Raw genomic sequence first — 121,896 nt, 5'->3', positions numbered from 1 at the left:
TGTCTCTAAATGTTTTATTTCATGAAAACTCAAAAATATTTGTTCCAATGTAAGATCTAGAATTCAATTGCCCTATTCTTTGAGGATCGATAACAAAATTTCAAATTTCATTATGGAATACTTCAAATGTTCTTGCTGGTGTTCTCCCCATTAGTTCTGGGCTCATTTCCTTGCTAGTCTTGTGCTCCTAGCAAGCAACATATTCAACTAAAATTCCAAATTAAAGTTACAGAGCCCTCCTATAAAAATTCATGCCCAATAAAAATCCTTCTATTTTTGAAGCATTCAACAAAACATAACTCAAAATAAATAAATAAATAAATAAAACAACAACAACAAAATGAGAGATGCTTCACGTTTTCAACAAAGATTCCAAAAAAAATAAATACTTGAAATTGCATGCCAACATTTGTCTTCAATCATCAATCCTGAAGCATCATCCTCGAAACCTACATGTAACACAAGAAAATTATCAACATACATGGTTTCTATATTACACAATAAGATATTACATGACAAGAAATAACCATAGCTACCAAAACACAAAACACCACCTACGAAAGATATGTATAGAAAGAATGTCTAGCCTTGAAAGGAAAAGGAATGTGTCTTCCAACATAGGCCACATAGTCTACCAGTGAGGAAGTGTGAGTGAGTCGGGTCATCATCAGCATCAAACGCAACTAGGCTCCATAGAGCCCAACAAATCTCCCACTTGGAGACTAGTTCAATCATCAACATCAACCACAATCCTTCATCCCTACAACTCATCCTCCTGTCCTCAAGCTAGAAGACAAACTGAAGCTGCACACAGCTTCAGCTTCTCAATAATAACACCCTTAGTCAACATATCTGCTGGGTTCCTAGATCCACTGATCTTCTCAAGTATTACCAGCTTATCTTCAACAAGGTAACGGATAAAATGGTATTTTGTCTGTATATGCTTCAAATTTGAATGGAAAACCGAATTTTTAGCAAAAAAGATTGCACTTTGACTGTCACTGTGTAGAATGCCCATCTCTTAGTTCTTACCCAATTCATCTAAGAAGCAATGTAGCCAAATCATCTCTTTTCCAGCTTCAGTTGCTATAACAGACTCAGCTTTTGTAGAATACAAAGCAACACTCTTTTGCAGATTTGAAACCCAAGATATAGTTGTACCACCCATAGTAAATACAAACTCCGTAGTGCTCCTTCTACTATCATTATCACCAGCAAAATCAACATCTACGTAACCCTGCAGTTTCAAACTTGCATCTGTGAAGCAAAGACATGTATTTGATGAACCCCACAGATATCTCAGAATCCACTTAACTGCCTCCCAATGCTGCTTTCCTGACCTACTCATGAATCTGCTCAACACTCCCACTGCATGTGCAATGTTTAACCTTGTACACACCATGGCATACATCAAGCTGCCAATAACTGAGGCATAGGGCACCTTGCTCATATGGTCCCTTTCTTCTTTTGTCTTCGGTGACTGTTCTTTGCTTAGTTTGAAATGACTACCCAAGAGTGTGCTCACTGGTTTGGCTTCATTCATGTTAAACCTGCTGAGAACTTTCTTCACATACTCTGACTGTGAAAGCTTCAATGTACCATTAGCCCTGTCTCTAATGATTCTCATTCCAAGGATTTGCTTTGCAGCTTCCAAATCTTTCATTGCAAACTGTTTTGAAAATTCCTTCTTCAGATTGTTGATGTCCTCAATGCTAGACCATGCAATGAGCATATCATCTACATACAATAGTAGAATTATGTAAGAATTACCAAAGAACTTAACATAGCAACAGTGATCAACTTCGCATCTTTTGAACTCAATTTTATGCATAAAATTGTCAAATTTCTTGTACCACTGTTTTGGAGTTTGTTTTAGCCCATACAAGCTCTTTCTCAGTTTGCAGACTAGATTCTCTTGTCCCTGGACAATGAACCCTTCTGGCTGAATCATGTAAATGTATTCCTCTAAGTCACTATGAAGGAATGTCATCTTCACATCTAATTGCTCAAGATGTAGGTTTTCTGCAGCTACCATTCCTAGTACTAGTCTAATTGTTGACATCTTCACAACTCGAGAAAATATTTTTGTGAAGTCAATGCCTTCCTTGTGTTGGAATCCTTTGACAACTAATCTGGCCTTGTACTGCTTGCTACCATCATGCTCATTCTTTATTATGTATACCCACTTATTGTGCAAAGCCCTCTTCCCTACTGACAATTCAGTCAATTCCCATGTCTGATTTCCTAACAAGGAATCCATCTCATCCTTCATGGCTAACTCCCACTTGCTTGAACTTTCATCCCGCAAGGCTTCATCATAACACTCTGACTCACGACCATCAGTTAGGAGGAGATAATTTAGAGCAGGTGAATAACGTTGTGGAGGTCTAATGGTCTAGGAAGATCTATGGACTGCAGCTACAGGTGTATTCTGATTTGCCTGTGATTCTACATTCTCCTTATCATCTTCACCCTTTTCCTGGATAGTACTTTCAGTCAACTCATCTAAGTTAACAAACTCAGATTTCTTCAAATCTATCGTTGTGACATCTGACACTACAGTTGACCTGTCCTTGTACATAACATATTCATTAAATATCACATTTCTACTTCTGATAATTTTTCTGTTTTGTTCATCCCAAAACTGATAGTTCTCATCACCATAGCCAATGAAAAAACATATTTTCGACTTTGCATCAAGTTTACTACGAACATCAAAATCAATATAAACATAAGAAACACAACCAAAAACTTTTAAATGAAAAAACTTTACCTCTTTATCGTTCCAAACCTCTTTAGGAAGTCCGAACTACATGGAAACTGAAGGTCCTCGATTTATCAGGTAAGCTACAATACTAACAGCATCAGCCCAAAACATTTTTGGTAGTTCAGCATGCAACTTCATACTCCTAGCACACTCATTGAGAGTTCTATTCATGCGCTCAGCCACACCATTTTGCTGTGGTGTCCTAGGAATGGTCTTCTCCATCCTAATTCTATGTGTAGCACAATACTCATTAAACCCTCCATCTATGTACTCTCCTCCATTGTCTGACCTCAAATATTTTACTTTCAAACCAGTCTCTGTCTTAACCATAGCCTTCCACTTCTTAAAAGTTTCAATAATATCAGATTTATTTTTCAGAAAATAAACCCATACCTTTTGGGTTGAGTCATCAATGAAAGTAATGTAATACCTTAAACCTCCAAGGGATGCAACCGGAGAAGGCCCCCACAAATCAGTGTGCACTAACTCCAATTTTCCAGCCTTCAGTGTCCTGCTAGTTTTCAAGAAACTCACCCTTTCTGCTTTCTTAAGATGCAGCTTTCACACAAGTCAAAATCAACGGACTTCAATTCGAGTAGTTTCCCTTTTGACTACAACATCTTCATCCCTTTCTCACTAATGTGACCAAGTCTGCGGTGCCATAAGCTCGTATCAATACTTGCTTCAATAAATGCAATTGTATCTCTTGGACTTGAGGTCATGTATAGAGTACTAGACTTCTTTTCACGAGCCAATACTCAGACTCCCTTTGGAACCTTCCAAGTGCCACTAGCAAACAACATTGCATGCCCTTCATCATCAAGTTGTCCGATAGAAATCAGATTCTTTCTCAGGTCAAGAATATGTCGTACCTTCTCCAGTAACCAAACAGACCCATTGGGCAACGACATCCGGACATTTCTCATACCCACAACATCCAAGACTGTACCATCAGCCAAATACACCTTACCAAAATCACCTACTACATAGTTCTGTATGATTTCATGGTGAGAAGTGGTATGAAACAAAACTCCCGAGTCCAAAACCCAATCATCAAATGGACTGTCTACTGCAAGAAGTAATGCATTTTGTACTTCTTCTGTTACAACATTAGTAGAATCATCCTCATTCTTCTTTTTAAGAGGAAGAAAAGGAATTTAAGCACTACCAAGAATTCGAATAGATTAAAGGAAACAGAGAGACAAGGCTCTGTCATAAGAGTAAGGCATGAAAAAGGATTCATACTATTATTGTGGGAAACAGGGAAACAGGGCTATTGTGAAAGAATGTAGACATTTAAAAATTATGAAAATTGCACAAGAATACAAGGAGGAGAAGTATGTGCAAGGAACTATGCTGCATGATGCTGGCTATTGGTGGATAGACTTGGGAGCAATGAGGCATGTCTGCAAGTATAGAAGTTTATTCTTATCTTACAATGTTCTTGAAAACTTGGGATCAATGAGGCATGTCTGCAAGTATAGAAGTCTATTCTTATCTTACGATGTTCTTGAAATGGAAACATCTTTGTGCGTGTACAATTCATCAACAGTAACGTTCAAAGGAAAAAGGTGCAGTGGGCTTAAAAGTTTATATCCAAGAAAAGAATGTCAGATGTATATTTGTGTATCATGTGCTAGCTAGTGTTTATAAAATCATCGCTAAAGTTTTAGCTAACAGGTTAAGTGCAGTGCTTGATTGGACTATCTTTAAGGCTCCGAGTGCATTTTTGGGGGGTAGGCAAATTGTGGATGTCATTTTGGTTGCCAATGAGGTTGTTGAGGATACGCAAGAAGTAAGAAAAAAGGGGCTCATTTTTAAGTTGGATTTTGAGAAAGCTTATGATAGAGTGAATTGGAATTTTCTAGATAATATTTTTGGTGAGATATGGCGGCGTTGGAAAAAAAAAAGGGGGGGGGGGGGGTGGGGGCTGCTTGCATAAAGTGAGCTACTCAATTTTAGTGAATGTTGAGCCTATATCTTAGTTTAAGGCTACGAGAGGGATTAGGCAAGGAGACCATCTTTCCTTATTTTTCTTTTATTTTAGTGACTGATTTTTTTAGCAAGTTGGTAGATTAGGCTATGGATATAGGCTTAGTGAAAGGGTTGGAGGTGGGGATTGGTGAGGAAGGAGGTCAAGGTCTCACACCTTCAGTTTTCTGATGATACTATGTTCTTTTAAAGGATCATAGACCTTCCTTTTTGAATATTCTGGGTTTGCTCCATGTTTTCGAGAAGGTTTTTGAGCTTATGATTAATACAGGGAAGAATGTTAGTGTGACTATCAATATGCCTGACAAGAGTGTTAGGATCTACGGAGGTGGGTTGTAGTGTTTATGAATTGTCCACTGTCCCATCTAGGGATACCTTTGGGAGGTATCCCTAGATCTATCAGTTTTTGGCATCCTGTTGTGGAAAGGGTTTCCAAGAGACTAGATGGGCTGGAAAGGTGCTCTTTTTTCTCTTGGTGGTAGAAGTAATCTCATCTAGGCTTGTCTTTCTAGTATCCTTTTATACTTTCTTTCTATCTTTAAAATTCCAGTGGGGGTTCCCAACAAGATTGAGAAGATAATGAGGTTCCCCTTGTGGTCATGGGTGGAGGGATTTAGGGATTATTTGGTAATTTGGGAAGCAGTGAGCAAGTCCAAACAGGAGGGTGGTTTGGGTTTCAAAAATTTGGTGTCTAGAAACATAGCTTTTTTGGATAAATGGCTTTGGCGGTTTTAGCTAGAGAATTCTTCCTTGCAGTATAAAGTTGTAAAAAGTATGGATTAGATGAGAATGGGTTAGATACTAATTTGAGATTAAATGTTCTTCAGAGAGCCCATGGAAAGCTCTCTCTCAAATTTATCCCCTTTTTCATTCCCCATAATAAAATTCCTAGTGGGAAGGGGTAGTAAAACCACTTTTAAGATCCTTCGTTAGGGAATGTAGTTTTGTCCACCCCTTTTCCTCACCTTTCACTTGAGCTCACGCAAGATGGCTCCATTTCCTCCTTTTTTGTTGATCCAGGTGGTCATTGACATTCTTGGGATTTTCAATTTCATAGGTTGCTGAATGATAGGGAGTTGTTAGAGCCATCATCTTTGCTAGTCTTGCTGAATAATTGTTGATTTTCTTTGGAGGATATCAGTCTTGGTCTTTGCATAATTCAGGGGTTTATTCTTGCAAATCTTCTAGTGATTTTCTGACTAGATCTAATTCCTCTTTTCCTCTTCATAAATCCATTTGGATGTCCAAAATCCTTTTAAAGGCCCTTATTAGGTTGGTTGTGCTAAAGAATTAATACCAATAACTTTCTGCAAGTCAAGAGACTTTGAAGTCCAGATGTCTGGGTTCTTTGTTTTAATTGTCCAGAATCTGCATACCATCTTTTTATTCATTGTGATTATGCTTGGAGGGCATGGAATAAGTTATTTGGCTATCTAGGAGAATGTTGGGTGAATTCAGAGGCAGTGGAGGACTTTTTGGCAGTTTCTTTTGTTGGTTTTGGCAGCAAAAAGGAAAGGTCAGCACTCTGGAAATGTGATTTCTTTGCAGCAATTTGGGGGCTGTGGCTGGAGCTTAATGCGCATACTTTTTCAGGGAAGAAGTCATATTTGCTGGTTTGGGAAAAGATACATTATTTGGCTTCTCTTTGGTGTGTGGAGCAAGGGAATTTTAGGGGGTGATATTTTTTTGATATTCAGAGCAATTGGTGCTATATGTAAGATTGTTAATTCAAGCTGGTTTTATTTGGCCTTTTCAGTTTTTTGGTTTTTTCTTTGATTTTTGTCTGGATTTTTCCAGACTTTGTAAAGGAGATGTCCTATTCACCTGGTTGTACATTCTTAACCTATTAATGATATTCTTCTTTTGCTTATTAAAAAAAAAAACAACTACTACTACTACTTTCAAGCATACCTTATGGATGAGATATATTTCTCTATTGTTGCCTTATGTTCAACATCATAGGTTAACCATCTCTCCTCAGATCTTATCAAATCCCAACTTTTAACCTCTGCACATCAGGGAAAAAGAAATAATTGCAGCAAAAGTCTAATTTGAAGTCTCCAAAAATTAGAGTATGGGAATCAAAACAAACCTTGAACCAAAATATCCATATTGCCAGAGTAGCTTGTCAACTTCCAAAATATACGGCCATTCCCATCCAAAAGAATAGGCTCCAACCTCACAGCATCAGATTGCTGTTTCTCTTTGGAGATCATTTGCAAAAGAAAGAGGTAACTTGAAATGTAAAATATGCAAATAATAAGGCCAACATTAATGGAAACATCATGGCAAGAACAAATAAATAACTAACCAAGACTCTTTTTCCCCATTGCTTTATCTACATGCTATTGGAATGTAGGCATTACTAGCTGATTGGAAGATAATTTTACAATGCATCAAATACCAATACATTGTTCTCAATGAAGAATTGCATCCTAGGAATTAGTAAATAACATCTGATAAAATTACATACAGCTTCAAATTTGAGAACTCTACAATACAAATCAATTTATCTATTTCTTGCCAGATACTCCTGAAATTTGGCAAGGTGAAAAAGGCACTTATAAAAGTTCAGGTCATATCAAACGGAGAAATGATGTTCAGCCATGTGCAACAAAGATTAATGACTACATAACAATGCTATAGGCCCTCAAAACACCTCCATCCCACCAGCACCACCACCATCATCACAGTTGTTGCCAGTACAGATAAAATATATCATTCAGTTTTTGTTTTTCTAAGTAATTGATTGTTCTGCATAAGACTTTACCAGATACACAAACTTTTAACTTATATACTTTATAGTGAAACCAGAGGGAACAAACAATGTATCTCTTTCTTGCTTTTCTTATGCAGCCTCTAATAGCCCAAGTAAAGAGTCCTTCATTCCAAAAATATAAACTCCTAAACTGCTGATTTCAATATCACTGGGGACAAAACTGTATTGAGAGAAAGAAGTTGTTTTCCCAGAAAATGACCTTGTGCTTTTATGGTTCAAAAAATAGGTCAAATAATCGTATTGGTCATGCTTCACAGTAGAGAGAGAGAGAGAGAGAGAGAGGGAGGAGTGGAAGAAGAACAGTGAGACTCCATTGCGTCAGTTTCTCCGTCTATTTATAACAAAATATAAATGTTATTAGACAATAATACCCTTTAACCTACTCTTTAACACTCCCCCCTCAAAACTGGCACATATACATCATATATTCCTAACTTGTTATGAATATACTGAAGCACATCCGGCTTTGCCATTAAATCAGAAAACTGATCTAATTTCACATGGGTACTATTGATAAGTTTCACTACAAGTTTCTCTCTAACAAAGTGGCGATATTCACATCAGATTTGGAGCCCATATGATGTAAATGTGAAGACCCAAGCTCCTCAGACATATTCTTTAACCAGATTATGTCACAAGTGGTATGAGCATGGTCTATACTTGAAATTTTTATACTAAACTTTCAACTACTAGTTCCTTATTACTTTTCCAGAACATCAAAATTCTACCAAATAAAATACAATAAATTCTACGGTCGATCTTTTATTATATGGAGATCTAGCCCAATCAGCATTTGTATATCCATGGATAAAAGTATAATCATGATTTTTTGATAATCAGTTCCAAACCTGGTGAACTTTAAGATACTTCAAATTGAACACAACATCATAAATTCTACGGTCGATCTTTTATTATATGGAGATCTAGCCCAATCAGCATTTGCATATCCATGGATAAAAGTATAATCATGATTTTTTGATAATCAGTTCCAAACCTGGTGAACTTTAAGATACTTCAAATTGAACACGACATCTATCCGGCGATTGGTCCAAGAAAAATGCACTACACAAAGACAATGTTTTGTCTAGCATACACGAGATGGTTTAGCTTCCAGACTAATATACTGTACTGTCCAGGAATTTTAAAGCAATTCACCATCATCGTTTGTTACTCTAATGTTAGGATCGATAGGTGTATAAAGTAGTTTGGATTCCAACATTCCTACAGCAGTGAACAAATTCAGTACGTACTTTCTATGGACAAACAATCTGCAAACATGACTGCTACTCCAATGCCAAGAAACTATACTATTCTCTCTAATATTTGGTTTAAAACAACAACAACAAACCAAGCCTTAAGTCCCACTAGGTGGGATTATATGTATCCTTTTCCACCAATTTACACTATCTAATTGTTAAGGATTCATATCATATAGATCTGGAAAGTTTTACACAGGCTGTCAGCTACTTAATGCAACTTTGCTCCTTTACCCGGGCATAAGACCAACTGTGTGTGAAAATATTAGATTAGGAAATTAAGTGCATTACAGGCGGAGTTAATGATATTTGGTTTTAAACTTTCCTCTAAGAACAATTTTCAACTCTCCTCCCTCACTATCATCACCTGCAATGACAATATTGCTGTTTTTCGTCCCACATTGGTAGAATAGTTCCACATTGATAGGAAAAGTTGTTTTGAATTTTTTCTTTGTTTGTTCCACATTAGTGAGAAGTGTTTTTTGGACTTGAGGTCGAAATTATATAAAGAGCTCAACTCTCCATTTGTAAAACACACCTCAAAGTTGTATTTTGTCAAGAAGTAGTAGATTGATCGTCGGTACCCAAGGACGTAGGTACTTTTGTACCGAACCTCGTTAAATTCTTGTCTTATTCTTTTTACTGTCTTTTATTATTAGTTTCTGCATTACTTTAGTTTTTATATATTCAATAACATTAGTTGTAGTATTGGTGTTTGGCACAAGTGGGGTGCTCGGCACAACAATTGGTATCAGAGCTAGGTTGAATAGTGTCAATATGGAGGAGTTTCTCTATTAGGATCCTTAATTCCACATTTGATGCATAAGAAAGACCTTATCTAAGCGAGTGCTCAGGAGACCATTGCGACTCAATCGCTCCCTGGAGGTCGGCCTGGTCAAAGTGGAATTTCATAGGATAAAACAGAGTAGATACAGTTGGTACGTACTATTCATCCTAAGCCTTTTGCTTTGTTGGTTGCTATCGAATATATAGAAGATGGCAGAAACTAGTGCAGCAATAGAAGAAATTCTATCCACACAAACTCCAACCCATTCGGCTTCAACATCATCGTCAAAGACGATAGCTAATGCTCGGTTTGAGGTAGAGAAATTTCATGGTATCAATAATTTTAGTATGTGGCAATGTGAGGTGATGGACATCCTATATCAGCAAGAATTGGATATTGTTTTGGATGATAAACTAGTGGATATGGGTGACAGAGACTAGGAAACGATCAATCGTCAAGCATGTGGTACAATTCGTCTGTGTCTCGCTAAAAATAAGAAATATTGTGTTATGAGAGAGACATCTGCAAAGAAATTGTGGAAGACATTGGAAGATACATTTATGACCAAGAGTCTGGAAAATCAGCTCTATTTGAAAAAGAAATTGTTTCGCTTCCAATATCAACCAGGTATTTCGATTAATGACCACATAAATGCTTTCAATAAAATTTTGGCCGATTTGTTAAATTTGGATGAAAATGTGAAAGATGAGGATAAAGTCATATTGTTACTGAATTCTCTCCTTGATGATTATGAACATCTGACCATCACTTTATTGTATGGGAAAGATAAAGTTACTTTTGATGATAAAGTTACTTTTGATGCTGTTTGTACTACATTGATTAGTACTAAATGCAGAAAGAAGGATCAAAGGGTCCATAAGGAAACAGCAGAAGCACTAACAATAAGGGGACGTTCTCATAGTCATAAGCCTGGAAGGAGGAGTAAATCTTATAGGAGACCTACTAAAAATGAATGCGCCTTTTGTCGTGAGAGAGGGCATTGGAAGAAAGATTGCCCTAAATTACAGCAGAAGAATAAAGGCAAAGCACATTCGAATGTCAATATTACCAATGATGATGGAAGTGAGTCAAATTTTTCTCTTGTTGGAACATCTTCGTCACATTATTTTAGTGAGTGGATTTTGGATTCTGGTTGTTCCTATCACATGTGTCCCAATAGGGAATAGTTTTCAAATTTTGAAGAATTAGATGGTGGAGTTGTTTTTATGGGAAATGATAATACCTATAAAACAACTAGAATAGGATTAATAAAGTTGATATGTCAAGATGAAACTATTAAAACCTTGACTGATGTTAAAAATATTCCAAGCCTAAAGAAAAATCTGATTTCATTGGGTGCCTTAGAATCTAACGGGTTTACTATCACTTTGAAAGATGAAACCTTAAAGATTAAATTAGGTGCACTGGTGGTGATGAAAGGAATAAGGAAAAATAATTTGTATTATTTACAAGGTAGTACAGTTATTGGTTCGGCAGCTGTTGTTTCTAAGAAAGATGCAGGTTTAGATACAACCAGGTTATGGCATATGCGATTAGCATATGCAGAAGAAAAATCTTTGCAACAATTAGCTAAGCAAGGTTAAAGGGTACAAAGGTGTGCAAATTTGAATTTTGTGAGCATTGCATTCTGGAAAAACAGACTAAAGTGAAATTTGACACTACAATCCACCAGACTGAACATATTTTAGACTACATTCATACAGATGTATGGGGGCCCACAAAAACAGCTTCATTGTGTGGTATGCATTATTTTGTCACTTTTTTTTATGACTTTTCCAGAAGAGTTTGGGTGTATTCTATGAAGCATAAAAATGAAGTGCGTGATATTTTCCTTAAGTGGAAAAAATTATTTGAAACTCAAACTGGCAAAAAGATTAAACGACTCAGATCAGATAATGGTGGTGAATACACGAGTGACCCATTTATGAAGGTATGTCAAAATGAAGGTATTGCTCAACACTTCACAGTTAGAGATACACCACAACAGAATGGGGTGGCAGAGCACATGAATCGGACTTTACTGGAGAAAGTTTAATGTATGTTGTCTAATATTGTGTTAGACAAAAGGTTTTGGGCTAAGGCGGTTAGATATGCGTGTCATCTCATCAATCGTCTACCATCATCTGCAATAGGAGAAAAAACACCCTATGGGGTATGGTCTGGAAAGTCTGTCAGTGACTATGATTCTTTACATGTATTTGGTACTATAACTTATTATCATGTTAAAGAATCTAAGTTGGATCCAAGAGCCAAGAAAGCAATATTCTTGAGGATAAGTGCAGGAGTTGAAGGATACCGTCTTTGGTGTCTTGACACGAAAAAAAATGATTTTAAGCAGGGATGTGACTTTTGATGAACTTGCAATGATGAAGAAAACAATACGCAAGGAGACACGAGTTGAAGAGAATACCAATGGTGCTCAACAACAGGTGGAGGTTGAGACACTTTTGGGAAACCCAGTGAGAAATGAGACTACACAAGGTAACTCTCCAATTACGGTGGGAAATAGTGTACAAGAAGAGGAAATTTCAATTCGAGAATCTTCACAGTAACAAGAATCAATTGTTTCTCAAATGCCAAGATGAAAAATTCGAAAACCTACTCGGTATACTGATATCGCGGCCTATGCACTTCCAATTATGGAGGATAATGTTCCTTGCACTTTCAAAGAAGCAATGAGGAACTCTAAATCAAACGAGTGGAAAAGAGCGATGGATGAAGAAATGCAGTCTCTTCATCAGAATCATACTTGGGACCTAGCTCAGCTGCCCAAGGGTAAGAAAGCAATTGGTTGCAAATGGGTTTATGTAAAGAAAGAAGGATTTCCATATGCAAATAATGTTCGCTTCAAAACTAGATTGGTAGCTAAGGGCTACACACAGAAGGAATGCATTGATTATAATGAGGTATTTTCTTCAGTTGTAAACATTCTTCCATTCGAATTTTGTTGGCTTTGGTAGCACAATTTGATCTTGAATTAGTACAACTCGATGTAAAAACTGCATTTTTACATGGTGATTTGGAAGAGGAAATTTATATGACTCGGCCAGATGGATTTCAAGTTGCTAGAAAAGAAAATTGGGCATGTAAACTGGGTAAATTGTTGTATGGTTTAAAACAATCTCCAAGACAGTGGTATAAACGATTTCATCAATTTATGATGGGTCAGAAATGCATCAGAAATAAACATGGTCATTGTGTTTATTTTCGCAGACTACAAAATGGATCTTTTATATATTTACTCTTGTATGTTGATGATATGTTGATAGCTTCAAAGAACAGGGAAGAAATCAACAAGTTAAAAAGTCAGTTAAATCAAGAGTTTGAGATGAAAGATCTTGGTGAAGCAAAGAAGATGCTTGGCATGGAGATTCGCAGGGACAGAATGAGAAGAAAAGTTAGTTTGTCTCAGAAACAGTATTTGAAGAAGGTAGTATAAAGTTTTGGCATGTCTGAACAGTCAAAACTAGTAAGCACTCCTCTTGCTCCTCATTTCAAACTTAGTGCACCTTTATCTCCTAAATCAGATGAGGAATGTAAGTATGTCACAGGTTCCTTATGCAATTGTTGTTGGTAGTCTGATGTATGTAATGATTTGTACTAGACCTGATATTTCACAAGCTGTTAGTATGGTGAGCAGGTATATGCATGATCCGAGTAAAGGACATTGGCAAGCTGTGAAATGGATTTTGAGATATATTATGAATACGATTGATGTTGGTATAGTATTTGAGAAAAATAATACTATTGAACAATGAGTTGTTCGATATGTGGATTCTGATTTTGCAAGTGATCTGGATAAACGTCGATCAACTACTAGATATGTTTTTACATTTTCTAATGGTCTAGTGAGTTGGAGGTCTACCTTACAGTCTACCATTGCCTTGTCTACAACCGAAGCAGAACACATGACAGCTTCAGAGGCTATTAAGGAAACTATTTTGTTGCAGGGTTTACTTGAAAATTTGGGAGTGATTCAAAAGCACATTGTTGTGTTCTGTGATAGCCAGAGTGCTATTCATTTGGCAAAGAACCAAGTCTATCATTGTTTGGACTTGATCAATATCCTGCAAGTCTGAATATTTTTTGAAGGCGCCGATGATATGGAACTCAAGAAAATGTTGGTGACTGAAAAATTTGTTGAATTTATCGTCAAGGTGGAGATTTGTTATTTTTTGTCCCACATTGGTAGAATAGTTCCACATTGGAAGAAAAAGTTGTTTTGAATTTTTTCTTTGTTTGTCCCAAATTGGTGAGAAGTGCTTTTTTGACTTGAGGTTGAAGTTATATAAAGAGTTCAACTCTCCATTTATAAAACACATCTCAAAGTTGTACTTTGTCAAAAAGTAGTGGATTGATCGTTGGCACCCGAGGACATAGGTAATTGTCTTGTTCTTTTTACTGTCTTTTATTATTAGTTTCTGCATTGCTTCAATTTTTATATATTCAATAGAATTAGTTGTGGTATTGGTGTTTGACACAAGTGAGGTGTCCGGCACAACAAATATCACCCCACGATCGCCAATGACAAAACAAGTCCAGCAGCATTATGGTTATAGAAAACTAAATGATCTCCACATCTATGAAGACCAAAAGCAATTAGTTATTCACCAAAATTCTTGTTGTAAATGTGAAAGAAATTGAAGATTCCGTGAAGAAAACACAACAGTTAAAGATGGAGAAAAGAGGAAGAGAATGAGAGAGAAAACCAAAGGCAGTTTTCCAAGACCTAATGCACAGATCTAGGTCTGCCCTCTTATATATTAATAATAAAAACATGAATGACAAAAATACCCTCACTCACTATAATTACTAGAATACCCTACTCTCTTATAATACTCCCCTCCTAAATCTGGAGGTGTATAAATATCACTAACCCAGATTCTGACAACCAGGGAGCCTTGAATAAAACCTTCGTGAAAAAAGTCACCTAACTGATCCACAAATTTCACAAATGGAGTCATAAGAACCTTCTTCAACAAAATGTCCCTCACAAAATGAGGGACAACTTCAATGTGCTTTGTCCTCTCATGAAACATTGGGTTGCGAGCAATATAAATGGTAGCTTGATTATCACTAAATATATCTATGACCTTCATTGTCAAGAATCCCATCTCCCATATAGGATATTCAACGACATAATCTCGCTCATAGTATGATCCATAGTTCTATATTATATTGCTTCACTAGATTTTACTACAATAATTTTTTTCTTGCTATGCCAGGTAACAAGATTACCTCCAACAAATGTCTAGTATCCACTAGTAGACCTTTGATCATCGACTGAGCCTAAATCTGCATCAGAGGTTCCCATGATCTCACATTTTCTCATACATTTATATATCAAACCTTTAGCAAGAGAGCCTTTGAGATGCTAGAGTCATACAAACACCATCTAAGCGTGGTAGTTTGGGATTTTCCAAAAAATTGATTTACCACTCCCACAAAAAAGGATAATTCAAGTCTAGTGACATTCATGCATATCAAATTGCCTAACCCACTGCTTATGTCGACATGTCTTCAAAGTATGGTCCAACATCCCTAGATAACTTCACACAGTGATCCATAAGATTATGCTTCCAGTATGCCCATCTCACTTAGCAAAGTCTAATGTATTTCCTTGAGATTGATTCTACCCTTTCTTATACCTTAATATCTCAAGTCCTTGGCTTGAAAATTTTCTTAAAGCAACTTCTTGACATCTGCAGCCTTGCCCCATGCCACTACCAATGATGATAAATCATCGGCATAAAATACTAGAAGTACCACACCTGTCTCCTTTTTTGAGGAAAAAAAAAAAACTAAATGATGTTGTAGTGTAGAAATCTCTAGTATCTTGGAGTGATTTAGGGGATAATTATGTAGAGAAGTGTATATTATTAAGAGAGATTATTCTAGAAGATTGTTTCCATTTTGAGCATACCCGATTGTATTATAAGTACTGTATTAGCTTGTACAAAGATTTATTCAAGAATTACAGAAATCATTCATTCTAATTTCATGGTATCAAAGCTAGGAGATTAAACCTAGCTATCAATGGCGAAAACCGCCAGCCATAGCAGAGGTTTGATGACCTTTGAATCTCACGAGGATGAGAACAAAGCTATCTCAACCATGGGCTCAACAAGACTCGACAATTCGTCCTACTAGCTCACGGCAGAGAAGATGAACAATAATTTTCGAGAATGGGCACAATCGATCAAACTTGTGATCGATGGCAGGGGAAAATTGGGATTTCTTACCAGCAAGACACAGAGACCTACCCCAACCGAAGCTGCCACCCTTCAAAAATTGAAATCAGAGAACTCCATGGTCACACCATGGTAGGTGAACTCCATGAAGCCGTTGATAGGGAGGACTTATCTTTCCCTGCCGTCGGCGAAGGAAGTATGGGATGCCGTCCGTGAGACCTACTCCGACGCCAAGAACTCCACCAACACTTTACTTAGCATTTCACATAGACAATTGCTTAGACCAACCGCACCCGCCCCCATGGATCCCTCTTCGTCACCAGCGTCGTTGCTGCATATGGCCATGGCCGCCTTGATTGGTGCCTCCGTCATGGCCATCTCCGCCTTCTACATTCACAAGTGCAGCATCGACCAGGTTCTTCGCCACCTGATTGACATCCAACGCAAGCTCCCTCCCAATAACGCTAGTCATCGCTCCGCGTTGCATGGCCGAGAGGAGGAGGAAAGAATGGAACGAGACTTTGACGGTTTTAGTTCCGACGGAGAGATTGGGATTGATGAGAAAATGTTGAGGCACGTTCTACCTAGGTTGACGAACCAAACCTCGTTTAGTTATTACAGAGCTACGTCTCCCACAAATATTTCTTCGGGTTCTTTAGCCCAAAGAGGTAATTTTTTGGAAGCCTTGAGCATAACCTCTAAATCCAAAACTCCTTGGATTATTGATTCTAGTGCCTCTGATCACATGACCAATGCCTATCATCTTTTCTCATCATATTCACCCTGTGCTGGAAATTTGAAAGTTAAAATTGCCATCTTTTCTCATCAGATTGATCACTCTCGTCTATCACGGGCAAAGGGAATATCCGACTCTCTAACTCCATCACACTGGAGTCCGTTCTTCATGTTCCTAATTTATCCTGCAACTTACTCTCCATTAGCTAGTTAACTAAGAATTCCAATTATTCTGCTAAATTTCTTCCCTCTCATTGTGTTTTTCAGGACCTATCATCGGGGAAGACAATTGGCAGTGCCAAGGAGCATGAGAGACTCTACTACTTTGAGGAGGCTAATGTGAGTGAACAATGTCAAACTACAATTTGTGATTCTACATCTATTTCTAGGAATAGTGAAATTTTGTTATGGCATTCTAGGATGGGAAATCCAAATTTTCAATACTAAAGATCTTTATTTCCTTCCATCTTTTCAAATAAGACGTCTTCTGATTTTTAATGTGAGATTTGTGAACTTGCAAAATACCATCGCAATTCCTTTCCAAAATCCACATACAAACCATCCAAATCTTTTACTATTATGATTCACAGTGATTTATGGGGGCCCTCAAGCTCTCTTAATCGCACTCACACGAAATGGTTTTTTACTTTTATTGATGATCACACACGTATTTGTTGGGTTTACCTGCTGAAAGATAAAACGGAAGTCCATTCTATTTTTATCAATTTTCACTCCATGACTCAAACACAATTCCAAACTTACATTCAAATCTTGCATACTGATAATGGTATAGAATATTTCAAGAAAATGAATTATCCATCAACGTTCCTGTGTGGATCCCCTCAACAAAATGGTGTTGCCGAACACAAAAATAGGCATATTCTTGAAGTAGTTCGGGCATTGATGTTCATTACAAATATGAAAAAATATTTTAGGGGTGATGTCATTTTAACAGCTACATATCTCATTAATAGAATGCCTAGTCAAGTTCTTTCTTTTGCCACTCCTCTCCAAAATTCCAAGTATGTTTTCCTAACTCTTGGCTTAACTCTAATGTCCCCCTAAAAATTTTTGGGTGTTCTTCATTTGTACATGCTCATGCTCACAATAGGGATAAATTGGAACTCCGTGCCATTAAGCATGTTTTTTTTTGTTACTCTCCTACTTAGAAAGGCTACAAATGTTAAGATCCTATCACAAAAAAATTGTTTGTTAGCCTTGATGTCACGTTCTTTGAAACCACCCCTAACTTCCAAAAGCCCTCTCTTCAGGGGGAGAATTGGAGTGAAGATTGGTTCTTTGATTTCTCTGTTGATGAATCTGTGTCATACACTGAGCCTATCAACACCACTACACCATTCCCTGATCTGTCACCTAATCTCTCATGTACAAAAGACCACTTACACTCGGGGGGAGATGCAAAAAAACAAAATAACAAGGAGATACTTGTTTACTCAAGGAAGCCAAAATCAAAGAACAGGGAGAATCTCATACCAGAGGCACCAAGAAAGTTGGAACCGGTGATAGCTCCGAGCAACCATGAGTCCACGCTCAATCCCGATCAGCCAATAGATTCAAATGGCCATGAGCTTCCTTCTGATAAATTTGTGCCTGATGACATCAATTTACCCATTGCTCTCAGAAAACAAACTAAGTCATGTACTCTCTAACCCAGGTCAAAATACATGTCTTATAAAACTCTATCTACAGGATATCGTGCTTTTACCTCTAACCTCGACAGGATAAAAATTCCAAAGAATATTCAGGAAGCCTTGGAGATTCCTGAATGGAGAGAAGTCATCATGGAGGAAATGCAGGTCCTGGAAAAGAATGGAACTTGGGATGTTATGAATTTGCCGAGAGGGAAGAAGCCAGTAGGCAGCAAACGGGTCTTCACAGTGAAATATAAAGCTGATGGGATAGTTGAACGATATAAAGTCCGTCTTGCTACAAAAGGGTTTACACAGACCTATGGCACTGACTATACGGGGACGTTTGCACCAGTAACAAAATTGAATACAGTTCGGGTTCTCTGTCCTTGGCAGCCAACTAGGATTGGCCACTTCAGCAACTAGACATTAAGAATGCATTTCTAAATGGCGAGTTAGAGGAAGAAGTCTACATGACGATACCACCAGGTTTTAGTAAGAAAGGTGAAGAAGATAAGAGTATGTAAACTCAATAAGTCCCTATATGGACTCAAGCAATCTCCTAGAGCATGGTTCGACAGATTTGCGAAGGCGATAAAGAACCAAGGATATCAACAAGTGTAAACGGAATTCAATTTCTATATTCCTTGAATTATAAATTATGTACATCCCAATCTTACAATATATAATACAATCAAATATTCTAAACAAGGAAACAATCTCCCTACAGTAATATACAATCTTCTACTTTTACCCACTTTCCTAATTTACTCACTATTCCCACGGATACTCGGGATTTCAACACTCTCCCTCAAGTTGGATCATGGATATTAATCATCTCCAACTTGCTAATGAGACCATCAAAGTTCTGTCATGCTAACCCTTTAGTAAAGATATCAATAGCTTGTTCCTTGGTAGGTACATAAGTCATACAGATGGTTCCTTCTTCAACCTTCGCTTTGATAAAATGTCAGTCCACTTCCACATGTTTAGTCTTGTCATGTTGAACTGGATTGAGAGAGATATTGATGATTGCTTTGTTGTCACAATAGAGTTTGATAGGAAATTTCATCGAAATTTGTAGCTCTTCCAAGAGTTTCCATAACCACAGTCCTTCACATATTCCTTGAGCAACTACCCTAAATTTAGCTTTAGCACTACTTCGAGCCACTACATTTTGTTTTTTGCTTCTCTAAGTTACCAAATTTCCCCATACGAAGGTGCAATATCCGGTGGTAGACCTTCTATCTTCCACTGATCCTGCCCAATCTGCATCTGTAAAAATTTTTACTTCCTTACTTTCACATTTCTTGAAGAGTCCTTTGCCCGGAGAGCCCTTGAGATATCTAAGGATCTTGTACACAACATCTAGATGAGCCTTTTTTGGTGAATGCATGTGTTGGCTTACCACACTTACCGCAAATGCAATATCGGGTCTGGTACGTGATAGGTAGATTAGCTTACCAACCAATCTCTGATACCTCATTTTCAACTGGTATTCTGCAGTCTTCGACCCTCTTTACTGCTTCAATCAGGGTTTTCCAGTTTCGGTTAGGAGATCAGTGATATACTTCCGTTGAGAGACACTAATACCCCTTTTTGATCTAGCAACTTCCATGCCCAAGAAATAGCGCATTTGTCCCAAGTCTTTAACTTCAAACTCAGTAGCTAAGACTTTCTTTAATCTTTCCATCTCTACTATATCATCCCCAGTTAGGATTATATCATTAACATACACTATCGGAATCGTTCTCTTACCACTTTCAAACTGTTGGAAGAACAGAATGTGATTTGATTGCTTTTGTCGATATCCTTGAATTTTTATTACTTTTGCAAATCTGTCAAACCAGGTTCTGGGAGATTGCATGAGTCCATACAAGGACTTCTTGAGTTTACATACTCTCTTTTCTTCACCTTTCTTACTGAAACCTGGTGGTATCGTCATGTAAACTTCTTCTTCTAACTCGCCATTTAAAAATGCATTCTTAATGTCGAGTTGCTGTAGTGGTCAATCTAAGTTGGCTGTCAAGGACAAGAGGACCTGAACTGTATTCAAGTTTGCCACTGATGCAAATGTCTCCATGTAGTCAATGTCACAAGTCTGTGTAAATCCTTTTGCAACGAGTCTGGCTTTATATCGTTCAACTGTCCCATCAGCTTTATATTTCATTGTGAAGATCCATTTACAACCAATTGGCTTCTTCCCTCTCGGAAAATTCATTACGTCCCAAGTTCCATTTTTTCTCCAGGACCCACATTTCCTCCATTACAGCCTCCCTCCATTCAAGAATTTCCAAGGCTTCCTGAATATTCTTTGAAATTTTCATCCTGTCAAGGTTAGAGGTAAAAGCACGATATCCTGTAGACAAACTTTTATAAGACATGTATTTAGACCAGGGATATTGAGTACACGACCTGGTTTTCTGACTACAATAAATTGATGTCATTAGGTACAGGCTTATCAGAAGAGAGCTCATGACTATCTATTACCAAATCAGGAATGGGCATGGACTCCTGGTTGCTCGGAGCTATCACCGGTTCCAACGCTATTGGTGCCTCAAGTATAAGAATCTCCTTGTTCTTTGTGTTCGTATTTCTTAAGTAAACAAGTATTTTTGTGTCATTTTACTTTTCTGCATCTCCCCCTGAGGTTAAGTGATCTTTTGGGTATGATAGGTCAGGAAATGATGTAATAGAAGACTCAGTAGATGGGTCAGGGAATGAAGCAATGGGAGATGCAGTAGATGGCACAGAGTCAGTAGTAAAGAAATCAAAGAACCGATCTTCACTCCACTTCTCCCCTTGAAGAGAGGGCTTCTGGAAATTAGGAGTGGTTTTAAAAAAAGTGACATCAAGGCTAACAAACATTTTTTTGAAGACTAGGTCATAACATTTGAAACCTTTCTGGGTAAGAGAGTAACCAATAAAGATGCATTTAACAGAACGAGGTTCCAATTTATCGCAGTTGTGAGCATGAACATGAACAAATGTAGTACATCCAAAGATTTCCAAAAGACGACTGGAGTGGAGTCAAGAGGTAGGAAAATATTCCTGGAATTTCTGGAGAGGAGTTGTAAAGGAAAGAACTCGACTCGGCATTCGATTAATGAGATGTGTAGCTGTTAAGATAGCATCGCCCCAAAAATAGTTCTTCATATTTGTAGTGAACATCAATGCCCGGACTACTTCAAGTATATGTAAATTTTTCGTTCAGCGACCCCATTTTGTTGAGGGGTATCCACACAAGAACTTTGATGTACAATTCCACTTTCTTGAAGATAATTTCCCAAAATATTGTTAATATATTCCGTATCATTATCAGTACGTAAAATTTGAATGCCAGTTTGGAATTGTGTTTGAATCATTGAGTGAAAATTGACAAAAATGGAGCGGACTTCAGGTTTATCTTTCAACAAGTAAACCCAACAAATACGAGTATGATCATCAATAAAAGAAACAAACCATTTCATATGGACGCGATTGGGGGATCGTGAGGGCCCCCCACAAATCACTGTGAATCATAATAAATGGGCGGGATGGTTTGTATGTGGATGTTGGGAAAGAATATGCTGGCGTTTTGCAAGCTCACACACTTCACATTGAAAATCAAAAGACGTTTTATTTGAACATATAGAAAGAAATAAACGTCTTAAATATTGAAAATTTGGGTGACCCATCCTAGAGTGCCATAACAAAAGTTCACTATCTCCAGAAATAGATGCAGAATCACAAATTACAGTATGACATTGGTCACTCGTTCTTGCCTCCTCAAAGTCCCTCATATGCCTTAGCACTGCCAATTGTCTTCCCCGATGATAGGTCCATGAAAATACAGTGAGATGAAACAAATTTAGCAGAGCAATTGGAGTCTTTTGTTAACTGGCGAATGGATAACAAGTTGCAAGATAACTTGGGAACATGTAGGACAGATTTTAAAGTTATAGAATCAGATATGCAAATTCTTCCTTTGCCGGCAACTAGTGAGAGAGATCCATCTGCAATTTTAAATGTCAGATTTCCAGCATATGGTGAGTAGGATGAGAACAATTGATAAGAATCAGTCATATGATCAAATGCACCCGAGTCAATTATCCATGGTGATTTGTAACGGGATATAGTATTTAGGGCTAACAAAAAATTACCTCGGTGAGCTAAAGAACCAGTGGAAGACTGACTCAATGTTTGAATTGAGGAAAACATTTTATATAGCTAATCCAACTGCCCAAAACTGAATACACCACTTGGAGTGGTATTATTGTTTTTCACACCTTGTGACCTTTCAGTTGAAGTATCAGTAATAGCCTGATAGCCACAATTTTTTTTATATTGTCTCGGCTTCCAATATGCAGGCTTTCCATGAATCTCCCAGTAGGTATCTTTTGAATGACCTGGCTTACGACAGTGCTCGCACCATAATTTTCCTCTTTGTGATTTTTGCCCAGATCCCGCAGGGCTTTGAAGTTAAGGCTGAGATGTCAAGCCCATTCGAATTTAGGGCTGGTATTTCAGGCCCGAAACGATCCACCTGTGGCCTCAGCATCACACGTCGTCGGCTCTCCTCCCGCCTTACTTCGGTGAACACCTCTCAGGTTGATGGCAAAGGTCGTCGGGCCAAGGATTCTTCCCCGTACGTCGTCCAAATCTTGGTTGAGGCCAGCCAAGAACTCGAAGACCCATTCATTTTCGAGTCGTTTTTTGTATCGTGCACTGTCACCAGAGCACTCCCATTCCTCTTCGATGCTCAGATCAAGCTCCTGACAGAGATGAGTCATCTCCATGAATTACTCAGTAACGCCTCTCTCATCTTGCCTCATCTACCACAATCGGGTCTTGATCTCAAAGATCTGCGAGTAACTCTCGACGTTGGAATATGTCTCACGAACGGCGTCCCAAATGTCCTTCGCCGTTGGCAAGAACAAGTAGATTTTCCTGATTGACGGCTGCATCCAGTTGACGAGCCAAACGGTGACCATGGAGTTTTCGGACCTCCATTTTTGCAAGGCTACAACGTCGGTAGAGTTTAGTTTCCTCCATTCGCCGGTAAGATAACCTAACCTCCCTTTCCCTTCAATCACCAATTTTATGGATTGAGCCCACTCACTGAAATTTTTTCCGTTTAGTTTCTCCACTGAGAGTAGAAAGGCTATGTTGTCTAGCCCATTTGAACCCCCAATGGATGTGGCCTCTGAGTTGTCGTCGATATTTTCAGAAGAGGTCGACCCTTTGCTATTGACGGTGCCGCGGGCCATAGTTAGCTAAGGTTGAGAAACCCTAGCTCTAATACCATGTAAATGGAATTCAATTTCTGTATTCCTTGAATTCTAAATTATGTACACCTCAATCTTACAATATATAATACAATCAAATATTCTAAACAAGGAAACAATCTCCCTACAGAATAATATACAATCTTCTACTTTTATCCACTTTCCTAATTTACTCACTATTCCCACGAATACTCGGGATTTCAACAAGGGCAATCAAATCACACTATGTTTTTCCAGCAGTCTGAAAATGGGAAGAAAACAATTCTGATTGTGCATGTTGATGATATAATCCTAACTGGAGATGATATAGTGGAAATGGAAAGATTGAAGAAAGTCCTAACTGCTGAGTTTGAAGTTAAAGACCTGGGACAAATGCGGTACTTCTTGGGAATGGAAGTTTCTAGATCAAAAAAGGGTATCAGTGTCTCTCAGTGAAAGTATATCCTTGATCTCCTAATCGAAACTGGCATGCTTGGATGCAAACCTAGTGAAACCCCAATTAAAGCAGTAAAGAGAGTTGAAGACTGCGGAATATCGGTTGAAAAGGAGAGGTATCAAAAATTGGTTGGTAAACTAATTTATCCACATACCAGACCCGACATCGCATTTGCAGTAGGTGTGGTAAGCCAACACATGCATTCACCAAAGAAGACACACCTAGAGGCTGTGTACAAGATTCTCAGGTATCTCAAGGGTTCTCTGAGCAAAGGACTCTTCTTTGAGAAGTGTGAAAGTAAGGAAGTAGAAGTTTTCACAGATGCTGATTGGGCAGGATCAACGGAAGATAGAAGGTCTACCACCGGATATTGCACCTTTGTATGGGGAAATTTGGTGACTTGGAGGAGTAAAAAATAGAATGTAGTGGCTAGAAGTAGTGCTAAAGCTGAGTTCAGGGCAGTTGCACAAGGGATATGCGAAGGACTATGGTTACGGAAATTTTGGAAGAACTACAGATCACAGTAAATTCCCTATCAAACTCTATTGTGATAACAAAGCAACCATTGGTATCTCTCTCAATCCAGTTCAACATGACAGGACTAAGCATGTAGAAGTGGACCAACACTTTATCAGAGAAAAAGTTGAAGATGGAACCATTTGTATGACTTATGTGCCTACCAAGGAACAAACAGCAGACATCCTTACCAAAGGGTTAGCCCGACAGAGTTTTGATGATTTCATCTTCAAGTTGGATATGATCAATATCTATGATTCAACTTGAGGGGGGAATGTAGAAATCCCAAGTATCTTGGAGTGATTTAGGGGATATTTATGTAGAGAATTGTATATTATTAAGAGAGATTATTCTAGGAGATTGTTTTCATTTTTAGCATACCCACTTGTAGTATAAGAAGTGTATTAGCTTGTACAAAGATTTATTCAAGAAATATAGAAATTATTCATTCTGATTTCATGTAGCGCTAGATAAACCAAAAGGAGAGACAACAAAACTAAATTTGTCAAACAAGGTTCAAGAAGACTACTTAAGATCATAAATAGCCTTGTGCAACCCACACATATTACAATCCTCCCCCTTAGCAACACCCCAAGAGGTTGCTCCATGTATGTCTCTCCCTGCAAATCTTTATACAAGAAGGCATCAATTACATCCAACTAGTATTAAAGCCAATCAAAATTAACTTCCAATGAGATCAATCCACATTTAAAATTTAGTCAAAAACAAGAGAGGAGGTCTCCAAATAATCAACAACGACAACAATAACAAACCAAGAGTTATGTCCCACTAGGTGTCAGTCATATGAATCCTTTCCCGCCAATGTATAAGATTGTGGGCAGCTTATCCTAAAACCTCTACATTCTAAAGCTTATCTCCACAATTCTAACTTAAGAGTCTATCCCACCACTAGTTTCATCGATCAAGACACTAACATCTGCAGTTCTCTCTTAGTACGCTTGTTATCGTACTTTCATCACTATTACTCTAAAAAATAAAAATAATTGTTTAAATTTTTTTTTTTTTTTAAATCTAGAGTTACTTCCTAGTGTTTCTAGCATTTCTATGGTTTATTTTGGTTATTTCCTTAGATTAGGGTTTTGAATTTTCTAAATATCACAAAAAATAAAAATTGAAAAATCAAGAAATAAAAAAAATCCCTTTTGTTCATAAAGTTGTTTTGCTTAGTTGGAAAGTTCTGACCTTGCCTTGTCTTTTTTGTTTCTTGTTTTAGAAAGTTTGAACATTTTGAAATAGGAAATTAAGGTTTGAGTTTGCTTATAGCCTCATGTAGATTGGAGTAATTATCTCATAGTATCTTAGTTTCCTTACTTCAATGGGTTATTGGCCTTCCTTTTTCAGGCATGATCTCATTTTGAGCACTTTGACCTAGTTGCCTTGCTTCAATTAATGGATTGTGTTTCTCATTTTGGTGCATTGGCTTGCCTTCCTTGCATTATTTGATATATGTCTCTTCATTATCCATATCTTATTCTCATGTGATTGCTCATCTCCAAAAACCCTAATCTAATGAATCAGACAACAAAACTCAAAATTGGGGTGATAGCATCCTTTTGCGATTCCATATATAAGAAAATGGATGGTAAATTGGAAATATTTGAGAAAATTGGGCATCTTGAAAAACCCTAATCTAATGAATCGGACAACAGAACTCAAAAGTGGGGTGATACCATCCTTTAGTCATTCCAAATATGAAAAAATTGATGGTAAATTGGAATTATTTGAGAAAATTGAAGACCTTTGTCCATTCAAATTTACGACAATAAGATTTTAATGGGACAGGTGTGTAAGGACACTAATATTTTCCCCTTGCACAACTGTACTACCAAACTTAGCTCGGATATGCATACAAAACCTTGCTAGTTTTTGTGACCTAGATTTAGTTTAAGATTTCAAATAAGTAGTTAATTAGGTGTCCTAAGCACATCTAGGGTAAATAAAATGTTAGTGGTGACTCCATAAAATTAGGGGGAATAGAAACCCCAAATCCCACACACATATTTATTTTTCCATTTGTTGTTGTGTTAGATCCCCAAGTCACACATGTTGACAAGTGGCTCAACTACCACCAACAAACAGGCATCGAGATTACCAAACACACTAGCAGATTATGCCCAATTTGAACGCAAGCAAACAATCAAAAAAGTTGAAACTCTAGACCAAAAACCATAGCAACTGACATCATACCATGGTCTATAGTAAGGTTTAAGCCATTAACAATGAAATCAGAGCAAAAACAGACTTTAGTGAAGCCTCACGCGCCAGTATATGGCGTCAGAGCTGCTGGCCTGCAATTGGCATGCAGTGTGTCTGTTACTGATGATCTTTATCCATAGATCAGCACTGTCTTTGAACAACTGCCAGGTTGGTTTCCAATGAGTTGAGAGAACCCTGTCATTCTGATCTAGCACTGTTGTCCAGCAAGATTCCGGAAACTTCTGACAGTGGTTTGACTTTTCTGGGATGCAAGCAGCCTTTCTAAGGAGAGAGTCAAATATAGGGTTTATGGATTCAGGGTTCGGCTTGGCAGTAATGGCTGCTTGCTAGGGTTTTAGATCTTGGAATCATGCTCGAGCACCTTTTTAAAGGAATGTCATAAATGGAGAAACTCGGACAAGGATAAGTCTTCGTGAGAGAACCAAACAAACTTGGACTAACCAGGACATCGCAGAGATTCTGCACAGACCAGGAAGCAAACACACTGAGATTGCACCCAAGAGAACATCACACACAGAACAAGACAGCCAGCCCAGACCAGTAATTTTGCTTCATATGCAGCATCCATGGTTAAATCAAGGCAAGATACTGCTTGGAATTAATTTACTAACTCTAGACACATATATTAGAGGAAGAATTGCAGTGGGGAGGCATCAGATCACACCATATTAATCTATTTTAAGGACTGGAAAGGAAGTCACAGCCCAGAAAAACCTCAAATTGACAGCCTAAGGATGATCAAATTCCCAAATTTCTTTAAGGGTTTTGATCATCCCAGGGAAGCACACCTGTCACTGGATCACCATAACCTCTATAAGAGCTAACCTCAGCACTTTGCTTTTGGCTGCTTGGCGGGTAGGGTTATGGTTTTGGCTCTATAACACTATGTTATGTTTCATCATAGAGGAGAGAGAGAGAGAGAGAGAGAGAGAGAACAAGAATTAAACCATGAGATATTGTGGGAACCCCTCTCTGTGTTTACAATAAAATGTACACATGAGTTGACAATAATAACCTTCAACTGACATTCTTCAACGGTATTCACCAAATGGTCGACGTAAGTGAAACTTCAATTTTGACAACATGAGAGCGAAACATTCTTGATAATAAATAAACCTTCAACTAACAGCTAGAACATAACTTGCTTATAAATAAAATACAAACGAAGTCCAGCAATAAGGTTTCTGTAACATCTCATTTTTGTACAAATGGTGCTTTCACATAAGCTACGAAGAACAAAAACCTGTGACTGAGTTAACCAGTAACAAAGGAATGGGGATATAAAAAATCAGTAATTACTTCACTGCACTTTAAATAATTTTAGACATTTCAATAAAATATAGCATGGCAAACATACTTATTGGTTCTCTATCTGTTGCTTCTTGAGTCCCTGCAAGATTATGCTGTACTTCTGTTTTTATCTTTGAGACAAGATCTTCGTGTTCAGAAATGGAAAGAGGAGCCCCATTTTTTGCCAACATAACTCTGGTGACCTCATCCTGCAGCCTCCGCATCATGCTCTTTTGCTATCAGAGAAACACAGTTAAAATAGAGAACACAATTAATGTAAGGAAAAGAAACATAGTAGAGAGAGAGAGACCATGACTAATGTAAACATTTGCTTAAGGTAATTAAAAGAAATAATGCGATTACCTTTTCTTTTGCAGCAAAGGCTTCTTCTTTTGCTTTTTCAATAAATTTTGAGTTCTGTTCATCAATCCATTTCCTTAAATTTCTGAAGCCAAAAAATGATGAATTATTTACATTTTTCAAAGGAAAACAGAAAGGAAGACTGAAAAAAGTCAGATTTTTGTTAAAATTCCACTTTACACTACCCTGAAAAAAAAATATGATCACTTTCTGACAGAATTTCCTTCAAACACAAATCATCTGAAATTTATCAAATTTCAAAATATTAAAAAAAATTGCTAATTTTTTGGCTACATTTTATGGAAAAAAATTTCCTTGCAATTGAAATTTGAGTTTTCAAATCCTCCAATATATATACAAGTATAGAGAGATTCCTTAACTTGAGAGAGGGGGGGGGGGGGGGGGGGAGGGTGTTACAATTGGATAGTGTATCTCTTAAATTAAATGTGTCCAGCACGTACTGCCCACCAAACCAGCTTCAAAGAGTAATAAGCTATCCAACCTTGAGAATTGTGGGAGAAGCAGTTATTCCATCAAAAGCTCTAGCATCATCCACTCTCCCCCCCCCCCCCCCAAACACAATCTAGAAGGGAGTGATTGGGATCAACAACAATGCTTCCTCCCTTTTCTTTATTCATAGAAATACCCTTCAGAGCCCAGATTTCCTTTCCCAGAGTGTCAGCATTGACGCAGAACTGTCCAGTAAGACCAGTGGCCAGAATCCTACAAATTCTGGTCTGGGGCAGAGGAGCAGTAAGTGTAGTACAGTTTCATCATCTTTGCATATAAAGGATTGATTGACCAAGGTGAAACCTCTTATCTGAATTTGTCAAGGATCATCCTACTTGCCTCCCAAGCAAATAAATAAAAATTAAAAGAAAAAGCAACTTTGGTTTGCGCAAGAGCGACTGTCAAGCTGCTAGTAGAAGGATCTGACAGTGAAGTAGCCATTTTTGTTGAGCTTCCATTGAGGCATATCCAGAAAATGGTCCAATTAGGGACATTTCTGTAAAGACATCTGTAAAAATCAGCAAAAGAATCAAGCTCCCAATCATGGGCGTTCCAAGCTGCCCCATTGATGTTGTCCATATACATACTCACCAAAACATCTTTGTCCAAAACATCTTTGTTGCAAGCAAGATTAAGAGTTGAGAGGAGATGAGCTGCTTCAGCTATCATGCCAAAAGAAACTATTAATCCCACTTCTAACAAATCTTCCCACCGTTTACAAATCAAATTCCAAAAAATTAGCCGTCGAGTTGCCTGGGCCTTGGATGTCCATCCATTGTGATCAGGTTGTACTTCAAGGCAATCATCTTTTTTCCAAAATAACTCCCTTTGGTTTGTGAATCTCCACATCCATTTACCAAGGTGGGCCTTGTTTAAAAGAATGAGAGATTTGACACCAAGGAAATCCCTCGAAATTGGTTGCCAAACAACATCCCATTTAAATAAATGGGACATGACAACCTCCCCTGTATTTCCCCAGAGAAAGTTTTTCGTTATGTCTTCTAATGTTTTGGCCACTGAGCAAGGAGTAGAAAAGAGTGAAATGAAGTAAATTGGGAGCTTAGGGAGGTTGCTTTTGATGAGGGTGAGTCTACCACCTTTAAAGAGGTAATAATGCTTCCAACCAGCCAATTGTTTTCAAATCTTTCTACTATAAGTCCCAAAATCCATTTTCCCTTGAGCTTTGCATCAAGAAGGAGACCAAGGTAGTTCAAAAGAAAGGCCCTCCAGCTTGCAATGCATTATACCAGCCAAAAATTGTTCACTCACATTCCCAACAGGGATAAGCTCATTCTCTCTCAAACAGACTTTCAAACCAGAAATTGCTTTGAAGAAGAGATGTAAGAATAACGATTAAGAATTTGATGAGCTTCCACCTAACAGAAGATCATGATACCATAGGGAAGCAGAGGTGAGAAACTTCCATCTCCCTACAACTTCCTTCCACTCCCTGCCCATCAGCCTTTTTAAAAATTCTTGTTCTCGTGGACGAGTGGAAGGGGATCTCTTCGTCATAATCCCCGGGAAGAGCAGAAGAACCCTGAAAGGCAGCCATTAGCGAGAATTGAGAATGGTGCGGCAATGCACAACTCAATCTGTTTTCTATTTTTTTTTTCTTTTTTTCTTTTTTTTTTGAAAATGTTCAAAAGGAAATCCCAATAAACATGGTTGAAGGCCTTTTCTACTTCGAGTTTTGCAAACGATTCTTCCATTTTTTCAGCTCTAGAGTGACTACCCACAATTCCAAGGCAATGAAGGCAGCATACATTATTTTCCTCCCTTTGACAAAGGAATGTTGGTGCTGTTCTATGACTCCCATGATTGCTTTTTTCAGTCTTAATGCGAGAACCTAGAATAAATGCTTGTAGACATTGTCCACCAAACTAATTGGCCAAAATCTTTGATGATAACATCCCCCCACCTTCTTAAGGATCAATGCAATAAAGGAGGAACTCATGCTATCCAAAAATTTGTCCGTAGAATCGAGCTCATCAAAGACCTCGATAACATCAGCTTTGAAAACGTCCCAATTTGCTCAGGAAAATGTTTTGGTGAAGCCATCGAGTACAAAAGCTTTATCACCATTACAATTTTTTAGACCACAATAGAATTTCTTCCTGACTAAAGGACTATTCCAGCCAAGAAGCTGTAGAGGTGCAGATTCTTTAGATATTTAACCCCTAAGCATGTAGTCTCCAAGTAGACGCATTGGAGTAAAGGGTTTCATAAAACTTGCAAATACCTTCTTTGATGTCCCCTCCATTTAAAGTTTCACCATTAATTAGGACTATGTTCAATGTGTTGGATCCCCTATGAGCATGGTTGTGTCATAAGTCAAGCTTGTTTAGGGTCTTACGCTTGCCTGTGACCACTTGTGTTGTGTACATAGGATGTACATCATGTAAATAGTGTAGGTTTCATTTTTTGAGTAAGAAAATTCCTTAGCATAAAATGGGGATAATCGGTACTCTGTTAATTTGATGTTCCCTAGTGTTGGAGCTAGAATAGCGTAGGGTGAATGTAGATCAGTATTGTAAAACTCACTAGCTTTTGTTAAAAATGAAATGTATTGCTTTACAGTTTGCTACATTGCTCGTCTACTTTCATACTTGTTTACTACTGCTGCTTAATTTTGTAACCGATAGTTGTGTTAAAGGTTATTTAAGTCTTTTATTATTATTATAAAGTTTGTTAGTATGTTAATTAGTGAGAGTTACTAAGGGTATTATCGTCAGTAGGCAAATTGTTCACCTTGTCCATGGTTGTGTCTGTGCTTCACATTGTTTGCTATTGTCCTGATTAGTTTTGATTGTTCTTCTTGTTTGACATTGGTGTGGTTGCTAGTTTGTAAGTGTTGGGATGGAGTCTATGAATCCCAAAAACATGTTTCGTTCATTGCTACCATAGATAACTCCTCAAAAGTTAGATAGAAAGAATTATGTTCAATGGTCTAAGGTTGTTCGGATTTAGCAAGATTAGGAAAATATGACCACTTGCTCCAATCTAATCCTTCTAATGAGGAGAAAAGAAGTGTGGATTCAAGAAGATGCCTTGATTGTTTCCCTCTTGTGGAATTCAATGGAGCCACAGATTGCATGGATGTGCATACATCTAGATACATGCAAGGAGATTTGGGATTATGTCAAACTTCTATACCCTAGTACATTACACATGCATGATTTATCTTAGGAGTACTTTCAATTACAACAAGGAGATAGGATCATTGCCGATTATTTTGGAGATATGGAACGTATTCATGAGGAGCTTAATGTCGTGCAACCCATAACTGCCGACGATCACAAGATGCAGGAGCAAAGGGAGCAGATGACAATTCTTCAAGTTGTAGCAGGCTTGAGACCCAAGTTTGAGGTAGTCTAATCCCAGATACTTAGTAGTACAAAGTTGTCATCATTTTCCAATGTTTATTCTCGTGTCTTTCATGCTTCCTTTAGCACACATTCTCCTACTCTTGCATATGGCTTTGAGAGGGCAGACTTTGCCACACAAGGTGATTATAGTTCAACCACAAAAGTTATCGAGGTGGTTCGAGCGGTCGTGGTGGTAGAGATAAATGAGGTAGAGGCACTCCTCGCAAATGCACTCATTGTGGATAAGGTAATCATACTATTGAGCAGTGTTGGGATCTCCACAATAGACCTGCACGTGTTGCCAATGCAGCCACCATAGACTTCACACCTTTGGAGGCAGCCAATGAAGCCGCCATTGACTCCACACCTTTGGGGCCGAGTGGAAGGCAACATATTGTATCCATGTCAGAGGAAGACTATTCCAAGTTCCAGCAATATCAAATTTCACAATAGGCTTCTTTTCCCAATGCATCTCTTGCCCAAACAGGTAATCCCACAATATGCCCATCATCCAGTACTTTCATTCTAGTCCTTGGGTCATAGGTTCCACTACGACTAATCATATCACAGGTATATCTAATTTCTTCTCTACTTTTCAATATCTTGCAAATTTACCTTGTGTTACTCTTATTGATGGATCGACCACTGCCATCAAGGGAATTGGGCCTATAAATCCCACTTCTTCTATTTCTCTTACTTCAATTTTGTATATTCCCAAGTTTCTTTTCAATCTTATATTCCTTAGCAAGATTACTAAATCCATGAACTGTTTAGCAACATTCTTCCCTAATTTTGTGGTTTTTCAAGATTTGAAGACAAGGAAAATGATTGGCAGAGGGCATGAAGCTAGTGGACTTCATCACTTTGAGTTGCTATTTCTTCTACTGCTAGCATTGTTGTTGCCACACCTCTCCAAATTCATTGTCGCCTTGGTCATCCTTCACTGGAAAAGTTGAAACGTCTTGTTCTTGATTTGAGTTTTGTGTCTAGTCTTGATTGAGAGTCTTGTCCATTGGGAAAGCACCATCAAGTCCCTTTTGCTTCCCAAGTCAATAAGCAGGCCGCAAGCCTTTTCATGTTAGTCCATTCTAATGTTGGGGGACCTAATAGAGTTGTGTCCAAATTGGGTTTCAAATATTTTATAACCTTTGTGGAAGATTATTCAAGAATGACTTGGCTAAATTTAATAAAAGACTGTTCCAAGTTATTTCATATATTTTGCGCCTTTTTTTGTGAAATAAAGACTCAATTTGTCTTTCCAGTTCGAATACATCAAAGTGGTAATGCTAACGAGTATTTCAATTCACAATTTACTACTTATATGACTCAGTTTGGTATTGTCCATCAATCATATTGTGCCCACACTTAACAAAATGGGGTTGCAGAGAGGAAAAATAGACATATCCTTGAAAACACTCACACATTACTTCATCAAATGCATGTACCTAAAGTGTTTTGGACTGATGTTGTACTTACTACTTGCTATTTGATCAACAAGATGCCATCCTCTGTTCTTAGTTGTGAAATTCCCTACTCCATTCTCTTTCCTAATTCACTTTTATTCTCTTTCCCTCCTTGTATATTAGGGTGTGTGTGTCCTTTCTTCATCAACTAACTACTGGGGTAGACAAGTTGGATCCTGGTGCTATAAAATGTGTCTTTAGGGGCTACTCATACACTCGAAAGGGTTATCATTGTTATAGTCTTGTGCTACTTCGCTTCTTTGTTTCTGCATTATGTCTTTGAGTCTACACCTTACTACACCCAGTCCCTGAGTGCTTCCGAGCTCAATGTATCTCTTTCTCTGCCTGATATTTCATATTCTAGTTCGTTGTCCTTGCCCAATCAACCATCAAAAGTCTCCATGTAGTTCAAGTCCTTCTCATTGTCTCAATCATCCTAATTTGCAGGTGTATTCACGATAGTGGCTCCAAGGAAGAGAGTTCCCTCAAGCTTCTACGACCACGCCTTTGGTTTTCTCGTCTGATGATCCAATTTCCCATGTTGTTGATCCACCCATTTCTGTTTGAAAAGGTAAACGCACGTGTACCCAACAACCCATCTCCAACTATGTTTGTTATGACTTCTTATCACCTTCCTATTATTGTTTTGTTACTGCTCTATCATCTATTGTTCTTCCTAAATATGTTTCAAAAGCCTTAGCCCACTCTAAGTGGAGGAATGTTATGGTTGAATATGAATGCTTTATAGAACAATGGCACTTGGGACCTGGTATCTCTTCCTCTTGACAAGTTTGTGGTTGGTTGTTGCTAGGTATATACTATAAAAGTCAACTCTGATGGTTGTGTGACTCGTCTGAATGCCCATCTTGCTGCTAAGGGGTATACTCAAGTGTATGGTTTGGATTTTTTTGAAACTTTCTCCAGTTGACAAACTTACATCAATACGTCTATTCATCTCCTTAGCTACCACTTTTCACTGGCCTCTGCATCAATTAGATGTGAAGAATGCCTTCTTGCATGGTGATCTTGAGGAGGAGGTCTATATGGAACAACCACCTGGGGTTGTTGCTCAGGGGGAATCAAGCCTAGTGTGTCGGCTCAAAAAGGCACTATATGGTTTAAAACAGTCTCTCAGAGCATGGTTTGGTCATTTCAATGTTGTAATACTTGAGTTTGGTCTTCGATGGAGCGCACTGGATCATTTTGTGTTTTATCATTATACTTCATCAAGTAGGATCCTTCTTACTATGTATGTGGATGATATTGTTATTACAGGTGATGATGATAAAGGTACTCAAGAGTCTCAAACTTTTTCTACAGACTAAGTTTCAAACCAAAGATTTGGGACCGTTGAAATATTTCTCAGGTATAAAAGTATCTAGATCTCGTATGGAACTATTTTGTAATAAAGGAAGTATGTTCTTGATCTATTGGATGAAACTCGATTGTTGGGATCCAAACCGATTGATACACCCCATGGATCCTAACAAGAAGTTAGCATCGGATATGGGTGATTTGTTGCCTAATCCTAGACGATACCAAAGACTTATTGGAAAGTTGAATTATCTTACAATCACTTGATCGGACATATCTTTTGCAACAAGTGTTGTAAGTCAATTTTTGGATTCTTCGAGGACAAGTTTTGGCACGCAATAATTCGCATCTTGAGATATCTCAAAGGTGCACCTCGGTGAGGCCTTTTATATCGTGATTGGGGTCACACTTATATTCATGGATATACAAATGTATATTGGGCTAGGTGGCCTCCCGACCGAAGATCCACAACTAGGTATAGCATCTTGATTAGTGGTAATTTAGTTTCTTAGAAGAGTAAGAAACAAACAATGGTGGTCAGGTCAAGTTCTAAATCAGAATATAAAGCTATGGCTCACACTACCTGTGAATTGGTCTCTTTGAAGAACATGTAGGAAGAGTTGGGTTTTAAAAATTCCCAACCTATGGAGTTGATGTGTGATAATCGAGTTGCTCTTCACATTGCTTTCAACCCGGTCTTTCACCGGTGGGCAAAACACATGGAAGTTGATTGTCATTTTTTTCAACAGAAATTTGTGCAAAAGCTCATTACTACCACTTATGTGAAGTCTGATATGCAGCTTGCTGATTTGTTTACTAAAGCTTTGGAGCATGGTTTGAAATCGCAGTCGCGTAACAGTCACAAACTAGCAGGTGTCGGGGGACACGCAGGTGTTACGTAACGAGAAGCGGGCGTAACGGTCGTGAATTTTTTTCACGCATGCACAACCATGCGAAATTTGAAAAATAAGCATGAAATCCATTAATACATGATTTTTAATGAATTTTGACAGCTTTCATTCAACCTACAAATGCTTTTTAATAAGAATTATGGACATTTTTTTATAGTTTGCATTACTTTAATGGGTAAAAAGAAGTAGAAATGTAATTAAAATGAAGAATCAATTAATTAAATATATAAAGTCACTAAAAATGAGTCAATAGACTCACTACTTAATATACACATACATAACTTGAAAAATGATTGGTATCAAATATCAATAAATAGTTGAATACATGAATACAATACTACAAATTTATAACATAGCACATGTCCACCAAAAAGAATGACATGGAGGATCTTCATAATCTGCATCTCTATCTTGAGATTGGGATTGAGAATTCTTTCCCCTACATAGCTGAATAAACCCAAGTTTACGTTATTTCATTGTTGCTCCTGAAAATCTACTAGTGGTGAAAACCCAACTAAAATAGGAGGTGCATAATCTCCTCCTTGACTATATCCTGAATAATGTCCACAAGTTGGGGTTGGGGCCGACTCTGGGTAGTGTATAAGTCTCACTAGATCCTAAGATTTCTGTCCCACTAGGATAAAGATGAGACGCATAATATGGATCATAGTGTTGAGAATCTTGAGATGGTGGATATGCTGGATGAGATCCTTATGATTGTGATGATGAATCATCTAAACCAAAGTCGCCAAAACTACGAACCACACCATATGAATCTTCAGTAGAATCACGATCTCAGTGTTGGTGACTTCTTCTAGTTTGTGCACTATGACTCTCACTAGGGTAACCACTAGTAGCACTCCTCCTGGGTTGTGAAAATAAGTACCCTGGAGGAATACACAAGTCAAAATTTTCGGGTATATCATGTAGTCTATAACGATTATGAGGATATACATCCCCAACAAATGATGTCCTTGTATCATACCCTGAAAAGGAAGGTGTATTCCCAAGAGAGGGGTTGAATTGGGATTTTAAAATTTTCTTTAAATCCATTTTATTAAACTTTTTCTCAATCCTCTTTAGTTTTAACAATTACAAACGTAAAATTGATTAATAACAATAAGTATAGCGAAAAAGTAACTTGGTTAAAAACTTTATGAATGAGTATACCAATTTGAATATCCCTTTTAGCAATTCAATTCAATTCAATCAAGATGACCACAACACAATCCACAATGATTCCAGCAATACTTTCAAAGTTACAGCACCTTGAGTAACTCAAAGTAGAGTGTATGTATGCAACTGATAATAGCCCTGTATTAGTGAACTTGATTTCTCAGTATGAAACACAATATCAATTTTCAACACTCTTCCAAAACTTAGATTTTAAATAAGCTTTCAATTAATGAGTATTGGGTGTTAACCAATCAACGTAGGCTTTTGATCAGCAAAATATCAGTAGTATTCTTCAGTAAGAGTTTGAGCAAGAGAGGGCTTTAGAAGAATTTGCAATATCAATGCTTGAAAATGCTGATTGTATTGCTTGATGTGTAAAAATCCTTGGGTTTAGGAAGTATTTATAGAGTTTTAAAAAGTAATTCCTTGTTTCCCACGTTACTTGGAGTGTTTCCCAAGTTTTTACAACGTTTAGAATTCAAAAACTTATTTTTTGGAAATTTCCCATTGCTGTTTAAAATTTAAAATTTTCGCAGCTCAGTCGACTGGGCCTATTTTGTTTGGGGTCAGTCAGCTGGGTCAGTCGACTGAGTCCATTCTGTCAGAGCAGAAAATTAATTGAAAAATTGTTAGTCGACTAGGCTTTCTGGTCAGTCGGCTGAGCTGTCAAATTTTCACAATTTTCAATTTTTCAATACTTTAAAATCCTTAATTTTTGAAAAATTCAATTGTAACTTTAAAAATCATTTTCCGGGGTTTTCAAAAATTGGTCTCTAAGTCTATAATATATCCTAAAGAGTTTCATATAATCATATTGATATTGAATGAAGTACTTACATAAGACTTCTTAAACATAAACACTTAAAGCACTAAGTCTTCATGCTTTTTCCATGTCTTTGAGCCCATCTTGACTTCATGTCTCAATATACTTCAAGCTTTATTAGAGTTGTCTATTATCTCTCGTTAAAACCAAGCTTCAATATCTGGCGAGCTTTCATTTGATTGTCTTTGAAATAAAAGTTTTCTCCTTTGATAAGGCTTGTGAGCATTTTAAGCATTCGATCTTGAACTTATATGCTTATTTCCTGAAACATTATCATTTTACCAAATATGTTAATAAAATTGTTAAGAGCAAATTGTTATACCATATTCTGCACTGCCGCCACCACCATCAACCCCAGCCCCAGCACCACTAAGTTCACTACCACCATCATCATCACTTGGAGGGCTCAAACCAAGATTATCATCACTTTATGCACATTGAGAACTTGAACTTGAATCATGCACATTTATTGGTTGTTGATCACCTCCTTGTGCACATTTATTCAAATTCTTAATGGTGCCTCTCTCTCCTGTAACCATGGACTCAAAGGATCATCTTTTTCGAAAATATAGTCCAAATTAATAGGGTTAAAGCTATCTTCAATGTCTTGATGGTTTCTTATCATTGTATGTCTCAACTTTAACCTCATGTTGCAATGCACGAAAACAAGTTTTTTTAGTCTCATGTACTTTAGTCTATTTCTTTTTTTCATATGGATGAGGCTAAAGGTGCTCCAATTACGCTCACAATTCGAAGCTGACATGGTCTGGCTAAGAACTCTTATTGCTATTTTTTGGAGCTCGAGAGCACACATGCCATAATGAATCCATCATTCGGCTACATAAATAATTGAATAAAAACACATGTCAATATAGTGTATGTTTGAAAAATCAAATTTGAACATAAAAATGACAAAATAGATTCATTCATCCATTATTTAACCACATTTACTAAGATTTGTTTGTTACACTACCCTTTGAACCAATGAAGTTCCAAATGTCTCCTGCCTATCCCGATATAGCAAAAACTAAAAACACGAAGATTGTGAAGTATAATTAACTAATTGATATATATTATCAGAAAGTATAACAAAATACTAAAATAACTACTAAAATAACTCATTATTCAACAGAACCAATACTTACTTGATTAATGGCCCGAATTTAAGTGTCTATATCAGGCACCAGCTTGGTTATCACTTTTTTAACGTCATCCATAACTTCTCCAGCAACTTTAAAAGGGGGTGGGGTACCATAAAGAAATTGGGGATACAAAAAATATACTAAAATTAAATTTACAAATATATTAATCAATAATAGTGTATTAGTGTAGTAACTTTTAATGCAAACTACACATGATTTAAAAGTTGAAATAATAAGAAATTATATTTTATTTACACCTACTAGCTGCATATAACTCTTTATGCAATTGAAAACTCCACCGATTTTCAATAATTTTTCAATAATCTTTGTAGAATTGGTAGTCTTTCTGAATTGCAAACTTTGCCCTATCAATTGCCTCATATATGAAACTCATAGTTGGTTTTTCATCACCATCAACAAATTTAAGAACTTTCACTATGAGTTCCTGTACTTTAATTATATCAGAGGTCTTCTGCCAAAACTCTTGCCCTAAGATAATCTTCTTCGCATCATATGCTAGGCCAGATTTTGCCATCCCAAACCTTGAGTTTTTCCAAGCATCACATGTGAACATTTCCGTTAATGCTTGTTTATGCCTAACAATGGTTTCCAAAGCAATAAAGTGGGTGGCAAATTGAGTTATAGCAGGATGAAGCAATTCTCTATTATTTGTGAACTTTTTCATGAAATTCACTGTCCACGTGCGGCTGTAAATAAAAGAGATTACTGTTTTAGCATTTTCTAAGACCTTCTTTACATTACTTTTCTTACCAATGTCTTCAAAAATAAGGTCTATGCAATGAAATGCACACGTTGTCCAGTAGAGATTGAGTCTCTTTTGCATTAATAATTTCCCTCCCGCCTTCATTATCAGTTATTACTTGGACAACATTTTTCTCTCCAATTTCTTCAACCACCTCGTTCATTAATCTGAAATGAAATTATAGATTTTTAACAATTACTACGACTTAATTAAAAATATGCAAGTCATCAAGTGGCTCAAGTCAATTAAAATTAGAAAATTACCTAAAATAATATTCAGTTGTTCGGCTCGGCACATCAGCGGCATCAACTAACTTGTGGAAAACAGTGCCTCTATTGCTATAAACTAAAAATTTTATTATGTGTTTTCTTGTGAGTCCTGACCAACCATCACACATAATGGTTACACCTCTCTCATTCCAAATGTCAACAAAAGAAGATATATAATTTTTCATTTCCTGATACTCTTGCTCTAAATATATTTCAGAAACCTCATAAGGTGATAGGCCTTTCACCCCCTTTCCGACCTTTGCAGTAACATCAAGCATCGGCCGCATAAATGGAGAATCAGCTATGTTCACTGGAATTCGATAATAAATTAAAAATTTGCCCACTATTTTTCCTAGTTTACTCCTTAAATCCTTCAAAATTTTGGTATTTATTTTTGGTTGCTTGGCACTCCTACCTCTTTCTAAAGTAGGATCCATCGTTCTTCATCTAGCTTCAACAACATTAGGGTTAATCCATTATCGTCCACTGCCTCCAGCTTCTCAAACACTTTGTGACCGAACTCTACCAAAACCACCGACATTGCCACTACTAGAGCCACCGCCCTGTTCATAAGAATTACTGCTTCCACCGTTTCTTACCCTAAATCTTTGCCTCTCTTCCCATTTTTGTTGTGCTCGTATGCTTTCTTGTAGAGCAAATCTCATTTCCTCATCTGAATCTTCTTCGTCACTCAAATTTTTAAAATCTCCTCTAATTTGAACTTCTACTTCCTCTTGCCTTTTTTGTTTGTCTTTATTCTTCTCTGTATATTGTTATAGATGTTTCATCATTTCTTCTCTCACCTACGTGGTTACATTTGGACACAAAGACACCTGACCTTTCTTATGTGCCAAGTGTTGTTTCAATAATGTAATTCCTCTTTTAATTGTCTTTCAGCATAATTTACATAAGACAACACGTCCACTACCTGCCACTGGAGTAGCAAAATGCCAACCAATGTCTTCACTAAGTAGCTCTTCAATTTCTTTTTTATCACGTGGCATCTTGGAGCTTGATTAGATGACTTCTAGTATAAGTCCTCTACACAAGTTAAAAAAAAAAAAAAAAATTATCGTCTTAGTACAATAAATTAAGAATAAAAATGGTACATAATTAATTAATTAGTTAATTACATAACAATATTACGTAAATGATGGATTAAATTTAAACTTTACGTTGCTAACTATTAAAAATTTTAGTTGATGCATACATATATAATATAATAATTTATATTACAATTTACAATTTAACAAAATAAATATGAAATTGTAAATCTTACAATTTAATTATTTAAAAGGTACTTTACTTGAGTCACATGAGTAATTGTGTAGAAATTAGAATTTAATATAAATTGTAGATCTAATATTAAATTATTAATTGTCAAGGTATTTAAAAAAAAACTAATATGTAGAATATGAATTAATAATTTTTTGCTAAAATATTAATTATAAAATATAAATTTGTACTCTAACTCTCTAAGTAACTCTATAGATTTCATATTTTAATAATTTTATACTAATTTTTTATTTTAATTAATAAATTCTAATTATATAATCATTTACAAATTTACGTATTAATTAAATAATAAGTATAAACTGAAATTATAAAATAAACTAAATTATTAATTTATAATAAATTAGTAATTACATTGGATGAACAAATGAAGTAGAAGAAGACATATCCACAACCACTTACACAATACCAGTTACCCACTTTTGACCGAAGCTGCGAAATGCGAATGGAGAGCTACAAGCCTCCAAATCCTCAAATCGAAGGCTTCAAAGCTGATTTTTGAAGTTGCGAGTCTACGAATGGAGCCGGCCTGCAGAGCAGAACTCCTTCAAGTGACAAATCAAAGATTCGAAGCTGATTTTGGGATTCTATAAGTCGGACGAAGGAGACGAACTGACGAAGAGGGAAAGAGGAAACTCTACCAGTCAACTAACCTGCGAAGCACACCTTCAAGCGACAAATCAAAGCTGATTTTGGGGATTTTGAATCTTCAGACCAATAGATCTAAGTTGTACGAAGGAGGCGAAGAGGGAAAGAGGGAACTCAGCCTGCGAACTTGCGGAGCACAATGTCAAAGTTCAAACAACAAATCGAAGGCTTCAAAGTTGCTTTTTGTCAAATGAGGAGATCTAAGTTGGACGATGGAGAAACACACAAAATGGAGCAGATTCGAGGAGATAAGGTATGTTGTAGGGGCCTGTCGGCAACCGTTACGCCACGTTACAATTCCGTAACGGCCGTTACACACGTGAATTTTCCACTCACCACATTAGCTGCCTGTAACGGTTTCGGAGACCTGATTTTCCATTATGTAATGGTTGTTATGTTAATACCATGCTTTGGATGGTGCTCATGTTAAATTTATTTATAACAAGCTAGAAGCTTATGACATTTATGCTCCAACTTGAGGGGGAGTGTTAAGAGGTTATTTATGTCTTTTAGTATTATAATTAACTTTGTTAGTATGTTAATTAGTGAGAGTTAGTAAGGGTAATTAGCATGGTATTAAATAACGGCCGTTACGTAACAGAAAATCAGGTCTCAAATACCATTATAGGCCGCTAATGCGGTGAGCAGAAAATTCAAGCGCACAACAGTCATTATGGAACCATAACGGCATGTAACGACCGATACGCCACGTTACGACTGCCGTATCTCCTTGAATCTGCTTCATTTTGTGTGTTTCTCCATCGTCCAACTTAGATCTCCTTGTTTAAAGCCTCCTAACAACCGAAAAGCAGCTTCGAAGCCTTTGATTTGTTATTTGAACTTTGACATTGTGCTCCACAAGTCCGTAGGTTGAGTTCCCTCTTTCCCTCTTCGTCACCTTCATACAACTTGGATTTATTGATCTGAAGATTCAAAATCCCCAAAATCGGCTTCGATTTGTCGCTTGAAGGTGTGCTTTGCAGGTCGACTGACTGGCAGAGTTTCCTCTTTCCCTCTTCGTCAATTTGTCTCTTTCGTCCAACTTATAGAACCCCAAAAACAGCTTTGAATCTTCGATTTGTCGATTGAAGGAGCTGTGCTCTACAAGTCAGCTCCATTCGCAGGCTCGCAGCTCCAAAAATTAGCTTCGAAGCCTTCTATTTGAGGATTTGGAGGCTTGCAGCTCTCCATTCACATTTCGCAACTTCGGTTGAGAGTGGGTAACTGGTACTGGGTAAGTGGTTGTGGCTATGTCTTCTTCTATTTCATTGGTTTATCCAATGTAATTACCAAATTACTAATTTATTATAAATTAATAGTTTAGTCTATTTTATAATTTCAGTTTATACTTATTATTTCATTAGTACATAAATTTGAAAATGATTATATAAGTAAAATTTATTAATTAAAATTTTAAAAAAATACTATAAAATTATTAAAATATAAAATCTATAGAGTTACTTAGAGAGTTAGAGTACAGATATATATTTTATAATTAATATTTTAGCAAAAAATTATTAATTAATATTCTACAAATTAATTTTTTTTAAATACCTTGACAATTAATAATTTAATATTAGATCTACAATTTATAATAAATTCTAATTTCTACACAATTAGTCATGTGACTCAAGTACACTACGTTTTAAATAATTAAATTGTAAGATTTACAATTCCATATTTATTTTGTTAAATTGTAAATTGTAAATTGTAATATAAAATATTGTATTATATATGTATAAATCAACTAAAATTTTTAATAGTTAGCAACTTAAAGTTTAAATTTAATCCATCATTTATGTAATATTGTTACGTAATTCATTAATTAATTAATTATGTACCATTTTATTCTTGATTTGTTGTATAAGGACAGTAACGTTTTTTTTTTTTACTTGTCTAGAAGACTTCTACTAGAAGTCATCGAATCAAGCACCAATATGCCAAGTGAGAAAAAAGGAACTGAAGAGCTACCAAGTGAAGACATTGGTTGGCATTTTGCTACTCCAGTGGAAGGTTAGTAGATATGTTGTCTTATGTAAATTATGCGGAAAGACAATTAAAAGAGGAATTACACAATTGAAACAACACTTGGCACATAAAAAAAGTCAGGTGTCTTCATGTCCAAATGTAACCACGCAGGTGAGAGAAGAAATGATGAAACATCTACAACAATATGCAGAGAAGAAAAAAGACAAACAAAAAAGGCAAGAGGAAATAGAAGCTCAAATCAGAGGAGATTTTAAAAATTTGAGCGACAAAGAAGATTCAGATGAGGAAACAATAAGATTTGCTCGACAAGAAAGCATACGCGCTCAACAAGAATGGGAAGTGAGGCAAAGATTTAGGGCAAGAATCGGTGGAAGCGATAATTATTATGAACAAGGCGGTGGCTCTAGTATTGGCAGTGCCGGTGGTTTTGGTAGAACTCTGTCACAAAGTGTTCAAAAAGCTGGAGGCAATGGACGACAATGGATTAACCCTACTGCCCCTGAAGCTAGATTAAGAGTGATGGATCCTACTCTAGAAAGAAGTAGGAGTGTCAAGCAACCAAAAATAAATACCAAAATTCTGAAGAGTTTAAAGAGTAAACTAGGAAAAGCAGTGGAAAAATTCCTAATTTATAATCGAATTCTAGCGAACATAGTTGACTCTCCATTTATGCAGCTGATGCTTGATGTTGCTGCAGCGGTTGGAAAAGGGGTGAAAGGCCCATCACCCTATGAGGTCTCTGAAATATATTTAGAACAAGAGTATCAGGAAATGAAAAATTATGTCTTCTTTTGCTAGCATTTGGAAGAAGAGAAGTGTAACCATTATGCGTGATGGTTGGTCAGGGTCCTTAAAAAACACATAATAAACTTTTTAGTTTATTGCAATAGGGGCACTGTTTTCCACAAGTCAGTTGATGCCTCTTAAGTGCCAAGCCGAACATTTGAATATTATTTCAGGTAATTTTTTAATTTTAATTGACTTGAGTCACTTGATGACTTGCATATTTTTAATTAAGTCGCAATAATTGTTAAATCTATAATTTCATTTCAGATTAATGGACAAGGTGGTTGAAAAAATTGGAGAGGAAAACGTTGTCCAAGTAGTAACTGATAATGAATGAGGGAAGGAAATTATTAACACAAAAGAAACCCAATCTCTACTGGATAGCATACGCAGCTCATTGCATAGACCTTATTCTTGAAGACATTGGTAAGAAAAGTAATGTAAAGAAGGTCTTAGAAAATGCTAAAATAATAACCTCTTTTATTTACAACCACACGTGGACAGTGAATTTTATGAAAAAATTCACAAATAATAAAGAATTGTTTCGTCCAGCCATAACTTGATTTGCCACCAACTTTACTGCCTTGGAGAATATTGTTAGGCATAAACAAGCATCGAAGGAAATGTTCACATGTGATGCTTGGGAAAACTCAAGGTTTGGGATGGCAAAATCTGGCCTAGCATATTATACGAAGATGATTATCTTAGGAAAAGAGTTTTGGCAGAAGGCCTCCGATATAATTAAAGTACAGGAACCCATAGTGAAAGTTCTTAAATTGGTTGATGGTGATGAAAAACTAACTATGGGTTTCATATATGAGGCAATTGATAGGGCAAAGTTGGCAATTCAAAAAGACTATCGATTCCACAAAGATTATTGGAAAATTATTGATAATCGGTGCAATTTTCAATTGCATCAAGACTTACATGTAGCCGGTAAGTGTAAATAAAATACAATTTCTTATTATTTTAACGTTTAAATCATGTGTAGTTGCATTAAAAGTTACAATACTAATAAACTATTATTGATTAATATTTTTATAAATTTAATTTCATGATATTTTTTGAACCCCCAATTTCTTTATGGTGCCCCACCCTCTTCTGAAGTTGCGAGAGAAGTTATGGATAGGGTTAAAAAGTGATAACCAAGCTGGTGTCCAATATAGATACTTTAATCCAGACTATTAATCAAGTATTAGTTCTGTTGAACAATGAATTATTTTAGTATTTTGTCATAATTTCTATAATATACATTTAATTAATTAATTATACTTCACAATCTTTGTTTTTTTAGTTGTTGCTATATCGGGATAAGCAGGAGACAATTGGAACTCCGTTGGCTCAAAGGGTAGTGAACCAAACAAATCTTGGTAACTGTGGCTAAATAATTGATGAATGGATCTATTTTGTCATTTTTATGTTCAAAATTGTCTTTTCAAACATACACTATATTGACATGTGTTTTTCTTCAATTATTTATCCAGCCGAATGGTGAATTAACTATGGCATGTGTGCTCTTGAGCTACAAAAAATAGCAATCAGAATTCTTAACCAGACCACATCAGCTTCAAATTTTGAGTGTAATTAGAGCCCCTTTAGCCTCATCTATACGAAAACAAGAAATAGACTAAAGTACATGAGACTACAAAAACTTGTTTTCGTGCATTACAACATGAGATTAAAGTTAAGACATACAATGAGAAGAAGCCAACAGGACATTGAAGATAGCTTTAACCCTATTAATTTGGACTATATTTTTGACAAGGATGATCCTTTGAGTCCATGGTTACAGGAGAGAGAGACACCATTACTCGACGATCGGAACAACTCAAATTGGTTACATGAAGAGGTTTGTGGTACTGCACAAGGAGGTGATCAACCACCAATAAATGTGCATGATTCAAGTTCAAGTCCTGAACGTACACAAAGTGATGATAATCTTGGTTTGAGTGCACCAAGTGATGATGATGGTGGTAGTGGACCTAGCGGTGCTGGGGCTAGGAGTGATGGTCGTGGTGGTGGCGCAGAATATGGTTATGGGTATGATACAGGAACATCATTTGTAGGGCATACATATCCTCGTAGTCATTATGGACTACATGATATATCCGAAAATTATGACTTTTGTTGATTCGAATGCGCAGCGGAAACACACAACTCGAATCCTGAACAAGTAATGCAAGCAACCAACGATGAATATACGAAATAAGCAATCACAATGAGAATAAAGGAAAGCAATAAAATCAATGACACAAGAAATTACGTGTTTAGCAATGTGCCTACGTCCACAATAGCAAGCGACTGATTTTCACTATTAGATTGTCAAGCTTACATCAAGGGTTACAAATATAGTTTATATATCAACCCTGTGCGTACAAAAGACTGGGACTATATCAAAAACACTCTTGTAGCAATCTCCGGAGGAAAATCCTCCGAAATCTTCGAATCTACTCATCTCCCGATTCAAAATTGTGATCTGCGCAAAACAAAATCATCGACAATTTCAGCAAACCGTCGACGGCATGGACTGAAATAGTCGACGATTTCATCTACCGAGAGTTGTTCCTTCTGCAAACTGAAATCGTCGACCAAACCGTCAACATAACCGTCGATGGTTTCTTCCTGTAGCTCAGCAACCTTGTTCTTTGCATCACCATGCTTTCCTTGTGCATGCGTTCCACTCAATATGAGCCACATCTCCAACAACTTGGGTATTCCTCCAGGGTAGCAATCTTCACAACCCAGGAGAAGGAGAACTACCAGTGGTGACCCTAGTGAGAGTCATAGTACACAAACTAGAAGAAGTCACCCACACCGATGTGAGCGGAATTCAATTTCAATATTTCTTGAATTCTTAAAATATGTACATCCCAATCTTACAATATATAATACAAACAAAGACTCAAAACAAGGAAACAATCTCCCTATAGAATAATACACAATTTTCTACATTTACTCACTTTCCTAATTTATTCAATATTGTCAAGGATACTCGGGATTTCAACACTCCCCCTCAAGTTGGATCATAGATATTAATCATATCCAACTTGCCAATGAAATCGTTAAAGTTCTGTCGTGCTAACCCTTTAGTAAAGATATCTGCAGTTTGTTCCTTAGTAGGTACATAAGTCATACAGATGATTCCTTCTTCAACCTTCTCTTTGATAAAATGTCGGTCCACTTCCACATGTTTAGTCTTGTAATGTTGAACTGGATTGAGAGAGATACTGATCGCTGCTTTGTTGTCACAATAGAGTTTGATAGGAAATTTCACCGAAACCTGTAGCTCTTCCAAGAGTTTCCGTAACCATAGTCCTTCACATATCCCCTGTGCAACTGCTTTGAATTCAGCTTCAGCGCTACTTCGAGCCACCACATTCTGTTTTTTTACTCCTCCAAGTTACCAAATTTCCCCACACAAAGGTTCAATATCCAATGGTTGACCTTCTATCTTTTGCCGATCCTGCCCAATCTGCATCTGTGAAGATTTTCACTTTCTTGCTTTCACATTTTTTAAAGAAGAGTCCCTTGCCTGGAGAACCCTTGAGGTACCTGAGGATCTTATACACAGCATCTAGATGAGTCTTTTTCGATGAATGCATGTGTTGATTTACAACACCTACCGCAAATGCAATGTCGGGTCTGATGTGTGTTCAGTAAATTAGTTTACCAACCAATCTCTGATACCTTTCTCTACTGCTTCAATCGGGGTTTCACTAGGTTTGCATCCAAGCATGTTAGTTTCGGTTAGAAGATCAAGGATATACTTTTGCTGAGAGACACTGATACCTTTCTTTGATCTAGTAATTTCCATTCCCAAGAAGTATTGCATTTGTCACAGATCTTTAACTTCAAATTCAACAGCTAGGACTTTCTTTAATCTTTCCATCTCCACTGTATTATCTCCGGTTAGAATTATATCATCAACATATACTATCAGAGTTATTTTCTTACCATTTTCAGACTGTCAAAAGAACATAGTGTGATCTGATTGCCTTGTCGATATCCCTAATTTTTAATTACCTTTGCAGATATGTCAAACCATGCTCTAGGGGATTGCTTGCGTCCATACAAGAACTTCTTGAGTTTGCATACTCTATTTTCTTCACCTTTCTTACTGAATGCTGGTGGTATAGTCATGTAGACTTCTTCTTCTAGCTCACCATTTAGAAATGCATTCTTAATGTCTAGTTGTTGTAGTGGCCAATCTAAGTTAGCTGCTAATGACAGGAGTACCCGAACTATATTTAGTTTTGCCACTGGTGCAAATGTCTCTGTGTAGTCAATGTCGTAAGTCTGTGTAAATCCCTTTGCGACGAGTCTGGCTTTATATTGTTCAACTATCCCATCAGCCCTATATTTCACTATGAAAACCCATTTGCAGCCAACTAGTTCTTTCCACTCGGCAGGTTCATAACATTCCAAGTTTCAATTTTTTCGAGAGCCCACATTTCTTCCATAACGACTTCCCTCCATTCAGGACTTTCAAGAGCTTCCTGAATATCTTTTGGAATTTTTATCCTCTCAAGGTTAAAGGTAAAAGTACGATACCCTGTGGACAAAGTTTTATAGGACATGTATTTTGACCAGGGATATAGAGTACATGACCTAGTTTGTTTTCTGACTGCAATGGGTAAGTTTATGTCATCAGGTGTAGACTTATTAGAAGAAAGCTCATGATCATTGATTACCCGATCAGGACTTGGCGTCGACTCATGGCTGCTCGGAGCTATCACCGGTTCAAACTGTTTTGGTGCCTCACGTATGAGATTCTCCCTGTGCCTTGTTTTTGGCTTTCTGGAGTAAACAAGTATTTCCTTTTGTTTTTCTGCATCTCCCCCCGAGTTTAAGTGATCATTTGTATATGGTAGGTCAAGACATGCAATAGGAGATGCAATAGATGGGTCAGGGAATGAAGCAATGGGAGACTCATTAGATGACACAGATTCAGCAATAAAGAAATCAAAGAACCGATCTTCACTCCACTTCTCCCCCCGAAGAGAGGGTAGCTGGAAATAAGGAGTGGTTTCAAAAAAAGTGACATCAAGGCTAACAAACATTTTTTTGAAGACTGGTTCATAACATTTGTAGCCTTTCTGGTTTAGAGAATAACCAATAAAGACGCATTTAACGGCATGAGGTTCCAATTTATCTCGGTTGTGAGCATGAACATAAAGAAATGTAATACATCTAAATATTTTCAAAGGAAGACTCGAGTGGAGTCGAGAGGTAGGAAAATATTCCTGGAATTTCTACAGAGGAGTTGTAAAGGAAAGAACTATACTCGGCATTCGATTAATGAGATGTGTAGCTGTTAAGACAGCATCGCCCCAAAAATAGTTCTTCATATTTGTAGTGAACATCAATGTCCGAGCTACTTCAAGTATATGTCTTTTTTTTTCGTTCAGCGACCCCATTTTGTTGAGGGGGAATCCACACAAGAACTCTAATGTACAATTCCACTTTCTTGAAGATAATTTCCCAGAATATCATTCAAATATTCTGTACCATTATCAGTACGTAGAATTTGAATGCGAGTTTGAAATTGTGTTTGAATCATGGAGTGAAAACTGACAAAAATAGACCGGACTTCAGTTTTATCTTTCAACAAGTAGACTCAACAAATATGAGTATGATCATCAATAAAGGTAACACACTATTTTGTATGAGTGCGATTGGGGGAGCGTAAGGGTCCCCACAAATCACTGTTAATCATAGTGAATGGGCGGGATGGTTTGTATGTGGATTTTGGGAAAGAATTACGCAGATGTTTTGCAAGCTCACAAAATTCACATTGAAAATCAGAAGATGTTTTATTTAAACAAATAGAAGGAAATAAACGTCTTAAATATTTAAAATTTGGGTGACCCGTCCTAGAATGCCATAACAAAAGTTCCCTATCTCTAGAAATAGATGCACAATCACAAATTGCAGTATTATATTGTTCACTCGTATTTACCTCCTCAAAGTAGTAGAGTCCCTCACACGCCTTAGCACTACAAATCGTTTTCCCCTATGATAGGTCCTAGAAAACACAATGAGATGAAACAAATTTAGCAGAGCAATTGGAATCTTTTGTCAATTGGCTAATGGATAACAAGTTGCATGATAGCTTAGGTACATGTAGGACAAATTTTAAAGTTATAGAATCAGATATGCAAATACTTCCTTTGCCAACAACAGGTGATAGAGATCCATCTACAATTTTTACTTTCAGATTTCCAGTATATGGTAAATAGGATGAGAACAATTGATAAGAGACAGTCATATGATCATATGCACCCGAGTCAATTATCCATGGTGATTTGTTATGGGATATAGTATTTAGGGCTGACAAAAAATTACCTCGGTGAGCTATAGAACTAGTGGAAGACTAACCCGATGTTTGAATTGAGGAAAACATTTTATATAGTTGATCCAACTGCTCAGAACTGAATACACCACTTGGAGTGGTATTATTGGTTTTTTCACCTTGTGATTTTTTAGTTGAACTATCAGTAGTAGCCTGATACCAACAACTTTTTTTATTTTGTCTCGGCTTCCAATCAATAGGCTTTCCATAAATCTCCCAGCATGTATCTATTGAATGACCTGGCTTTTGACAGTGGTCGCACCATATTTTACCTTTTTGTGATCTTTGCTTGGATCCCGTAGGGCCTTTTGATATAAGGGTCGAGACGTCAGGCCCATTGGGATTCGGCCCATTCCCATTTGTACTCAGATTTTGGACGAACACGTCCGCCTGATACGATCTCCTCGAGGCCTCAACATCACTCGTCTCCTACTCTCCTCCTTCCTTACCTCGGCAAATACTTCTCGGGTTGAAGGCAGAGGTTGCCGGCCGAGAATTCGTCCCCGCACGTCGTCCAAATCTCGGTTGAGGCCAGCCAAGAACTCGAAGACCCATTCGTTTTCAAGCCTCCTCTTGTATCACGTGTTGTCGCTGAAGCACTCCCATTCCTCTTCGATGCTCAGATTGAGCTCCTGCCAAAGATCGGTCATCTCAATGAAATACTCCGCGACATCTCTATCGCCTTGCCTCATCTGCCACAACTGAGTTTTGATTTCGAAGATTTGTGAATAACTCTCGACATCAGAGTAGGTTTCACAAACAGCGTCCCAGACATCCTTCGCCATAGGCAAGAACAAGTAGATTTTTTCGATTGTTGGCTTCATCGAGTTAACGAGCCAAACCGTGACCATGGAGTTTTCGGACCTCCATTTTTGCAAGGCGATAGCATCGGTAGGGTCTGGTCTCCTCCGTTCACCGGTAAGGTAACTCAGTTTCCCTTTTCCTTCAATCAACAATTTTATAGATTGAGCCCATTCACGGAAGTTTTTTCCATTCAATTTCTCCACTGAGAGTGGAAAGGTTGTATTGTCCAGCCTATTCAAATCCCCAGCGAATGTAGCCTCTGAATCCCCGTCGGGTTTTCCAGACCCTCTACTAGTGCTGCTGACCATCGTTAGCTAAGGTTGAGAAACCCTAGCTCTGATACCATGTGAGCGGAATTCAATTTCAATATTTCTTGAATTCTTAAAATATGTATATCCCAATCTTACAATATATAATACAAACAAAGACTCTAAACAAGGAAACAATCTCCCTATGGAATAATACACAATTTTCTACATTTACTCACTTTCCTAATTTACTCAATATTGTCAAGGATACTCGGGATTTCAACAACCGAGATCGTGATTCTATTGAAGATTCATATGGTGTGATTCGTAGTTTTGGTGACTTTGGTTTAGATTCATCATCACAGTCCTATCCACCATCTCAAGATTCTCAACACTATGATCCATATTCTACGTCTTATATTTATCCTAGTGGATCATGAATCTCAGGATCTAGTGAGTCTTCTTCTACACACTACCCAGAGCCAGCCCCAGTCCCAACTTATGGACATTATTCAAGATATGGTCAAGGAGGAGATTATGCACCTCCTATATCAGTTGGATTTTCACCACCAGTAGATTTTCAGGAGCAGCAACAAAATAACGTAAACTTGGGTTTATTCAGCTATGTATTTCCACAAGGGTGGGGAGATAATTCCCAATAGAGATGCAGATTATGAAGACCCTCCACGTCATTCTTTTTAGTGATGACATGTGCTATGTTATAAATTTGTAATATTGTATTCATGTATTCAACTATTTATTGATATTTGATACCAATCCTTTTTCAAATTCATGTATGTATATTGAGTATTGAGTCTATTGACTCATTTTTAGTAGCTTTATGTCTTTAATTAATTGATTCTTCATTTTAATTACATTTCTACATCTTTTTACCCATTAAAGTAATGCAAACTATAAAAAATAAATGCTTTTTTTTGTAAACAACGCACTAAAATTAATATAAAAATCATAATGCCTATTAAAAAGCATTTGTAGGTTGAATGAAAGCCGTCAAAATTCATTAAAAATCATGCATTAATGGATTTCATGCTTATTTTTTAATTTTGGCATGGCTGTGCATGCGCGAAAAAAATTCACAAGCATTACGCCCGCTTCCCGTTACATAACACCCGCGTCTCCTACGTCCCGTGACCGTTACGCGACATTACCCACGACCGCGATTTCGAACCATGGTAATTAGAATGTATTTGATTTGTATTCTAAATAAAGGGAGAGACCTATCTTTAAGTTATGCCATTCATTTAATCAAAAAATTTGTCCATGTGGTGAAACCACAGTATACTTTCGGCAGACTAGTTAAGAAAGAGTGCAAAAACTAGTGCTCACAACTCTTCACAATGTGTGAAGTGTTCAGCTTGTGACAATGTGCAATGACGGAATTTAGTGCTTCATACACTTCTTTTAACAATGGTAGATTATCACCTCATCTAAAAGCTTATGTCATTAGGTTGTAAGCCAACTATGTATAACAAGCTTTAACAATCCCTCGCAACATGCAGCACAATAGCACATGGAGAGATAACCACACGATAAAAAACACCCATTACAAGGAATACAATAATTTTATAAACACCACACAGTAAACACGAGCAAAGAGATTAGAACCCGAGACCTCCTGGTAACAAGTTGAAAGGCCATGTTAGATTACCACTTTAACTAAACGCTAAGTTGTTAGGTTGCGATTCCAACAATGCATATCAAGCTTTAACGAGCAATAAGGCAGTTCATCACCAAGCAATTTCTTCATATTTATAATATCGAATAATTCTTTTCGAAAGAGGGTCTTTCTTGTTTTATCTTCATCATTAAGGCCTTGAGAAAGTTCTTCAGCATCAAGATTCTAGATTTTCCTCAAAGCAGTTTCTTTCTTCATCGAATGTCTTCAAAAGTGTCTTATTCTCCATTTAATCCCTTTCAACTGGAAACTAAGAACTAAGCTTGCAAAGCCTCCAAAGTGGGGAGTGGACCACCACTGTTGATGATCTTCCCAAAACCTTCTCGTCTAAGCCACAAGTTTTCAAAGGAAAAGGAGTTGGTCCCCACTTTATTCCTCTAGTGTCCAACAAATTGTGAAAGTGGCCAGCATGTAGGCCTTAGGGAGAAGCTCTTGAGTAACCTTAGAAATATACTCCTCCTAGCCCATTGAAATTAAAACCTACCAATTCTCAAGAAAAGAGGGGGTCTCTCTTATGTTGGAACAAGTAAAATGGCCTCCGACGTGAGGGGGGTCAATCAAAGCAATCATGTGAAGGAAATCCCCAAATTCTTTCATGCTTACATTCTTCAAAGTTCCCTACTCCTTTCATGAGGGAAAAGCACCATCTTGATATCCTATCTGCTCTAAAGTTAGACATGGAAAGGGAAGAAGAGAAGAGCAAAAAAGAAAATTAAAAAGCAAGCAGATTCCTAAGCCTTACTTTAAGCTGTAAGTCCGCTATCTTATTTACTAATGATAATGAAAAAGATAGATAGACAAAAATACCCCCACTTACACCACATGAGTACTAAAATATCCTATTCTCTTCTAAGTTCTAACACACCCCCTCCCCACTGTACTCACTGGGCACCTGTCATGCTGAACTCATTATGTTTGCCACTATGCAGTTTTTCCAGGTGCAAAGGCAGAGTCCACGCGTATGAATTTTGACCCACTCAACGCTCATTTTGTTTTCCAAGTCATACACATGTGCATAATTATACATACACATATATATTTGTTACATTCATATGCTTGGATGACTTTCTCTTCATCAGTGTGAGACTCTGAGGTTGGGTGTGTATCAGGTGTAAGGAGACATTGAGTGATTTTGAACTTCATTATACCAAGACTGGATTCATAGTATAATTTTACAGCTGTGGACATAGGCTTCAAAGCCGAATGGCCCAAACCACATAAATGTTGGTGTTTCCTTTGTTCTGCTTTTCTTCTTTTTCTGTTTATCTACTTTACTATTGCATTTGATTCCAGGATGCAAAACAAAAACCTTGGATCAAAGACAAACATTAACAGATGTCTTAACAGCAGATTATCACTTACACGGTACCAAGAGCTTCATCACACAGAAAATTTAAGATTCTGAGCTTTGTGGACAAGTTTAATTTGTCATATCCATCATCACTGACATCAAAGCAATCCAACTGAAGTTCCTCCAATGGATACTTGGATTCTGAGATGCATTTCCTAAGAGCTTCCAACCATGAATTTCCGTCAATAGTGTGACTGCAGGAAGTATGCCTGAAAAAAGTTGTGTTTAGAACCATCACCAGGTTGTTATTACAAAAAAATAATAAAGTCTATCTAAATCAAAATACTTACTCTTTTTGTGAGTCCTTATGTATCATAGAGAGCAACTGGATATGAAACTGAACAATTGGGGAATCCTGTATTCGACGTTTATTTCGTCCACAAGCTAACTCTCGAAGCAACAATTCAGGCTGTCCTCTCTTTAGATCAAGAACCTACACAGGAAAACAATATGTGCATGATTATAAATTCATAATGAAGAGTGTAAGAACATTGACTGATGTTCATGAATGTGAAAGAAAGCTAGCATGTACTAATCAGAGGAGAATGAATCACTATTCATAACAAGCTAAAATAGTTCTTGTATCTATTCTTAGACTTCTACATTCACATGAAAAAATGGCGTCAAGAGAAAGATGAGAGGCAAAAATGAGCATGCAAGAATTGCATTGGCTTAATAAAATATCAGTCCTTGGATATTTATGGTAAACCAAAATGAAAGTTAAAGGGAAGGTTTGACATTCCAAAGCAGGAGCAAACCATCATTAGCTCCAAATCAGGACATACATTAATGTATTTGTTTTAAGTGAACATCTTATTTTCAGTAATAAGATTGTGTGAGCGGGGGTATTTTTTTCCTTGAATATTTATTATTATTAATTTATAAGAAGGCTCACCTAGAGCTCTACGTAGCCTCCAGGAAGCCGTCGCCCAATTTTCCTCCTTTTCTCTTCTCCTCCTCTTCTTCTGTTGTTCTCTTCTCTCCACCATCTCTAACTTTACAACATGGTATCAAAGCCTTGATCTCCTCTGGATCTGGCTTATCTGAAATGATTTTGACACTCTGTTTTTTCATACTTTTTATCCTCCCCAAATCAGTTCTCGAATCTGACTTTTTGGTCAGTTTGAGAGTCTTTTAAGGACACTTCTCTTCTTAGTTAGGCTGCACAGCATCCTTGGTAGAAAGCTGTGTGTTTTCATGGTGTTTTGCTGATATGAAGTCAGTTATACTCTGTTTTTAGTATACTGTTATTGTTCTCATGTTCCACGGGCTGGTATCACTTGTACTCTGTTTGTGGTTTATTAATGATGCTGTTTTGATGCAGTGTGTTTGTGATTGATTGCTTGCAATCTTGTATCAGTTGGTTTCAATTGGTATTCAATGAATTTTTTCCTGTTCTTGCCTGCACTTTCAGTTGCTACCAGCCAAAGCCTCTAGCTTCCAGGTTGTTAATTAAGTGCCAGCAGTACTTTGTTGTGTTTTTCCTGTTCTTTGTGGTTTAGCAGTTGCTCCTAGGATATTGTAACCTCAGTTCCATGGTCATAGCTGCCTCTTGAAGTTTTGGATCTAGGAAGTTTTGAAGTGGCGCAAGTTCTGGATCTTTGGAGTACTAAAGTGCTTTTTTTGTGCTAGTGTTCGCTGTATGACTTCTGATCAAGGTTTGCAATTCTTGCATTTGCCAACATCGTGGCAAGGGCAACCATACCATTGATTATTGTTGAGATCTCTTTGGGAAACTGACTTGGGCGAACAAGTCTCTTACTGAGGGAGATTCTATTGTCAACACTTCAAATGCACCAAGCTGCTCAGAGTTGAGTATATAATCTACCGTGTCCCATGAAGAAAGTTACAATCTTGTTTCCGTGGTTCAACAACTCCAAACTCAGTCTTTTATATCTAGTGCTACAGCAGCCCATGTACAACCGGGCTTCTTGTGTCTTCGACTCTTCATCCTTCTCATGGGTTTTAGATTCTAGTGCCTCGTCCCATATGATTGGTAGTTCTAATTTGTTTCAGTCTCCAAGCTCCATTACTTTAGACTCTAAGGCTACTTTTGCTAACGGTTTGGCAATATTCTTTCAATTCCTAAATTTCCCTTGAACCGTTATAAGCAAGTCAATTAACAAAGTTTCATAGCTCTAATGTGACCTTTTCTTCTCATTTTGTTTTTTAGGATCTCTAGATAAGAAGAGGATAGGTAGAGGGCTTGAGAAAGACAGCCAATACAATTTCAATGGTGTTCGTGGTGGATCCAGTTCTTGTCGCTTTTTCAATTTTTACTCACAGTGTTTCTCTTGATTAGTGGCATGCTCGTTTGTGTCATCCATCCTTTAAAAAATTACAAGAAGCTAGCTAGTAGAGCTTAGAAGAAAGGCGAGAATGGGGGTTGGCACTGAAGTGAGCTGAAGAGACTCTTCAGAGGACACCTTGATGATCCAAATCCCAGGTTTAAACTTTAGTTGTTGGCTTTAGCTACAAATGGCTTGGTTTTGCTTCCTTCGGCTACACACATTCTTTGTTCCCAGAATTCTCCAGTATTCTAATAAGAAGTTGGTAGGTTCCGGAATCACCTCAAGCATGAGGGCTTTCAATACTTTGATTAAGGAGTGTGGTTTGAGGGATATTCCACTCTCGAATACCTAGTTTACTTTGTTTGCAGATGGTATTAGATAGTAGCCACTAGGATTGATATGCCACTGAATGGAAGATACTTGTCCCACTCTTACTCAAGAAGTACATCCTAGAGTGAATTCTGATCATTGCCCTTTGGTTCTTGAATCTAATCCTTTTAAGTGGGGTCCTAATCCATTTTAGATTTGAAAACATGTGCTTGACTCATCTGGGTTTTCAGAGCTTGGTTAGGAATTGGTGGGGTGAGTGCACAATGGAAGGTTGGGAAGGTTTTTGTTTTATGAAAAGATTGAGATACGTGAAAGATAAGTTAACAAACTAGAATAAGGAGACTTTTGGTGATGTTCGACCTAGAAAAAAATAATATTCTTGAGAAACTAGGTGTGATTGATAGATTGGCTGAGGAGGGACCTCTTTCTGAGGACATTGTGGGTATACAAGTCCAATCATCTAATGAGTTTGAACAAGTTGTTTTTAAAGAAGAGAGATGTTGGATTAATATGAACTGGGTAAGGAATGGAGACTGTAATTCTAGGCATTTCATAGGGTGGTGACTAGTAGGAGAAGAATGAACTATATTAAAGAACTTGAGAATGATAAGGGAGAGGTTATTAGGGATCCTAACCGCATTGTTGGCCTGATTAATGAATTTTACAAAATCTCTTTTTAGAGACAGATGAGAGTAGAGCTAAACTTAAGGGGCTGGATTTGTGTCCTATATCAACTAATAAAGCTACTTGGCTAGAGAGACCTTTTAAGGAAGAGGAGATTAAAAGCTTGATTTTTTAGATGGATAGAGGAAAGGACCCTAGGCTAGATGGCTTTACTATGGCTTTCTTTCGAGATAGTTGGGAGACCTTGAAGGGAGACCTCCTCAAAGTTTTTCTTGAATTCTTTCACAATGGAGTGGTGGGGAGGAGTTTGAGTTCCACTTTTATTACCTTGGTCCCCAAAAAAGATGGTGTTGTTCAAGTCAAGGACTTTAGACCTATTAGCTTGGTAACTAGTGTCTATAAGATCTTGACTAAGGTGTTATCTAAGAGGTTGGCAACTATTCTAGAGGACACTATCTCTTTTAGCCAAAGTGCTTTTATAGGTAACATATATATCCTAGATGCTGGATTGATAGCTAATGAAGTGGTTGAAGATCCTGTTCATAGGAATAAGAGGGACCTTGTGTCAAAATTGGATTTTGAGAAAGCTTATGATAAGGTGAGCTAGAGCTTCTTGGACAAGATTATGACCAGAAAAGGCTTTGAACTAAGGGAGAGGAAATAGATTAGAGGGTGTCTATCTTTTATGGTCTTTTCTGTCTTAGTAAACCGTGAGGCCAAGTCTTGGTTTCGTGCGTCCAAGGGTCTAAGACATGGAGATCCTCTTTCGTCCCTTCTCTTTGCTTCATGGTTGATGTCTTGAGTAGGATGATCGAGAGAGGGGTAGATAAAGGGTTGGTGAAGGGGATTAAGGTAGGTTATGAGAATTGCATCATTTCTCATCTTCAGTTCACAGATTATACTATTCTCTTCCTATCAAATAGCATAAGTTGCTTCTTTAATTTGTTGACTATCTTACAGGTGTTTGAGGGAGTGTCTGGGCTGAAAATTAATTTCTCAAGAGCAGTTTGGTGGATCTAGGTATTAATGTGGATTCTTTTGCTAGGCTAGTGCCATTTTGAATTGGCCTATTACTTATTTAGGTGTCGCCCTAGGTGGTAATTCCAATGCGGACTCTTTTTGGGACCCTTTTTTTTAGAGAGTGGCTAGGAGACTGGATGAGTAGAAAGGAGTGCTCTTCACTTTAGGGGGTCATATTACCCTTATACATGCTTGTCTATCTTCTATCCCTTTGTATTACCTTTCTCTTTTTAGAATCCATGTGAGATTAGCGAGGAGGGTTGAGAAATTAATGAGGGATTTCTTATGGTCTAGTTGGGGAGAGATAGCAGAGGTCATTCTGTGGATTGGAAGACTGTTCGTAGGCCTAAAAGGGAGGGAAACTTGGGTCTTGGTAACTTCTTGTCCAAAAATGTCTCTTTGGTGGGGAAATGATTATGGTGCTTTCCTATAGAACCTCATTCTCTTAGGCACAAGGTAATTAGCAATAAATTTGGAATTCTACAAAATGGGTGGGATGCTAAAATGGGAGTTAACATTACTTATTTGAGTCCTTGGAAGTTCGTATCTGAAATTCACAATTATCTCGTTCCTAAAGTGCATCATACATTGGGTAATGGAGAGCATATTCACTTTGGGAGGATCCTTGGGTGGGGGAGATGCCTTTGGCTGGTACTTCCCCTCGTCTTATTCGTTTCTCAAATCTTCATGACACTCGGATTTTTTCTTTCCAACTTTTGCAAGAAGATGGGCATTCATGGAACTTTCATTTTGAGAGAAATCTAAATGAGAGAGAGATTAATGAGATGGTTCTTTTGACCAAGTTGCTCGATTCTTTCATGTTCATTTGGGGAGTGATAATAGGGTTTGGTGTTTAGATCCTTTTGGGGAGTTCTCTTGTAAATCTTTTTTCACTTACTTGACTTGTGATTGTACTCTGGATCCTTTTACTTTGTACCCGTAGATTTGGAAAGCTAAAGCTCCCTAAAAAATAAAAGCTTTCATTTGGACTGCGATACTTGAAAGGATCAATACCAATGATTTGCTTCAGAAGAGAAGACCCAATAAGGCCCTATCCCCCAACATTTGTGTCCTTTGCATGAGGAGTGAAGAGACTTGTGCACATCTCTTTCTTCATTACTCTTTCACTTTGGCTATTTGGAATAAGTTTTTGGTATATTTGGTGAAAATTGGGTCTGTCCATACACTTTGAAGGCCTTTTATGCCATAACTTTTAGAGGTTTTGCAAAGAAAATGATAGGAAAGCACTGTGGTGTTGCACTGTTATGGATATTATTTGGCGTGTCTGGTTGGAAAGGAATACTAGAATATTCAAAGGTGTGGCTACTACTAACAATTTGCTTTCGAGTAGAGTGGCATATCTTGCATTGCTATGGATGTCAACAAATAGTTTTTTTCGTCATGTTTCTCTAGAAGACTTGCAGTGGGATTGGTGGCCCTGTTACATTAAGTCTGGTTCTATTTAGGTTGCCTTCTTTGTAACTAGTTTTTTTATTGATGTAAAGGGAGGATTTCTTATCCTTCCTGTCTTTTCTTTTTTCTTTTCCTTTTTTTTTCTAATTTTCTTATGCTCAGTCTTCTCTCTTTTCATACAATTCTTTGTTTGTCAATATATATATATATATAAGTTTATTGTTTTGAGTCTTATGAATGTTACGAATGTCAATTCGAGAAAGCATATTAGTACATCTTTTCCATCTATAGTCGAGTCTAGTAGTAAATCATTTTTTTCTCTCGTTCATTTAGATATTTACGGTTTGTGTAAAGAATTTGAATAGTCACCAATGTTTTGAGTCCTTTGTGGGTGATTTTTCGCATATGATCTAGATTTATTGTTAAAAGATAATCATATTTTTTGGATGTACTTCTATTCAATTCTACCAAGAAATAAAAGCTCAGTTTGACATTGATATTCAACTTTTTTATCTGATAATGCACTTGAATTTGTTTAAAATGAGCCTCAATCATTTTTCTTGGCCAAAGAGATTATTTATCAAACATCATGACAAGTTCTCTCCTCGTGCTATTAAATGTGTCTAAATCAAGTACTTGAAAACTCAAAAAGGACATAGTTTTATGATCTCCATATTCAGAGAAAATTTGTTAGTGCCAATATTACCTTTTCCAAAGGGACACCTTATTTATCTATTGTCGAGTCGTCCTTGGATGAATCTATGTTTAGTCCATCAACAATTTGTGGTATTCTCATGTGTTGATCCTCATGTTCCTACCCTTATCCCTCTTAATAAATCTTCTGCTCCTCTTCCAAATCCATCAATTTCTACTAACCCAAAGAAACAATTGAGAACACATGAATAGAGAAAAGAAAGCACGAACATCACTACCACCATACCCTTTTTTCCTTGTCTATTTCCTTTTTTTCTCGCATGTTAAAGTGGTTACCTGGGTGGAAGCATGCAATGGATGTAGAAATGGATGCCTTGACCACTCTAGGGACATGAGGCTTGGTGGATCTACCTCCTCGCAAGGAATTGGTCAAGTACGATTGAGTCTACAATTTACCACATCAAATATCTTCCTAATGGCTCTCAAATGGCTTAAAGCTCCGTAGTCGCTAAGCGATGCGCCCACACATGTGATATTGATTCTCTCCTATTGCTCGACTAAATTCTATCATATATTGATCTAGCCGTTAATTATAATTGGCCCTTATACTATCGTTTGGTCTTGCATAGAGATTTGTATGAAGAGGTATGTAACGGCAGTTATGGATGTTACATAACGGTATCGGCAGCTTCCAAGACTGTTACAAAGTAATATCTCAAAGTTGGTCTAATTCACAACCATAACCAATGTTACGGTCCGTTACAATACTATAACGACCATTATGGAAGGTTACATGCCATTATAGGCCATTATGGGCCGTTATAGTGCTAGACTGGCTATGAATGACTAAAACTAGTTTGAGTTTTTTTTTTTTTTTTTTGGGCATTTCCCCCCTTTATGTTCCCTTTATTAAAGCCTAAAAATTCAATTTTAAGTTGGTTTGTTTAGTAGTTGATTTTTTTTAATAAAAAATAATTTTTGATTATATTTTCCTTGGCATTTAGTATGCATTTTTTCAATAACTACCATTAAAATAAACCCAACTTTTTCTCTCGCTAAATTACATACACTTGTATCCTAAGTTCTTCCAATTTTATTTTATTTTTTTCTATTTTTCTTACACCTAGTTTGGACATTAAAATACATTCTATTGTATGCATTTTTATTTTATTTTTAGATATGAACATTCTATATTTTATTTTTTGGATAACAAAAATTCCATTAAAGACTAAAGAGTTCAAAAAATGGTATTCTATATTTTATATTTCTTTATATTTATAATTTCTTAGTTTGAATTTCAGCTAAAATCGATAAAGTAGAAAAAAAATTAGCAAATGCATGCTTCTTCTCGCCAATAGCAACTAAAGCGACCAACATGACATCTAATACTCATACTATATGTTATATTTAAATTGATTAAAATTTACTAAAAAATCATTTAAAGCTTTAGTAAAAGGATTTTGGGATCAAAACAGGTGAATCAATATGTTTTTAAGAAGTTTGCTAATGCAAATATGGATTCACAAACATGGTGACCGTTATCCGTTACGTAAGGTCCGTGACAGCCACAAACGTTACACCACAACTATTACCCTTGTGCAGACCGTTACCATTATCTAAAACCATGTCTAAGAGGGTGGATGCTAAAGTATGTAGATTGCAAAAGCCTTTTATGGTCTTAAGTAGTCTCCTCAAGCCTAGCCTAGTTTGACAAATTTAGTGTGGTGGTCTATGCATTTGGCCTTATCTGGTGCTGCTTTGATCATTCAGTTTCTATCCGCGAAAAGGAGATAGTGTGGTACTATTTATGTTATTCATATCATCATCACTGGTAGTGGCTAGAGCCACATTGCAGATGTTAAGAATTTCAAATCAAGGACTTGGGTATTGTGTGTTACTTTCTCGGTATTGAGAATTTGAGATTGCACAGTGTAGGAAAAGGTATTCCAAAGAACCTATCCCGTGGACTTGCTAAATGAGACCAGTTCATACTCATAAGGATTAAAACATGAAGTTGTCTAGGGATGTTGGAGTTGACTTTCAAGATAGAAGTCAATATAGACAGTTGGTTGGCAAGTTGATCTACTTGACTATCACTATACCTCACATTCCTTTTGCAGTGGGGGTGGTTGGTCAGTTTATGGAAAATCCCAAGAAACAAGATTGTGAGATGTTATTTGTAGGATTTTGTGGTATCTTAAAGGCTCTTCTAGCAGAGGATTGATATATAAAGATAATACAAGCTATGTAATCATAGGATAATTTGAATTAGATTGGTTTGCATGGAATTAAATAACAGCCATTACGTAGCGGAAAAACAGGTCGTCGATACCATTACAAGCCGCATTAGCGGCGAGCCAAAAATTCACATGGGTAACGGCCGTTACACTAACGTTACAAAACATAACGTCCGTTACGGCACATTACGGCCGACAGCCCATTACAACGTACCTTATCTCCTCGAACCTACGCCACTTTGTACATCTCTCCTTCGTCTGATCTCGTCATTTGAATGCTCCGAAGTCCGAAGAACCGAAAAGCAGCTTCGAGCCTTCAAACCCTTAGATCTGTCATCCGCAAGTTTAGTTCAGTTCCCTCTTCACTCAAATCACTCCTCGAATCTTCGTCTCCTTCGTACGTACAGCTTCGATCTACTGATCTAAAGCTTCGAAATCCCTAAAATCCCCAAAATCAGCTTTGTACAGCTTTGTCTCCCTTAATCCGTCATTCGTCTCCTTCCAAGAACCCAAAAATCAGCTTCGAATCTTCGAAGCCTTCGATTCCTCCATTCGAAGCCTTCGATTCCTCCAAAATTTGGAGGCTTGCAAGTTGCAGCTGTAGCAGGCCAGCAACTCTCTTGCAGTCATAGGCTCGCAGCTTCCGTGAGAGTGGGAGTCGGGAGCGGGTATTGGGTAAGTGGTAACTAGGTAGTGGGTGGTGGCCAGTGGGTATGTATGTTGTTTTATTATTTCAATTTATGCTTTATTGCTTAATAATTTCTTTTGTTTTATTATTTCAATTTATGCTTTATTGCTTTATATAAATTGTAAATTTCAGTTTGTTTTAAATTTCAGTTTATTTAATTAGTATATAAATTTTAAATTTCTTTTCATTTAATCAGTATATAAATTGTAAATTTCAGTTTTAAATTTAGTTTATTTTATAATTTCAATTTATAGTTTATATAAATTATAAATTTCAGTTTATTTAATTACTAATTAGTATATAAATTGTAAATTTCAGTTTGTTTTATAATTTCAGTTTATAAATATAATTAGTATATAAATTTAGTTTATTTATTATTTAATTAGAATATAAAATAACAATTGTAAATTAGTAATGATGGTATAAGTAGAATTTATTAATTAAAATAAAAAATTAGTATAAAGTTTTTAAAAATTAAAATTTATAGAGTTACTTAAGACTCTTAGAGAGTTACCTAGAACTTAGAACTTAGAAAATTAGAGTACAAATTTAGTAAAAAATTATTAACTAATATTCTACATATTTATTTTTTTTAATACCTTGAGGTCCTTGACAATTAATAATTTAATATTAAATCAACAATTTATAATAAATTCTAATTTGTACACAATTAGTCAAGTCTCAACTCTTAAGTGACTCAAGTTCAAGTATATTACCATTTAAATAATTAAATTGTAAGATTTACAATTCCATATTTATTTTGTTAAATTGTAAATTTTAATGTAAACTATTGTATCATATATGTATAAATCAACTAAAATTTTTAATACTTAGTATTTAGTAACTTGAAGTTTAAATTTAATCCATCATTTATGTAATATTGTTATGTAATTAACTAATTAATTAATTATGTACCATTTTATTCTTAATTTATGCACCTCCTATGTCAATTGGATTTTCATTACCAGTACATTTTGAGGAGCAACAATGAAATGACGCAAACTTGGGTTTATTCAGTTATGTATTTCCACAAGGATGGGGAGATAATTTCCAATCTCAATCTTGAGATACAGATGCAAATTATGAAGACCCTCCACGTCATTCTTTTTGGTGGTGACATGTGTTATACTGTTATGTTATAAATTTGTAATATCGTATTCGTGTATGTGTAATGTGTATATTGAGTATTGAGTCTATTAACTAATTTTTAGTAACTTTATGTTTTTAATTAATTGATTCTTCATTTTAATTACATTTCTACATCTTTTTACTCATTAAAGTAATGTAAACTATAAAAAAATATGTTTTTTTGTAAATAGCACACTAAAATTAATATAAAAATCATAAAGTCTATTAAAAAACATTTGTACGTTGAATGAAGGCCTTTAAAATTCATTAAAAATCATGTATTAATGGATTTCATGCTTATTTTTCGATTTTGGCATGGTTGTGCATGCGTGAAAAAAATTCACGACCGTTATGCCCGCTTCCCATTACGTAACACCCGCGTCTCCCGCGACCCGCAACCGTTATGCAACGTTACCCGCGACTGCGATTTCGAACCATGTTGGTGTGTCTATGATGATCAAAGGCCTACTACTGAATATTGTTGTTATCTGACATAGCAAGAAACAAACTAATATAGCAAGAACTAGTGCTAAAGCAGAATATTCAGCTATGGCTCATACTCTTTTAGTGAATTTATGTGGTTGTAGTCTCTTATGTCAAAAATGGCACTTAGTAATGAAGCCAATGGATATGTTTTGTGATAATCAAGCTATCATTTAAATTGCTAGCAATCCAGTATTTCGTGAGAGGACAAAGCACATTAAAGTTGACTTGTCATTTTAATGAAGATTGTGCAGACTCCCTTTGTGAAATCTAAATTCTTTTTCTTTTCTTTTCTTTTTTTAAAAAAAAAAAAAAAGAAGGGCGGCACCTCCATTTATTTATTGATAAACCCTCACTTTTGACGGAGGAATACCGTGGTTACAAGACAATCAAAGGGAGAAACAAAAGACAAAACTTTAAGGTCTACCAAAAAAAACACCACCAACATCCAGCCAAAACAGAATTACAAGACCAAACAAAACAAAACAAGGACCTACAAAACAAATTTCACGTAACAAAACAAACAAAAGATAAACAACATAAAACATAAATCAAAACCAATAGGAATTCAGCTAAACATACCTCATATAAACCGTACCCATCTTCTCCAGTTTATACAACCCATTGATAATTCTAGGGAGTTGACTACTATTTGTAAACAAACTATTCCTCCCCATAGCACCTTGACGAGCCAAGGCATCTGTCACTTTGTTCCTTTCTCTATACCAATGCTTTATCGAAAAGTCTAATCCCTCCAATAAACCAATCAGCTGCTCCCAAAAATCCCACAAATACCACAAGGAGCACATACTGGATCTTATCCAATTTACAACAATATTCAAATCACATTCAATATCAATACTAGTGTGGCCCGAATGTTTGCAAATCTTTATTCCTTCCAACATAGTTCTCAATTCAGCTTCATTATTTGAACAAGAACCAAAATATTTTGAAAAACCAAAAACAAAAGAACCTGTATGGTCTCTAAGGATGCCACCACCACCCGCCGGCCCTGAGTTCCCCAAGCTGCTCCAGTCCAAATTTAGTTTCAACCTCTCTTGCCCCGGTTTTAGCCATCTCACACATTGCACTGTTTTAATTCTTTTATTCACAATTTGTACTTCCAGATTTTGCAATATCTGAAAATCAGCATCCTTTAACTGAGTCATTCCTGTCATGTTCCAGCTCAAAACCCCCACCCAATACTTAAAGGACAGCCACACATCTATACCACTCTCCAATTTCCCCTCCATTCTAGCCGCACATCTCCTTCTCCACAACTTCCAAACAACTAAACAAGGAATCAAACCCATCAAAGATCCCAATTGAGAAAATCTGGAAGCCCTATTAAACCACATTTGGACTCTTTCTTTCCAACTTTGTTGTCTAAGGAAAGGAACACCTACCTCCACCAAAACCTTCCTCCAAACCTCAGTAGCAAGGTCTCCCTTATTTAACACATGCTCCATATCTTCTGGCTGCCTCATCTCACAACAATTACATGTCGAAGCAAGCGAAACCCCCACCCTTCTCACCTTTTCATCAACACTTAAGCACTCAAAAGCGGCCTTCCACATGCAAATAGCAATTTTCTTCGGAAACCATTTATTCCAAACCCACTTTGCTCAATCAAACTTTGGAACTCTAACTCTGATAACATCCCATGCAGACTTTGTATTAAAGCAACCATCCTTTTCCGGGAGCCATAGCAGTATGTCCAAAGAGTTTTTAAGATTTCCCACCTTTTTTATCACTTCTTCCGCTTTATTATACCCCATAATCCTCTGCAAATTTTCCACATCCCATGCATTATTGATAACCAAATCTTTTAATCTGATATGTAAATATGCACCATCTGGACACTCTACAAACAAAGGTCCCGAATCTAGAAACTTATCATACCACAATTTTACATCTCCTTCTCTAACCTTCCACTTAGATTTACTTAACAGTTCAGGCATACCCTGCAAAACTTTCCTCCAAAAGGAAGAATCCGATTCATAAGGTCTGCAGAGAGCAATATGTCCTCCTTTCACATATTTAGCTTTAAAAAATCTAGCCCATAAAGAATTTTGAGTTAATAAATGCCAACCAAACTTCATGAACAAAGACCGTTGCACTTCCGAAATGTCCCTTACTCCTATGCACCCCTCCTCTACAAGAACACACAATTTCTTCCAAGCCCTCCATTTCATTTTTTCTTTTCCATCCTTAAAACCCAGAAAAAAGAAGTAAACATAACTTAAATTTTTTTATCACCAGTTTCGAGACATTTAGAATAGCTAACAGATGCAATGACATACTCGAAAGCACATGCCTCAACAAAAGTAGACAACCTCCTTGAAACAACAGTCTACTTTTCCAGCCCTCAACTCTCTCACTTATTTTTTGAATTAAAGGGTCAAAATGACAACCCTTCAATTTACCATCCACTATCGGCACACCCAAATACGTAAAAGGAAATTTATCTTCACTATAACCAGTATCTTGAAGAACTTCTCCCTTCACTCTGAACACCCAACTTCTTTGAGAAACAAAAATAGCTGATTTATCTTTATTCACCCTTTGGCCAATCCAGTTTTCATACTCCTTAATCACCTCCATTATCTGTCTAATAAATTTTTTTCCAGCATTAGCAAATATAACAACATCATCCACGTACATTAAATACGATATAATAGGTGCACCACACGGATGTGCAAATGGTAAAATCTACTTCTTAAACAGCTTTTTTTGAATTAATTTAGAAAGAACTTCTTCCATGATAATGAAAATATACGGCGACAACGAATCCCCTTGCCTCAAGCCCCTTTTTGACTTGAAAAAACCTCTACAAGTGTCATGCATCATGACAGAAAACCATGGGGTAGAAATACAATTCTGAATCAACTTACAAAACCAATCTGGAAAACCAAGAGCATGGAAAATCTGGTCTACCACCTGCCACTCCACTCGATCATACACTTTGCTCATATCAAGCTTTAGCATTATATTACCTTTTCTCACCCGCCTATGTAATAATTTTGTCATCTTTTGAGCAAGCGTTATATTTTCAAAAATACTCCTCTCTTTCACAAAAACACCTTGTTCTAAAGATATTAAATCACACATTATCAACGAAAGCTTACCAACAAGGATTTTGGAGAAAATTTTATAGATTACGTTACAAAGGCTTATTGGCCGAAATTTCTCGAAAGACTGAGGATCCTTTACTTGAGGAATAAGTACTATGTAAGAGGAACAAAAAAACCGAGGCAACATATCACCTCTGAAGAATTCTCTTACCGCATCCATCACATCATTTTTAATAATCTTCCAACAGGTAATATAGAAAGAAGACCCAAACCCATCCGGTCTCGGACTACTATTCACAGAAATAGAAGAAATAGCTTCATAAACCTCCTCCTCAGTCGGTTCTTCCCTCAACCGACCTATAGACCCCTCAAAACCCACCGAATGGATAATACCGCCCAGATTTAACCTTTGCACTGAACTATTTTGCCTCAAGAATTGCTCAAAATAATTCACAACCTCATCATGAACCATCTGCATATTTTCCAACACCGAACCATCAGGAAGCACCATTGAACTTACACTAGAGTTACGCCTTTTTTGCGTATTAACAGCATGAAAAAACAGTGAATTCTGATAACCATCACTAAACCATTTCATCTTTACTTGCTGCGCTAACCTAGCCTCTTCCCTTCTATACCATACCTCCAACTCAGCCTTAGAAACAAGAAACTCTTCTTCAATTGATTTCGAGTACTCTGTCTGTAGTAAATTCTCATATTTTTCCACCCTTTCCTCCAACTCTTGAATAAAACCACCAACACGACCAAAAGTCTGTTTATTCCACACCCTAAGTCTTTGTTTTAGCCTTTTCAATTTACCCGTCAATTTACACAGTCCTGAATCCGCCACAATGTGTTCTCTCCAAAATGATTCAACCATCTCCAAAAAATCCCCATGCGACGTCCACATGTTCTAAAACCTAAAAGGCGCTGGCCCATACCTCTTCATACTCGCACACAACTGTAAAATGATAGGAGACTGATCTGAAGTATTTCTTTTCAACAAAGAAGTCTTAGCTTCACCACATTTTATAGAGAAAATATTATTAATCGGCACCCTGTCCAGTTTCGCCCAACTTCTCATCAAACTTTGTTGGCCGTTACACCATGAAAATTAACTTCCTTCGAATTTGAGGTCCAATAATCCACATCTATCAATACAACCATTGAATTCAGCCATAGGCGAACCCAAGCGAGGTCTACCTCTTACCCTTTCCTCATCTGACCGAATTACATTAAAATCCCCTATAACAACCCAAGCCACATCAAAACTCAACAGCCCCTAAAGATGTTCCCATAAATCTCTTCTCTCAATATGATAACATTTAGCATATACAAAAGTAAGAAGCAAAGAGCCTCTATCCTCTGTTAATTAAACTGTCACACATTGATTTGAGGCACCCACCCAATCCACTTGGACATCATCTTTCCAGAACAGCAAAATCTTCCCACCTTCCTCTACATTAGAGCAAAAGTTAGTAAATTGCAAATAAACCGCCCACCTTCTTATCTTTTCTATATCTTGAAAAGGTTCCGAAACTGCCAAAATCGAAACTTTCTGATCTTTCACAATTTGTTTCATTCTTCTCTTCGACATGCCCAACCCTCTTATATTCCAAAACATAATTTTGTCCATCATAAGTTCAACTTTTGAGGAACTGCCTTAGCCCTCTTAGACTTTCTCGCTTGACCATCATCTTTATTTCTTCCTTTCGACTCACTCACTGTCACATTACCTGGATCAAAGTGATATTCTTTTTGAGTATCAATGCAAACCTCCATATCTCCCTCAGACAACACATCATAATTATCCCTACACACGACACCCTCCACATCACCCTCTCTCTCATCCACCTCCTCCACCAAAATCACCTCCCCATCCTTGTCCTTTTCAACTTTTCCCCTCCCCCTTTCATACACAACTCTAATTTCCTGGGCAGACCTAGAACAACCTCCCAGTTCTACCTGCACCCCTACCACCCCTGACTTTTGGTCTTGACAACGATCGGCTTTCTCTCCATTATTTTTCTCTACCAAATTAACTTCATCCACTTTTTGAGAGTCCACATTATTAACCTCATTCACAATTTCTTTATTTTTCTCAATCTCATTCGACGGACCACTCACGTTTCCATCCTTCTTCTCCTCCACCCTCTGATCCTGAATCTTCAAAAGAGGATCTTTCTCTTCAACTATCATATTCTCTTTTCTACCCACTTCTATCCAAACCATCTCATCTCCCTCCTTCCTCATACCTACCTTCCTTTTATCCTTAGGCTTAACTGCAAACCGACATACTACTTCAGTGTGACCTTGCCTATAACATTTATTACAATAGAAACATTTTTTCTCATATATTACCCTTTGTCAATTCTGCTTTTGTCTTACCACCAACAGAAAACCCTCAACAAGATCCTTCTGCAAGTCCACTTCAACACATAATCTCGCACCAGTGGCTCGTGTTCTATAAAATGTGGCATTATCCGTCCTCAGGAATCTACCAAATCTAGTGGTCAAACTCTGCAAATAGTCCATTCTATATAAATGTAAAGGCAGACCTGATAGGAAAATCCACTGAGGTGCGATCGATGGCTCCTTGTTTACATCAAAATCCACGGACCAGTTAAAAAGCCGAAATTGGCACCTTGCCACCCATCTTCCTTCTCGAGCACATGCATGAATGTAATCCTCTTCGTTTACCAAATGCAACAGAACATGATAGTTGTCCATAAAACTTATCATTGAGACTTCAGAGAGACCCCGAGATTGGATAATATGCCTCCGAAGGACATCAATAGACGGCCTTGCAGAAAGAAATTTAAGCACCAACACAAACTTCAGATCCTCAGCAACCTATTCCATCTCCACATCCGAGAAAAAAAAACCTAATTCCGCATTAATTAGTTCCGGTTTCCTCAACGGGATTTTGAATTTTGAAGATGGAATTGGCCTCTTCAAGGCTTCCGCAAACGATTTTCCCCCAGCGAAACCTTCCCCCTTTTCGACCTTATTATCCCCCGAACCACTTCCCGCAACCCGTAAACTAGCGTCGACACCTCCCCTCAACCCTCTGGTAACAGCTACCATAGACGGCGCAGTCATGTCTATCAGCTACCTTTTTCCATATTGAACACCAAACACCAAAACAAAATAAAAGAAAAAATAATAAAAAATCAATAAAAACCAAACTTGCGGTAGACCTACATCTTCCGTCACCGTATGTCGCCGATGCAGGTTTTCCGTCACCACTTCATCATTGTCTCCGTCAATTCTTGCAGCCCAACTCGCTGCCAACTCCAAAGACGAAGCCGCTACTGCTCTCCGACGAGTACCGCTGCCACTGCAACTTGCGGCGGAGATGGCAACACAAAGATGCTGAGGCGAACGAGTTCTTCAAAGCGGCAGAGATGGCAGCGCTGGCGAAAACCTCCTCCTTTCCCTTGGAACTGCACGAGAGTCAGTCCCAACTCCACCCCTGGCCGCCAACAGCCGATGGTGACTCCCCACGCCTTCAAGGGCGACGGAACAGCCTCGCTGAAGTCAAAGCTCCAACGCCGTCGTCGTCGTCGCTCATCGCAACGGCGACAAGAGTTTCACAGAAAACCTCTCGAGAAGAGTCTGAGAAACCCCTAAACACCGTCTAGGGTGAGCGTGCAAAGAAGCCGAAGAAGGAGACCCAAAACGCCGTCAACGGTGACAAAACAGCAGGACACCATTGTCACAGAACTACGCTCCAACTCCGTCGTCGTCCTCCCTCGCGACGGCCGTCTGAGGCGAGCATGCAAAGAAGCCGGAGAAGGAGACCCAAAAAATGCCGTCAGGGGCAGAACAGCAGGGCGCTCCCAACACCGTCGTCAACTCCGTCGTCGTCTTCCCTCGTGACGGCGACTAGGGTTTCACAGCGAAACTCTGCTTTCAGGCTTGTGAAATCTGAATTCATTACATGATGAATTCACCTAAACCTTATTTAAGCCTGCTTGGTCTATTGGTTGTAAGAAGTTGGGTTATGTGATATTTACACACCTCTAGCTTGAGGGGAGTATAGAAGAGAATATGTTATTTTAATAATTTGGTTGTGTGAGGGTGTATTTTTGTCCTCAAGTCTTCATTATTATATTTAGGAAGGCAGATCAGGGGCTACATAGGCTCCACAAAACTACCACCAATTTTTTCTCTTCTCCTCTTATAATCCTCCTCTTCTTCTTTTGTTTTCTTCTTCTCTCCCCCATCTCTAACTTTATGATAGTGTTCAAAAGCAAGCTCACATTTTTCGTTTACAAATACAAACTACGGAACAAGTTAACTGTGATGGCATTATTAGCTAATGGGCAGGAATAGATTTGAAAGGAATTGACTAGAGTACATATATAACACAAATGGAATTGTTATTGCAAACATGAAATCATGCAACCAGGAACTAACAGCAGAAATTTTTTCAACAAAATGCAACTGAATAGCTTCTAAATCTAATTGTGATTCAATACTAAAATCAGATGATTGCTCTACTTGCCTGCCCAAAAGCTTTGCAGAATTCAAGGAATTGCAGGGCATGTCCAACATCCTGTGCAGGAATGTCAATATCAGCTACATTTTTCAATTCAATGCCTTGAGGAAGCAAGACTTCAAAATCAGAACCTTTTCTCGGGGTTTCTACATCATTATCAATATCCACATTATTGGGCTCTACAGTCTCATTATCATTTATATTGATAGACCCGGGAGAAGTTCTCAAAGGAATATTTCTATCAGAAGTAATCTTGACTAATCGGTCATCGCCACCCCTATCATAGAACTTTCCTTCTTTCGCAGACACTTCCTTGGAACTTTGACATTTTTTAGGACAACTTTTCTCTTTACTTGCATCAGCATCTCCACTACCTTTGCACTCATTGAAATTGACATCATTCTTTCTGGATTTTTTCATCTTTGAATCCTCATTTTCCTCATCATCGGCATTAAATTTCAAAGGATTAAACTGCAAGCTTGAATCACTTTTGCCATTTTCTTCCCTGCATACTTTTGTTGAAGCTACTGCAAATTCCTGCCAGAAGTGAGAATGGTTCACAAACCAAAAGAAACATACGACTAATCAATCAAACATCCCAAAAAAAATGCCAGTGATAAATATCTGTTTGCAATATCATCATCAAACCTCATTTGCAGCAGTCTGCTTTTCTTCTGAGACACTGACTTCCATCATCATCTTTTCAAAACCAAAATTCTCAGAGTCATTAACATGATTCTCCTCCAACACTGTCAGGGACCTAATTCCAATGGCAGTATGCACAAGTTTTCCAGTGGACTGGTGCTGTTGCTTCTTCCTACAAAATTTTGATTGCTTAGTTAATCAAGCACTGATGCAATAAATTCCAAATCCTAGAAGAGTTTTTCACGTAGCAGTAATAAGCATTTTACATGCACAAACTGCAATCGCATCTGCCTCTGCATTTGGGGCACTTCCACTCGTTCAAAACTGCCTTATCTTCCAATTTTTCTCCAAACCTGAACCAAACTAAGAAAAAAAAATAGGTTGAGAGAGAGAGAGAGAGAGAGAGAGAGAGAGAGAGAGAGAGAGAGATGATGCATTAATGACAAAAATATCTGACCTGTTCAAGAGGCATAAATGACAAAAATTAAGGGCACATTGCCTGCTCCCACTGTGGTTTTGGCAAGATACGAGTGGGCCCATGGTTTTATTATGGCACTGTGATTTTTTTGAAAATTTTCATAAATAAACCAAGACAATAATGAAAAGACAACAACAAAAGGACTAAAAAAATTATTTCCCCTACCCAGTGGCAGGATTTTCCATCCTCAGAGTTGTCAACTCGACCTGCACTAAGCTGAAGTAAGGATGATTTTCTGCGGGTAGTCGGTGAATAACAATGATGAGTACATTGTTGGGCATTATCATTTCTATGTATTTCTTCTGCATGTTTAGATACTTCCATAGAAATCTGAGATTTCTTTAGACACGTCTCTGTAAGTGCATCATCTGCCTTATTGCGCTTGCAACCATTCTCATCATCATTCCCTTTTCTTGAATAGCCGGTGTTGGATTTTCCACCTTTTTCACTATGATCCTTAGACTTCAATTCTTTGAGCTGCACTTTCAAGTCAGTTTCACCATCAAAAGTCAAAACCAAGTCTATTTTGGGATTTTATATTGTCGAAGCTACTGCAACATCCTGTCAAAAGTCTAACACATTGTATATCTAGGTAAGATATACATACACGACTTGATTGCCATAAAAAATGTAGAAAATGAACATGATTATATTGTAAAAATATAAATTTTTTTATCATTTAAGACTCAAAAGCACTAAAATCTCTACCAAAATTCATCCAAAATAATCCCTTTGATTTATTTGCTTTTTTCAATTTTGGAAACCAAAAAAACAAATAAAAATAAAAATAAAAATGAAAGATAGAATTTTTTATTATTCTTCCTAGTTCAATTGTTGGCTAAATACAATAAATGTTCCCCGCTGGCTTACAAACTGATTTTCTAATACGATCACCCTACATCCTAAATTGTTGTGGTTTCACTGTTTCAGTCCAAAAATTGGTCCAGGTTCCCACGTAGCTTGCAAGTTTGCAACCAATCAACATAAAACATTTTTTTATAATTCTGCAACCAACTAAGCATTTAACTCTAGTTTCCTCGGTCAAAAACAGTAACAAAATGTAAATCAAATCATCCAAGGGATTTTCCAAAGATGGAACCATTTGCTGAAAATTAAATAAATAAAAACAACTAAAACAACAACAACAAACATCACCAAACCTCATTTGAGGCAATCTTCTCTTTCGATGAATCAACTGCGTCTATTATCCTGTTTTCAGAACAAAACCCCACAGTCCCCTTAACACGCAGCATGTCAGACACAGAAGAAAACCCAGTTGCCTTGGCAGTACGCGCAAGTACTCCAGTAGGCCGATGACCTCGCTTCTTCCTACAATGTTGGATTTTGAGTCCAACATTAATAAACAAAAATACTACTCGACCAAACAAATGCAAAACGCGAAATGGGTATTTCGTAAGTGAACAGGAAAAAAATATTACATGCAGAAACTGCAATTGCAAATGCCTCTGCACTTGGGACACAACCAACTACCCAACACTGCCATATCTTCTGCTTTTTCTCCATATCTGTTCAAAACCCAACAAAAGAAATCTGCTTAAATGAATGTGTGTGTGTGTGTGTGTGTGTGTGTGTGTGAGAGAGAGAGAGAGAGAGAGAGATCTGACCTGTTCAAGAGGCATTTGTGACAAAAATGTAAGGGACATTGCTCATTCTCGCCCTTTTTCGTGCACGTCACCGCAAAATCCATGGTTTTCTGACGACACTGCAAAATATTTCTCAACCTCAAAACCCCGGAAAAATGTATATGCACCAACATCATGACAACTAGCCAAATTTAACCCAGAAAAAACTCAGTATCAACTCAACTAGGTATATCAGCTCTGTATGTTTACATCACAGCATATCAACTAGAGCAGCAGGATTTACAGCTATTTTAATTACCTGATGACAACTCTTGCCGTTCTCAGAGTCGTAGATTCGGCCATGGATGAGTCGAACTCCGGGAGATTTGGTGCGACTGGACGGTGAACGACGACTGAGTCGCTGTAGCCCGGCAACCGCTGACTCAGTCAGAGTCTTCTCATCATTTGGCATAGACTCATGGCTCTTGCGTTTGTTCTTATTCTTATGGATACCGTAACGGATAGAAAGAGTGGACTTGGAAACAGAGTTGGGAGAAGAAGAGGGAGAAGAGGGAGCAGCCATGGCTGAGCATTTGGAGAAATCGGAAGAGACAACAGATTGATATGCTGAAATATTTTTGTGCTTCGGAACTTTTCGTTTCTTTGCTGCGCGTGGCGGGAAGAAAGAGGAAAGTGGCTGGCAGGTGCATTGGTTGAGGGGACTTCAGCTGGGACCCACCTTTTCCTCTTCACCGCACAGAACGAACGCGTGGACTGCTAACGACAAAACTATTCTCCTCAATTTATTATTATAAATATAAATGGAGTAAGAAACATATACCGTAATTTGACCAAATAATAAAACGAATTTTACCAATTTAAGTTCACCCACCTTATCCAAATTCATTCAAGCCAGCTTATAAATATATGTAAATTGATCAAATTAAAAAATTCTCCTTAATTAAGTCTACTCATCTAATAAATACAAAAATGTCAGTGTGAATCCCTTAATCCAACGTTATTATCTGTTATATATTATTAAGCACCTTGAGCTTAATATTTAATATATTATTTTATTAGTAAAATATTAAATAGGTCCGTGATGTTAATCATGTGATGCATGATACCTTGAATTATATTCTACGTGAAAAAATTCTTTCTCCGTGATGAGCAGTTTATTTCGCACTTAGTGAACTTCTTACAAAAATAATAAATTGTTTTCTTATTTTCTAAATCATCATTTTGGCACAACATTCATCCCATTGAGTTTTTTAGTACCGTCAAATACAATATCAAAAGCTTTCCTAGTATTGTAGGCAAAAGTATAAGGAGATACTTCAAGTATCTCTTGCTCTTATCAAATGCTTCTTTCATTCTTTCATATGACTTATTATTGATTTTTTTGGCACGCAATAAATACAAAATAATAGTGAAGGACATAATGATTATTTTAAAAGTAACTATGAAATTTAATTGAATAGAACTATGTTTGGAATACAAAAGAAAAAAAACTATTTCATTTACAAATTATAAGATAATTCAAAGACAGAGTATTTGAGAATAATCTTTGTTTTTCATTAATCAATCTCGTGTGTGATGAGAATCAACAAGCATCATTAAATGATCCATTGCATGTTCTAGTTGAGTCTATTACTAGAACAAGATCCAAGAAGATCAAAGAATCACTTAATGAGCTGATTCGAGATATTTTGGCTTATTAAAAAACGGGACACTTCAAGCTTGACTCAAAGAAAAATGAAAGTATAATAAACTTAATCAAAGTTTTTTTATAGAGCTAATCTTGCTTAGACGGGCATACACATGGATTACATGAAGACTTTCTGTAGAGACCTGAAGAATTATAATAATTAAATAATAAAAGAAATGGGAGAAAACAGATTTCAATAGGGTCTCGTCAACGAGTGAAGAAGTGTTCATCGATGAGCAGGGCTCTTCGACTCGTCGACAGAAACTCGTGCCTAGTCAACGAGAAATTACCAAGAGAACTTCTTCCAGAGCCTGAAACTCGTCGACGAAAAGAAGGTGTTCATCGACGAGAGTATCACTTGGACTCGTCGACGAGGAGATGTGACTCGTCAACGAGGCCTTGTGAACCAACATCTTATAAAAGGTCAAGAATCCCTTTTTCCTGTGAGAAACATGTAGGAATTCTCTCTCTCTCTCTCTCTCTCTCTCTCTCTCTCTCTCTCTCTCTCTCTCTCTCTCTCTCTCTCTCTCCTCTCTCTAACTCCGACCCCCTCTGCCTTCTCTATAGGTTTTTGGCCCTATTCTTCGCCGGTTCGACGATCCGAAGCCACCACGCTACTCCTGGGAAGTTTCTCTTCATATCTACAAGAGTAGATCGTCAGTTAAGCTAACTTTGGCACCATACCAAAATTTGGGTAAGTTGATTATTTTAAGTTATATTAAGGTAGTTAGTATTTTTAGACTGAGGAAAGGTATTAAATGAACTTATACTAAAGTTTGTTAGGGGAAATGTAAATTTCAGGGTCTTGAGTTAGGAACACCATGGGTGTAATTTTGGAGTAATTTGGGGGCTTTTCAATTGTCAGGTAAGGGGATAAACTAAGTCAGTATTTTTCATGAAATTATTTACCATATTATAGCATCTATTTTCAGAAATTATGTATATATTAACACAGTGTTTGGGAATATTGCAGTTGAACACAAATATGAATTTAATGTTATTTATCAGGAAATATGATTTCAGAACAGGTTTTATGCTTAAAACATTATTCATATCTGTGTGACATGAGTATAATTTTTATGAAATTATGTTATAACAAAATATTATGATTTCCCCAGAATAAGCATGTTTTTTCTCAATTTCAGGAAAATTATTAAAGAATATAGAAACCATGTTTTACAGATATTATGTAAATCAATACAAGAATTTCCTGTTCAGTGTGTTATGATACGCTATCACAGATACCGTGATTTTCATGTTATGATATGTCAGTATAGATGTCGTGATTCATGTTGCCTCATATGTTGTTATTATGTATGATATGCAAGATTTTCATGAAATATTAACATGTCAGACATTATTATGATTATGAAACAGTTATGTATACTAGTATATGAAACGTACTATATGTTATCAGAACCCAGATGGTTTAGTTTAGATTTCACGAGCACAGTATCGTAACTACAAGTTCAAGTTCAAGTTCAAGTTCAAGTACAAGTACAAGTTAATGATAGTACTATCACACATCTTATGTAGAATGTGGGAGATGGCAGTCGATGTGACTTTATGGTAGTGTAGGCGCTCCCTTGGCAGTCCAGACTAGGTAGAGCAGGTCCATCGTACTTATAGACTCATGTTTGACTTAGCGTGGTTGACTAGCCATTGTTAGGTCCCGCCTTCGGGTCGTACAACCCAGTCATATGGGGGTAATACATGACATCAGTTAGCTATCTATCATGGGTATTATTCATGTATTGTACAATTATATAATTAAGTACGTTATATCATGTTATAAGGTATCATGTTTTATTTAGATACAATATCAACAGTTTTTACCAGATATGATTTATGTACTGATATTATGTATAACACAAAAATACTCACGTTGCCACTTACTGGTGTTAGTTTATTTTTCTTACTGAGAGGTGTCTCACCTCAACTTACTTACAAAACATTTTAGGGAATCCAGCTAGACAAGCGAACCGAGCTCTGCGTTAGTAGAGGCAGTTTATACTACCTTGGTGGAAGGGTGAGTTACTGAGTTAAGGTTAGATGGTTTTTGGATTATGATCCTAGAATTATCTTTTTGGTCTTTTGGGATGTATATATATATTTGTTAGATTAGTAGTACTCTGGTATTGTAATTGTTGGGAGGTATGAATGTAATTTATGTTTACCGCTGCTTAGGTATCAGATATGTGTGACAGGTATATCCCTGGTACCCATGGGTCCAGGCTGATCATAATTATATCAGTTTAGCAGATTATGGGAATCATTACGTATGTTATTAAAAAAAAAAGAAATTATGGTAAAATAGGCAAGTTGTTAGACTTTCAATGCATGAAGACCCCAGTTGATATGTCAAAGCAAGTTTGAGTTTGAGATCCATGTGGTCCCCACACAGCTCCATTAGGGCTCCACACGAAATTAGGCCTCCCTTTGACTTTTTTTTTAGATTTAATTTGTAATCTTGTAAGACTTGTTTGCTTGTATGTGCATGTCTTAGTAAGTTGCTGAGAGTTGTTAAGAGTTGTTGAGAGTTTGTTGATAGTTTTTGGAAGTGTTTAATGCTTTGTCTCCCGGGCTATGCCTATAAATGGTCTTCTCCCTTACTGTCGACTTACTTTTAGGGATGGCGCTAATATCTAAAGCTCCTTATAGAATGGCTCCAACTGAATTAAAAGAATTAAAGGAGCAGTTGCAAGAATTAATAGATAATGGGTATATCAGGCCTAGTGTGTCACCTTGAGGAGCACCGGTTCTATTTGTAAAGAAGAAAGACGAGACGATGAGGATGTGTATTGACTACAGGGAGATCAATAAAGTGGCATTTAAGAATAAATATCCTCTTCCCCGTATTGATGATTTGTTTGATCAGTTTTAGGGAACACGGGTCTATTTCAAGATTGATCTTCGATCCGAGTATCATCAAGTAAAGGTCAAGGCAGAAGATGTTTCCTGAAGATAGCATCCTAAACTCGTTATGGCCATTTTTAGTTCTTGGTTATGCCGTTCGGACTAACTAATGTCCCTGCAGCATTTATGGACCTGATGAATAGCGTCTTCCATGAATACCTGGATCAGTTTGTGGTGGTGTTCGTAGATGATATTCTAATCTATTCGAGGAATCCCAATGAGCACGAAAAATAATTTGAGGCTAGTACTTCAGTTGTTAAGGGAAAATAAGTTTTACGCTAAACTCAAGAAATGTGAATTTTGGTTGAAGGAAGTTACATTCCTTGGAGGTGTGATCTTCGGAGATAGTATTTCGGTAAATCCAAGTAAGATAGAAGTTGTAGTGAATTGGGTGAGACCGAAAAATATTCAGGAGATTAGAAGTTTCTTAGGTCTGACAGGTTACTACTGGCAGTTTGTAGAGGGTTTTTTTAGACTATTGGGTTCGCTAACACGACTAAATAAGGAAGAATATGAAGTTTGAGTGAACCAATGATTGTGAGCAGAGTTTTCAAGAATTGAAACAGCGATTCGCCACTACACCGATTTTGTCTATTCCATCAGAAGATGGTGGATTTGTGATATACAGTGACGCATCTCCGAAGGGACTCGGGTGTGTCTTGATGCAGCAGGGGAAGGTCATTACATTCACTTCTCAGCAACTTAAGGAATATAAGAAGAACTACCCCACACACGATTTAAAATTGGCTGCAATGGTGTACGCATTGAAAATCTGGAAGCATTACTTGTATGGTGGGAAATGTGAAATATTTACAGATCATAAAAGCTTGAAATATTTCTTCACATAGAAGGAGTTAAATATGAGGCAGAGGAAATGACTGGAATTGATAAAGGATTACGACTACACGATCAATTACCACCCAGGAAAGGCTAATGTGGTGGTTGATGCCTTGTGTCGGAAGTTAGGAAGTACGTCAACATCAACAGTGGTGGCGCAACATCAGATCAGAATAGATTTAGAAAGACTTGGTCTAGAGCTGGTATAGGGAAATCACCGGGCATTTATTGCTAATCTAGTACTTCAGTCGACTTTAATGGAGAAGATTAAGATTGCACAGATGCAAGATACAAAATTGGTAAAAATTAGGGATGAAGTGCAAAGTGGATAGGGAGCCGATTTTAATATTTCGAATGATGAAACTTTGAGGTTTCGTGGCAGGTTGTGTGTACCCGATAACGCCGAAATTAAAAGAATTATTTTAGAAGTGGCACATTGTTCCTTGTATACAGTACATCTAGGAAGTACGAAAATGTACAGGGATTTGCAGGTATCCTTTTGGTGGAGTAATATGAAGAAAGAAATTGTCCAATATGTAGAACAATGTTTGACATGTTAGCAGGTGAAGGTTGAGCATTAGAGACTAGCGGAACCGTTGCAACCACTTCACATCCTCGAATGGAAGTGGGAGCATATTTCTATGGATTTTGTCACAGGGTTACCGCCGGCATTTCATAGGCAGGATGTTATCTGGGTAGTCGTTGACCGATTGACAAAAACTGTCCATTCTCTTCCCATCAGAGTCAACTACTCCATGGGTAGATTAACAGAACTGTATATACATGAGATTTTCAGACTGCATCGCATGCCAGTGTCCATCATTTCTGACCAGGAGCCACGATTCACATCTCAATTTTGGAAGAGTTTATAAGGAACCTTGGGGTTTCAGTTAACATTCAGTACAACATTTCATCCTCAGACCGATGGACAGACAGACAGGACCATACAGATACTGGAAGATATGTTGCGGGCTTGTGTGTTAGATTTTGGAGGCAGCTGGATTAAGTATCTGCCACTGGTGGAATTCGCTTATAACAACAATTACTAGGCCAATATTGGGATGACCCCGTATGAGGCATTGTATGGTTGGAGGTGTCGATCTCTATTATATTGGGATGAAAATTGTGAAAAACAGATTTTGGGGCTAGAGATAGTACAACGGACTTCTGAGAAAATCAAGCTTATCTAGGAAAAAATTAAAACAACTCAAAGTCAACAGAAAAGTTACGCAGATACCCGCCGACGAGTGCTATAATTTGGTGTGGGAGATCATCTGTTTTTTAAAATTATACCAATGAAAGGAGTGATGAGATTTGGGAAGAAGGGTAAGTTATGCCCTAGGTATATTGGGCCATTTGAGATACTGGAAAGAATGAGTTGCCTACAAGTTAGCATTACCCCCATCATTATCCTGAATCTATGATGTATTTCATGTGTCTATATTAAAGAAATAAGTCCCAAATCCTTTACATATAATAAGTTATGAGGCACTGGAGCTTGGAGATATTCTATTGTATAAAGAAGTGTCAGTCCAAATCCTAGATCATAAAGAGTAAGAATTACGCACCAAGAAAATACCACTCGTAAAAGTACTCTGGAGGAATCATGCAAGTGAGGAAACCTCATGGGAGCTAGAGGAGGAAATGCGTCAGAAGTATCTATATCTATTTAGTGAGGCCCAACATTAGCCAGAAATAAAAGTAATGGTTCAGGTAAGGACTCGTTGTAAGTAAGTAGGTTTTGCGCAAGTTAAGTTATTCAAGTGTATTTTAATTGTAAATTTTCATGTAATAGTTTGTGTTTTGGGAGAGTTTTGGTTTGGTTATTGTAATCTCCTAGAGTTGTAAATGTAACCATGGTATTCCTCCACCATAAGTGAGGGTAATTAATAAAATTTCAGCAATTTTCCCCAAATGTCAGTATAAGTGTTAAATGGCAAATTTCGAGGACGAAATTTTTATAAGGAGGAGAGAATGTAGAGACTCAGAAAAATGATAATAATAAAAAATAAGTAAGAAAATGAGGAATTGGTTTCGTGCAAGGCTAAATCGTTGACGGTTTTGGATGAGCTCAAAAAATCGTCGACGGTTTTGAGTTACCGCGGCCAGGTAAGGATAAAACGGTGAAAAAATATTTGGTTAAAAACTAAATCGTTGATGGTTTCAGGAAAACGTCAACGGTTTCATCTGGCAATAGCTTATATATAACGATCCTGCAACTGTAGTGACCCGAATAATAGCATTTAAAATATTAGAGGGAGAGAAAATAGAAACAGAAACAGAAGAAGGCCGTAGACTTCGTTAACGACATTGCATTTTGGAAGATAAAATAATTTAATTTAATTTTAAGAAATTTGCCAGACTTCATCGACGAACACAGGGTCTCATTGACGAAGGTCTTCAGAATTTCGTTGACGAACACAGGGCTTCGTCAACGAGAAAGTACCGAGAGGGATTTTGGGATAGCCTGAATTTTGTCGACGAACACAGGGTTTCCTTGATGAATTTAATGAAGAACTCGTCGATGAGGTGACGTGTCTCGTCGACGAGCCTGGCTGTATAAATAGTGGAAAGACGAGATTTTTATTCATTTCTCTCGCCGCTCTCTCTCTCCTCTCTCTCTCCTACGACTCTCTCTCCCTTCTCTTTTCATTTTCGGCCCCACCAGTCGCCGGATTGACGATGCGAAGCTACCACGATGCTCCTGGCGGAGTTCTCTACGCATCTACCGGAGCGGATCGTCTAGAAATTGGAGTTGGAAATCATCTCAAATTCAGGATAAGGCCTTTTAGTCTCCTTTTGGCATTGTAATAGTTATAGGAAATGATGCAAGCAGAAAAATACTGATGTTTAGTTCTGGAAAATATTGGTTTCAGGGTGTTTTGTAGAAAGCCTTGCAGGTATCGGGCTAGAGTACAGTAGGGCTTTTCAAAGTTAAGGTAAGGGAAATATGTTATGCTAGGAAAGTTCTAAATATTATGCAATTTATTTATTTATGAAAATTATGTATTTTAGTATGGTGTGGCTTATGATTATGTATATGGTACGGGGATATGTTTATGAATTTAGTTTCATGACTTTACGAATTTCAGTATTATGATTATACGCATTTCAGTACCATGATTATACGAATTCCAGTACCATGATTTTACGATATTTCAGTACCATGATAACACGAATTCCAGTATTACGAATATGCAGTTCCATGTTATGATTATTCAGATTTCAGTACATTATGCAATATCATGGTTATTTCAGTACTTTAGAATCATGGTAAATCAGATAGACATGTATATAGAAATATATTATACGATATCAGACCCTGTTGGACTTGCAGCTATAGAGCACGGTACCATTGCTACAGATACTATGTTACTTTATGAGTGCAACCACCTATTCAGATATACGTGGTACGGTCGACCACCTAGGCCCTAGAAGAAGTTAGGCTCCCTATCCAGATATGGGTTAAGGAAGGCAGGTCGACTGACGGAGTTCAATGATTTATTCCTGGTTGGGCAACTAGGGTAAATCCAGCCTACGGGCCGCACAACTTCTTCATGAGGGGCATGTCATGACACAGATAGCCACAAGGAACAGTTTTAGTTACTATTAATTACGTATTGATTTATAGAATCAGGGATCCTACTACATACACTAGAAGTATTTTAAATTATAACCATAATACTGATATGTTAAACAATAGGGAAAAGGGGTGTTGTGCTTTATTATTTATACGGTACTTTTGTACTCAGTTATTCATGTTTATATGAAACAGATTTCATGATATATAGTGGCTCATTTGTCACACACTAGTAATAGCATATTTTCTCTTATTGAGCGTTGACTCATCCCAGTGTTGATATATTTTTCAAGTGACCCAGGTAGGTGAGCAGATTAGGCTCGCAAATAGAAGGGCTTCAGTAGTGCCCTGACAGAGAGTGAGTATCGTTTTTTGGGGAGCTTTTTTGTATTACCCTAGCTAGTTGAGGGCAAATTTTGGGGATTCAGTAACACATGTATATGTTCTTTTAGGAAACCTGATAGCACTCTAGTATGGTACAGTATGATATATCATTATGTATGGAAATGTTTATTTGTATTATGCTTCTCGCTGCTTAGGATTATGTTATGGTATCAAAGTATGATAATTATTACAGTGGAAAAAAATCAATTAATTAAGCATGTCGTTACAAATCTCTCTCTCTCTCTCTCTCTCTCTCTCTCTCTCTCCTAGGGATGCGGCCTCTCTACCCTCTCTCTTCGATTTCTGACCCGATTTCAGCCTGAATTGAAAAAGGAACGTGATTTCAGAATCCCGGCGATGATTCTCTGCAATTTAACTGGAGCAACTTCGCTATTCAGGCTTTCTAGGCACCACTCCAAAACTAAGGTAAGGAAAATGTTTTTAAAATTTAATTAGTCAGTAGGAGTTTATGGGCCTAGGAATGTTAAAATGACTTTTATTCAAGGATAAGTTGATTAAATTAGGAATTATGGATACAGGGTTTTGTGCAAATGCCGCAAGCATAATTTAGGATCCCTGCAGACTTTTCTACAAGAATCAAGTAAGGGGATAGATTATATCAGGTATTTTTTAGAAAATTTACCGATTAAAATGTAGTATATGTTTACAGAAATTATATCTATGATTTTCTGGGAATTGAAGCATTTAGAAATGGCATTTGTGAATTAATGTGTATTTTTGGGAAAATAGGCTTGTTGAGTTGAGTAAACCCTAAAATTAGATTTAATACTATTTTTAAGCTAAACATATTTTTCCCAAGCAAATAATATATTTTAGAGTAATACTCAAACTGTGTGGCCTGAATGTGAATATTAAATGGAATAGATAAGCATGTCAAAAATATTTTATGATTATACAGAACATGTGCAGCTAGATAATGATTTTCAAAAAATGTTACAAACCTTACATAAATTACCTTATTGTTCTGTATAATATGATAGTTCAGCCGGCCCGGTGCTGTGATATTTCAGCCGACCCAATGTTGTCACAGATCAGTCAGCCTAGTGCCATGACAGTTTAGTTTCAGCAAACTTTATGTCGTGATCAGATATTTATGACAGTATTTAGAAATTATGATATGATAGACTTTACGCATAAACATGAAAATGGGATGTTGCAATTATAATATATAAAATGCACTACATGATATCAGAACCCTGATGAACTAGGTATGTTCATAACACAGTACTGTAGCTAGCTAGCAAGATCTGAGAAGTGTGCAGAGAGCAAGATACCCCCCTGTGTCCTGTCTGAGAAGTGTTGCGGAGATCAGGATGAGTTCGGACCAGGCTGGGTGTACAAATCAGCTAGTGCAATGACACTTGTTAGATAAAGTGTGGGTATTGGATAGTCGATTAGCCCATGAAGTGTTGCAGAGAGCAAGATACCCCCTAGGTTCGAGCCGCGAAGTGTTACGGAGAGCAAGTTGGGTCCGGACTAAGCTGGGTGGGCAATCGTACTTATAGAATTTATGTTTGACTTAGTATGGTAGGCTAACCATTGCTAAGTCCAACCTACGGACCACACAACCCGATCATATGGGGTTAATACATGACGAGATTTATGAATGTCTTAAGGAAAACTTTTATGTATGTATAGATATATCAGACGATTTATGTACACAGAGGAATCTATTATGATAAAGTTTATTTATGAAGAAAAGCATCTATGTTGCTAAATATATATATATATGTATATGTATGAGTACAAATTTACATGATTTACCAGTTTAAGTTAATTATTTAAAGGTTATAAGTTATGTTACACCAGAACTCATTTGCCATACATTGACAATAATCTATACCGTCTTACTGAGAGATGTCTCACCCCTATAATCTTTCAACATTTTAATAGATCCTAGGAGCCGAGCTTAGAAAGCTCTAGGAAGGTTTAGTTAGTGGGGTTTAAAGATAGTGCTGGTGAGACACTAGTATGTGTATGTATATGGATACGTTTTGTATTACTTATGGTTGTAGTATTGTTTTGATTTTTGGGGAGACATGTGTATATATGATATGGTGGTTCTAGAACTCTGGTATTGTATTCGAAATTTATGTATAAGTTTCTGCTACATGTTTTATTTGAAATATGGACAAGTCAGCCCGGTACCCACTTGGGGTTCGAGATATTATAGCATGGTATCATAGTTTAATATGTGGAAAAAAAAACAATACAACAGAATTTTCGGGTCATTGTAGAGTCAATGTAATAACCCGAAAAAAAAAAAAGATTAATTAAATTATTAATTAATTAATTGGTTAAACATTATTAAATTAGTGTATTAAATAAACAAGTAAAAAGAAATAGTATGAAAAAAAAATTAATAGAAAAATTAAATTAATTAAACGTCATTTAATTAAATAAATTATGTGATGGGTATATATATATATATATATAAGGATAAGGTATATATATATATATATATATATATATATATATATGATTAGAATAATAAGTATATATATAATATAAAATAATATAAAGATAGAATTAAATGAATTGGATTTCAATTTGAAATCCAATTCAATCTTACCTCACTGGATCTTCTCAGACATTCTTTGCGCCTGTTTCAATCTTCTTCTCTCTTTCTGTTATCTCCTTCTGTCTCCTTCTCTCTCTCCTCAATTTCGTTAGCTTAACAAGAGCCAATCGAGAAACAAAAGGTGTCGTTGGGTTCCTAACTCCGCCACCGATATTTCTACTGGAGCGGATTTGTCATGGGAACGACTTAGACACTGCTCCTGGGGAAAAGTAATTTTTCCTCAATTTCTGGTTAAATCTACTGTTAAATCGACAATCAGGCACCACAACCGGGTCCTAATCGTCGTTGTTATCATTTTGGCGTAGGTAATTTTTCAATTGGGGTTTTCTAGGTCCTACTCCAAAGCGAGAGTAAGATTTGAAAAATTTGGCAATTTGGCTAAATTTAAAGGTATATTTATTTATTTAGGAATTATGGCCTTAGGAAATATTTAAATAATATTTTATTCAGGAATAATTTATTGGAGTTAGGAATTTTTGATTCAGGGTTCGATGAGCGCCACAGGTATTTTTCGGAGTCCATGTTGGCGTAGTTCAAGAAATCAGGTAAGGGGAAATTATATATTAAATCAGATTTTATGAAATTAAAGGCAATAATTTATGTTATATTATATGTATGTTTTGGTGTGAATTATTAAAATGCCAGCCATGAAATTTATGTTTTCTGAACCTAAGATTGTCGATATAGTTATGTATGTGTGAAAGTAAACAAACGAAAGTGAAAGGAATTTTCTAAGGAATTATGTAAGAAATGAAGTGTATTTTGAGCATGTAAATGTTAAATGTGGGTTGGCTTATTTTATGAAAAATATGTATGAATTTTACTGCCAAATTGTGTGGCATGAGATTCTGTGCAAATTATATGTTAAATGTATGAGATGCAGGCTAAATAAGTAAAGCAATGAAAATAAAATATGATATGGACAATGTTGCCTGTGTATGTTAAATGCAACCATGTAAATGTAAGATAGCTGAAAGACAGCCATGTTAGCCACACTTCTGTGTAGACTAACCAATGACAGCTAAAAGGAGCTATGTAAGCTGATCTAGCTCGTTTCTACGTAGACTAATTGATGATGGCTAAAGGCCAGCTATAGTACGAAGTAATGAAATGAAATGTTATGCAATGAAATGACGATGAAATGACAATGAAATGAAATGACAAAGGTAAATGATGTAAATGGGAAAAAGTCACTTAAAGTAAAACGAAAGGCAAAGTTAAGTTATGAACAGGAATGAATGTGCATGAATGTATAATGACAGAACTGAATGATGTATTATGATAATAGAAGTATATATGTACGTAGAACATGTTACAATTGGGCGAGGCATACTCTTCCCCTGAGGGCTTGCTGAGTAAGGCGAGTGCACTAGTAGCTTCAGATGTGGCAGTAGCTGCATAACACACTAGGGCAGAGAGAACCTACTTGTATGGGCGGGTATGATTCCCTATCCTTAGGGCCTTTGTCGGTAAACTATTGTTGAACTGTGTGAGTACGAGATTAATCTACCACTTGAGGGCTTATTGAGTAAGGTGAGTGCTCTGATATGTTTTAATTGTGACCTTAGGGTTACCTAAGTATCAGAACAGAGGGGTGCTACTTGTATAGGCGGGTAATCACCCCTATCTTTGGGTAATTTCGTGGGTTAAATATTTGCATGTGATTGTTTAGGTTCAGAAAACAATTTCAATGTTATATGATGATTTGCAAATGACATAAAAATGATATCTATCTATCTCATGTTGGCCATACGCTAAGTTTAATATATTGTTTTTTCCCTTACTGAGATGTGTCTCACCCGAATATGAATTCATTTTTTTCAGGATTTCTCAGGATCGAGCTTTGAGAGCTCGAGATTTTATAATATTTTTGGAAGGTATAAGAAAAAGGGTATATTTTTATGTTAATTCTGATATGTATATTTTATGTTTTATGTCTTTATGTTTTAAGTCAGTTATGAAAGGATAGTTGTGAAACTTACTGGTATTAGTGGATAATGTTTTGGAGACATGTATATATTTGAATACTGGTGAATGATTAATTTATTATGGTTAGTAGTTAGAATTAGTAAACTCTGGTATTATGTTATGTGGAGACTATGGTTATGTTTTCCGCTGCGTATATTATGGATTATGGATTATCAGGGATTTTATCAGGTATAACGCGCCGGACCCGGGTTTAAGGGTTCGGGGCGTTACAGTCAATCTATTAGGAATATGGTTACATAGTTATGGTTCATTTCCATTAACATATAATTGAATTCAAAAAAAGAATACCACAACGTATACGTTTAAGCAAATATAAACATACATATATAAACATATAAACTTATAATATCTATAAAACTAATATATATATATATAATATAAAAATAATTCATAATTTTTTTTTAAAAAATTTTATAATTCGTTCTTAATTGAATTAAATCATAATGAGGAACCGAAAAGAAGGTATCATCAATAACTGGTTTTATTACGGGACAACTCATGATGCTCATATCGATCTATTATGCGCCCTTGCATCTAGCATTGGATAGACCTCATATAATAACTGTCTTAGCTCTATCGTATCTTTTGTTTCATTTTTTCTAGAACAATCACAAACACTTTTTTTGATTATGGATCGACTACTAGAAATTCAATGCGTAATCTCTGCATTAAATATATATATATATATATATATTCATAAATAATCTCATTTTTCAATTATTCAACCATTTCATTTTACCAAGTTCTACCCAAATTAGTCAACATTTATATATTTCGATGCAACAACAAGATGTTATTTGTAACAAATAGTTTTGTTGGTTGGTTAATTGGTTACATTTTATTCATGAAATGGGATGGATTGGTATTAGTCTGGATACTAAGTATCTTGTTTCAGAATTGAGAAATTCTATGGCTCAAATATTTAGTATTCTCTTATCTATTACCTATGCCTACTATTTTGGTAGAATACCATCACCAATTCTTACAAAGAAAGTGAAAGAAACATCAGAAATAGAAGAAAGAGGGGAAAGTCAGAAAGAAATAGATGTAGAACTGGAAACAATTTCCAAAATGAAAGAGACTAAGGAAGAACAAGAGGGATCTGCCGAAGAAGATCCTGCTTCTAGATTTATTCAAATTTTGTTAATCTTCTTAGGTTCTAATTATGCTTGAGTTGTGAAACAAATAAAACAATAAACTTGAATAACTGTGTAAGAAATTTTTGTAAGACCCTAATAGGTTGTAAGCACCGGAGGAGCCTATGGGTGGGATTGATACATAAGGGTAAATACCAACTTGACCCAAAAGCTTAAGCCTATTGGGTCTTGGGCCCAATCATGTATATAAGCACCCATCATCTACTCAAATTTTTCAGTGTGGGATAAACTCATAAGTGGAATTTTCAACAATCTCCCCTCACTTGTGAGTTTCAACTGCTCCCCCTTGAATGGAAACCATCTCCCTTACGGGAGTAAGCCCAATTCCCCAAAAGTTGCTCAAGTGGGCCTTACCACTAGCGCCTTATGCACCTTAAATTGCATTCCACGTGCCTCCAAACCAATCCTACCTCCCATGTCTTGACCCTATTCAGATCCACCAAAGGCCTAGATGATCCTTATTGGCCTCGATCACACACTTAGTCCTCCAACTGTTAGCACATCAGGAAAATTAGCTTCACGTCTCAAATTTTATGATGTTGCTTACCTAGAGTTTTGAACCGTTGGCTCTGATACCACTTGAAGCAGCAACAGTGGTCAACATTGCACTTCTGAAAATCTTTCTTGCGCATAAAGCTATCAATTTTTTTGTATTATTGTCTTAAAGCTTGTTTGCGACTATACAAGATCTTCTTCAATCTGTACACGAGATTTTGTTTACCTTTCACTGAGAATCCTTTTGGCTGGTGCATGTAAATCTCCTCATCTAGATCACTGTGAAAAAATTCCGTCTTCACATCCAACTTGTAGAGACTCGAAAAATGGGTATAAAAAAAAAAGAGAAGAAAAAAAGGGAATTTGGTTTGGTGTAGACCAAACTATCGATGGTTTGGTGAGCTTAGGAAAAACTGTCGACTGTTTTGAATTACCGATGACCAGTAAAGGTAAAACCGTGAAAAATGGTTTGGTTAAAAACCAAACCGTCGATGGTTTTGTTCGGGGACAGCAACCTATAAATAGATCCTAGTTTATTTTTTTGGAAAAAATTATAACTCTCTTACTTTTCTCTCTAGGTTGTGAACACACACACTCTCTTTCTCTCTCTCTCTCTCTCTCTCTCTCTCTCTCTCTCTCTCTCTTCAATTTCTTACCAAATTTTAGCCAAATTGATGATTAGACGCCATTTCGAGATCCTAGCTTCGATCCTTAATGATTGAATCGGAGTAGATTCATGATTTGGGTTTCGTAGGCACCACTCCAAGATTAAGGTAAAGGGAATAGATTATGTCAGTTAGTTTTTGAAAATTTAACCGATTAAATTGTAGTACATGATTACAAGAATATATATATATATATATATAAATGAAAATTTTGAACTATTATGTTTTTGGAAAACCAGGTATTTTGGGTTTAAGTAAATCCTAGAGATGACTATACATTTATCTCTCAGAAAAATATATTTTTCCTAGATAGATTATTATATTGTGAATTATTACTCAAATTGTGTGGCATGAGTAATGAATATGTTACTACATAAATAAACCTATTAGATTATTTTATGATGATACAAAACAAGTATGATTTTATAATGATTTATGAAAATGTTATAAAAATTATGGAATCATGATATGACAGTATTAAGTTAAATTTATGATATGACATTACTCAAACAGATTTATGATATGACAAAATTTAGCCAGATTTATGATATGATAGTATTTAGACAGATTTATGATATGACAAGAATTATACAAATTATGAATATGACAAGTTTTATGAAAATGAGATCAAGTTACAATTTTTATATATATGAACAGTATTATATGGTATAAGAACCTTGATGGACCAATTATATTTAGAGCACGGTACCGTAACTAATATGATATAGTTAGAGCCACCACACTATTTAAGAAGTGTTGGTCTATGGATAGTCGATTGAGTTAGAGAAGAGTAGAGTACCCCCTGGCAGTTCGGACCAGGCTAGGTAGGTCAATCGTACTTACAGACACATTATATTTGGCTTAGCGTGGTAGGTTAGCCATTTCTAAGTCCCGCATTTGGGCCGCACAACCCGATCATTTTGGGTTATTGCATGATATTATATGATTGTCCATTTAGAGAAAAATTCTTTTATGTATATATATATACATATATATATATATATATATATAACTAATGATTTACATATATAGAGAGACTTATTATGATAAAGTATGCTTATGTTGAAAAGTATGTATTTTTCCAAACATATATATATATATATATATATATATATGAGTAAATATTTACATGATTTATCAGTTAAAGTTAATTATTTACAGGATACGTTTATAATACACTAAAACTCATGTTGCCACACATTGATAATAATCTATTTCGTCTTACTAAGAGGTGTCTCACTCCTATAATTCTAACCTTTTCATGAAATCCAAGGAACCAAGCCTATAGAGTTATAGGGCAAGACTAGATCAATAGTGTAGTTCAGGGTAAGTACTTGTGAGACACAGTTATGTATATGGATATGTTTTGTGTATCTCGGGATGTTTTATGGATTTTGGGGATATATGTATGTAATTTGGTGACATTAGAACTTTGGTATTGTGTTTGGGGTTATATATATATATATATATATATATATATATATATATGTATGTATGCTTCCACCATGTTATTTAATACAAGTTATGGATAGGTGTGTCGGTACCCCACTTTGGGTACGGGTCGGTATAGTTATGGTATGAGAGATTATGTATGGAGAATAGAACTTCGAGCCCCACCGAGCTCGGGGCGCTACAGTTTTGGTATCAGAGATTATGTATGGAGAATAGTATAGTTGTGGTATTAGAGCCTAAGTTGTTAGGTTTTATAGACTTTAGCGGATAACAAATTTAGAGTATAGGAATGAATCTTGATGAGGGTAGGAAATGGGTAGATTAGGACTTTAGTAAGTCATTACTGAAGGTTAAGATTGAAATTTGGGGTTTTGTCTTGCAGCCTGGAAGCAGGAATTCCGTGACGGTTTCTGTGATTTTCTTGAAACGACAGTTTCAAGAAAGCCATGGCAAACTATCATTGATTTTTGTTTCTAAGTGGTAAGACTGAACCTTAAATTTGGATCATGAACATTAATTTGGTTGGTTGTATAAGGATAAAGTGCATTTTATGGTTTCTTAGTCAAATAAATGTACCATTCGCATTATGATAAAAGATTCTAAGATTGTTCATTATCCTATTTTTCAAGATGGACACTGGGGGTAACAATGCAAATGTTAGAGGTAGTAGCAACGTGGGGGCTTCCAGTATGGGTGGCAGTGATTCTGATTAAGTACTGTGTAGTATAGCCCAACATGTCATGTTAGAGATTGCACGAAATTACAGGGGAAAGGGTTGCCCACCAGCTGATCAGGGCTGCACGATAGAACAATTTACCGGTATGAATCCCCCAACTTTCTCAGGAGGATCCAACCCATTTGCTCCAGAAAACTGGGTTAAGGAGATTGAGGAAATACTAGTAGTCCTTTCCTACATCGATGAACAAAAAGTTTTGTTTGTCACTTTTAAGATGACTAAGGAGGCTAAGCGCTAGTAGAGATCAGTGAGGCTATTAGAAGAACAGAGGTCAGAACTCGCAGCTCTAACCTGGAATCATTTTAAAAAAATTTCTTTGATCTGTACTTCCCCGCTACCACTAGGGATGCTAAAGTAAAGGAATTTCTAAGCTTGACCCAGGGGATCTCTCTCTCGGTTGGTCCTCATTAACGAGACATGCATACTCGGCGATGAGGCTCAAAAGATCTCTCGTCGATGAGAAAATCCCACTCGTCGACGAGCACCTGCTTGTTACCCTTTAAAATTTTCTTTTCCCTTTTCTTCTATTTCCCTTTTTCCTTTTATTATCTTTCCTATTATTTTAAATAGTTAAAATTATTCGAGTCGTTACATTCTCTCCTCCTTAAGAAATTTTGTCCTCGAAATTTTATCTACTAATCATCCTTTCACATCTTTAGAATTCATTAACTCATACAGTTCAATATATATATATATATATATATATATATATATCACCATATACTTTTGCATCATCAATTATATAATCATCATATAAAACTTTACATCATCTATTACTAAATAAAATTATCAATATCTTAAATATAATCCCATACTTGCATCCTTGATGGCATCAACTTTAGCCTGAATCAATAAGTAGACTCGTGCTGGAGCACCTCTTCCAAGTGGTACTTGTTGTTTTCCCCAATCCTAGTTCTGAACAGATACCATAGGCAACAGTTCTTGACAATTTTTCTTAATATGCCTTGGCTTACCGCGCTTGAAATAATTTGGAGTGCCAAACTAGCATTCACCCCTATGCCTTTTATTAAATTTCTGGCATACAGAGTCCATGACATCTTTTCCTTTCTTCTCTGATCTCTGACTGACCTCAGACTGAAAACTAGATGGTGCAGGCCTCTTCTTCTTCTTTGAAGGCTCTGTGCCGCTCTGGATACTCTTTTCGAAGACTAAAGCCTTATCAACTAGATTTAAGAAATTTTGAACCTAAAACCCCACCACCAGCTCATAAATTATGTGCCTAAGGCCTTTTTCAAATTTTCTAACCTTCCTTGCCTCGTTCGAGATCAGAAATGGTGTGAAGCAAGAAGGCTCCATGAATTTTGCTACATACTCTGCAACAGTCATATCCCCCTAGGTCAGATTAGTAAACTCCTTAATCTTTTCCTCTTTGATAGATGAAAGAAAATACCTGTCAAAGAACAGCTCCTTGAATCTCTCCCAAGTAAGAGCTATCTTTACCAGCCACTGTTTCTCTAGCAGCTTTGTAGAAAGCCACCAGCATTTTGCCTCCCCAGTCATCTTGAAAGCAGCATAACGGACCTTCTGCTTATCCGTGCAATTGAGTACAACCACGATCTCCTCTATTTCCTATACCCAATTTTATGCAACCACTGGATCAGGTCCTCCTGCAAAGGCCGGAGGGTTCATTCTCATAAACTCCTTAATGCTGTAGCCTTAACTTGCAGGTGGACAATTCTATTCTTTGGGATCCTTCTTCATTTCAGCCCTAACCTGACGGGCTATACCCTGCAGCACTTTGGAGGTATTAATGTCCTCTTCACTAAAAGTATCTGAATCTTCTCTTCCTTCAGCCTCTACATCCTCATCTTCAGGATCCATCCTGAAAATAGGACAGAAAAGAGATAAGAATTCCATATCACAACTCCAACACACAATTATATAATTTAAATCCATTATACATCCAAGTTCTCCATATTAGGACCAGTCTCACAATTCAGAAACGAAATCATCTAAGGTTTACTGTAACTATTCTAAGGTCGTCGAATGTTTCAGAAAAATCACAGAAAATCGTTGACGTACTTCCGCCTCTAAACTATAAAACAAAATTCTATACTTCCCTATACCAAACCTACTTCTCAACACCTAACCTATTCATCTAGTATCCTTATCCTAACTGTTTTCTATACTCTCGTATAAATCATTCCTAGGTTTAGAGAATCCAAAATCCATTACTTTGATACCGAAATGTATCGCTTTGAACCCTTAAACCCGGTCCAGTGCGTTATTCTTGAAAATCTTGTTATTCTATAAATAAATACGCAGCGGAAAACATAAACATAATCTTCCATCCATAAAATACTAGAGTTTTCTACATTTATCTATACATAAAAAATACACCATTTATCCACGTGCATTCACATATTTATACATATCTCCAAAACATAACCTACATTTTCAGTATTCACAACAATCCATTATCAAGATGACTTAAAACATAAAACATAAAATATACACATCCCAAAATATTATCAAAATGTTTATACCCTTTCTTTATCTATAACCCAAAAATGTTATCAATCTCAAGCTCTCTAAGCTCAATCTCGTGGAGGTCTTGAAAAATATAAATTTATTTTCGGATGAGGCACATCTCAGTAAGGGAAGAAACAATATATTAAAACAGCGTGTGGCCAACATAAGATTTATAAATAACATATTAATATCATTTGCAAACCATTAACATAAATTCTTGAAAACATTTCCTCAACTTAATCAAACACATGTAAAATATTTTACCCATGAGACTACCCAATGATAGGGGTGATTACCCGCCCATAGATCTGATACATTAGGCAACCCAAAGGTCACAACTGAAGCATACTAGGGCACTCACCTTACTCAATAAGCCCTCAAGTGATGGATTAATCTCATACTCACACAGTTCAAACAAAAGTTTACCAGTGAAGGCCCCCAAGAATAGGAAAATCTACCCACCCATACAAATAGTTTCCCTTTGCCCTAGTGTGTTATGCAGCCTACTGCTACATCTGATACTACTAGCGCACTCGCCTTTCTCAGCAAACCCTCAGGCGAAGAGTTTTCCCCGCCCTAACATAACATGTTCTACTAGCATAAATACTAATAATACCCTAATACATTATTCTGTCTGTCGTTATTCGACCATCCATATCTATTCATGTTCATAACTTTAGCATTTTATAGCATTTCACTTTACGTAGCTTTTCACATTTTACATCGTTCACATTTCACATTTCATATCCATTTCATTCACATTTCCATTTCATTTTATTTTCATTTCATTCATTCGTACTACAACTCCTTTTAGCTGTACATCAGTTAGTCCACATAGATATGCGCTGAATCTGCTAACACAGCTTCTTTTAGCTGTCATCAGTTAGTCAAAGCTGTCATTGTATACATAGTTGCATTATCAAACACAAGCAAAATAATCCTTTTAACATTTCATTATCAATGCATTTTTTACATAACCTGCATCTCATACATATAGCATATGTTTACACTGCATTACTATCCACTCATGCCACACAATTTTGCAGTAAAATTCATACATTGCCTGTAAAATAAGCCAACCAACATTTAACATTTATATACTAAAAATATACCTTCATTTCTTACATAATTATCCTGAAAATATTTTCAACTTTCATCAGTTTATTTTCACATATACATAGCTAAATAAGTAGCCCTAAGCTCAGAAAACATAATTTACATGGTTGACATTTTATACCCACATGAAAACATATATACATATATATAACATAGTCCATTTTCATTTAATTCATGAAAACCTTATTTAATATATAAATTTCCCCTTACCTGAATCCTTGAACTACACCAATAGGTATCTTAAACTGATGTCTGTGGTGTTCACCTAGACCCTGATTCCTAAACCCTAGTTTAATTAAATAAACCCCAAATAAACTATTACTTCTGCATTTTCTCAACTTATAAACCTTAAATAGATTTTTTAAAACCCAAAACTGAGAATCCAAACCCTTACCTCAACTTAGGAGAGTTTTTCAAAAAGTCCAATTTAGAAAACTAATCTGCTAGATGTGTAGAGAATCTTTCCTAGAACACCGTAGCGATCTATGATCATCAATTCGAGATGAATTCGGGCTGAAAAGCTAGAGAGAAGGTAGAGAGACCGTCTAGAGAGAGAAAGCTGAAGGAAAAATTGATTTCTTTTGCAAGAAAGAAACCTTAGATCTTTATATACCCGATGTTGCCACGCGAACTCGTCGACGAGAAGATAGGACTCTTCAACGAACCATTGAAAGGTCTTCGTTGACAAGAGAATGCGTTCGTCGATAAACTTAAAACTAAAAATTCTCTCTCTCAATTAATCCTCATCAACGAGACATGCATACTCAGTGACGAGGCTCAGAAGATCTCTCGTCGACGTGAAAATTTCGCTCGTCGATGAGCACCTGCTTGTTACCGTTTAAAAATTTCTTTTCCCATTTTTTCTATTTCCTCTTTTCCTTTTATTATCTTTCCAATTATTTTAAATACTTAAAATTCTCTGGATCATTACATAGCTATTTCTTCTCTGTCTAATACTGGTCCCCACTGAAAAATGTGGGTATTTTTTTCATATCTCCTCCTCTAGCTCCCACAAAGCCTTCTCCACTGCATAATTCCTCTATAATACTTTCACTAGTGGAATTCTCTTGGTGCGCAACTCCCGTTCATTTCTATCTAGAATCTGCACTGGGGCTTCCTCATATGCTAAAGTATCTCTAAGCTCTATCTCTTTGTAGCTGATCACGTGGGAGGGATTTGGTATGTATTTCCTTAGAATGGAAACATGAAATACGTCATGGATTTTGGAAAGAGATGGTGGTAAAGTTATCCTGTAGGCTACTGAGCCCACTCTCTCAAGTATCTTGAATGTGCCAATAAACCTAAGGCTCAACTTACCCTTCTTTCCAAATCTCATAGCTCTTCTCAGTGGTGCTACTTTTAAAAATACTTGATCTCCCACATCAAACTCCAATTTCTGGTGGCGAGTATTTGCGTAGCTTTTTTGCCGACTCTAAGCTGCACTAATTCAGTCTCTAATAAATCAGACTTTATCATATGCTTGCTGCACTAAATCTAGTCCCAAAACTCACCTCCCACCATTTTTATCCTAGTATAGTGGAGAACGACACCTCCTACCATATAACGCCTCGTAAGGTGTCATGCTGATGTTGGCCTGATAGCTATTATTATACGCAAACTTAACCAGCGGCATATACTAAGTCCAGCTACCACCAAAATCCAGCACACATGCTCATAACATATCCTCAAGTATCTGGATTGTCCTCTCTATCTGCCCATCAGTCTGAGGATGAAATGTTGTGTTGAATGCTAACTGTGGCCCCAAAGCTGAGTGCAAGCTTCTCCAAAATCATGATGTAAATCATGGGTCTCGGTCTGAAATTATGGATACTGGCACACCATGGGGTCTAACTATCTCCTAAATATATAATTCTGCCAGTATGTTCATAAAATAGCTAACTTTAATTAGGAGAAAATGAGCAATTTTGTCAGCCGGTCTACAATCACCCAAAAGGCATTCTGCCCATGCAATGCCGGCGGTAACCTTGTAACAAAATCCATGGAAATATGATCTCACTTCCACTCAGGGATGTGAAGTGAGTGCAACTGTCCTGTCGGCCTCTAGTGCTCAGCCTTTACCTGTTGGCACGTCAAACACTGCTCCACAAACTCTGCTATTTTCCTCTTCAAACCGCTCCACCAGAAAGATTCTCTAAGGTCCTGATACATTTTAGTGTTATCAGGAAGCACTGTGTATAAAGATTTATGCGCCTTTTTTAAGATAGTCCTCTTAATTTCAACATCTGTAGGTACACACAGTCTATTACGGAACCTTAGGGCTTGGTCATCTAAAATAGTAAACTCCTCTCCCTGTCCATCATGCACTTTATCCATCAACTCTACCAATTCTGCGTCATTCATCTGAGTAGCTTTAATCTTCACTTATAAAGTAGGCTATAATACTAAGTTGGCAATAAATGCCTAATGATTATCCTCTACTAGCTTTACATTGAGCCTCTCTAGGTCCATCTGAATTGGATGCTGAATTTCCACTACCGATAATGCTGCTCCCATTGATTTTTGGCTCGAAGCATCAGCCACCACATTTGCATTCCCTAGGTGGTAGCTAATAGTGCAATCATAATCTTTAATGAGGTCTAGTCATCTTCTTTGCCTCATATTCAGTTCTTTCTGGGTGAAGAAATACTACAAACTTTTACGGTCAGTGAAGATCTCACTTCTCCCACCATAAAGATAATGCCTCAAGATCTTTAGAGCATACACCACTATAGCTAACTCTAAATCATGTACCAGGTAGTTCTTTTCATACTTTTAAACTGTCGGGAAGCGTAAGCAATAACCCTCCCATGCTGCATCAACACGCACCATGTACCAGGTAGTTCTTTTCATACTTTTATACTGTCGGGAAGCGTAAGCAATAACCCTCCCATGCTGCATCAACATGCACCTGAGTCCCTTCTGGGACGCGTCACTATATATAACAAATCCATCCTCCCCTGATGGAATAGATAATATCAGTGCAATCACTAGCCGCTGCTTTAATTCCTGGAAGCTCTTCTCACACTCATCGGTCCAATCAAATCTCACATTTTTCCTCGTGAGTCATGTGAGTGGGTTGGATAACCTAGAAAACCCATCCACAAAATGCTTGTAGTACCCTCCCAAACCTAGGAAACTCCTGACCTGTAATGACCAGAAAAATAATGGTATTTAAATAATAAATAAAAGGTAAACTAGGAAACAATAACAGAATGAGGTAGCAGGCTTCGTCGACGATGTTGTATAGTGGACTTGTTGACAAAGGTGTGCTCCTTTGTCGACGAGAAGATGCCGAGAGGATGTTTTGGGCGACTTTGAATTTCATCGATGAAGGAGAGAGTTCGTCGACGAATTTCCTCTTGACCTCGTCGACGAGGTGACGTGGCTCGTCGACGAAGGCCATAGTATAAATAGCCTAAAGCTTAGTTTTTATGCAGAAAAATCGAAAAACTCTTTCTCTCTCTCTCTCTCTCTCTCTCTCTCTCTCTCTCTCTCTCTCTCTCCTCCCTACGGTTTCTCTCTCCTCTCTCTTTGATTTCGGCTCCTTTGTTCGTCGGATCGACGATTTGAGGCCACCATGACGCTCCTATGGAAGTTCTCTCCAAGTCTGCCAGAGCTGATCATCGGTGGAACAGAGTTGAAATTCATCCCTAATTTAAGGTAAGACTTTTTATGCAAAATTTGGTCTTACCGTAGACATAGGAAATGTTATTCACAGAAAAATACTAAAGTTTAGTTCTGAGAGTTGTCATTTTCAGGGTGTTGAATAGGGAACCCTGCGAGTGTAGGACTAGTGTTTTAGGGGGTTTCTTTTCAGTATCAGTTAAGGGAATAAACTAAAACAGTTATTTTTCATGTAAATTATTATTATTTATCAGCAAATTAATTTTCAGGAAAGCATGTATTATATTTGAATATTATTGAGAAAATGCATATTTGGAAAAATACTGCTATTATGTTGAAATGTATATATATATATATATATGTATGAAATGCTACAACTTATGATTTTAGAATATAATGTATGGTTTTATACAGCAATGTGTGGCATGAATATTATTTTACGTGGGAAGTACTATGATATGGCGATTGTATGAATGAAATATGTTTAAGAAATTATGAAAGAATGCAGTATATTATGATTTCAAAATATATGATAAATGAATTTTTATTCAAAATGATATGTATGAAATGTTTGGCGCAAGGCCGTGATTGATAGTCGGCGCAAGGCCGTGTATGATATATGATTTCAGCACAAGGTCGTATGTATGATTTTGGCGCAAGACCATAAATATGAAAGTAAACGGCGCAAGGCCGTAAGTTTTTACGTTATTACATAACATGTTATCAATCTATTTACGTTAAACTGTATATTATCATGTATTATGTATTATCAGAACCCGAATGATAGTTTAGTTCAGTTATAGGGGCACGGTACCGTTGCTATACAGATTAGATATCTATCTTCAGACTTATGCTAACCACCCCACAAGGGGGTGGGAGATGGATAATCGATGTGGCTTTCAGTGTAGAGTTGTAGACGTCCACCTAGCTGTCCGGACTAGGGTGTGGCGGGCCCATCGTACTTATAGATATTTTTGACTCTACCGTAGTCATCCAGCCATTGTTGGGTCCCTCCTTTGGGCTGCACAACCAGTCGTGGGGGGTAATACATGACATCAGCTAGCTATACATCTTGGGTAAATTTCAGTATTACAGTTATATCAGATATTTCATGATCAGTATGAATTATTAGAAACTATGAAAGTATACGATTATTCAGTATGTTATGATGCATGTTTTTTAGCTTATGAAATGTACTGTATATGTATTATAGCACTAAATATTCATGATGCCACACAACTGTATTTAGTTTATTTTTCCTTACTAAGAAGTGTCTCACCCCTAAATTTAAATTATTTTTAGGAAACCTAGAAAGACCGGTGGATCGAGACCACCGTTGAGTCAGTTGTGTTACCCTGCTAGGAGGGTAAGTTTTGATTTAGAAACGGGAGATGTATGCTATGGGTTCCTAGATTTGTATCTATTTTTTGTGTTTTGGGAGATTGTGTATAAAAATAGTGTTTTGGATTATACTTGACTCTGGTATTATGTATATTATGGTTATGAGTATATGATTTTTATTTACTGCTGCTTAGGTTTCCGCTGTGAAAGTCAGATGTGTCCTCGTTATCCTCAAGTTCGGGTTGACTGTTTTATTTATTATATTTTATTTTATGATAAGATAAGCAGGTCATTACATGACCTCCTGAATGTTCCCCGGTCTCACCCAATTCACCACTGCTTTTATCTTGCTCGGGTCTACTGATATGCCATCCCCAGAGATCACATGCCCGAGCAAGGTAACTTGCCTCAGTCAGAATTCACATTTCTTAAATTTAGCGTACAATTTCTTTTCCCTCAATACCTGCAATACTAGCCTCAGATGATTCTCCTTCTCCTCTAAACTTTTCAAGTAGACCAGTATATCATCAATAAATACAAAAACAAATTGATCCAAATACTGATGGAACACCCGATTTATTAGGTCCGTAAACATTGCTGGTGCATTAGTCAATCCGAACGGCATTACCAAACACTCGTAGTGCCCATACTTGGTTTGAAAAGTTGTCTTCAAAACATCCTCTACTTTAACTTTCACTTGGTGATATCCCGATCGTAGGTCAATCTTGGAGTAGACTTGGGTCCCCTAGAGCTGATCAAATATATCATCAATTCTGGGAAGAGGATATTTATTCTTAACTGTCTCTTTATTTATTTCTCTATAATCAATGCACATCCTCATAGTCCCGTTTTTATTCTTTACAAACAGGACTGGTGCTCCCCAAGGCGACACACTAGGTCTAATAAACCCTTTATCAAACAATTCCTGCAACTGATCTTTCAATTCTTTTAGTTCAGCTGGAGCCATTATGTTGGGTGTTTTAGATATCAGTGCCGATTCTGGTAGTAGATCCATGGCAAATTCTATTTCTCGATCTAGTGGTAACCAAGGTAATTCTTTCAGAAAAACATCTGGAAATTCTCTAACTATCGGAATATCAGCTTATTTCAATTCTTCCTTTGGCATTTCTTTTATATAGGAAATATACCCCTGACAACCACTCTGAAGCAGCCTCCTCACCTGAATAGCCGACACTAGTTGTGGCGAGGTGCACACACGTGATCCCATGAATCTGAATTCCTGCTCACCCAGGGGGTATGAAGATCACTTCTTTTTTATGGCAATCAATGCTAATGTAATTAGCTGCCAGCTAGTCCATACCCAATATCATATAAAATCCCTGCATATCTAATACCATGAGGTCGGCTAGTAATACTTTCTCTTGAATACCCATTGGAAAGTTTCTAAGCATCCTTCTACACCTCACTACTGCTCCAGTTAGTGTGACTATTGACAACTCAACATCTAACATCTGTGTCTCAGCCCAGATAGTTTGACATATCCTGATGACACAAAAGAATGGGTGACACCTGTGTCAAACAAAACAACAACTTTATTTGGTAAAACAATAAGAATACTTGTCACGACGTCTTTTGCAGTCTCAGCGTCTCTCGGCATCAAGTATAAACCCTCACCAATGCTGTATTGCTCTGCTGGTTGCCACCCCTGAGTGCCTAATTTATCGCTGGATTTGTCTAGGGACTGGTGCACAGTTCGGTGGCCGATGGCACTTCCGTGCTATATGTCCGGATTTACCACATATGTAGTAAACATTGTTTCCTAACCGGCATGCTCTCGTATGTCTCTTACCGTATATGGGGCAAATAGGGTATGTCTGCTCACCCTGGTACCCATGATCTCCTCTCTCCTGTCTCTGAGCTCTGCCATATCTATCTCCCCTCCAAGGGCCTCGGCTAGACCCTGCCTGGAAACCTGGAGGCGTGGGCCTCTTTCTTTGACTCGAGGTCCCCGCATCTTTATGTTCACTCTCCTCTGCTACGGTGGCCCTATCCACTAATTTGGAGAAATCCTGCACTTTTAGGACTGCCACCCAATTGTAGATATCCTGCCTCAAGCCCCTCTCAAACATCCTCACCTTTTTCACCTCATCTAGGATAATGTAGGGGGCAAAGTGTGATAGCTCAATGAACTTTACCGCATACTGCTGGACTGTGAGATTTCCCTGAGTCAATTTCAGAAATTCTGTTACCTTAGCCTCTCTAATGGTGGCAGGAAAATAACGATCAAAGAAGATTTCTTTAAATCGGCACCAAGTCATAGCCACTAGTACACGTATCTACTCCTCCAATAATTTCATAGCTGTCCACCATCTCGTAGCCTCACCTATCAATTTATAGGTAGCATAGAGAACCCTCTGTTCATACGTATAGTGGAGCACCACTAGTATTTTCTCGATCTCCTGCATCCAGTTTTCGGCCACTACAGGATCAGCTCCTCCTGAGAACGCCGGAGGATTCATTTTAGTAAACTTCTCAATAGTACAGTCCTGATTTGTCAATGGGCCTCCCTGCTCTTTAGAGCTCCGCGCAATCTCAGCCATAACCTGCTAAGCCATACTATGCAGAACTACGTATGAATCACCACCACCTGCACCAGAGGGGCTTGCACCATCATCATCACTGGCATAGGCACTGCTATCCCCAAGGTCCATCCCGAAAAGAAGATAAACATAGTCTGAGGACCCTGTCTAAATAATATAACTAACATATTTATCTAACTAAAATCTCTTGTCCTTAACTAACCTATCATCCTTTTTCTCAATTTAAGATTCAATCCAGTAATTGAGAAACACAACTCGACAATAGTTTATTATGACTTTCCAGGAATTGTCACCCCAGGAAAGACATAGAAACCACTATGGAAATCCTGCTCCCCATGACGGAACAAAACCTTAAATACTTATATTAATTTCTTCCACATTGACTCACCAAACTCCTAATCTATTCCTATACTCTGGTATTGTTTTCCACTGTACTCTATATTCTATATAACCTAGCAACCTTGGCTCTGATACCAAATTGTAACAACCCAAAATTTCTAACAAAATTTTTAAATATATATTATTATTGTCAAACTATATAACATAACTCTTGTTGGCCTAACTGGGCTTTTCAATTTTGTTTTGATGATAACAAAATGAATAATGCTTTAACACGTGTTGTTGAGTGGTTTTATTTCAAGTCTAAGTAAAAGGACACTCACGGTTAATCATGGAAGCAAGTTGGAGATCTATGTCAATCAAGTGAAAGCTTCTCAGTATATTGAAGTAATGAATGACAAATGAAGAGCTTAAAGGCCAAGCAGATCTTAAAGTTAAAAGTGAACCTCAAGAGGCTGAAAGACTTAGTGATTAAGGAGATCATGCATAGAAGGATATTTGTAAGTACTTCAAATTCATTACTATTTAGATATATGAAGCTCCTTAAGATACAAAGACTTAGAGACCATTACTTGAAAGACTCTTGAAAATGTTTTTGAAAAGTGCCAATTAAGTTTTTCAAGTAAACTAGATTTTTAAAGAAATCAAAAAATGGAAAATATTTGAAAAAGGAGGCCAGTCAGCTAACTGACCCTGAGGTCAGCCGACTGACAAACAGAGCAACCCTAGACTTGTTTGTAGAACTCAAAGTTATAAGTTAACTGACCTAGGGTTTGTCTTTTTGTGTGTTCTAAGTTTGTTTTGGCGTGCACTTTGATGATACAATACTTAGCTTGGTTCTTTCCCCTTGTTTCTTGAAAAATAGATTCATGCTTATGTGATAAGCAATATGCTACATGTGTATGTTTTAAAATTGGTATATTGAAATCTTTAAAGACAATGAAAATACTAATGATGTATGGATCACTATACTTGTTTGAAAATCTGAGCTTAAAGTTATTAAGTATGATTTTGAAATATGATTTTTGAAATGTCTTGACCATGTATGCTTATGATGGATCACATGAATAAATGAAAATTTGGCATTTATGAACATATATTGGAATCCATGAATGTATCAATTGGTATTACTTGGTATTTGAGCAATAAAGCATACTTATGCGTATGTAATGATATTGATAATATTGCCATGATCTTGGACTTGAATGATGAAATATGAATGCCATTATATATATAAAACATGCATGAATACTTGACTATTGTAGCACACTATATATAGTATATTGTAATATATTGAAAAATGTGCGGTCATATGTTTATTTGATTTTTTTACCGTTTTTGATTGATGTCAAAAGGGGGAGTAGTATTTGAGCAAATATTGAGCATGTTGAGCATGATATTGAAAAATGATATTTGAGCATATTGAGCATGAGCATGTTAAACATGATATTAAAAAATTCGAGCATAAAATATGTATCAAAAAGTAGAATGATATTGTATGGTATCTAGATTAGTATGATGAGCATGATATTGTATGATTTTTAAATTGGTCTTAAAACTACAAATTGTTAAAATGATACCTATTGTAAGGGGGAGTAGAATAATGCTAGTTGTAAGGAAGAGTCTTTTTAAGGCTTACTCATATTTTTATCATATTTTTGCTCCTCATTTGTCATCATCAAAAAGGGGGAGATTGTTGGCCTAATTGGGCTTTTCAATCTTGTTTTGATGATAACAAAATGAAGGATGCTTTAACATGTGTTATTGAGTGGTTTTATTTCAAGTCTAAGTTAAATGACACTCACGGTTAATCATGGAAGCAAGCTGGAGATTAATGTCAATCAAGTGAAAGCTTCTCAGTATATTGAAGTAAGGAATGACAAATGAAGAGCTTAAAGGCCAAGCAAATCTTGTAATCAAAAGTGAACCTCAAGAGGCCGCAAGACTTAATGATTAAGGAAATAATGCTTAGAAGGACATTTGTAAGTACTTCAAAGTCATTACTATTTAGATATGTGAAGCTCCTTAAGATACAAAGACTTAGAGACTAGCACTTAAAAGACTCTTGAAAATGTTTTGGAAAAGTGTCAATTAAGTTTTTCAAGTAAACTAGATTTTTAAAGAAATAAAAAAATGGAAAATATTTGAAAAAGTGGTCTGCCTAGCCTACTAACTCGTTGAACTAAACATACCCAGCCGACTGACTAGTTTTGAACGTGGTTCAGTCAGCCGACTGACAGGAAACTTTTAGTAAAGTTAACTGTCCAGCCAACTGACTCAAATGAACTAAAAATGCCCAGTCGACTGACTATTTTGAATGTGGTTCAATCAGTCGAATAACAATTTATTTGAATTAATTTTTGAAAGTTAGAATGATGTCAGCCGCCTGTTTAGCCGACTGACTAGTGCAAAAATTGACCCAATCGAGTGGGTCAGCCGACTGACTCTGTAGAGAATTTTCAAATTTCAGATTAATGGGAAGTTTTTCAAAATTAATTCCTAAATTTAATATCTTTTGAAAAGTAACCTAAATGCTTCACGTTAAATGAGGAAACTTTTCTTTGAAAAAATCTATAAATACCTCCCTTACTAAATGAAAAGTACACTAAAACAAAACATGATTTCTACGCTAAAATTCTCCTAAAGATCATCATTTTTGCTCACATCTTTTTGCTGGGGGGAAAACTATACGAAGTTGCTGAATTGATAAACAAAGGTTTGGTTCTAAGTTGCATCTAGAATCCTTTTAAGAACCATTGGTGACTTCTAAACCTTAAGCTTCACATGTCTATTTAGTTTTGGTTTTGAAGTACGATTTGGAATTTAACTTGTACAACCTGCTCTGTGTTTTGAGAGTGTTTTTGTACGCACATGCATTTCTTTCTACTTGATCTTTGATGGTTCAAGGCATTGTTGAATCGTTGGACCAAGCATAGGTTGTTGCTTGGAAAGGTTTCTCTTCCTGGAAAAGAGGGTGATTATTGTAAAGTTTTGTTCCACCTCGAAGGAACAAGGTATAGTGAAATCCTTAGGTGGTTGATCTAAGGCGAGGACGTAGGCTGGGGTAAGCCGAACCTCGTAAAAATGTGGTGTTACTCTCTTTCCCTTACTCTCTTTTAAAATTCAGCAAAGATATAAACTGCGTGAATGTTATAATTCTTTTAATTATAAAAATAACGCACATTGAAAATTAAATAAATTTATGCCTAATTTGTTCTTGGGCTTGCGGAAACTGAAAGGGAGTACGTTGATTAATTGATATTTTGCGGAAATCGTAAGGGAGTATGTTGATTGGTTAACAACTCAAAACCTATTGACCGAAGGTCTATTTAAATTCTGATCTTAAAAAAGAGTTTGGATGATAGTTTAATTTTCAGCTCAAGAGCAAACTACATGACTTGCACATTCATATATAGGGCTGCTGAATATTGCAAATCAAAATTGATCACTTGTGTTGTGGTTGTTTTGCTTGAACAATTAATTAATTGGTTTGTTTGTTATGGTTATTGATTGAGTAGAGGAAGTTAGTGCTTGTGTATGTTGCCTAATCAACAAAAGTATAAGAAGTCTTAAAAAGATTGTAAAAAGTTAAGAATTCTTAAAAAGACCCTAAGGAATTTTTAAATAACCCAATTCACCCTCTCTTGGGATTACACCTTAGGTTTCAACTCTGATACCCTGTATATGCATATCTGTCACCATCACGGCCCAGAGCGAGTGCTGTGGTATCCTGTGCATTCTTTGTATAATATCTATGCAGTGGAAAACATATATATATATATATATATATATATATATCCAAACCATATCCCAAAATACACAATGCCAGAGTGTTGCGGACCCTCAATACACACACACACACACACACACACACACACACAGATATATATAGACGTACACATAATTCCCCAAAAATCCCAAAACACTAAGGGCTCTACTACTTAACCCAAGACTGACCCCAAAATTATGCCGACTCAGCTGCTTCCTTTATCTTTAAGCCGGCCTTGCACGTCTCCTTAAGTCACCTGAAATTTTCATAATGCTGGGGTGAGACACCTCTCAGTAAGGAGAAACATGTTAGTACCAGTATGTGGCATATGAGTTTATTTGCAATATATCCTTTAACTAAAACAGTAAATAAGATATCATGAAAAAGTATCTTTATAATAACCCACACCTGTGTCATTTAAAATATGGAAATTTTCTAAATTATCTATCCAATCATACTTCTAACTATAATAGATAATCTCTGTTTTCTGTGTATACTATACATATTCATGATTCTAAAAACTTCCCTGGATGGTAGTATGTCATGATTTAACCCCTCATGACAAGGTTGTGTGGCCTGTAGGCGGGACTAAACACTGGTTGGCCTACCAGAGCTAGTCTAATTGTATGCATATGTCTGTACATGCCTATAGCACGAAAGGACCGCTCCACCTGGTCCGAACGTCAGGGAGCCCTCTACTCTACTTGTGAAAAAATCGGTAATACCATACTCTATCTGAGACGTATGGTTGCATTGTCTATACTGTATAGCTATGGTACCATGCTCTGTAAACTGCTTTGCTCCATCAGGGTCTGATACTATATAATACTATTTCTATATAATATCCATATACTTTACCATGATTCTATATCAACTGTATTTACCATGATGCTGTAAATCTTTGTATTAACCATAACGCTATAATATATCTTTATGTCTATATGTCATGGTTCTATGCTCTGTATATCATGGTTCTTTAAAACACTATATAATCTTGGTTCTGTAAAATATTGTATAATCACAGTTTTATAAAATATTATATAATCATGGTTCTGTAAAATGTTGTATAATCATGGTTCTGTAAAATACTATATATGCTATATATCATTGTTCTGTGGAAACTATATAACCATAATTTTATAGATCTGTATTAAATTTTGTAATATTCAAGTATTTCTCATAACACACAAATTAAATAAAACTCAATAAATATCTTCTGTAATAGTGTGTAATTTCCACGCTCTAATTTATTCAAAAACCGTAATCTGTGACTCATATTCAAATACTATGCTTTACTGGTAAAAATTTCTAATTTAACTGGCATAACATATTTCCCTTACCTGACTTTCTTAGAACTGTTTATTATTTCCCTGTTTCATGCTTGCAGCGTTCGTAATTTCAACGCCCTGAAATTACACACACACACACACACACACACACACACACACATACATATTATATATGTATGTGTGTGTGTGTGTGTGTGTGTGTGTATATATATATATATATATATATTTCGCCCAATCAACCAACTAAATATCCAGAATAATTATCATACTTATATTTCTAAACTATAAATTATTTATCATTTTACTTGGGTTCTTAAGATAACACCCGTTGGGATCCTTAACCTATGCCTGCAGTATTTGGAAACCCAAACCCTGAAATCACAACACCCTAGTTTAATCATCCCAAACACCAGCATATCAACATCTAATACAAAATCTGCATTCAAAAAGGCCTAATAAGTATGAAAACCCTAAAATATCTTACTTACCTTGATTTTGGGATGGTGCCTGAACTCCTCAAACCAAAATTCTGCTCCAGTTAAGTTGTAGAGAATCTCCCTAGGATCATCATGGGTAGCTTCTGATCATCAAATCGAGAAGAAACGCGGTCGGAATCTTAGAAAGAATGTGAGAAGACCGGATTTTTAGAGAGAGAAATAGTAATAAAACAATTATCTCACTGAAAATGCAATTTTCGATTATATATAGGTAGTTGTCCATGTGGCTTCGTCGACGAGCCACGGGTACTCGTCGATGAACCAAAGAAGGGAGTTCGTCGACAAATGTGATGAGCTCATTGATGAACCAAATGGTCTGAAATCACCCTTCTCGGTATCTTTTCGTCGACGAAACACTGAAGTTCGTCCACAAACCTTATGTGGGAGTTCGTCGACGAAACCAAGATGTTCGTCGACGAACCTTGCTTTGTTTCTTTTTTATTTTTCTCTCCTCTTTATTATTTAATTATTATAATTTCTGGGTCTCTACACATAGTTTGACCATAGGGAAAATTAGAAGATCGTAGGCAGTATTGGTCGAACCCCGATAACATATCTAGTGCAGCTTTTATTTTTCTGAAATTTTTTTTCAGCACCTGCATGTTATTATTTATTTTTCTGATCGTTTTATATATATGCATTAAATGATTGATAGTACTGAGATTAGTTTATTAGGTTAAATATTTGCTCAGTAGTTTATCTGTGTTATTGGGGAATACTTAGACGACCCTAGGTTGAGTTATACATCTATTGAATTTGTTATGCTTAGGAAGAAATTTTTTAATACCCAATTCACCCACCCTTTTGGGATTACACCAATGTCAACACCATCTCCCATGAAACCTACTAGTGGAAATTGAAAATTGTTTTAACATGATTACCCTCCCTTTCCCTAGTAAGTACGTCAAAGTTCATGCATTTGACAGATATATATATGTGGCTTTGTACAACATATTTGTCAAAAGTTTCCTTATTGACTAATTCATTTAGGTTGTAATTACAAGAGGACTTTGACTTACTCGTAAATGTCAAAAGTATGGACCACCCATTCATCAATCACCCCTCCAGAAGGCATTAGACCCTAGAACTTCAAAACACTTTTATCAAAAACAAAAAGAAAATTTTTTATTGAGCTACTTATTTGTGTATTTTATTTATTTTTAATCGATTAAAAAACCTTAAAAATGTAGAAAAATAAATTTCTAATTGATAACACGCCTATAGAATTTTTTAAAAAATTAGGGGATTTTTGCATAAAGAACTCATAGAAATAGGCATGTTAAGAAACTTTATAGGTCAAATCCTCAAAAAATTTAGAGAAAAAGATTTTTTTTAAAATTTTTTTTCATACATGTTATTTATATTTATTCAATTGAAAACAAAAAATATATTTTTCATTTAATTTTTTTTTAAAATAAAATAAAATTGGGTTTGGATCTTGAAAGTGTGAGAAAATGGAGCCCAGTTACATTTTACAAGCAAAATGGATAACATATATATATTTATATTAATCCAACATACCACTCATTTCCCCTTTCATTCTTTTAATATATAGAGATTTCCTAAAGATTAAAAAAAAAAAAAACAAAACAAAAACGACCTATATAATTTTTAAAAAAATTAGGGGATTTTTGCATAAACAACTCATAGAAATAGGCATGTTAAGAAACTTTATAGGTCAAATCCTCAAAAAATTTAGAGAAAAATATTTTAAATTTTTTTTTTCGTACATGTTATTTATATTTATTCAATTGAAAACAAAAAATATATATTTTTCATTTAATTTTTTTTAAATAAAATAAAATTGGGTTTGGATCTTGAAAGTGTGAGAAAATGGAGCCTAGTTACATTTCACAAGTGAAATGCATAACATATATATATATATACTAAATCAACATACTATTCAGTCCCTTTCATTCTTTTAATATATATTTCCTAAAGATTTGAAAAAAAAAAAAAAAAACAAAAACAACCTCCTAATTACTATTGGTTGGTGGTAAGGTAAGATGGAATTCTATAGGTTAGATTAGATATCTAGTTCTAGAATCTTTTGTTATACAAATTTGCACCCTCTCTCATTTTCTAGATACATAGAGGGAGCTCATTTGTTTTCTTTATAGTCAGGTAACTCAAAATCTACTGTTAATCTTATGGGTTGTAGTAATTCGAAATTTTTTTTTTTAAATTAATTAATTAAAATTATTAATCAATTAATTAGTTAAACATTATTAAAATAATGAAATAAATAAACAAATAAAAAGAAATAGTTTGAAAAAAAAAGTTAAGACTAATTATTAATTAATTAAACATTATTGAATTAAATAAATAAATAAATTTATAAATAAATAAAATAGTAAAAAAAGATTGGAATAAAAAATATATATATATATATATATAAAAGTTTATTATAATATATTTATATAAGTTAAAGTATATATATAAGATTTAATAATATAATAATATATATTATTTAGGAAGTAAATCTTCCTCGGGAAAGATCTGCGCCTCTCTCCTTCTCCTTTCTTCGTCCACTCCTCCGTCTTTATCTCTCTCTTTTCTAAATTTCTCGGCAAATATTCGACCAATCGGGAAACGAAAGGTACCGTTGAGTTCCTAACTCCGCCACCGACATTTCTATTGGAGTAGATTTGTCGTGGGAGCGGCGTAAGTACCACTCTTAGGGAAAGGTATATTCCTTTTAAATCCTTAATTTCTCCTTAGATCTTCAGTCAAATTGATGATCAGACACCGCCATGGGGTCCTAGTCACGATCGTCGTCATTTTAGTTGGAGTAAATTTTGAATTGGGGTTTTTTAGGCTTCATCCAAGGCGAGAGTGAGATTTGGAAAATTTGGTAAATTGGGTATATTTAAGGGTATACTTATTTATTTAAAATTTATGGACTTAGGAAATATTAAAATAGTATTTTATTTAGGATTGATTTAATGGAATTAGGATTTTTGATTCAGAGTCCGGGTGAGTGCCCCAAGTATTTTTCGGGGTCTTTGTTGGCGTAATTCAAGAAACCAGGTAAGAGAAAAAATATATATTAAACCAGAATTTTTTTGAATTTAATGGAAAATAAATTGTATTATATATACGTCTATATGATTCGGTATGGGTTTAAAATGCTAACCTTTTAAATTATGTTTTTTCGAGTTTAGTGTCACGCGCCGAACCTCGAAATGGGACCCAAGGGTGAAAATGTAATCTAACATGTCCCTGTATCCGATAAAACATCCAAAGATACAATACAATAGATGAGGGTTCGACCCCGTGGGGTTCCTAAACACCCTAAACACATCCAACACGATCATATACGCAGCGGAAAAGTCATTCTATATATACATATGCAGTACCATACCACAGTCTATACAAGAGCAGAACACGACTTTATTAAAAACGTACAAACGATTGCCCAAATACATCTCAAAATGGCAACCCACCAGAATACAGTCCTAAGTCCAGCGCTAAACGCAGTACACTGGCCATTATGCTCCCTACACCAGGACGCTAGTTCCGGTTACTTGAATAACCTGTAAAAATGTACGAACAGCAGGGGTGAGACACCTTTTAGTAAGGAAGAACACATGTTATATCGGTATGTGACATTTGAGTTTTATCATGATACAACATACACGCAGTTAAATGCAATCCAGTACTAGTTCACGCAGTGCATACACGCACACATCCACATACACATGATTAGCAATGCTGGTGTCGTCACACCCTTCGGTCCGAAGCCGGCCCACGACATACGACGTTGGCCCGTAGCCAACTCGCGAACACGGCGCCATCGACACATGGCTAGTCCCTGACTCCTATGGCATCGTACCGGCGCATAACTGGTGGATCCACACCCTTCGGCCTGATCTGTCAGAATTGGCTCACGCCCTCGGATATAAAGTTAGACACTCTTGCCCACATGGCAGGCAGTAAAATACACGCCCTCGGATATAGAGCCGGATACTCTCATTACCCGGAACAATTCGAAACCACGTTCCTACTAGCATTTCAACATATCACACACACATGCATGCTCATATAACCAAACAAACCACACCCATTTGGTAATCTAAATCATGGTTTTCCAAACAAATACAGTTTAAACAAGTCAAGGCACGACCATCCCAATATCATAGTATAAATCAACATATACTCTCGGTTTTCAACAAAACCAAGGATGCAGCCCGTTGCCCCCTTTTTCCCAAAACTGTAATAATGAAAAACCCATAGTTTTTCCCTTTAGATCCCCCCAAATGAGTAGCCAAAACACACATAGGACTGTGAACCACATTTTTACCGAGTCCGATTTCAAAAATAACCAATATAAACATAGTTCCCCTTACATTTTCCCCGAAAAGCAAATCCCGAACTCTAAGGCCCCTAAACAGTGAACCGAGTTCCAAAACCTACAAATCACAATACAGAATATACTCACAAGACTATTTCCTACAAGACTAGCAGATCAAAGTTGAAAACTGAGCCTTACCTCGATTTTTCACCAAAACCTGAAAATCTTCGAAACGAGATTCCAATCTGTAGAAATTGTAGAGAATCCTTCCACGATTCTTGTGGTAACTTCAGATTTCTGATTCCATCAACGATTGGTGAAGAAATCTAGAGAGAGAGAGAGAGTAGGGAGAGTTTTAGAGAGAGAGAGAAAGAGAGATAGGATTGAAGTTTCTTAATGAAGAAGTAATGAAAATTTCTATTTATAGCACTTTGACTCGGCCCAATTCGTCGACGAAATGGTGCCTTCGTCGACGAATCTTCCATTGACTTCGCCGATGAATTGGTGGCCTCATCGACGAATTTGAGATCTCCGGTTTTTTCGAAACTCCTCGACTTCTCCTCATCGACGAGTCTCTAAATTTCATTGACGAGAAGAACAAAGGCTTCGTCGATAAAATCTGGCTTCGTCTACGAAATATGCCAAATTCCTAATTTTCCCCTCACTTATTTATTTTACCCCATTTATCACGATTCAGATTCTTACAATCTCCCCTCCTTACAAATATTTCATCCTCGAAATTTGTCATCTCTCATTTATAAAGTCATATCCGAAATACACATATACGAACTACCAACAAGAAACTGGCGACTACTATAGCGCAGCCCCATCATACACATACACATACACATACATACCCTCACTTATAGAGGAGGAATACCGTGGTTATATGTACAACTGTCTCAGGAGTTCACAATACATACACACTCCCGACAACTAACCACCTATCCCAACCCACAGTAGGATAATGTACAAGTGCTCAAAACAACTGTGGATACTTCTGGCGTATTTCCGTTTCCAGTTCCCAAGAAGCTTCCTCAACCTTGTGGTTTCGCCACAATACCTTCACTAATGGTATCTCTTTGGTACGAAGCTTTTGAACTTTACGGTCCAGAACATGAACATGTATCTCCTCATATGCTAAAGTATCCCCAATTTCCCACTCATCATAGCTAATAACATGTGAAGGATCACACACGTACCTTCTCAACATGGATACGTGAAACACATCATGGACCTTCGAAAGTGCTGGAGGTAATGCAATCCTGTAGGTTACCAGACCCACTCGCTCAAGTACCTCGAATGGTCCGATATACCTTGGGCTCAGCTTGCCTTTCCTCCTAAATCTCATCACTCCTTTCATCGAAGCAATACGCAGAAATACCTTACCTCCCACTTCGAACTCTAACTCACAGTGGCGAACATCTGCATAACTCTTTTGCTGACTCTGAGCTAATCTAATCCTCTCCCGGTTCAATCCTACCTTCTCAGATGCCTGCTGCACAAGTTCAGGTTCTAACCCCTGACGTTCACCAACCTCATCCCAACAGAAAGGAGATCGACACCTCGGACTATACAAAGCCTCGAACGGTGCCTTCCCGATACTAGATTGAAAACTATTATTATAAGTGAACTCTACAAGTGGCATAAACTTTATCCAGCTACCACCAAAATCTAACACATAGGCTCGCAACATATCTTCCAAGATCTGTATCGTTCTCTCCGACCGTCCATCAGTTTGAGGGTGGAACGCTGTACTGAAAGTAAGTTTCGTCCCCAATGCCTCCTGCAAGCTCATCCAGAATCGAGAAGTAAACCTTGGATCCCGATCCAATACTATGGACATCGGTACTCCATGCGTTCTCACAATCTCATGCACATACAACTCCGCCAACCTACTTAAAGGATGGCTAACTTTCATCGGTATGAAATGAGCAGATTTCGTCAATCTATCCACGATCACCCAAATAGCATTCTGCCCGTGAAGTGCTGGCAGCTATTCGATCACAAAATCCATGAAAATATGCTCCCATTTCCATACCAGAATAGGCAAAGGCTGCAACGGCCCTACCGACCTCTGATGTTTAGCTTTCACTTGCTGACACGTCAGACACTGCTCCACGAACTGAGCAATCCGTCTCTTCATACCAGACCACCAGAAGGTCTTGCGCAAGTCCCGATACATCTTTGTACTATTAGGATGTACCGTATACATAGAATGATGCGCCTCCTCTAGAATCGTCCTTTTGATCTCATAATCGTTCAAAACACACAGTCTGGTCCCAAACCTCAGCACACCTCCCTCAGAGATGATAAACTCTGTAGCCAGTCCCTGTCGTACCTTTTCCATCACCTTTGTCAACTCTGCATCACTAGCCTGTGCGGCTTTTATACACTTGAATAAAGTCGGCTGGACCACCAAACCAGCAAGATAAGCCTGATGATCACCAACCACCAACTCTATACCTGAGCTTTTCAAATCCCGTATGATGTGACACTGAGTTACAATCGCAGATATAGCCGCAGGTCCTGACTTCTGACTCAACGCATCAGCTACCACATTAGCCTTCCCCGGGTGATAACCGATCGTGCAATCGTAGTCCTTAATCAATTCAAGCCACTGCCTCTGCCTCATGTTCAAGTCCTTCTGCATAAAGAAATACCTGAGGCTCTTATGGTCAGTGAAGATCTCACACTGCACCCCGTACAGATAATGTTGCCAGATCTTCAATGCATATACCACAGTAGCCAATTCCAGATCATGTGTAGGATAATTATTCTCATACTCTTTCAATTGTCGAGAAGCATACACCACTACCTTACCCTATTGTATAAGCATACATCCCAGGCCTTTTAGAGACGCGTCGCTATAAATCACAAATCCACCATCCCCCGAAGGAATGGTCAACACTGGAGCAGTAACCAACCGATGCTTCAACTCCTGAAAGCACTGCTCGCAATCACTAGTCCACTCAAACTGGACTCCCTTCCTGGTCAATCGTGTCAGAGGTCCAGACAGTTTAGAGAAACCCTCTTCCAACCGACGATCGTAACCCACCAGTCCCAGAAAACTCCGAACCTCTTGCACATTCTTCGGCCTTATCCAATCGACCACAACTTAATTCTTGCTAGGATCAACAGATATACCATCCCCAGTGACCACATGGCCTAAGAATGCAATCTGACTCAACCATAGTTCACACTTCTTCAATTTAGCATACAACTTCTTCTCCCGCAGAATCTGTAACACTAACCTCAAATATTCCACATGCTCTTCCATACTCTTTGAGTATACCAGAATGTCATTAATGAACACTACCACGAATCGGTCCAGGTATTCATGGAAAACCTTGTTCATCAGATCCATGAACACTGCCAGAGCATTCCTCAACCCAAAAGGCATGACTAAGAACTCGTAGTGGCCATATCTAGTTCGGAAAGCAGTCTTTGCTACATACTCCGCTCTAACCCTCAACTGATGATATCCTAACCGTAAGTTGATCTACGAAAAGACCCGCGTCCCCTGCGGTCGAAGAGATCATCCATACGCGGTAAAGGATAGAGATTCTTCACAGTTACCTTGTTAATCTCACGGTAATCAATGCACATCCGCATCGACCCATACTTCTTCTTCACAAACAGTACTGGAGCTTCCTAAGGCGAAACACTAGGTCGAATGAATCCCCTATCTAGTAATTCCTGCAACTGCTCCTTCAACTCCCGAAATTCTATTGGAGCCATCCGGTATGGAGCTTTAGAGATTGGTGCCTTATCGAGAAGCAACTCTATTGCAAACTCCACCTCACGATCTGGAGGTAAATCGGGTAAATCATCTAAAAACACATCCGAGAATTCGCTGACTACTCGAATGTCCTTGAGTCTCAACTTCTCCCGTGGTGGTTCCTTTATACAATTTAGGTACCCCTAACATCCGTCCAAGAGTAGCCTCCTCGCCTGTAGTGCCGATGAAATTTGTGGTGCTAAACGCACACACGATCCCACGAATTCATACTTCTGCTCCCCAGGAGGTCTGAAAACTACCACCTTCCTACGACAGTCGATCACCACATAGCTAGAGAACAACCAATCCATCCCTAGAATGACATCAAACCCCGACATGTCATATACCACAAGATTCACCGATAGCAGCTTCTCTTGAATTTCTACTGGGCAGTCTACCAACATCTTCCTACAGAAAGATACTCTCCCAGATGGTGTAGTAACAGATAACACCTCATTCATGTCTCTGGGCTCAATCCCACACCGTCCCACAAAATTCACAGACACAAAAGAATGGGTTGCACCCGAATCAAACAAAACAGAAGCTTTATTCAAAAGCAATAATAAGGTACTATCACCACGTTACTTGCATGCTCAGCGTCCGCTGGAGTAAGAGAGTATACTCTGGCCGGAGCTGTATTCGTCTGATGGTTCCCCGAGGTATCTAATTGTTCCCTCGGTTCCCACTAAATGCAGGCACATCTCGCTTCGGTGCATGACAATCATGAGACATGTGGCCTAGCCGGTCACAATTGTAGCAGTTACCCCCAAATGACTAGCACTCACCCTCGTGCCACCTGTGACATTTGGTACAACGACCACCAGTCTGGCTCATCTGAGAATGCTGGCGCTCAGTATTTTGACGATAACCCGAGCCCTTGCTCCTCTTCTTCCACGATCCCTGTCGAGATCCTATTTGAGAACCAGAAGGTAATGTCCTCTTCCTCTATTCTTGATCCACCTCGTCCTCTCAAATACTAGTCTCAATCACCATGGCTTTATCCACCAACACCGAGAACTCACGGATCTTAAGCATACCCACCAGTATGCGAATATCCTTCCTCAGGCCTTTCTTAAACCTCCGAGTCTTCTCATACTTGCTCGAAATCAAACATGGTGCAAAGAGGGACAAATCTATGTACCGAACCGCATATTCCTACACCGTCAAAGTCCCTTGAGTCAGTGTAGAAAACTCATCCGCCTTCGCGTCAAGTATTGAAGCAGGGAAGTATCTGTCAAACAACACTTCCTTGAAATGACTCCACGTCATCTCCTTAGGACCACCTCTCTACTTGTCCAGCAGATTCACTACAATCCACCATCAACCCGCCTCCCCAGACAGCTGGAAAGTAACATAGAACACTTGCTGCGTATCCATGCAGTGCAGTGCAGGACCTCCAGAATCCTCTCAGTCTTTTCCATCCAGTCCTCTGCTGTCATCGGGTCAGGTCCTCCAGAGAACGTCGGAGGATGCATGCGTGTGAACCTCTCAATAGTGCTCCCCGCAACAATAGGAGAATGCTCATGTCTCCTCACACTCCGCCTGATCTCCCGTAATACCTGCCTTATCAAACCTTGAGGCACAGAAGGAGACTCATCACTCGCAGTCTCGTCGGAGCCAATTCTCAGGTTATTATCCTTGGGCTCCATTCTATAACACAATAGGAATCTATCAGTATCCCTTCAACACATACAGTTAACACAATGATCTACACTAACCATGTTAACTATTCCCTGCCAGGTCTAGGTCTGTCTTATCACACCGACATGAAAGTCATCAATGATCTGCCCTGCTTTTACTGGAATCGTCATTCCAGAAAAAAACACGGAATACCATTGACAAATCCTGGTCTAGCAACCGAATAACCCCCAACCAACTCTACCCATATCCACATCCTATACTCTGGTATGTGCTCATAACTAAGCCTAA

The 121,896-nt window shown here is 37.1% G+C and overlaps 1 protein-coding gene and 1 pseudogene across 2 annotated transcripts; one reads left to right on the top strand and one right to left on the bottom strand.

Annotated features, from left to right (window-relative positions):
* Nucleotides 1-208: 208 nt before the first annotated feature.
* Nucleotides 209-77,021, bottom strand: LOC131146279 (uncharacterized). 2 transcript variants are annotated; one of them, XM_058095756.1, is made up of 16 exons: nucleotides 76,662-77,021; nucleotides 76,385-76,482; nucleotides 76,199-76,285; nucleotides 75,920-76,088; nucleotides 74,925-75,236; nucleotides 74,739-74,836; nucleotides 74,548-74,634; nucleotides 74,285-74,453; nucleotides 73,643-74,173; nucleotides 55,481-55,623; nucleotides 55,202-55,399; nucleotides 28,288-28,369; nucleotides 27,992-28,160; nucleotides 6,852-6,962; nucleotides 6,671-6,767; nucleotides 209-449 (listed from the first exon to the last, which is right to left on the bottom strand). In XM_058095756.1, exons 1-16 carry the CDS (start codon nucleotides 76,923-76,925, stop codon nucleotides 437-439), a joined length of 2,628 nt encoding a protein of 875 aa, XP_057951739.1. In that variant the 5' UTR covers nucleotides 76,926-77,021; the 3' UTR covers nucleotides 209-436. The 2 variants fall into 2 exon arrangements, with proteins under 2 accessions (XP_057951739.1, XP_057951740.1); XM_058095757.1 differs by lacking the exons at nucleotides 6,671-6,767; nucleotides 6,852-6,962.
* A 3,746-nt stretch (nucleotides 77,022-80,767) lies between these two features.
* Nucleotides 80,768-91,531, top strand: LOC131145913 (putative protein TIC 214 N-terminal part; annotated as a pseudogene).
* The last annotated feature ends 30,365 nt before the right edge of the window (nucleotides 91,532-121,896 follow it).

This window comes from Malania oleifera, chromosome 13 (assembly GCF_029873635.1).
Source record: "Malania oleifera isolate guangnan ecotype guangnan chromosome 13, ASM2987363v1, whole genome shotgun sequence".
Taxonomy (NCBI): Eukaryota; Viridiplantae; Streptophyta; class Magnoliopsida; order Santalales; family Ximeniaceae; genus Malania; species Malania oleifera.
The sequence above is the reverse complement of the archived record's forward strand: the minus strand, read 5'-3'. Positions and strand labels throughout refer to the sequence as shown.

Excerpts from the sequence above, each read along its gene's own strand:
- LOC131146279 (XM_058095756.1), bottom strand. The coding sequence starts at position 76,925 with ATGGCTGCTCCCTCTTCTCCCTCTTCTTCTCCCAACTCTGTTTCCAAG. Across the intron at positions 76,089-76,198 it reads TGCAATTGCAGTTTCTGCAT|GAAGAAGCGAGGTCATCGGC; the intron begins GTAATATTTTTT and ends CCAACATTGTAG. Across the intron at positions 75,237-75,919 it reads AGAAGATTGCCTCAAATGAG|CTCAAAGAATTGAAGTCTAA; the intron begins GTTTGGTGATGT and ends TTGAAAGTGCAG.